The sequence below is a fragment of the Saccoglossus kowalevskii genome, chromosome 8, assembly GCF_978046115.1.
Source record: "Saccoglossus kowalevskii chromosome 8, keSacKowa6.1, whole genome shotgun sequence".
In the NCBI taxonomy this organism is placed as follows: Eukaryota; Metazoa; Hemichordata; class Enteropneusta; family Harrimaniidae; genus Saccoglossus; species Saccoglossus kowalevskii.
In genome coordinates this window covers 27040787-27184965 of record NC_140648.1, presented here as the reverse complement: position 1 = coordinate 27184965, position 144179 = coordinate 27040787, and the positions used below count along the sequence as shown (strand labels likewise).

Below are 144179 nucleotides of genomic sequence, written 5' to 3'. Positions count from 1 at the left end.
GAATGTGACCCCGAATATAAAAATTGCGCAAAAATGGGGAGGCGCTAACGTGGACGAGTACGGTACTGTATTGTCAGTATGAAATAATTTGTGGGTATGATTAATGAATACACCCAAACGTTTATTCAGATACTGATATATACTTTACAAGAGTATTTCACTGTAGTCATGGTCTTGAATAACGAACAACAAATTGTATTTCAGAAATATATCATGTCATCCTTATGTGCAGACTAAAGTTGGACCGTTTTACCTTTTTTTATTATTTTTTTATTTGTTTCGTCTATTGAGTTACCATATTTTTACATCTTTATGCAAAGCAAAATAAATGACTTACCCTATGATGATGCGACATCCTGGTTGTTGTGCATATTAATAACCAAATTTACATAATGGTATCTCGAGAACAAGTCATTAAATTTCAAAAAGAATTGATACTCATGTCATCTCGACTAATCGGACCTTTTAAATTCAGAGTTGACATAGATGCTATTTTGACCTAAATTGCATACATTAAGATTTTTCTAATATCTAAATTACTACTTAGACAGATCAGCAGTACTCAACCAAGTCAAGGTCACGGAAAAGGGGCTCATTGATCCTGGGGTGAAGAACAACGGAAATTTGAAACAATGGCTCACTGGGAATATCAGTTATGGTAATATCCAAGGGAAAATACAGTGTTATGACTGAAACCCAGCAACATTTTCCATAGGCGGTGTTAAAATGGTACAATAACTGCGATGAAATCAGGTTATTAATGACACGAGCGTGCCCTGTATACGGCGTGCCATGAACAAACTGATTCCATAAGTTGATTATCATGTTCACTTTTACACAAGTTCAGCCGATTCCTGATCAGTATAAATTTGGATTTTGCAAGATAAATAGATAAAACACCCAACATTTTCAATCCCACGCCCTCTTTACGAGTTATGAACAATTTGACGTCATCAGCATAAACAGTAAGTTTACAGTGCTGTTTATTGCTGTATGGTATGACCAATCCTTCAATATTTGTATCATTCTGATGTTATGGAGTAGAGATTCAATGGCTATAACGTAGAGGGCAGTGGATATTTCCCTTCCGAATACCCCGAGCTCTCGCGTTGGGGGAAGTGAGGGCGCAAGTAATGCGAATCAAAGACTAGGCGTGGGCATAAATGAGGCGATTGTAGGAAGTGAAACAGTCACAAAAACCAAATGCATAAAGCGTGTTAGAGATATTTATGATTTATTCTATCAAATGCCTTTTCTTGGTTTATGTAGGATTTTGAGTTTAATTTTCAGGAAATGTGTTATTCTGACGCCTGAGATAAAATATCACATTTTTATTGCCATTATTTTTCTCTAATTGAAAAAAACTAAAGTAACGCGTAGCAAGACCAGTGTGTTTAACAAGACGTGCAAGTAGTTCCTTCTTTTCAGTAGCTAAGTGGTGCATTGTAGGTAATAGTGCGTTCACTTCCAAAATAGTTATTGTTGTTTTAGTATTGAATTGTATAACATTTACCTTGTTCATCAAATGACTTGCACAGTCCTTCAGGAGACAACATACCAAGCTTCATAAACTGCACTGATGTATTGGGTTTAACATTTATATTAACACCAGCTACAATGGCGGCATCACAATGACCACTGCGGATAGCTCTCAATGCATGTTCCATTGCAAGTAAACTGGATGAGCATGCTGTATTTAGCAGATAACTTGGCCCTGTACAAGAAAACTACATAGATTAAACTATTGAATAACACACTTTATTCACAAATAGTCGCCGAGCAAGATGACTTGTTTTCTACCGCCATTGCTTGTAATGTACTTTGATGGTAACAGGGACAAGAAGGGATACACTTGCGTCACCTGCTCTCATATGACTAAAGACTGAATGAATGCAAGAAATCAACACACAATAATTTCCAGAAATTAGCCTAAAATATGTTAGATTATGTCAAAGAATGAATCTATTTTTAGAAATATATATTCCTGGCATCTATTCCTCTCATGCTCACAAAGTATATCAAATTAACTAGTAAACTACCAAAGTATTTACCGTCTGAAAGCAACGTCTGTGTGCTGCTTGGTAAAATCTGATCAAACATATTTTACATTTGAATTAAATTTTCATGCGAGTCACATGACAGTAACATTTGTTACACTAAAGAAAAACGTTTACATCCTGTGATACGAATGAGATATCTTTGCTATCAGAAATATGTATTGATTTAAATAATAAGATTTGATACTCACCCTTGAAGTCAAAGAAATAGGATATTCTATTAGCAAACATAGCGGGACAACAACCAGTCATGCTGTATCCAAGTAATGCCTCGGCGTCACTGGTGAGTGCTTCAAATGTTTCCGAGCCGTTAGCACCAACAAATACACCAGTATTGGTGCCTCTCAATATCTGGGGATCAATACCTGACACAAATAAAAACAAAGTTTGTCATTAGGAATCACGTGTATTATATCCAAAAGACAAATGAATTATTGTTGAGTGTCTGTGAGGGCAGTAAACATACCTGCATCTACTATTGCTTCGTAAGTTAACTCCATGAGTATTCTTAGCTGCGGGTCCATGGTGTTTGCTTGTTTTGGATGAACACCAAAAAAAGAAGCATCGAATCTACTTAGATCTTTAATTTTGCCACTTTTCCTTGGTAAGCCGTGGAGACCTGATATGTGACACATAAATCATCACTCATCACCTCATTTATACTTCATATTATTTACAGCAAAGCCCGAAATAAACTGATCATTGTTTCCAAAGAATTATAATATGCTGACGCTCCTACATAGTACAATACAACAATGGTGCTGGGTGGTAAAAACGACAAAAATAATCGTTTACTGTGGGATATTCGATATGTGTGTTTTACTTCCCAACGTGTTTACCCACGTTACCTAAATTAAAAATTCAATGATGACTATAATTATAACTGAATATCATGAGATGTTATTTGAATGGTCTAGCCCATCATAAAATTATAACTATGAATTAGACTTTGTCATGTTGCAGATGTGCTCTTGACATCATGGGCAGTGTTTCTCTGTGGAGAGCAACTTTCCATTCACCATTGTAATAAAGGTCTGGTCGGTAGACTGACCCATAAGTGATCTAAGCCAAGAGATTTTAGACAACGCTTAACTAGAATGTAATGAAAACCGTTTACATCGAGGAAATATGAAAATAATATTTTTTTTGAATTCAAGCCGTTGAAAGGAAAGTCATAACATTCACTGCTAACAATGTTCCTTGTAACATTGCAATGGACATTTTATGATCAGTTCACACGCACGTCCTCAGATAACATGACAGTCTGCCAAAATAATAAAACAGTTCACAAAGTACCGCATCATTTTTCTAGAAACTTTTAACCAGAAAAGGGTCTGATTCTTGGCTATATCAAAAGTAAATTTACAATAGAAAGAATATAAATAAAATATCTGGTTCCCATCTTCTGTTATCTTCTGTTACCATGTCATCTTTGTTGATGAGATGTTGCCAGAATTCCTCCAAATTATCGGATTCTGGAAGCCTGCATCCAATACCACTAATTACAACGTCATCCATAACTGTTTCCATTACTGGGAAATAGGGTAGTTAAAAATACTTTATCTCAAATGTGAGAAAATACATTTAGAGATTACTTGAAAATAACAGAGTTTCTTACACATACATTCTTGCAATAATTTGTTCGAGTTGATAAGCTGTACTGCTCGACGTGTAGCAATATTTAGAAAGCAATTGCTTTCCAGACATGACATATGTATCATACTTGGCAACCATTTTTAAACCCAATTAAACTACTTGCAGTGTACAATATGTACCTGGATTCCTATGAATCTGCTTGTGCCTTAAATTGTACATTGCATATATAATCCAAGTCACCCACATTTGCCGTGATATTGAATTACTCTAATCTATTTCACAGATGCATGTTGCGTCTAATACGTAAAACAAATAAAACATGGAAAAAACAGGTAATTGACAAATTTGGCAGGATTTTCACCGCCGTGTTGAAGAATCAACATGCCTGAAAGTGTACTTTAATTATACAAAGTGAACATTGAACCATATGTGATAATACAAAGCTCGTTGTGCATACTGCTGAAGTAAGCATGACATTCTGTTCATTATTCAACGGAGATCTGTGTCTCTGATGGCGGACTACACAGACTGTATATTGTTGCGTTAAAGGGGAGCAGAGGTGTGGCTTTTGACACTCTGTACATGAAATCTGAGATCTATGAATGGATTCTGTCGATAAAAATAACTTGTATGTGCTGCGAAATGCCCTAAATATCGGATATAAAACGGGCTGTGAAGCAGACGACAAACTTCCGCTTTTCCTGGTGTCATTTCGCCTCTAGAGGGCCAGTCACATGACGTCATCAGTGAACACTGATAATTGAACCCATTCATGCTAGTACGCCAATCCCATAGAAATGATACTATGAAAGACCTTGTTAACTGACTACTTAAAAGTTGAAACATGGCGAGGTGTTGTGTTATGAATGCCGTAACGATTCATGTTATGTTTCTCGAAATCCCAAATAAAAAATCAAGTTGTTGGTTGCGAGAAATCGGCGGAAGAACTAACCTGAAAGTGAAGACAGTACATCGTTCTGGCTATAGTAAACAGTGAGTGAATAAATATTGTACGAGTTAAAACTAAATGAAAAATATGCTAATATCACTTGAACCACAGTACTCATTTTGTCCAACTTCCCACTTTTTAAACGATCGCTTAATTTCCGACCGGAAAACTACCGCATTTTTATCGTAATTTTTCTCTCACCGACCCATTGAAAACACCGACCGGTCGCCCAAACACTGGTCATTGGCAGAGTAGTGATCGAAATAGTGGTTTTGAGTGATACAGTTTGGGGATGCAACGGGTACTAACTATTATTAAATTCCGAACTACTCTTCAAATCTATACCACATTGTATCATTCGCGGAGGAAACTTCACCTGTGTCCAATATTAAATAACTGACTTTGCGTAATTATTATGAAACCGATATATTACAAGTTTGAAATTTTTAGAGCCGGTAATTGTAAACAAATTTGCGTAATTAGAAAAGCAGCGCAAGTTTGCGTACAGCACCGTCAGAACTAATAACAATTTTAGAAGATCGACGCGCGCAGCATGAAAGAAAAAGATTGCTAAGGCAACGCGCCTGTTCAGTGCGTGACTTGGGATCAAACTTCGGTCAACACACACTTGATGTCAGCATCGCCGCGCAGTAAGTTACGCAATGAAAGTCAATTGCATCCTAAAATGATGTCGTTGATCACTCAGTCGTTTGCAAAATATTATAACTAGTTTCCAAGCTTTTGATGCAGCCAGATTTATTTAACTTTGTGGAAATATAATCTTTTTAATTTCTCAGTCCTTTCTGGGCGACCTGCGGCTGTTTGATTTCCCACTCGCTCCTAAGCTAGCGATTGGTGAGAATGGTTATTAATATATTACCCAATGCACTTGTAAAACGGACAGTCATACCGCAATTGTGTTGAAACATTTTGGGGCAGTAAGTAACGTCAGAATATTGTTTAAAATAAAATATTCCATCCCAATCAAATCTAGGTCAAAGGGTCAAAGTGTGTGCATATAATTATAGATAGTTAAAAACTAAATATATTTGAATTTTTGACGGCTATTCAACGTTTGTGCAAACAAGAATAAAAAAGGTAGTGTATACAATAGCGATATGACTGAGATATCATGGCATTTGTTTACAATATTGTACCGGCTCTAGTATTTGACACAGATGAAGTTGTTCGCGAATGATACAGAGTGGTATAGATTTGAAGAGCCGTTCAGAATTTATAATAATTAACACTTGTTGTATATCCCCAAAAAATTTGACTACTCCTGTACCGGTGACCAGTGTTTGGGCGAGCGGTCGGTGTTTTCAATATACGAGCGAGAGAAAAAAAAACGGTAAAAATGTGGTCGTTTTCCGGTCGGAAAATACAGTGCGGTCGGAAATTAAGCGATCATTTAAAAAGTGGGAAGTTGGGCAAAATGAGTACTGTGGTTCAAGTGATATTAGCATATTTTTCATTTAGTTTTAACTCGTACAATATTTATTCACTCACTGTTTACTATAGCCAGAACGCTGTACTGTCTTCACTTTCAGGTTAGTTCTTCCGCCGATTTCTCGCAACCAACAACGTGATTTTTTATTTGGGATTTCGAGAAACATAACATGAATCGTTACGGCATTCATAACACAACACCTCGCCATATTTCCTCAACTTTTAAGTAGTCAGTTATCAAGGTCTTTCATAGTAGCAATTCTGTGGGATTGGCGTACTAGCATGAATGGGTTCAATTATTGCATTGTGGGACAGTGAACAGTGAACAGGTACATTTTCTAAGCTCTTGGTCTAATTCAAAAAAACTCAGTATTCGTGAGTAATTTTACCTCTGCGACTTTACATAATGAAGTGCAATGACTGTAACGTGAAACGAGGCGTGGTTTTGTGCCAAGGGGATTTACCACTTTGTGGAAAATGCAAGGTAAAACGATTTTCTACCACGGATGAAGCCGATATGGCGGCGAATACAGTGAATACCAACACAACAGGTGGTTCTCCTAACAATGGTGATGACAATATGGCAACAATACTACGTGAAATTCGTAGTATTAATGAAAAGCTACAGAAAATCAACGTATTAGAGGGGAAATTGGAGCAGGTAGAAAAATCTATGAAATTTATTAATGATGTCTATGAAGAAAATAAAAAGAAACTAGAGGAAATACAAAACACTAACCATCTACTTATTGCTGAAAATGGTCTATTAAAAAGAAAGGTTTCAAGTTTGGAGCGAAATTATAATGATTTGGATCAATATACGAGACGGGAAAATATTGTTATTACTGGCATCCCTGAAACAGATAACGAGGATACTGACGAAATAGCTTTGAAAGTTGCTAAAATCGCCGATAATAATGTAACGATGTCGGACATTGATGCTTCGCATCGTTTTGGAAAACGTCAAGTATCCGGTGAACAACATCATAAATATCCATCTCCAATTATTGTTCGTTTTACTACAAGAAGAGTTCGTGATTCTGTGTTCAAAAATCGTAAAAAGCTAGCTGATGTCAATTCATCAAACATCGGGTATCGAGCTGCAAATGTTATCTATATTAATGAGAACTTAACACCAATGGCGAAATCATTATTGACAAAGGTAAACATCAAAAGAAAGCATTTTAAATGGAAATTTATGTGGACACATAATGGTAGAATTTTAATAAAGAAAGACGAATTGTCACCTGTGGTCCATATTGCCGATGAAGAAAGCCTTACTAAGATATGCTAATTCACCATTGTTATGTGTACTTAATGTATAACAACCAATCATATTGATGGATCCAGACTCAATATACAGTTTACTACAAAATCATAGCATCTGTCAATCCTATTCTTTAAATGAGTTCAATGGTAAGGAATCACTTCCTTTGTTATCAAATAATTTATCTGCTCTTCATTTAAATATTCGGTCACTAAGTGCACACTTTGATGACCTGTCAACTTTTTTAAGTTTATTGAAATGCAAATTTTCTCTAATTGGTGTTACTGAAACGTGGTTACATCCCGGTTCGGAAACTTCAATTTATAAAATACCACCATATAACTTTATTAATAATAGCCGCAACTACTCCAGTGGTGGTGGTGTGGGTCTTTATGTACACCAGTCATTATCATATACTATGATTGATTCAATTACTTTACGTCACTGTGAATCATTATTCGTGGAAATACAAATAGGCATTAAACAAATCACAGTAGGAGTTATCTATCGCAAACCAAATACACCTGTACATGAATTTCTGGAGAGTTTTGAAGTCTGTCTCGAACATTTTTCAAGTAACAAAAAACGTTGTGTTATCCTCGGTGATTTCAATATAGACGTTAGTTGTACAAATATTTCACAATTTGAATATGTTACCTTACTTAATGAAAATAATTTTCAACAAATCATAGATGTTCCGACCAGAGTAACTAGTACTACATGCACAAGAATAGACCATTGTCTCATAAATTTTTCTGATTATTTCATCGAAGGAGGTACTATTGAAACTGATATTAGTGACCATTTCCCAGTGTTTGCCCTATTCAGGGATCTACATCATGTTTTTAACAGAAAGTCGGTTAGATATAAATTTGACTTCTCGCAGTTTCATTCAGATGCATTTGAAGCGGAAATGGCCAATATTTCTTGGACAAATATTTATAATTTATTGGATCCGAATTTGGCATATGATTATTTTTATAATTTGTTTAGTGATATAATTACTAAACATCTACCTAAGAAAATGATTTATTCTGCATCAAAATCATCACAAAAACCATGGTTATCTAAGGGGCTTCTCATTTCAATTAAAACAAAACATAGACTTTTCTCAAAAACTAAGCGACATAGTCCCAGTTCACCAATTCACATTCAATACAAAATTTATCGTAATATTTTGTCAAAATTATTAAAAATTGCTAAGAAGTCTTACTTTTCTGGCAAGCTGGCAAATGTTATTGGAAATAGCAATAAAACATGGCAGGTTATAAACGAACTGCGGAATAATCAGTCATGTAATGATCGTTTTCCACATAAACTTAGAGTGAGTACTAACCCAGATGAATTTGTGACAGAGGGTAGGGATATTGCTGAGAAGTTTAATTCGTATTTTGTTAATGTTGGTCCAAATTATGCATCTAAAATCACTTGTAATGCCAACTTCAATGATTACCTTGATAGTAGACAATCACATTCATTATTTTTCAGCCCAGTTTGTGCTCATGATATTTTAAAAGAGATCGATAAATTAGATCCTAATAAAGCAGTTGGCTATGACAATATGTTCCCTAAACTTATCAAGCAGGCTGCTGAACAAATTGCTGAACCACTGGCTCATATTTTTAACTGTTCTGTGTACACGGGTATATTCCCTGATAAATTAAAAATAGCCCGGGTTTCTCCATTATTTAAAAAAAGGTTGTGCATTTGAAGTTGGTAATTATAGGCCGATATCAGTGTTACCCATTATTAGCAAATTGTTTGAATCTTTAGTAAATAAACAGATGTGTGCTTTTCTAGAAAAATTCCAAATTCTTGATGAAAACCAATATGGATTCCGTAAGCATCACAGCACCAAATTAGCTTTAGCTGACCTTACTGCTGAGATTTCAAAACAAATAGATGACGGTATTATCACATTTGGTATTTTTCTAGACCTCAGAAAGGCTTTTGACACCATTAACCATACCATATTATTGTCTAAATTACATTATTATGGTATAAGAGGGTCTACTTTGAGTTGGTTTGAATCTTATTTAGAAGACCGCCAGCAATATGTTAATTTAAATAATTGTAATTCTGATTATAAAGTAATTTCTTGTGGGGTCCCACAAGGGTCCATTCTTGGACCACTTTTGTTTTTAATTTATATAAATGATATTGTAAAATCATCCAACACTTTCCAGTTTAGGCTTTTTGCTGACGACACAAATCTGTTTCACTTCGTTAAAAATGATTCTATTGATATTGGCCTACTTAATTCAGAATTGAATAAGGTTTGCACATGGTGCAAGGCAAATAAATTAACCATAAATATTGATAAAACAAATTTTAATGGTTTTCAAAACAGCTCAAAAGAAGACAAATATGCAAAGTTTATTAAATATTGATAACTCTCCTATTGAACTTGCTTCCTCTGTGCTATATCTTGGTGTCACTCTCGACAGATCACTTACTTGGAGACCTCACATTAATAATATTGTTAAAAAAATTAGTAAAATGATTGGACTCATTTCATATCTGCGTCACTACCTACCCAAATCACTTATAATATTACTATATAATTCACTCATTCTTCCACACATAAGCTATTGTATTGAAATATGGGGCAACACTTTTAGTACCGTTATAGATCCAATTTTAAAATTACAGAAAAAATTTATTCGCTTAGCCACTTTTTCAAATCCCCGTGCAAGTAGCTCACAACTCTTTAAAAGATTGGGCATTCTTGATGTGCATAAATTATGCAAGTTCCAAACGTGCATGTTTATTTATGACCTGAAGGGCGATCGTTATGCTCGTTCTCTGGGTCATTATGCCTCTTCAATCTCTCACTCTTATTTGACACGTTCAGTTATTTCTGACAAACTTGAAATTCCAAAAGTAAAACTAAGCTCAACTAAAAACAGTTTAACATATTCATTAGTAAAACACTGGAATGATCTTCCAATTTCCATTAAAACATTAACATCAAGAAATCGCTTCAAGCTTACCCTAAAACAATTTCTTTTAAATAATTGAACATCAATTTTATTGTTATTTCTCTATCATTCAATTTACAGTATTGTCATTTCACTATTACCACCATATTTCATATAATTTTTCTCCTTATGTATTATGTACTCTTAAACAATATATTAATATAATTTATGATTTCACTGTCCTTATCAGTTTTTTTCTGCTATCAGTGAATATGCAAGGGCTAGAGACTAGATTAGTTCTACTAGAACTACCTCTCTTGTCCTCGCCAGATAGTTATGTATATCTCTATCTTCGTTTTGTACTTTGTAATGTAATTTATCTGGTGAAATAAAATTGTATTGTATCAGTGTTCACTGATGACGTCATTTGACTGGCCCTCTAGAGGCGAAATGACACCAGGAAAAGCGGAAATTTGTCGTCTGCTTCACAGCCCGTTTTATACCCGATATTTAGGGCATTTCGCAGCACATACAAGTTGTTTTTATCGACAGAATTCATTCATAGATCTCAAATTTCATGTACAGAGTGTCAAAAGCCACACCTCTGCTCCCCTTTAATATCATTTGTGACTGTCAACGTATTGATGATATTGATGTAAGCTGTATAATCATCTTAGTAATAAATTGTACCAATACAGTATCTTATAGTGGTAGCTCTGTTCGATTATTCAATTTTGTAAAGAGATAGGAACGTTTGAAAAGTGTTTCCAGTATAACCGAGCTGTGTGTTTCGCAACCAGATATTTGCACAACAGTGCAGTGATCGTCTCTGTGCAACAATACATGTGATAATCACAACCAAGCCACGGCTACCAAGTGTGTATTGCAGGAAATTTAGACTTTTTTCAGACCATGGTCAAAATGATGATACTAAAGAATTCGTATCAGCATTTGTTATAAAAGGGCACCTTCCAGTTAAGCCTAATCTCACAACAAATTTACTTTCTGGATTAAAATAACAATGGATAACAAAAGATAGATTAATATTGTAAACAACATAAACAATAGTGTCCCATGATTCTTTGGTGCAATCCATGGGATTGAGCAGCAATTAGGTGGTTTCATGAAAACGGCATGCAAGCAAATCCTATTAAATTTCAAGCCTTCGTATTGAAAGATTCAGATAATGGAATAAGTTTTGACATCAGTGGCAATACTATTGTTTCCAGAAATTGTTCCAGGTTACTAGGGGTTAATGTAGATAGTAAACTAAATTTTCTTTACCATATCAGCGTATTATGCAAAAAGCTTATATTGCAGGAAATTGGTAGATATCTCGATCAATCATCTAGAATGAGTGTTTTTCATTGTTCTATTTTTTCACATTTTAATTATAGTTCCCATGTTTGATATTGTTGTGGAAGTCGCAATATAACAAGGATGGAGAGTATTCAATATAGGGCTTTGAAATTTGTATACAACGACTTTTATTTCAGTTATAGTTTATTAATAAACAAACCAGGATTAACCACACTTGAATTGTCTAGAATACGTTCTATTGTAATCGATATTTTCAAATCTATACACAAACTATCACCATCTTTAATGTCGAATCGTTTAAATTTAAACTTAAAGCGAGTTATAATTTACGAAATAAGTCACAGTTATGTGTCATGGATAAGGAGATATGGATTAAAATCATTTTCAACTTACGGTGCGAAGTATTGTACAGATTTGTCAAATTTAAAAAAAATGACTTAGCCTTAATATAATATATATAGGAAATTATTAACTGTTAACATATGTGTATATACTGTGAATGTATTTATTTGTTACATTTCGAGTATGTTCGTGTACTTTGACTTAATAAAAGAATTGAGTTGGATTTATCACAATACAGGTAAAATATTGTTTCCGTTAAAGTTGGCACGCGTTTTGTGATAAAAAAAATCACTTGCATCCCTTATTGGCCATAATAAGTGTGTTACAAGAACATAGTTCTAAAGCAACGAAATAAAATTAGGGACATTTTAGGTATTTAGACAGTACTAAGCCAAAAATACATGGTATCATTTCAAAGTAACGCTCTAGTTAATCGGCTTTATGGATTATTTGTTGACCTGAGCGATAAGTCCACCATACCAGCCCGAAACCCAACCATACCCGAAGCAGACTGGCCGCGGAGATTCACATTTTATGTACTTTTTTTCATGTACACTACACATTTTGAGTTTCATACGAGTGGGTCACGTGCCTGACGTAAATAACAGATTGTAATTTATGCGGTAGTAGTTGGCCGAGAGATTTAATGCGAGAGATTTACTGGTCAAATTTTTTTTTAAGGGAACAATGTTCCCACTGTGGGCGACAGAATGTCCCTATAACCCAAGAAACAAGATGAAGTATATATAACAGAAACCAGTTTAACCTTTTCGCCACTAGTTTTTCTTGTTTCTTGCCCAAATTGTTCTTCACGTGTTTCTAATTTTCTTCAATATTTCTGGAGATGAATAATTTTGGAGCCAACGGGCAAAATTTGAGATAATTGACAGTTTTTACTCAAAAAAATTGGCTAGTTTCTGAAAGAAAGTGCAGACAATAAACGGGACTATTTTGTGAATTTGTGATGAGAAAAGGGAACTGGCGGTGAAAGGGTTAAGCGCTGTGAATATATCTATAAATAGTTTTAGTTCACGCTAACATATATTTGTTTCGTTGAAAAGGTCATGACATTCTGCATATAGTGATTTAAGAGGTTTAAAACGAATTTAAATATGTTAAAAAGTACTTAGATACCACACAGAATGTTTTCCCTAATAATATGAATATATGCAATTATGACAGACGTTTTTGTTAATTGAAATATTTCTACCCAATCAATCATCATACGTTGAGACATCACAATTAGAGATACATTTTAGTTATATAAGACAATTATCATGTTTTGCTTCAATATGAAAATTAGGTGTGATATATCCCAGGGTTTCCAATGATAATATTTACCCATTAGGGGACACCTTGTGGGACCTAAAATACCCAGGTTACTGAGACGTAGAAGCGTCTGGTCACTCTGTAGCCCGCGGTCAAATGCATACGATGTGTGGTTCGTTGTATACATAAGTTATTGTACATTGGGCGGGACAAATGCTTTTAACCGATGTATTTTTCAAACCTACCCGGTACTGAACAATTACCCAAATTTGTCTATTTGCACATATAAAAGTCACAAGAACATTGTCTCAGTAAGGTCCTCATCGTGTGGCATCAAGCTCACTCTGAAGCTGCTCTATATGTGATGTTCAACAAAATTTGTTTTCTGGGCTATTTACGAAAATCAGTTCGTTGACAAATACATTGCTCTAAATACCCAATATGAAATGTTTCAACTTACACCTGAGTATCTGGATCGAAATAGTAATGTGTTTGCTTGGTAGGCTATTGCATGAGAGGCTGGTTGTGACATCATTATATACTGTAAAATGACTAATATTCACCGTTTTATCATTTAGGTAATGTGTTCTATGCTAAATTATACATATTCACTGGGATTTAATTTAGCGCATTTTCCAATCAGCGAAATAAGCAAAATTAAAACCCAGCCAATTAAAACAATTATAACATTTTATATTTCAAAACAGTGAGCACAGAACTCAATAATTTGTATTGTTATCTGAGAGGCGAATCGGTGAATTCTGTACACTACACAATTTGAGTTTTCTACGAGTGGGTTACGTGCCTCACGTAAATAACTGGGAAAGCATTTTGCCAATAGATTTAATGCCAGAGATTTACTGTTCAAAAATAATATTATTCTAGGGGTGAAATGTTCCCACTGTAAGCAACAAGTTGATTTTGAATTCATTGTATTTTCCCTATTCCCCTGGTTACAGGACAAAAAACAAGATGAAGTATATATAACAGAAACCAGTTTAACCTTTTCACCACCAGTTTTTCTTGCCCAAATTGTTCTTCATATTTTTCTAATTTTCTCACTTATTTCCGGAAATGAACATAATTGTGGAGCCAACAGACAAAATTTGGGTTATCTGCATTTTTTATTTGGCTAGCTTTGTCCCAGTCTTCTGAAGGAAAGAGCAGACAATAAACGGGACTAATTTTGTGAATTTGTGGGGAGAAAAGGAAAATGGTGGTGAAAGGGTTAAGCACTGCGAATATATCAATAAATAGTTTCAGTTCACGATAACATATATTTGTTTCGTTGAAAAGGTCATTCTTCATATAGTGATTTTCGTTAAGCAGTTATGAGAGTTGTAGTGCACGTACAGCAACTCTGCCTGTTGCCTACTCTCAAAAAAATGACATTGTATGCTGAAAATATATTGTATCAGTATTCAGTAGGCACCAATCTCAATCTGAAGCTGGTCTATATGTAATGTTAAACTAAACTAGTTTTTTGGCTCGAGCTCACTAACGAAAATCAGTTGCTTTAAATACCCAATATAACATATGAGATGTTCAACTTACATCTGAGAATGTGAATCTAAAAAGTCCTGTATTTGCTTGGTAGGCTCTGGTATGAGAGGCTGATTGTGATATCATTAAATACTACAGACACAATTGCATTGTCATTACCAGTAGAAATCTAAATCACGCTCCCACAAATATTAAAATATTTACACAAAATAAAGTATTTCGACACACCACACGCAACGCCCGGATGTGCTTTGCGCAAGGGAAATATATACATTTCCGTTGACATTTCAGTTAAAAAGATTTTGTGGCCAAGTAACCTCCTCTTCCATAAAAATAACCATGGATAAACAAAACCATTGAGTGGGGAAAAAAGTGGAAATACATGGAAAAAAATTTCTACCGACGATTGGTCATGGTGAGGCACTTCACAAACCACGAGATGTGGCCTGATCACGAGATCCGGCTAGCGCTATCCGAATGTGTATCCCTTGATGAAGATGTTTAGCCGTTGTCACATGACTATACCACACCGTCGTGATCGGCGTTTATTTAATCGGGAATTTAATCGCTGCCAGTTCAGAATAGAACATGTCATCTACTACCTGGAAACGTACAGAGCTATGAAAGATATGTACAGTGAAATTTTCATTGTTGTGTTGCAATTACTTTCGTTTTTGCTGGACTCCATTGTCTCACATGAGCAATCGCATCCCAGATCTCGCGGTAGAATTTTATTTTCATGCAAAACAGCGTCAACATTTCCTACAGACATGTAGATTTCATTGTGTTATAGTATAAGTAATTTATTAAAAATTAAATGGTTTTGATATTATTCCCATTTATGTAAGTATTGTGTATCCATATGATTGTCCGATATGATTGTCCAGACGTACTCAAGCTCAATAATATTCGTGGCAATTTACTTAAATATTCCCATGTACCCCCACCAAAAAGAAAGTGAAAATAAAATTCGTGTAATTCATTTATCATTTAATAAATATACTTATTCACTGAGAAATGAGGACGTGCACCGAGTGTAATGATGCCTGGAGCTTGCACGGAAACAAACCCAGGTCTAGTCTACCCAAGATTTTACCCAAGCAGCTTTGCAAAATTACAGTTGTTACATTGTATCTCATGGTAGACAAATTTACCTACCTTTTCACCTATAAATATCTATGCATTTATTACTGATCACTTATCTCATAGTTATGTGCAATTTTGTTACTAATTAAAAACGTAAGCTGTTAAAAGGGTGCTCTGGTTGCTGTTTCTAATGGTGACATTGTTTTTTATCAGTAACGCGTCTTCTAACCTGATCATGTATAAACAAATATTGAATTCAGCTGTTTTATAGCACAAATTAATCCCCACCAATAGCTTGCCATCCACAAATCTTGGTCTGGGTGACTATAGTCGTGTTCAGGTTACACCAAGTCCGTATACGGGCTGAAATTTAATCTCCCATGTTTGCATATTGGCTAGACCCAATTGTATTCACGCACGGGAAAAAAACATCGGTTAGCACAGGATATGGAACGCCAAACTTGTTACAAGTCGTCAGTCCTGTTAACTATGGTTACTCAATACAGTAATCGTGAAAGTATACATATTAGTTCTATGGTTTGAAAACAACACCAAAGCAAATTCAGAAAGTACATAATTCATTTTTGTCTCGAGAAAATTTTTCTACATGTACATATCGGGTGTCTGAAATTACAAACTGGTTTCATTATAATCATGTCCCGTGATTATTTTTAGAATGCTACGAGTTCGTAGTTCAACACACAGACCACATCGCCATGGATCGATCACTCAATCGTACTATTTTCTGTTGTTGTCCTGCTGTTGTATTCAATCGTATCACAAATTCTCCTGTACGTGCTGCTGTAATAGCAGTGTTCAAATGATCACGCACCAACATGAGACCGCAAGCACCAACATTGTTACAATGTACCTGTCACAGTGCTTATTGATATTGAGAAGGACACCCACATAACTCACAATGGGGGTTCTTTCACTGCTAGAATAGGGTAGACAAAACAATAAATGAACTATGCACACACCAACATATCAAGTTAAACCTCCTGGCTTTAACACTTCTTAAATTAATGATAAGAAAAATAATACAGAATAATACAATAAGTTCACTACAATAGGAGAGGAACGCAGGTATTCTGGAGGGTACCTCTGATAGCAGAAGATCGCAAAAAAGTCTCACAGAATGATGTTTGAAGCCTGTATCACTTGTCCCACAACATTGTAGCAGAGTACTTTATTGAAATGTTGGACCACAATCTAGACTATCTATAGAGCAGTTTCAAGTACACCATGTGTGGTCTAGCTAGCAGATGTCTCACAATGCCTTGCAGGCACCCACGTAGGCAAGTCAGTAGATCGTAAACATCATTTGTTATGTAAATCAAAACACATCTGGTAGTTTCCAATTTTCTTAGCAGAGTTGTAAACAAGTATGACCTGTGAATAACATTTATGACAGTTATCACATGGCAAAGCACACCGCTTCTTCCCATGCACAATTATATGTTTACTTCTCGTGCCTTGTTTAAATAAATCAATTCTTTACCATATATATATATTAGTGAAATTTACGTAATGCCCAAATCACTGCCAAACACTTACAGAAGGAGACTTCTCCGCATATTGTTGCAATAAGAATGTATCAAGCCCAAATTCTGATGCATTTCGAAATAAAATTTGCTTGCTTACTCAATAAAACTTTCAAATGATTAAAGAGATGTTCCTGGGCATCTCTCCAGATTACTTTTCGCGGCCGACCATTTCTGCTCAAATAATTGAGAGGATAGTTTGCGATAGTATCCAGCCATGCCTAAAATTATCTTACTTGCTTTATTGTTTCAGGTCTAGCTGCATGCTGTATGGCTTATATTTTATCTGGTAATACGTGCACAATACCGTCACCTACCTGTTGACTGATAAATTACTCTAAACTCTAAATTAGTAAAACCAAAAAAACTTATCATTGGGCCCCTCAATGTTCCAATATAAGATCGAAGGGCGAAAACCTCAAACTAGTCTCGGGAGCTTCTCTACAGCCAAACAGTATAGTGATCCCAATCCTAGGGCCATTATTAGAATCAACCTCACCATGCAATTCCTTGAACTCAGGAATTATAAGTTTACATAATGATATTCTCTCCGCTAACGTCTGAGCCCTAGTCTCTACCACCTGTACAACATCAACACTATCATCCTGACTGAAATCAATGGAGGGTTCACAACCACTTCCACTAACTGGAGGCTCTCTCATCCTAACACCTGGAGAACAACCTTCATCAAAAGAGGGCACACTAGCCTGACTACTAGTAGATATACAACCTTCATTATCTAAGGGTACACTAATCTTAATACCTGAAGTACCACAACCTACACCACCTAAGGGCACACTAATCCCATCAATAGTAGTATACGACCCAAGGGTGAACTAACATTATCATGCTCTACTTGATGAGCTAAATCTAGGTTCCAACCAGAATCAGGATCCCTGTGCTTCTTAGCTCCACTCATATTACCAACAATACTATCATACACTGGGGACCTAAAAAGGTGTATCTATATATAATCTAGCTACTAGGGCTTTCCGACATGTACCATTCATCATTACAAAGGTACAACTCTCCTCCAGTCAATTGACTATCTTCTATGAACTCTTTAGATACTACAAACAAAGGACCTTTATCTCAGTACTGCAAATAAAGCCTTGAACAACAGGCATACCCCTCACTATACTATTACCTGGTGCAGCAATGGCAACACTAATAATTGGCAGCTCATAACCACATTTCATCTCAACTCTATCTCGTCCCTGTAAACATGGATGCCTACTTGTATCTGTGACTTAATGAACTACACAAAAAGCAGGACTTCCTGTTCTGTGAATAATTATTTCTATTCCGATAACATGCGAACATAGCAGCTGACTTAATCTTGGAACTTTTATAACTCTTAGGACAATTGACAGCAGAGTTATTTGGATCACCACAACTATAACAGCCTGACTTCGGCTTAGACTGGTCGAATATACTTTGTCCTTCACCTTTCTGACCTGTTCTGCATAACTGACCTTTCTGACTACCACCTTGAAACTGGCTAGATTTCAGATTTTTACCAGCCACCTGTCTAGGTGCATCTCTAAACTTGTCAGCTAAGTCATTTCTTTAACTGAATGAAAAAGGACAACTCGTTACCAAAAGTACTCCTAAACTTATCGCAAATCGCTCAAACCTTAATATAAATGCGTCCATCTCATCCCTAGTCTCATCAAACAATGTAGTTTGGACCCATAGAACAATGAACAATGGACTGAGTCAACTATTTTACGTCTCTATTTTGACCATTAGCTTCCACATAATGTTCATACTGTTTTGCTTTCTCCTTCTCTATTGCCTCACATTCATTTTTCAACCTTTCAGTCTCATATTTAGCTGCTCTCTCATCCCTCTTCTTTCGCTCTCGCTTCTCACGCTCTGCCCTCACAAATTGAGTCAGACCTTCCCCTCTACCCCAATTCTCTACCTAACTCTTTAAGTTCATTAACAATATCTATACTGAAAATGTGTAAATCAAGTTCCAGTAGTATTAAATAAATCAATTCAATATCTACGTAGCAGTACAAGTTTGACAACACTGTTTTCTTTATACTTTAAGCAGATACAAAACAGTCAATTTAGTCCAGGGATTATTGACAATAGAATCCAAAATAATATCAAAATCGATAGTGAATCAAAATCAGAATCAATACTGAATAAGAATCCTAAAACGAATCAGAATCACAATCCGAATCAGAATCAGAAGGTAGTCAACCATGCTCCTGGGTAAGTATTGTTGTCCATGTTTTATAACATAAAAAGCTAAATTGTCATTGTCTATCGCCTTGAGATGTTTGTGATATATATTTGCTAAGCCGTATATTCTGTTTATCAGTGGCGCTCTTGCCAGTTTTATTCTGCATCTTCCTCACTCTGTTGTCAATGTTTAGAATTTGACAAAAGCAAAGATGATATTTTCCTGTTGCTATTTTGTTTCAATAAGTCTGATTTTCGAAAATTCCCATATCTCACCTTTATATGTTAATATGGGTATTTGTGTCACATTCAGGAGTGTTTTTTCCTTTATCCTTATACTGTTCGTGTTTGTTGAATATATCTGTGACTGGATCTTTGCAGCTTTGTAGGTCTTGTTTGCCAGTCTGTCTGTAGTACAGGTTATTGATCATTGGTCTTGAATGTTACCTGATTTCTTCATTGTCACATGTTGAAACACATTTTGAGGTCCACAAAACAACAGTACATTTGTTTGTTTCTTTCTTTCTTGTTGTTTTTTGATAATTGTGTGGAGAGTCTGAATATGTGCAACTGTTCGATGTTTTTGTTAGAATCCTGCTTGGTTTGGGTGTGCATAAGTTTCAATGATTGTTTAATTTGTACGTTGCTGTATTTTAACATCTATCTTGGAATACCGTCGGGTCCACTTGCATTGTTATTTTTTAATTCTCTTGTCATCTGTTAATGATATTAGTTATTCAGCTCGTGGATGTCTTCTGTTTTATTCTATTACTGTCGTTGTAGTTGTGTTTCCATTTGTTTTATTCTATCTGAGTTATTGTTTTCAATTCGTTGGAAGTGTCAGTCCACACTGAATGTGGGATTTCTTTCAGTTCAGTTCATTTACTTTGGTATTTGTGAATGATTTTTTTTACATACTTCCTGAAGTTCTTTTTCTTAGTGTAGTAAAGCATTCTGAGAGCTCCGTCTAATGTTTTCTTGTAACATTTTTGCAAGAGTTAATATTTCTTTTTTCTTAACTATACATGATCTTTTTTGTTTTTTAATTTTATGGAGCATTTGTTTGCTATTTTGTGTAGCATCCCTTGGAATCGTATTGCCATGTCATGACTTGTGTTGCCAGCATTGTCTAGAATGAATCTGGACATACTATCTTCACATTCATCTGTCTTATATAGCCTATTCATTGATAGCATTTATGTACTGGTTTTAGGACTTCATTCATATTACTGAATTGCTTGTGTTTTGGTGCTTTCAAGACAGTTTTATGGGACAGTAGTCATTTGACCAGTGTAGTTGTTCAACTTTGAGGGATATTCTATAGTAGTGCTCACTTGTGATTGCATTGTCCAGTGTGCCGGCACCATGTTAACCATGTCGGTAGACCAGACTAATCTCCTGAAGTTTATCCATTTAATGTCTGTAGGTGATTTTCTTTACATAGTTGTGTTTCTCTACAAACTCATTCTTCCATGTATCCGTGTTTCTCCGTCTTCTGACTGTTTTATTATATGCATATGTGTCAGGTAATGCCGTGTTCATGTTCATCTTGGATTGTATCTTCAAGGTCTTTTATTCTAGCATTAAATTCTCCTTGTATGACGACATGTGCATTGAGGCTATATTGACGAATTTCTTTGTTGATTTTTTCATATGATTTGCAGTCATTGTCATTGTAAAAACTAAAACTGTTGGTGGAATGTATATGGTACCTATGTCGGTGTTCATTTTATAATTGAAGAAGTATTTACACATCTTACACTAAATAGGAAATTTGCTAAACTTTGATATTTTTTGAGCAATTTGTCTCTCCTTTGTATTTATTGATGTTTTTTGTTCAAAGATCCATGTTGATGTTTGTGTATTACAGGTTATACAGTGCACATGACTTGGAAGTGAGTCCTCAGTTTTTCCTCTAAGCAGTGGCCTCTACTGATTGTCATCTATTTTCCTCCAGGTAATTTATTAGTTTAGTAATTGTTTACTTTGTTTTTTCTTCCTCCCGTTGTCTTTGAAATGTACATGACAGCATGTGGTACAATCTAAAGTCGCCATAATTAGCTTCAGCAACAAGATCCAGACAAGAAAATGCACTTACTGTTGTCACTGTATAATCATAAGTCGTAATTTCCACTGTAAAAGCTTTTAAAAACGGATGCAATTTAGCTTTTTGGTAGAGCTAAAGCAGTCATTAAATGTTAGTGTACAAATGCAGAAAGCTGTTTTATCACGAAAGACAGGTTACCGCAAAATAAACATTTATACACTCACATAATATTTTATTTATTTAAAAGAAAAATAAACAAACAAGAAAATGTATACAATTCATAGAGAATCATATGTATGGATTTGTTTAAAGCCATGTGTTGAAGTTATGTTTTGTCGATGATTAATTTGTTTGTTTTTTGGGAAATATTATTTGTTTATTTTAACTGCCCATTTTCATTACCTTATATATATATTATACTGCATTTTTTTTGCCACATTTTCATTCATTACTCTTGACTCTCAAAGTACCTATTATATTTTCAGTCATCGTCCGAATCACACGGTTTCGCTAAAGCCATCCGTTTTGTTGAGGTTTCAGCCGAATTAATGGTCCATCGCTGGCGAAGATTATATTCTAATTTTTTATTTTGTGCGTTTCAGTTTTATATTGGTCTTGTTGTGAGTTCCGTTAAGGTTTTACTTTTAATGTTTTTATGCTTGAATCGTGTTACAAAAAATTCGCATTTGTCGTGAATCAGGGTTGTTTTGTTTACTAGAAGAAAATGTCTTTTGGCAGCATTTCGTGAATTAATTTTCATTGCACAAAAAAGCAGCAAATACTGTTACTGAAGCACTGAATTTGCATGATTTTTTCCCGGCCATTCACGCAAACTGCAAATCAAGTCTTTTACTGAATCCATAGTTGTTGACACTTTGCAGCCGCAATGATGGTTGCTACATTCTGGCTACATTTACCTCCTTTTCATACCAGTTCAATTTCTTTTATTTCATCCAGATTCCATGAAATTTAATATTTAAAACCAACCTTTATTCCACTTTTCTAAAATTATTATATTGATCAAAAGACCTTTCACTCCTATCATGCAATCTCCCACAGTACTTCCGCAGACACAGCGGCGATCGCCAACATAACTACAAATAACCTCGCTTTCTGGAGCTGAGGAATAAAGACGAGGTAGTTTATTTAATCAGTGCTGAACTAGAGGCTGAAATTATAATTAAGTTCGTTGTCATATAATTTGTTTATTTCAATTTCTTCTGAAGTCAAATAGAATGTACTGGTGAAACACGGTAGTAAGCGTGAGTGAAAGGATGTTTTTGGGGGTATAGTTTACATTGTGTATGGAGTGGTAGGGTCGGGTGTCATATAATTTGTTCATTTCCAACTCTTATGAAGTCACATAGAATTTCACTTAATTTATTTTCTCTGAAACGTTTTCAAGCATTACATGTGAATCCGATTTTCCCTGTGCTGTGTCTCAATAGAGTATGAGGTAAATGGCATTTTCACTGGAATTTATTTCAGGGGAAAAATGTTTTCAGTAAAAATGAAGTATACCACATTATTACATATGTACTGCAGTTTATTTTGATTCGTCTATGAAATCGGTATTTCCACAACCCATATGCAAACAAAGTAGTCCTTTCAAGAGTAGTGTTTTCGAAACATAGCAGGAATAAACAATATTTAGAAGTGCGATATTTTACCCTTGGGGTACATGAATATACTTGCCGAGTGAAATAAAATTTGAACAACAGTAATGGTACTTCGAGGCAGTCACTTATTTTGACTAAAACTAATTTGCATATCACCCATGCAATAATGTTTTCGATATTTTCATGGTCAATATGCTAATGAACATGGTATTGGCGATCCGCTCCACTAAGATTGCCCCTCAAATCATTTGTGTGTGTGATTTCCAGTGTTTTCACGCATTAGCTCTGTGATTTTTTGGCTTGGCCAATTTCACTCAAACATGGCAGGTAGGTCACACCTTCACCCTAGTCATTAGGAAAATTCTGCAAAAAAATGTTGGTCCACCGTTGCCATAGGAACAGTAAAAAATGATTTTTGGATAGCTTCGAGCTAAATGTATCTCCTACAAATTTAGGATACAACACCTCAGACATAGCTCATTGTACTCGGCTTGAGTGTGGGCACAAAGTTACTATTTGAATTTTCGATATCTTTTTTCATCAATGAGAAAGTTGTGCCCAAATTTAGAGTAACTTTTCACCAAGTATGGCTTTTTAACTAACTCTTCTGTGATTTTTTTTGGCTTGGTTGATTTTGTTCATACTTCACAGGTAGGTCGTACCATCACTAATTGAAAAAACAATCCTGACCTACCACTACCACGGCAACAGCCAAAATCTGTTTTTTGAATACTTTCGCCCCGAATTTATTACCTCCTACCAGTCTTGTAATAGCAGTGTTCAAATGATCATGCCTTTTATTTTGGCTACGTTGCGCACTGGTAAGATATCTTTCAGCAACATTTTTGGCATATTAGCTGTACACCACATGGAATACTACGATTGAGAGAACTTGATGTATTTTGATCGAGCTTTATCATAGACCATCAACATCAAAGTACCAGGAGGTTTATGCTGGCGACGTTGCGGCGTTACCCAGTTCCAAATAAAGGTTACCAACGCCAAATGAGCGACATTTTTACCGGAAATCAAGATTCATTTAATCCACAAGCAACATCACAAGCGAAGTTGTAGAGTGCAGCTCATCAACGACCGCTGTAGACGAAAGTCACTCCGTCAGTGGAGTACCGCAGTTGTGACGGCATGTTTGCCAATGCACAATTCTGTGGAGGAAACTTTTAACTTAATTTAAACTACATATGACTGATTCGAAACATTCCATCGAGATCAGACGGTGCCCTATCGCGCCAACCCTTCACCATTGTATTCAAACGAACCACGTGGTGTGCTGTTACATTCTCCTTCGAACCCGGAATTCAACTATTAGGGGCGTTTCAATAAAAAAAAACATCGCAAATCATGCAAATTTAGCATTTTTAAACCAGTATACTAAAAAGAAATGCTCAGCGATGGAAAAGAAGGATAGATATCACTTTTCAGTATACACATCTCTGTTTATACAATCCCTCACATATTCTACTCCCAATTATTCCTGCGTAAAATGGAATAGCCTCTTTCCATGTTGACATTCTGAGTAAAATCACGTGATAGGCTGTTACAATTGGCTGTTACATACTCTTTCGCCGGTCTGAAAAATGTGTTTAATTAGCTCTCATTCAAGCGACAATGCATATTTCCCAGTGGGAGTGAACCTAGTTCGAATCTGCCATTAAAAAGTAGGGGTGTTTTCAGCAAAAAACGAATAACCCTTGAGTGCACACAATACACTGAATTTCAGAACAAATCTTGCATTAGTTACAGCAGCAGAATACCACAGAAATATCAGACGAAACGTGAAAACACTATATATTGTATTTTGGCCTGAGCCCTCTCTTTTGCAATTCCAGGAATTAACCTCATATGTGCATCCATTTCCACCTTGGTATCACCCAACCCTGAAAACAAATTCTTAATACCACGCTGAAGCGTTTGGTAAAAACACGTCCATTCATTTGTTACGTCTGAAGTGTTCAACACATTCAGACCCCGACGTGATGTTTCTCTTCGAAGTTTGTCTGACGTACGTTACATAGCAAATTCGGAAGAAGACGTAGTTTACAACATCGGAATTGTGTATTTATCTTGGATTTGTTTGATAGTATAAAGTTTTAAATCAGAAAAAAAATCCTTCAAACTATAGAGGCATATCTTCACCAAGCTAAGAATAACATCCTACCTAGAAAAAAATAATATTATTTCCAAATAGCAATTTGGATTTAGGAGAGGTTGTTGCACAAAAGACAACCTCTACCAATCATTGATAATACCTACATTATAACAATAATCTAAATGATCTGACAGGAAATAAGAACAAACAAAACCCCAAAGGACTATATGCTTGTTTCGTTGACCTTAAGAAGGGATATGATAGTGTGTCGCATGAAGGAATGTTTTCAAAATTATTAAACTCTTGCATAACAAACAATACTTATTGTAAAAAAACATGCGCAGTAAAGTATACTATAAATTCAAGGTTGATGATGGATTAACAACTAAATTCACATCATATGCTGGGGCAAAATAAGGGTGTAACTTAAGCCCTACTCCTTTCAATTTGTTTATTAATGACTTACCAGAATGTGTTGATACTGTCACATGTAACCCACTCACACTGAGAAACAGTTAAGTTGGGTGCCTCCTTTTTGCAGACGACATTTTCATCCTTCAGAAACAAAACATGAATTATAAAATAGCTTAGATAATCTCTCCACTTACACAACACATTGGAAGCTGACTGTTATTACAGAGAAAACAAAAATAATGGTTTTCAATAAAAAAAATAATCGTCTATTAGACAACATCTTCTTCTATGAACGTGGAGAAATTAATGTGGTTAGACACTACAACTATTTAGGGGTTGTATTAAGTTCGAATGGAACATTTAAAGAGGCAATGAAAACATTAAGACTAAAGCATTAAAGCAAAACTTGGACATAAGCCCAATTTAAATCCACTTACAATGCTATCCCTTCTCGATAAACTAATTAGGCCCATACTAGTTTACAGAAGTGACATCTAGGGTCACGAAAGCATAATTGTTTGTCGTTTCGTTTTAGAAATCAGGAAGAACATATGAATATTTATGGGGAACTGGGGAAATATCCGCTTCATGTATTCATCAAAAAACAATTAATTAAATATTTCAACAGAGTAATGAATACATCAAATGAATTGGTCAAATCATATTACACTGTTAACTGAAATAAACCAAACACAAATTATCGAAATAACAATTATACTAAACGGCAGAATAATCAAGAAATTAAGTTTGGAATTTGAAAAAATATATAAACTTTACTGGAAAAGGGACATTAACATAGGTACTGATGATAGCCAAAAAATCAGCCAATTTGAATATATATATATATATATATATATATATATATATATATATATATATATATATATATATATATATATATATATATATGATATGGTCCAAATCCAAATTCGATATGGTGGTGTTGAATATCTGTGCGATATTGCAGTGTCGTCTAAAAACCACGCATCAAAATGATTTCTGTTTATTTATTTACTCTTGTAGATCCTGAGAACTAGCCATTGAATATGATGGCGGGAATAAATGGTTTTCTGAACAAGCTTTATTAATTATTGCTGGCACTATTCCAGTATGAATTGGGAGAAAACTGTGACACCAAATCTAGTCGTTGTATTGTTATGCTTCTAAAATATTTTTTTTAAATAAAATAAATTAAATAGAAATATTATATGTATTTTTGTATGTGGAAACATGGCTGGCCCAGTCAAAAATATAAAGAAGTGTAGTCTGCAGTTCTTTTTTTTTAATTTTTTTATTTGTGAAAAAACTGGTATTTTACAGAGTGTAAACAAGAAAACACTCACAGTGCAAGGCTAGTTCACCAACATGTCTATTCTCTTGCTTGAGTGTGAAAGTACATGGTTTAGTGACTGCCCCTTATATTTTTAAATTTTAGAATTTCTTTTATTTGGGAAGGTTCTTCTATAAAAATATAACAGATGTCATGAATTAATTTTAATATTTTATTTTATTTTAATTTCAGAACTAAATCTCAATCACTACTTAAGAAATCATATATCGCACAACTATTCACTGCGCCTAGGCTACAAAATCTATAGGAACAAGTTAAAAATCATCCCATAGTATGTTTACAGGTGAGTGAATTGTATACCTTCATTAATTAATGCATAACTAGATACTCACTGCTGGTAATATTAATGAGTTAATTTTAATAATTTAATTTAATTTCAGAACTAAAGCTGATTCACTACCTGAGAAGTCATATTTTAAAAGATTTCAACTGTGGCTAGACTGACCCCCCCCCCTCTATCGTCACAAGTTATAAGTCATGCCATAGTATGTTTACATGTGAGTGAATTGTATACCTGCTCTAATTAAAGCATAACTATATACTCACTGCTTGTAATGAATTAATTTTAATATTTTATTGTAATTTCAGAACTAAATCTCAATCAATACTTAAGAAATCATATATCGCACAACTATTCACTGCGCCTAGGCTACAAAATCTATAGGAACAAGTTATAAGTCATACCATAGTGTGTTTTCAGGTGAGTGAATTGTATACCTTCATTAATTAAAGCATAAATCGATACTCACTGCTGGTAAGTCATGCCATAGTATGTTTACAAGTAAGTGAATTGTATACCTTCTCTAATTAAAGCATAACTAGATACTCACTGCTTGTAATATTATGAATTAATTTTAATATTTTATTGTAATTTCAGAACTAAATCTCAATCACTACTTAAGAAATCATATATCGCACAACTATTCATTGCGCCTAGGCTACAAAATCTATAGGAACAAGTTATAAGTCATACCATAGTATGTTTTCAGGTGAGTGAATTGTATACCTTCATTAATTAAAGCATAAATCGATACTCACTGCTGGTAAGTCATGCCATAGTATGTTTACAGGTAAGTGAATTGTATACCTTCTCTAATTAAAGCATAACTAGATACTCACTGCTTGTAATATTATGAATTAATTTTAATATTTTATTGTAATTTCAGAACTAAATCTCAATCACTACTTAAGAAATCATATATCGCACAACTATTCATTGCGCCTAGGCTACAAAATCTATAGGAACAAGTTATAAGTCATGCCATAGTATGTTTTCAGGTGAGTGAATTGTATACCTTCTCTAATTAAAGCATAACTAGATACTCACTGCTTGTAATATTAGATCTGTTTAATTCGTTTAAAAGATTCCTCTCATTAGTAAATAGCGCCCTCACTCAGCAATATTTAGAATGAGTGGTTGGTCAAAAGTTTGATGAGTCAGGTGCATCTATTGGCTAAGCTTGTTGTACACAGATGCAAATGAGTATAGGAACCATTAATGCTGTAGGGTGTACTGGGAGGGGTGGAGGATTTAATGTTTGTAATGACTGGTTGTAATGTGGTATCTCATTGTTTTCAAGATGCAGTCTGATATTTGTTGCTTTCTTGGTTGTTCAATTGTGGCTAAAATTTGTGTGGTTGGTGTAAAATGTGTTTATTGTTTGTTGAGTCATTGTTTAGACACCCTGCAGCTTGAAATGATATGGTCCAAATTCAAATTCGATATGGCGGTGTTGAATATCTGTGCGATATTGCAGTGTCGTCTAAAAACCACGCATCAAAATGATTTCTGTTTATTTGTTTACTGTTGTAGATCCTGAGAACTAGCCATTGAATATGATGTCGGGAATAAATGGTTTTCTGAAGAAGCTTTATTAATTATTGCTGGCAATATTCCAGTATGAATTGGGAGCAAACTGTGACACCAAATCTAGTCGTTGTATTGTTATGCTTCTAAAAAAAAATTTAAATAAATTAAATAGAAATATTATGTGTATTTTTGTATGTGGAAACATGGCTGGCCCACTCAAAAATATAAAGAAGTGTGGTCTGCAGTTCTTTTTTTTTTTAAATTTTTTATTTGTGAAAAAACTGGTATTTTACAGAGTGTAAACATTAAAACACTCACAGTGCAAGGCTAGTTCACCAACATGTCTATTCTCTTGCTTGAGTGTGAAAGTACATGGTTTAGTGACTACCTCTTATATTTTTAAATTTGAGAATTTCTTTTATTTGGGAAGGTTCTTTTATAAAAAGAGAACAGATATATATATATATATATATATATATATATATATATATATATATATATATATATATTCCTGAATAAAGCCGGGGTGCTGCCGGAGAGGCGTGCCAACCCAAAAATGTATAGATGTGTTTTGGTGTATTAAATGTACAAGTATATGTTGGTATATTTAGGGCAATACATAATGCCCGCATATGTTCATCTGCTTTATTAGGTGTGTATAGCTATTATATCTCGAACACTATAGTAAATATAGGGACATGAAACTATTGTTGTATTGAATGCATTGAATAAGAGATATGATCAGCACATTGAATGGCATAACAAATAGGTTTAAACATGGTTTGCACATAAATGCCGACAGAAAAGATCGCCAGTTTTAGTTACCAAAAAAATCAACTTGGTTGCTTATAGATCCAATATCTAGAGGTCAAAACTTAATTGCGATTCGTAACGAGAAATGCATCTCCCAGTCGGGAGACTTTGCTATAAAAATTAATTCCTGGGTTTTCCCCATGAAGAGCGTCGGAACTAATAATTATGACGCAACACAGCAGTAATCATTCAATATAACTACATTTAATACTCGTGATCGAGCGCAAAGGCGTTACATCAATAATGCGTTAATATACTACAGAATAACGTTAACTACTTAACTGTACCCTAGGGTACTCTAACTGTAGTTGATATCATATTCGTATCACCGTCGTACTAGTAACCACGTAACGAAATGTATACATATTCTCACTCGTATTGATATCGTATTCGAACTAATACTCATAACAATCAGGTAAAAGTAATCGCATGTATGTAACTGTCAATAAAATCATGTAACTATGTAGTAGCTATAATCATTTATGTAACGATACTTGTAATCTAAACAGTGTAACTAAATTGCTGTATCTCATTCACTATGAATTAAAAACACCAGTAATTTAACACTAACTACAGTCATAAAATGTTATGAATTATGAACAGGGTGAAAAAAGTGATAAAATACAATAATCCAATCTATGCCTCTATTATTCAATGAAGTCAAAGTCTAAAATTGTTATGAGTGCTATTATTGGAATTTATTTCATGTCTACGCAATATAAAGTCATCTCACTAACATCAGTATTGCTCTGGCTTTCGAACGGCTCGCCAGAACTCCAATAACTGTCAACAGAAAATTCAATATGGCGGCGCCAACATGGGTGTGACGTCAAAAAAAGTATTGATGTCAACAATAAGGAGATCCAATCACGTCGCTATCTTAGCATTTTACCTTCTTAGAGAGGCTCCATCATGATTTGCGGCACTCGCAGTTCTACTCGGCACAAACCCACTGGGAACTATGATCGAAATAGTGTCTAGCATTTACATATACATTACATCTAACCATATAAAAGAACAAAATACATAATGTTTCACATATCTATTAGCTGGTCATCTGATTTATTAACATTAACAGTACACACGCTAAAAAAAACATGTTTTCGGCTGTTGGCATGGTAGGACGTGCACGTGAAGCTAAGGGTTTATAACTAAAACCTATTCTCATATACGTATTTCTAGCGGAGAGGATCGCCAAATTAAATATTCTACCAGCTGCGCCACTATGTGTGTTTATTGTATTTACAATCATGTTAACGCCCTCTTGTGTTCGCTTTACATTTTGCTACGCATGCTCTGTTCTCTCGTTGTGTTTCCCCCGCCATGTTGGTTCTGTTTTCCCGTTGAGAAATAAACCGAGTTACTCGCCCGTTAGCGCTCCAACTGAAGTGTCTGGTTGTAGTCCAAGCTCTGTATACAACAGGTCTGTGTCCATACTGGCGCTGGTCATGTTGCCCCATTAGTTATGGCCATATGTAATTCCCAGAGAAAAGAACTTTACATAGATGTTTGCGAATACCTGGATATTATGTACATGAATAATACTATATTAATATTTTATTAGCTGGGCACATGCCCTCATCAAATATGCGCATATCTAATTCTGGGAGATACATTACAGAATACCCATTTACTACTAATTTGGTATTGTCTGTAAGAATGAATAGATTTGAATAAATTAGCTGATTATAAACGTCACTATTTAGGTGCACATCTAATTTTCAGGAAAATGTCAATTTACTAAGACTAGAAATTAAAATACATAAATTAAAAAAATAACATACACTTTTAATGCTACTAATGTCTATGTTTTTCGTTAAACTACTACTGGTTGAACAGATTAAATTAGTATGTAAAATAAATTGCGTGCAAAAGTGAAACTACTTGAAATAGAAGCATTCTTATTTTTTTAAACAGCTCAACTTAACAACCATCTCCAAGATTTTAGAAATGAGGTGAAACACATACCCATCAAACTTTTTAGTTAGTCAGTTAATCATGTTATACACCCAACACTAATAACTGATAACATATTCATAGTTACACGATTAAACGGATTTATCTTTTATCTAAACAGTTATCTTTGCAGCTAGATTTTAATTTATTCATTGTGAGTTGTCGGATGTCATGCATTGTCATGACAATATTGTAATCTCGTTCCAAAGTCTGCCGAATTTCAACACCCATCAACGAGTCCAGTCCCAGATCACCAAGAGTGGTAGTAGGATTCAAAGTGGATGGATCCTCGACGCCTAAAATATGTGCAATGGAATCCACCAAGGTGCGACGTTTGGTAGGCGCCTCTTCTGACATGACATAATTTGATGCATCTGGCAGTACATAGCTAGACACCACTGGATGTTGTTGAGCAAGGAAAGTATCGAGAGTGGACAAATAAAAGGCAACTTTCTGAGGCACTGTACCCCCTACCACTGCATTATTGTAGCCCATAGTTTCTGGCACAATACCAACATCTTCGATAGCACCCCATTGTATGGCCAATGCTGATGAGAAAAACACAAATTAAGATAAAAAATGCTTATTTTAGTATTCAATATCTGATATATATATATATTGTCTGTTCAGCACTTTTCATTACTATGATCGATGACAATTAACACTTTCAATTCGTTTGCATTTTTTAAATTAACAATTCATTGGTAGTGTCTATGAAAAATAATACTTCAATATATTAGATCTTTAAAAAATAAAATTTTTGATTTATTTGTCACTAACCTCGATATCCATCATAATATCTCTTTTCACAGATTCTTTCCATGGCCGAGTTTGCAAATCCATAATTAGTCTGTCCAGCGTTGCCACGTCCACTCACAACAGATGAGTACACAACAAACCAGTCCATACTGTCAGCACAGAGCTTACGAGTGGCTTGGTCCAGATTGCATGTACCAATATACTTGGCAGCACATACTGATTGGAAAGACTCAGAAGTCTGATTTTCAAATAAGCCATCCTTCATAACCTTAAGAAGACAAATATGAATTGCCACTTCTATACGTACACATTATGTATCTACAAAATGAGGTGCGTCTAACAAAAGTGAATACAGAATAGAAATTTTGTAATGGCATTGAATATTTCATTAATTTTACAAAATATTTACCATTGCAAGATGAAATAGTCCTCCGATCGGTGCCATTTGGCTGGAGTCTTTTATTAATTTCTCAGCTCCATCACTTTCAGTTATATCTATAGTCGAGATGACGACATCAACTCCAACGTCACGCCATTGTGTCACACACCGACTCTGATAGCCATTGCGAATACCTGATCTAGATGTCAGCACAAGGTGAAGTGCTCCTACAAACAATTCAGAAATTATAAGTTGATATTTTTGAATGACTAGAAGTCTAATGAGTTTTATACTGTAAATACCGACTGGTGTTGACGGTGACACCTACCCACCAATTGTAAGAATTGAAAATTGAATTATTTTTATTTTCGTCTATTAATGACTCCAAAATTATATTATCACTAATTGTATTATCACTAACTCGGTTGTAGGATTTTGTCAAAACATGGAACATACATTGTACATTATATGATTTAATGTACGTCATTTTATTTTCATGGGGTGTCTAGAAAATTTGTTCAAAATGTCCAGACACAAAGAGCATGCATGCATGCAGGTGTGGCAGGGAATGACTTACTCCTTAATAAAGACTTACTTTAGGTTAGTTTGTTTCATTGAATGTTGTTCTAGAGCGATCATGTTTCGTATATCATGTGGCACATATGCACACATTTGATTAATGATCCAATTTTAGATGACAACGAACGGCAACCTTTTAAAATCAAAACTGACCGACTGGCGGCCATTTTGTTTGAAACAATAATTTTCCGGGCAATAAATCTGACATATCCTGACAATTCACATTTATCATACTTGATATCTTCCGTTTTTCATTTACTTTATTAATTTATTATTCAATTATATAATGTGAACAGATATTCTTATTTGTAACCAGGTGTACATTCTCAACAAATAAAATCACCTACCTCTTTCAACTAGCCAGTTAGCTAACTCTAAACCAAACCCTCCAAGACCACCAGTTATAATGTATGTTTTCTTGGGATGACACACACTACGTGATATTGCAGGGATTTGTACAGGGCTGGGCACAGTTACACAACCCGATTCTTCACTGCAAACCTGTGAAAAGTTATTTAATATTCAATGTCAGTGAAGAAGATAATATGAAAACTGAAAATAGTGAAGTATTTCATGTATCATTGGCCTCTTATCATACGTACGAGATTCGATTTGTGAATTACCATCTTGTTGTATTGCATTTTTATTTTAAAGTTACCATAAAACACGTTTTTCTATTTTTATATATTTTAGTATTCTGAAACTCCAACATAACCTGTAAACAAAAACATTAAACTGACACATGGATCAGAAACACGATTTTTTTTGTAGGTTTGCGGCTTGTACAGCCTGAACAAATAGAACATATTAAAACAACTGAATGCTGAATGTGAAAGATGCCACCATTTAGATTACTATTAATAACATTGTAGAAAACAATTATCAGACATTTTTGCAGTCTGTGGTCAACATTTACTGTTTTTGAAATAAGGCTCTATATAGCAAATCTCAGTTGTTCAGTAACAGGTAGTAAATTTTATATAATCTACATCGTGCATAAATCGAATACCAACCTGGATTAGCACTTTACCAATATGTTTGCCTTGTGCCATGAATCGAAAAGCACCCTCAACATTATCATGTGCAAATACTGTTGTTTTTAGTGGCTGTACAGCTCCGGATACTATTCCTTGAGAGACTAAGTGATAGACCAACTGCCAGTCTGGGTTGTCACCTTCAAACAGGGCATCCAGCAAGATACCATGGAATGTTACATTACGCAAAAACAGAGACATACCTAAAGTAAACAGAATATGCATTCAGTGTATATGTGACGAAGACACTTTCAATCGGACACACACATTTGAATCGGGGTCAATGTGAAGCTACTTACAATATTCTGCCTGGTTGGCTACACAACCATAACACCTAACAGTCAGACCAATCAGAGAGCAGATTGTTTGTTGGCATTTTTGTTTTGTTTTTATGACTTATCAAATTCTACCTTGTATATATGCGCCGTTTGATTACAAACATTCACCATTTCATTGTTTCCAGCACATATTTTCAACATTCAAAGTGCAACCGTACAAGATATCTAAATATGGCTATATTAGCTGATTATAATATACGGTCTACACCGACCAAGATTGCGTCGATTGGTGCGCCCGAGTTCAAGCAGCAGTTAAACATTTCGACCTGCATCCAGTGGGTGAGTAAACAATTGTTTGTTTATTTTTGTAATTGTTGAGAGTACGATTAAGATTGAATCTGGCGATCAAAGCAACTGTCGAGTCCTTGGCTCGATTCACTGTATAAGCAAAGGGCCTTATTGTCGTTTCAGCGAGATCTGTTTATGTACCTTCATCTTGTATCTGCACTTGTATCCACAACTTACACGACAGAAGCAACAATGTTATTATTCAGATATGGCGATAACTTGAGACAGACATACAATTTGTTAAATCGTATTGATATGAACAGAAAATTCCAAACTGGTTGTGTCATGTCACTCACTGTAGTTTTAAATTATTCGTGAAAATAATAATGAGCCATAAATGACACATTGTAGTGAGATTTCAATGAGTTCAGTTAATATGAATTTAATAGTAATGATATTTTATAAACTGCAGACAATTGTCGAACATACCCAATGGTGAATTATTGGAAAGATCATATTTGCCAATTTCCAAGAATCGACCGTGACGTGCCAGTAGTCTAGTGCTCGCCTGTAATTTCTCTTCAGCCAGAGAGTTCAAAACAACGTTAACACCTACAAGACAACGGATTACAGGATTCAAAACAAGATTCTGTTACAATCACTGTATTTGCTCTACTAGAAGCTCAACTGTCGTAGCACATATTCAACATATAATACCATCGGCATGACATTGTCCTTCGTTCACACGCGACATGAGAAGAATAAACACAATATATCATCCAAAATAAGTGGACATTTGTGTTGAGTCAGAATAAAACTATTACTTGCATTCAGCACATTATTCAATGAGTCAGATGTCTTTTTGAAAGTTACCTAAGTGGGCATAAACCTACCCTTTCCTTTAGTGGCTATCAGTATCTTCTGCTCAAATGAGGAATCTCTGGAATTACCAAAATGTTTTTCATTCATTTCTGGAAACCTTGTCATTAGGTAATCTTTCTTTTCCTGGGAACCTGAGGAAACAAATCATGAACATATAAACAAATATCTATATTACACCTTGTGAATCATGATACATCAGTGTGTAAGAGTCTTACCAACTGTTGTGAATACTAGACACCCCTGATGTAGGGCCACAGAAATGGCAGCTTGTCCAACACCACCTGATCCAGATTGTATCAGAACACTCTCTCCCTTTCTCAGCTGCCCTCGAACAATCAGTGCATAGTATACAGTCGCATAGACAACAGGAACTGAGGCAGCTTCCTCCATAGTCCATGAATGCGGTATAGCCCAGGTGAAGTTTTTATCAACACTCACTGTGGTTGCTAGACCTTTATCAGTTACCAGTCCCATCACACGCTGGCCTGCAGTGTTACGACCAGAGAATTCCATTCCCAATACACAATCATGGGAAGCAACATTACCTAAAATTTCAAAACAAGTTATGCATTCGTGAACATTCGTTTGGAGATATGCGACTGTTTCACTGCTAATGAAAAATTTTCAGATGTATGTGCTTTCAGATTGTATGAAGATCTGATTAGTGTTTGATTGAAATCGCTGCATAAGAACGACGTAGTATCTCTAAATTCAGAACTTTTCTGACAACTCAATGTACACTTCAGATAAATATATTTCGTATAAGATATTCTTAATTGTTCCTGTATTAGATGTTATTAAGCCAATTTGATTATAGTTGTTCACCATACCTGGTAAAGCATCAGGAGGTAGTTTACCAGTGGCTAACATTATGTCCCGGAAATTAAGAGATGCGTAATAAACATTACAAATCTCCTTGCTCTGACCAAGGGATTCTGACGTTGCATATCTCAAAGGTGATGCGATCCATTTCAGTGAACTGAGATCACCACGTGTCAATATGTTAACATATGCGTGTGGTGTCAGGATGGTGCTGGATTGAGTGGAAGTGCTGAATGGCACATGGTGAAATGATCCCCATTTGCCGTCACGGTAAATATTCATCACTAAGTCTTGTTGCATTATCTTTTTCAATGTTTTGTCCCCCAGGTCTAGTAGTTTTGCGTCATTCTCCAGACTAGCATTGAATATACATCTGTGAAGATGTGATAAATTATATTACATTACAACTCATAAACTCTGTTGTGACACATGACAAACATTAGTTAAGCAACGATGAAAGCATAAATAACACATTAATATTTCATTTGAGACAATTTATGAATGAGACATATACAGCTACACTGGTTCTAAAATAACTAAAAAAAGGCGCATGTTACCCATATAGGGAATGTGCTTTGTTTACATTTACATTTGTTTCTCTTTAGCAATTCCATTATAATACTACCAATAATAGCCACGACCATCGATGCGTTCCATTGTATAAAAAACTTGGCTGATGTTGTAAATATACAGCTTTAGCCATATATGTGTTAATTTGTATACCAATACATTACCTATACATAAATGCATAACATCTGTCATCTATGCGTTTATCTGCAAAACACTACCCGACTCACAAATGCACAAATCCGCTAATACACAATGCCCGAGAATGGAACCACACGACGTTTGGTTCAAACTCATAATCAACACCAATCAACATCAATAGTATACGCAAATGTATATTATTTAGCGCTACTTCATGAATATTCATTTGTTGACGATTTTTCCTTTGCAAACAAAATGTACGTCGTCTACAAGTACAATATACTGTTGTAGCCAATCGCTAGAACAGGTCAGGAACTGTTACATGACGGAATGCATAGATGGCTAAGGTTATACATTTACAACATAAGACAAGTGGTGCAATACAATGTGGAAAACAAATCAAATCAATAGAATTACCTAAGTCTATTTCCACCTGGTTCCTGCTTTAAACAGTTCAACATACCAACAATGCCAGAATCCACGGCACCATTCACCAGCAACCAGATTTTCTCTTTCATAGGCTTCCCTTGATAATTTGAGATTGCCTTGTTCAAAGTATCTACCCATTTAAAGTTAGCACCATTCACTGACAAAATGAAGGACTTCTCATTAAATGAAACACGTTTTCGACACAGAAACAGTGTTGACTGCAAACCATCAGACTTTTGAGAAACAATTTCAAAGTTGGCTGACTCTAAAACTGTCGCCCATTGGTCTTCACTGAGAAACATTTCATACTGTTGCTCCAAGTAACATTCATTAGACATATCTTGTGATATAAACTCCAAGACTGCAGGTGTTGTGAAATTTATGGTTCTTTCATGTAGCAGCAGAAACCCACCCTCTATCAAAGCCGATGATATGTTACTCAGAGCTGAGGGAATGTTTGACACCCTGGCAAGGCCCTCTGCAATAACAAGATCAGATGAATTGACATCACCAGGTGGTGATTCAGAAAGATCCCATTTTGTCATTGTGTAAGCAAACTCCTCCTCTTTCAACGACATGACTTTTTCAGATTGACCACTCAAGATATATTTTAGCTGTAGCATTGGTTGTGAAGAATTCAATATTGGAATCACTTTGCTGTACAAGCCACTTCCCCTAACTTCCACAATCTTCATCTGCATGCTTGGCATGTTCTCCATCACCACATCAAGACAATATTTTAGATATCTCCCAGTAGTTAGAACGCTCAGTAACTTATCATTCTGCATCAGATCAGAGTTGAGACTCAATACATCCTGTACGTCTTTAGTGAATGATGTACTCACCTCCAGATTGTAGATTGCATGGAGGATTTTGATCAGACCGTACTCTGGATCATTCATGTATTTCTTTACATCGTCATTGACTACCATACTTAACTTTCCACTGTTTAACATCTTCTGTTGATATTGACACGTTTCCTTGACCTGACATAACAGATCTAGGGCGTACTTTTCACAGACCTGTTGGTAATTCACCAGTTTCAGATCGTCGCTCATAATTTGTTTTTCATCATATGGTACGAATATATAACGCCCAAAGTTTGATGAAGTTTGCTGTAGTTGACGTCTTGGAGCCACAGTAGTATGTAGATCATATATCTCTATGCCACCAGCAATACATCTGTTAGTGTATGTACCAACAGTCACCTTCACTTCTGTAGATGAAATTATATATTCAATCAAATGAGACAAACTTTGAAAAGACATGCATGACAACTGACATATACAGTATCTTACTCCATTTGTATATGTTAGCTACTGAATACTGTCATGCTATGAAAGACTAGAACAACGATTCTAGTCCAGTATATAGTCCCACTGGTACATATATCACTGGTATAACATTGGATTAAAATTGTCAAGAGACACACTGATTGTATAATTAATTGTAGTACTACGGTACTGTTCCTGGGACTTGCATACACTTTCCATTAAATAGCACATTAGATTGACCTACCAGTCTTTCCACCCTGCTCGCAGATCACCCTCTTGAGATGTTCAACAGGATCTATTCGGATTGATCTAATTCTTGTTGGTAATCTAAGGCTCCTGCCGGGCTGTTGCAACATCTGTATTTGTAACATTGTGTCAGTAAACGATACCCAGTTATCATTCCATGTCAGCCATCCATGGTTACCTGTGACCATTACAAGTAATCAGCATATACAGGAATTTAAGGTAATTGGAAACATACATGTGACTAAGAAACATAATGTAAAGTTTGTCTTAACTCTTTACAAATGACTCTTCCTTGTAGGTTAAGCTGTATATTGATAATATGAATGGGAATTTGTTTGATAAATTGGGGCAAGTACTACTGCATAGTATTTTTTCTCAAATTGGCAGTTATGGTTAATGATAATGGTCAAAACAGCTTGGACATACATGCATGTTCAACCCACGTATTTATATCCTTTGCAGAACTTTTCTCTCAAAACAACACTTACACTTATTTACACTTATAGATGTAATGCTTAATTAGTTAGCTGGTTAATTGGATACTGGGGTCTTCTTTCAAACAAATAGCAAATATATGAAGCAGATGTGCTTACCAGAATTGCCAGCTCGGACTATTCCTTGGAAATTTGCTCCATAATCATATCCTCGGAGTCTTAGTTCTTTGTATACATCACTTCCAGGTAGCTCCAATAATTCAGTATCTACTGTATTTCCTTCTTCATCTTTCAAGACATCAAGGAGTTGCAATGATTCATCAGTGATTTCTACTTTGCCGGATGCACGTAACTGATGACTTTCAGAAACTTCAAATATTCCTGTAGTTGGTGCTAGACACACTTCTAGAGTCACATTCCCTATAAATTAAACATTGCGTAACTGTTGAGATCGTGACTTGTTACTAACCAGCATCTGGCTAAGGAGCGTTAATCTAGACATAATGGTTTTCTTATTTACTTTCAGATATCACCTTATATCAATTTGGCAAGCAACACATTACATTATGAGTTACAAAATAATCCATCTAGTAAATACACGAATATTTATAAAGATGAACAAATGTGGTTTAAATCAGTTATCATGGCATATATCTTAAAGATAGGCAACCAGGCTGTAACACTCTTCCATTCCTTAAACTGAAAAGCACCATACTGCTCCAAGTTTACATTTGCAGTTCAATTATGAGTAAACACGTGTCATATCACATGGCATATATATATCCAGGATTATGTATGCAAATATGCATCTTGTTTGAAATTATTATTTGCATATTGTAAACATCTTAGCATTTTACTTCATATATATGTATTTAGTACCACAATGTAAGTATTACATATACAGAAAAAATGACATAAAACACAGTCCAAGGCTTTTTAATAATACCATCATAAAAGGATGTCAACATAAAACTCACCTTTGAACTTTGAATTATAAACTTACCTTGACTTGGCAAAACTGTAGCTCTGTGTATGGTGACATCTTCAAAGACCACCGGAATCTGTTGATATGGTAACCCACGTATTTTAGCCAGAGTTTTCCATGCAAGAAGAAGGTATCCCGTGGCTGGGTATAACACTCTGCCATCAATGCAGTGATCACGCAGATAATAGTCTTCTGATGATGGTGATACATCTAATAGAAAGGAAAATACATCTCACTTTATCTCACTAAACGTGGAAATATGCACGCATCGTCTGCCTGTCAATGCTTGGAGAAAACCAATTGTTCAATAGTACTGTTTGTATAGCTGTGATACGAGTTACTCGCATGGTGCAATATCACATAATCATGATGACTGAAAGTTTAGTTTGAGCATATATCGCCAAAAAAGAAATATTTCTAAAAAAAACATTGCAAATGCGCATCCTCTCTCAGGAAGATGAAACTGGTGGTTAAGGGTTGGTGAGTGATGTGCCCTGGGCTGCTTTTGTATTTTGGGGTATTTCCATGCTTAGTAATGTACATATTTGATGACAGTCAATTTTCATGAACGAAGGGTATCAACGCAATATTCTTCTCTATAATCGGTATTTCGACATTGAGCTATAAAAAGCAGCCTCTCGGCTGAGATAGATCCGCTGTTAGCAATGCACAGAAGATATCATCAGAAAATGAACAATATGCGTAGTATCAATGCAATGGGACTTGCTGTTTCAAAAATATCATTTTTCACCATAAATGATTGTGGTTTTTAACAAGAATAAAATATCACTTTTTACCAAAAATGACAAAAATATTCACCAAAATTAGATAATTAAAGATATCATTACAAAATGAACAAATCTGAGAGAGGTAACCATGTAGTACCTATATATGTAATAACATCAAAGCAATTGGACTTGTCGTTTTTAACAAGAAGTCGAAAATATCACTTTTTACCAAAATTGAGAAAAATATTCACCAAAATTAGAGAACTAAAGATATCATTACAAAATGAACAAGTCTGAGAGAGATCCACATGTAGTACCTATATATGTAATATCAAAGCAATTGAACTTGCGGTTTTTAACAAGAAGTCGAAAATATCACTTTTTACCAAAAAATGCCAAAAATATTCACCAACATTAGACAATTGAAGATATGATCATGAAATGAAAAAATCTGAGAGAGGTCTACCCAAGGTACATATACACCAAGTATCAAAACATTTAGGCTTGTTGTTTTCAAGAAGAAGTCAAAAAAGTAAAACATTGACACGACCGACGGACGGCGGACGACGGACGACGGACGGTGACGGACAATCACTCATATGATGAGCTTCGTTCGACAAAGCCGACAGCGGAGCTAAAAATGGAATACGAATTTGATTTTAAATATAGTTTCAAAATCAAACAGTTCACGTAATACCGGGAGTCTCATAGTGCACGAAATTTAACAATGAAAAAGTCATATTAATAATAATTGACTTTTCAATCTCGTGACACTGAGCAAACTGTCAAGAAAAATAAAAAATGATTTTAGCATAGAAATGAATGTAAAAATACAAATATGTTCCATGACTTTCTTAGCTTTCAGATATTGAATATATATGACATGGCTTTGTTTCATAATGTTATTTATAGATACTTGCCAATAATATACGAGGCTACTGCATTACTCTGCCCACTTCCCGTGGTGAAATCCTTGGCTTCCGGGACATGCCATTGCTGTGAGTGATCCCAGTGGATCAACGGAGCGATGGATGGTGTACTTCTCAAAACCGGATACTGCACTTCTGGGAATAGTTTGTTGATGTTTAATGTCATTCCATTGAGGTAACATTTCCCAATGTTAGACAAGAAGAATTCAAGATTGTTTGGATAGTTGCGTTTCATTAGTCCAATAAAGGCACAGTTTGAACTGAGAGAGCGTTTCAGAATGGCTTGCAGCAGGCAATGAGGAGAGACTTCAATTGTGATAGCATTATATGGTACATGAGACGAGGCTTCTTGAAATAGCACAGGATTGACTAGATTATTTACATGGTAGTCAGCTGAGCTATACTTGGCTAGTTTGGTGTTCCAGTTCTCTTGCGAAATGGAGGAACTGATCCATCGTGGTGATCTCTGACGAGGGTATTTGATAACCTGCAATAAAATATACAAAATCACAATAAGAAAAACTTAATGTAACAATGCTGTGTGGCAATCATTCTGTCATGGCATTTACAGGATAGTTAGGACATAACATGCCATCCGTGTTGGATATGGGTTGTATCTTGATTGCGACAACAACTGCTCTTTGATTGAGATTCACATTCACGTCTGGAATTATTATTACCTTTGTTAGAGCATTTTTCAGATTTGGTGCAATCTGGGCCATGTAGTGGGAGTGGAAGGCAACATTTGAACTGTTCACTTCTTTAGCAAATATGCCTTGCTGTTTCAGATCACTAACAAAGTCAGCAACTTTAGATTTTGGTCCTGATATTGTGACAGTGTCTTCTGCATTATGACATGCAGCAACCACGTCATCAGGACACATCAATTTAGCTTCTTCCCATGACAATCCTAAAAAACAAATACAGGTACAAGTTTTATATGTTCCAAGACAAGTTAAAAGAGTCATAACTAAAACAGAAAAATAGAAACGCATGTAATGCTTATCAACGGTATTTGCAAAACAACAATGAAAAACAAACATGGGTCATGGGTTGTTTGTCCGACTCTGGAACAAAAGGCCCGCACATACAACTTACCAACAGCAGCCATGCCACCAGCTGGTAGCTCAGCATCAATCACACACTTGCCTCTCCAGTAAGCAGCAAGAACAGCCTCTTCAGCTGTAAGGCAGCCATCAGCATAACCACAACCTAACTCACCAACTGAATGTCCAATAATACCATCAGGTTCCACACCTATGAACTTTAAGATGTCTACTAAACCAACCTGAATAAAGTAACAAATGCTCATGTCACTTTGATTGAAAAATAAGTTTCCTTCAACACACTTACTCCATGGAGTACAAGCACGAATTACGGTTGTGAGTTTCAGTTTAATTTGTCAACTATGAAAACTTCAAACAAATCTTTTATAATGTAATTTGAGGATGTAATTTAAGCTTCATCACTAGGGAACTAAAAGTATACCAAACAGCGCATACAATTTAGTTACATAATCAAACACGATGTAAGTGGTACATGCCATTTGTTTGAAAGAGTAATTAAAATAACACTCTATTTCTAATTATTTTAATTAACCAAAATAATACAAAATGTACGAAACTTTTATTGTGAAAAAGATGAAATATTCATTTCTTACCTGAATTGATACAAGTCCTACAAAGGACTTGATCACGTTTTCATAGGTATTTTCATCACTGTTCATTATCATATCGTACACATTGATGTCTGTGTCTTTTAATGCCTCTGTACATTTCAAGATAGATTTCTTAAAAGTGTTTAGTTTCATCAAGTCTTTACCCATGCCTTGCCACTGCGTACCCATGCCAGAAAATATGTACCTAATAAATTAATATATAAAACGTACTAATAATATTTCAACTCCAATGGAAATGCCACACACAGAAGAATAACACTTCCAGTACTAGTAATATGACTGAATAAAAATAAAAAGTATATTTCCGTAATTCCCTCTGGCCATCTTTTCTCACATTCGTACAAAGGGAATAGAAATCGGAGATGTGTTAAATCCTGCTTTTTGATTAAGAAATCAACCTTACAGTAACACGGGAGCCATGTCCTACATCAGAATGCAGCTATCTGAAAACAAAGGAGATTTTGCATTGCTCACCTGACCACCGGAAGTGCGGGAAAATGGGAAGACTAGTTTTACAAAACAAATGTTCATCGTCATAAAAGGCTCACGTAATATAACTAGCACTAAACTAGTGTTTCATCAGTGTATTGTCTCATTATACAGAAAAGCTTACATGATTCACATTGCTGGAAAAAAACTCTTTAACCGCAACAGGGCTTCAGTTAATCACTTAAAACTCATCAAACTTGTGGCATAACGTCGTTATCACACCCTTACGTAATGGGAATCAGCGGCCATTTCTAGAAGTCTAAACCGAAAGTTTGATAACTCCTAACAGAATATTCATATATGGCTTAGTATATTTTGTATTTATATGTCCATATATAATATATATATTACTTCAAGTCACTATATATTCGTGTCCATTACACACAAGTTAAAATCGTCTTTTAGGGTCGATAGCTGAATCCCCTGTTGCGTGTTCATAATACACTAAATTTATCTTACCATATCGGTCTAGTCTCATAGTTTATTATCTGCTGGGTTTCTTGTATTTTATTCTCACTGTTTACAATCCTGTATCCCCTATATGGAAATCCAGTTGCTGGTTGGTTGCAAACATTATTCATCAATGATACAAAATCTGGCATTTTCGCATACTCCTCAACTTGGGATAGCAATTTATCCAAACCCTCCTGAGTTCGGGCACAACAGTGGAGGAGACTAACATCGCTTTTTGGAATGTGTACAAATCTTATGCTGTGTGGTTTGAGAATCATATGAACATTGGAACCACCAAAACCGAATGAATTAATCCCAACCAAACCATCTGGTAATTCCATAGATTTATCCACTACTTTTAGTCTACCATCATGCAGTCCTGGAATATCAAGGCTGGCATTATTGAAATGCAGATTTGCTGGAATGACTCCTTTTTCCATGGCTAGAATTATTTTGGCAACAGCAGCAAGTCCAGCAGTGGGTTCCGGATGACCCATATTAGATTTCACAGAACCAACAAGTAGAGGGTTGTCTTTGTTTCTATTCTTACCAATGGCCTCAAATATAGCATTGATTTCTTGTAGGTCACCGACCTTTGTACCAGTTCCATGAGCTTCAACGTAAATAACATCTTTTGGGTCAATGCCTGCTTCTTTGTAAACTCTGTGTATAAGTTTTTTCTGTTCATTTCCAGACGGAAACGTAACACCTGAAAAAAGTAATGCATTCTTCTAATAGTCATGTTCATGTTGATATGGCAGGCATATCATATCAGTTTGTGTTATGCACAACAGCTTTATTCAAGAGTGATTTGTCATACGATTAAATTGTCATTGCTCAGATGTCAGTGGCTACCTACAGTCTATATATCTGGGTTGTATTTGGTCACAATTTAAAACATAACAGGTGAACACATACATATTGAATGTATACAAACTCACCTTGTTCTTTATACCCGTCAGTGTTAGTTCCACCATGAATTACAGTGGAATATACTCTCTTAGCATTAGAGGACCTCATCATTATGATTGCAACACAGCCTTCAGATCTACAATAGCCATTACCTGAAGAACAATTGTAAACATATCAAAAAACGACAAAATTAACTTTACCCCAACCACGATTCTAGAAAAAATATTGATTCTCCCTTACGCAAGAGATCATAACAGTAAACACAGCCTCGTTTTAAAAATTAAATTTGTGGGAAATCATGTTTATTGGAATGCTCTGATTAGATGGAAGTTCGAGCCTAGCAAAGTATGATAGAATTGGCCTGTTATGTTATGTTCAGATTCAAATAAGTATGAACCACTAATTTGACAGGGAAGTGACACTTATAATGCAGCAAGCTGTTTTAATTGCTGTTTTTATATTTTCGTGTCAAATGCATTTATTGGTCCACTGAAAAATCAAAATAATATTCCCTGTAACTTAGACTCTTGTTGATCAAGGCATTTTTAAAATCATGGGTGTTAACTCCCCTCAACTTATGACCTGTTGTCCCCTATAAAATAATGGTTGTACCTAATATTAAAGTAAAGATGGTGGAGTATAGCGTTGATTCATCTCGTTCTACTCTGGATTACTTGGAGCCAATAAAGATCCTAGAAAGTTAGTATTTACATGCTTGTGTGTTTGTTTGTTTGTTTTTTCACTGTCCTTGACTTTCCCAGTATGTTTGTTGATATTGACAACAATTCAGTCTTTTGCAAGGCTTCAATCAATGTTTTTTCTTCACTACCTACACATATCCTCGTCGGGCACTATGTAGCTGGTGTGTTATATTTATCAAGGACAGTAGGGCATTTGTCACATTTAGTGCTCCAAAAAAATTATTCTCTGTCCAGGTGTATTTATATAAATAGATGCAGTTTCTTTGGCTTCAATGACATTCACTGGCTTCATGCATACAGGTATATTGGTTTACCTGTTTCAAGTTGAAATTTAGCCAATCTTATTAACCAAGACAGTTGGACATTTGCCACATGTCACAACACTCATTTCCAAGTGCCACAGTTTCAAACAAGTCGTCAAATCTGATATTGGCTGGAGCTTTTTTTTTATATGGAAATGGACATGGTGAACGGCAAACTAGATGGTCAGAAAGTAATCAAAATAATCACAGGTTTGCTCCACCCACCCCACTATGAAGTGAAAGGCTGTTTATAAGGCCATTTATGATGGTTTCATTTTTTTATTAAAAATAGTTTTTAATTATAAACTTATATGGCTCCCACACCCAACCGTGGGGATCCACCAAACTAAACAACAGGTGTCACTATTACTATGAAAAATGTACTTTTTTATATTAAAACTACTGAATGTTTATACTTATGTTCTAAGAAGTTAGTTACTGAACGTGTAATATCATGCAATGCATTAGTTCATCCCATTGACTACGTGTTAAAATGGGTCTTAAATCACTTTGGTTTCTTATGTAATTGTTCGACCAATCTTGGACTTTAATTGTGCATGCAAAACATAGTTTGGGCTGTGTGTAGTTTTGGGTGGGTACCATTTAATTTCATCACGTTGGCTACGTGTTAAAATGGGTCTGAATTCACTTTGATTTCTTAGGAAATCGTTCGACCAATCTTGGAATGTAATTGTACATGCAAAACATGGATTGGGCCCTGTGTATTTTTGGGTGGGTACCATTTAATTTCATCACGTTAGCTACGTGTTAAAATGGATCTGAATTCACTGTGGTTTCTTAGGTAATCGTTTGACCAATCTTGGACTTTAATTGTGCATGCAAAACATGGTTTGGGCCCTGTGTATTTTTGGTTGGGTACCATTTAATTTTATCACATTGGCTGCACAGTAAAATCGGTCTGAATTTACTATGGTTTCTTAGGTTATCGTTCGACCAATCTTGGACTTTAATTGTGCATGCAAAACATGGGTTGGGCCCTGTGTATGTTCGGGCTGATACTATTTAATGTCATCACCTTGGCTACGAGTTAAAATGGGTCTGAATTCACTTTGGTTTCTTATGTAATCGTTCAACCAATCTCGGACTTTAATTGTGCATGCAAAACATGGTTTGGGCCCTGTGTATGTTCGGGTTGATACTGTTTGATTTCATCACCTTTGCTACTTTGCTACGATTCTTAGGTAATCGTTCGACCAATCTCGGACATTAATTGTGCATGCAAAACTTGGTTTGGGTCCGGTGTATTTTGGGTGGGTGCCATTTGATTTCATCACCTTGGCTACGTGTTAAAATGGGTCTGAATTCACTTTGGTTTTTTAGCTAATCATTCGACCAATCTTGGACTTTAATTGTGCATGCAAAACATGGTTTAGGCCCTGTGTATTTTTGGGTGGGTACCATTTAATTACATTACCTTGGCTATGTGTTAAAATGGGTCTGAATTTACTTTGGTTTCATACGTAAATGTTCGACAAATCTTGGACTTTAATTGTGCATGCAAAACATGGTTGAGCTCTGTTCATTTTTGGATGGGTACCATTTAATTTCATCACATTGGCTACATGTTAAAATGGGTCTTAATTCACTTTGGTTTACTACGTAATCGTTCGACTGATCTTGGACTTTAATTGTACATGCAAAACATGGATTGGGCCCTGTGTATTTTTGGGTGGGTATTATTTAATTTCATCTACGTTTCATCTTGGCTATGTGTTAAAATGGGTCTGAATTCACTTTGGTTTCTTACGTAATAGTTCAACCAATCTTGGACTTTAAATATGCACGCAGCCAAGGTACACCTATAGACATTAATGTGGACATTCAGTTCTTTTTATTTAGATAATGGCAATTTGTTGGTCAGAGCGCCCTCTAGTATTTGTGGGGAATCATGTTTATATGGAATGCTCTTATTGGATGGAAATTCGAGCCTAGCAAGGTATGATAGAATTGGCCTGTTATGTTCAGTTTCAAATAAGTATGAACCACTAATTTGACAGGGAAGTGATACTTATAATGCAACAAGCTGTTTTAATTGCTGTTGTGGTAGAGTTTTTGAATTGTATAACATTTACCTTGTTCATCAAATGACTTGCACAGTCCTTCAGGAGACAACATACCAAGCTTCATAAACTGCACTGATGTATTGGGTTTGACATTTATATTAACACCAGCTACAATGGCGGCATCACACTGACCACTGCGGATAGCTCTCAATGCATGTTCCATAGCAAGTAAACTGGATGAGCAGGCTGTATTTAGCAGATAACTTGGCCCTGTACAAGAAAACTACATAGATTAAACTATTGACTAACACACTTTATTCACAAATAGTCGCCGAGCAAGATGACTTGTTTTCTACCGCCATTGCTTGTAATGTACTTTGATGGTAACAGGAACAAGAAGGGATACACTTGCGTCACCCGCTCTCATATGACTGAAGACTGAATGAATGCAAGAAATCAACACACAATAATTTCCAGAAATTAGCCTAAAATATGTTAGATTATGTCAAAGAATAAATCTATTTTTAGAAATATATATTCCTGGCATCTATTCCTCTCATGCTCACAAAGTATATAAAATTAACTAGTAAACTACCAAAGTATTTACCGTCTGAATGCAACGTCTGTGTGCTGCTTGGTAAAATCTGATCAAACATATTTTACATTTGAATTAAATTTTCATGCGAGTCACATGACAGTAACATTTGTTACACTAAAGAAAAACGTTTACATCCTGTGATACGAATGAGATATCTTTGCTATCATAAATATGTATAGATTTAAATAATAAGATTTGATACTCACCCTTGAAGTCAAAGAAATAGGATATTCTATTAGCAAACATAGCGGGACAACAACCAGTCATGCTGTATCCAAGTAATGCCTCGGCGTCACTGGTGAGTGCTTCAAATGTTTCCGAGCCGTTAGCACCAACAAATACACCAGTATTGGTGCCTCTCAATATCTGGGGATCAATACCTGACACAAATAAAAACAAACTTTGTCATTAGCAATCACATGTATTACGTCCAAAAAACAAATGAATTATGGTTGATTGTCTGTGAGGGTAGTAAACATACCTGCATCTACTATTGCTTCGTAAGTTAACTCCATGAGTATTCTTAGCTGTGGGTCCATGGTGTTTGCTTGTTTTGGATGAACACCAAAAAAGGAAGCATCAAATCTACTTAGATCTTTAATTTTGCCACTTTTCCTTGGTAAGCCATGGAGACCTGGAATGTGACACAGAAATCATCACTCATCACCTCATTTATACTTCATATTGTTTACAGCGAACCCCGAAATAAACTGATCATTGTTACCAAAGTATTATAATATGCTGACGCTCCTACATAGAAGAATACAACAATGGTGCTGGGTGGTAAAAACGACAAAAATAATCGTTTACTGTGGGATAATCGATATGTGTGTTTTACTTCCCAACGTGTTTACCCACGTTACCTAAATTAAAAATTCAGTAATGACTATAATTATGACTGAATATCATGAGATGTTATTTGAATGGTCTAGCCCATCATAAAATTATAACTATGAATTAGACTTTGTCATGTTGCAGATGTGCTCTTAACATCGTGGGCAGTGTTTCTCTGTGGAGAGCAACTTTCCATTCACCATTGCAATAAAGGTTTGGTCAGTAGACTGACCCATAAGTGATCTAAGCCACGAGATTTTAGACAACGCTTAACTAGAATGTAATGAAAACCGTTTACATCGAGGAAATATGAAAATAATGATTTTTTGGAATTCCAGCCGTTGAAAGGAAAGTCATAACATTCACTGCTAACAATGTTCCTTGTAACATTGCAATGGACATTTTATGATCAGTTCACACGCACGTCCTTAGATACCATGACAGTCTGCCAAAATAATAACTTTTAACCAGAAAAGAATCTGATTCTTGGCTAAATCAAAATTAAATTTACAATAGAAAGAATATAAATAAAATACCTGGTTCCCATCTTCTGTTATCTTCTGTTACCATGTCATCTTTGTTGATGAGATGTTGCCAGAATTCCTCCAAATTATCGGATTCTGGAAGCCTGCATCCAATACCACTAATTACAACGTCATCCATAACTGTTTCCATTACTGGGAAATAGGGTAGTTAAAATACTTTATCTCAAATGTGAGAAAATACATTTAGAGATTACTCGAAAATAACAGAGTTTCTTACACATACATTCTTGCAATAATTTGTTCGAATTGATAAGCTGTACTGCTCGACGTGTAGCAATATTTAGAAAGCAATTGCTTTCCAGACATGACATATGTATCATACTTAGCAACCATTTTTAAACCCAATTAAACTACTTGCAGTGTACAATATGTACTTGGATCCCTATGAATCTGCTTGTGCCTTGAATTGTACATTGCATATATAATCCAAGTCACCCACATTTGCCGTGATATTGAATTACTCTAATCTATTGCACAGATGCATGTTGCGTCTAATACGTAAAACAAAACAAAACATGGAAAAAACAGGTAATTATTTGACAAATTTGGCAGGATTTTCACCGCCGTGTTGAAGAATCAACATGCCTGAAAGTGTACTTTAATTATACAAAGTGAACATTGAACCATATGTGATAATACAAAGCTCGTTGTGAATACTGCTGAAGTGAGCATGACACTGTGTCTCTGATGGCGGACTACATAGACAGTCTGTAATGTGACTGTATGTTGTTGCGTTAATATTATTTGTGACTGTCAAAGCATTGATGATATTGATGTAAGCTGTATAATCATCTTAGTAATAAATTGTACCAATACAGTATCTTACAGTGGTAGCTCTGTTCGATTATTCAATTATGTAAAGAATTAGGAACGTTTGAAAAGTTTTCTAGTATAACCGAGCAGTGTGTTTCGCAATCAGGTTTTTGCATAGCAGTGTAGTGATCGGCTCTGTGCAACAATACACGTGATAACCACAACCAATCCACGGCTACCAAGTGTGTATCACAGAAAATTTAGACTTTTTTCAGACCATGGTCAAAATGATGATACTAAAGAATTCGCATCAGCATTTGTTTTAAAGGAGTACCTTCCAGTTAACCCTATCTCACAACAAATTTAATTTCTGGATTAAAATAACAATGGATAACAAAAGATAGATTAACATTGTAAACAACATAAACAATAGTGTCCCATGATTCGTTGGTGCAATCCATGGGATTGAGCGGTTCCCCGCTAAAGACCATCGTGGTGTGCAAAATAAAACTGGGAATTTGGAAAAATATTATTTGTCATTTAATAAAATTACCCATCATACAGTTGAGAAAATTATAAATGACGTGGACATTAGAAAAGCTACTGGGTTCGATATTGTACCACCTATGTTATTAAAACCTGTGACTTCTATATTACGTCATCATATAGCCACCATTTTTAATCGGCTTTGTTCAATATATTATTGAACGATCGTTATTTTGCAATTTATTATGTATTTATTATTTAACATCTGTAATATACCAAACTACAATGATTTGTGTTTCATATTCTGTTACATCGTGTTAAAAGATAGACAATACTGACAAAACATTGTTTCAGCATATAATGTCATTATTTGAAACAGGCAGAGTTGTGGTACGTGCACTTCAGCTCCCATAACTACTTAACTAAAATCACTATATTAAGAATTATATTACATTATTTTTATATAATTATGCCGATGATAATACTTTGTCGTCTTTATGCAATAGGAAACACGAGACAATTGGTAGCTTAACACAGGAGTCAATCACAGCAATTAGGTGGTTTCGTGAAAACGGCATGCAAGCAAATCCTATTAAATTTCAAGCTTTCGTATTGAAAGATTCAGATAATGGAATACGTTTTGACATCAGTGGTAATACTATTGTTTTCAGAAATTGTTCCAGGTTACTAGGGGTTAATGTAGATAGTAAACTAAATTTTCTTTACCATATCAGCGTATTATTCAAAAAGCTTATATTGCAGGAAATTGGTAGATATCTCGATCAATCATCTAGAATGAGTGTTTTTCATTGTTTTATTTTTTCACATTTTAATTATAGTTCCCATGTTTGATATTGTTGTGGAAGTCGCAAAATAACAAGGATGGAGGGTATCCAATATAGGGCTTTGAAATTTGTATACAACGACTTTTATTTCAGTTATAGTTTATTAATAAACAAACCAGGATTAACCACACTTGAATATACTAAAATACGTTCTATTGTAATCGATATTTTCAAATCTATACACAAACTATCACCATCTTTAATATCGAATCGTTTAAATTTAAACATGCGAGTTATAATTTACGAAATGAGTCACAGTTATGTGTCATGGATAAGGAGATATGGATTAAAATCATGTTCAACTTACGGTGCGAAGTATTGTACAGATTTGTCAAATTTAAAAAAAATGGACTTAGCCTTAATGTAATATATATATAGGAAATTGTTAACTTTTAACAGATGTGTATATACTGTGAATGTATTTATTTGTTACATTTCGAGTATGTTCGTGTACTTTGACTTAATAAAAGAATTAAGTTGGATTTATTACAATACAGGTAAAATATTGTTTCCGTTAAAGTTGGCACGCGTTTTGTGATAAAAAAAATCACTTGCATCCCTTATTGGCCATAATAAGTGTGTTACAAGAACATATTTCTAATGCAACGAAATAAAATTAGGGACATTTTAGGTATTTAGACAGTACTAAGCCAAAAATACATGGTATCATTTCAAAGTAACGCTCTAGTTAATCGGCTTTATGTATTATTTGTTCACCTGAGCGATAAGTCCACCATACCAGCCCCAAACCCGACCATACCCGAAGCAGACTGGCCGCGGAGATTCACATTTTATGTACTTTTTTTCCTGTACACTACACATTTTGAGTTTCCTACGAGTGGGTCACGTGCCTGACGTAAATAACAGGTTGTAATTTATGCGGAAAGTAGTTGGCCGAGAAATTTAATGCGATTATGCGAGAGATATACTGGTCAAAAATTATTATTATTTGTCTCATTTTCTTCAATATTTCTGGAAATGAACCATAATTTTGGAGCCGAAAGACACAAATTTGAGCTAATTTATATTTTTTACTCACACAATTTGGCTAGTTTTGTCCGAATCTTCTGAAGTAAAGTGACGAAAATAAACGGGACTATTTTGTGAATTTGTGATGAGAAAACGAAAATGGTGGTGAAATGGTTAAGCGCTGTGAATATATTCATAAATGGTTTTTGTTTAAATGCAAAGTTCACGACATTTTTGTTTCATCGAAAAGGTCATGAAATTCTCCATATAGTGATTTTCGTTAAGCAGTTATGGGAGTAGTGCACGTATAACAAGTCTGCCTGGTGTCTAGTCTCAAAAAATGACATTATAAGCTGAAAATAGGTTTTATCAGTATTGTCTATCTTTAAACACCGATTTAACAAAATAAGAAACACAATCATTGCAGTTTGGTATATTGCAGATATTAAATAGTAACCCTTGTTCAATCATTATAGAAAAGTTTGGCCATGTCCGCTACCATCAATACCACGTTAGATCACATAAACGGCTTCTATCATTGAATTGCGTTTGTCTTAGGCAAAGTTATTCTGAGTTAAAAAACGCTCGGTATGAATCTTCGTGTCTCGTTTTATGGACCTACAAATAATTATTGCCCATGTGATGTGGACCTTAAAATCAAGCATGCATGGCTTATGTGCTAGAAAGGAAATCTTGACTTCACTACCGAACGTTAGAAGACAACAAAAAATTGAACTGATTAAGGTAGATATGCAGTTTACCTGACAGGTATTTTAATTAGATAATTAGAAAACCAAGTTGACCTCCCTTGTCTACAAAACTATATATTTTCAGAAAGCTTATTGTATGAATTTAAAAATGTTGTTAGTATTTTTTTTATGGACACTGTAGTTTGAAATATGCACGAAAATGTGCATTTTTGGTCAAAAGTGATTTAAAAAAAATAGCTTCTAAACCATGCTTCTGTTTCCTGTCAAAATTTGTTTACGGGTACATCTGTTTACTATCAAGAAAGTGCCGTCTTGAAAACTGTCTACCAGTTGTTAATTTTGCAGGGCAGAAGCTCAAATTTCACTACTTCAAGTTTATGCATGAATTAACACTCAGGCTAGTTGTCTGTACGATTGTTGTAACACTGTTCAACCAAAAACAATGCCCCGACGGCGTTTTGAAGATAAACATATTGTCAATCATTTGTGAAAATTTCAAAACAAAAGGTCAAAGCGTCTAGGGGCTATTTTCTTTAAATTCTAGGATGTGCACTAAAAAGAAGCTGATATAATTGCTAATTTGCATAACCATTCACTCAGTAAGAAGTTTGCTAATGTGCATAATTAAAATGGCTCTAACAGTTCCAAATTTGAATGTATTATAGTGTTGTAAAAAGTTAAATATAGTGCATAATATGGAGATCCCGTCATTTCATTTTTTTCACCATGTTTCTTTTTTATTATTTGTGTGCAGCCTTGCTAAATCTGGCTAAGCATTCAAAAGTGAGAATGTTTGCACCTATTATCTATATTTTAAAATCGTCTTTTGAGTATGTTCCACTATTTACAATTCTACAAAATTTGTACAGTCTATAGTCAAGACTGTGTGGATAATAATATTACCCATCATACAGTTGAGAAAATTATAAATGACGTGGACATTAGAAAAGCTACTGGGTATGATATTGTACCACCTAAGTTATTGAAACCTGTGACTTCTATATTACGTCATCATATAGCCACTATTTTTAATCGGCTTTGTTCAATATATTATTGAACGATCGTTATTTTGCAATTTATTATGTATTTATTAATTAACATCTGTAATATACCAAACTACAATGATTTGTGTTTCATATTCTGTTACATCGTGTTAAAAGATAGACAATACTGACAAAACATTGTTTCAGCATATAATGTCATTATTTGAAATAGGCAGAGTCGTGGTACGTGCACTTCAGCTCCCATAACTGCTTAACTAAAATCACTATATTAAGAATTATATTACATTATTTTTATATAATTATGCCGATGATAATACTTTGTCGTCTTTATGCAATAGGAAACACGAGACAATTGGTAGCTTAACACAGGAGTCATTCACAGCAATTAGGTGGTTTCGTGAAAACGGCATGCAAGCAAATCCTATTAAATTTCAAGCCTTCGTATTGAAAGATTCAGATAATGGAATACGTTTTGACATCAGTGGCAATACTATTGTTTTCAGAAATTGTTCCAGGTTACTAGGGGTTAATGTAGATAGTAAACTAAATTTTCTTTACCATATCAGCGTATTATGCAAAAAGTTTATATTGCAGGAAATTGGTAGATATCTCGATCAATCATCTAGAATGAGTGTTTTTCATTGTTTTATTTTTTCACATTTTAATTATAGTTCCCATGTTTGATATTGTTGTGGAAGTCGCAATATAACAAGGAAGGAGGGTATCCAATATAGGGCTTTGAAATTTGTATACAACGACTTTTATTTCAGTTATAGTTTATTAATAAACAAACCAGGATTGACCACACTTGAATATACTAAAATACGTTCTATTGTAATCGATATTTTCAAATCTATACACAAACTATCACCATCTTTAATATCGAATCGTTTAAATTTAAACATGCGAGTTATAATTTACGAAATGAGTCACAGTTATGTGTCATGGATAAGGAGCTATGGATTAAAATCATTTTCAACTTACGGTGCGAAGTATTGTACAGATTTGTCAAATTTAAAAAAATGGACTTAGCCTTAATGTCATATATATATATAGGAAATTGTTAACTTTTAACATATGTGTATATACTGTGAATGTATTTATTTGTTACATTTCGAGTATGTTCGAGTACTTTGACTTAATAAAAGAATTAAGTTGGATTTATCACAATACAGGTAAAATATTGTTTCCGTTAAAGTTGGCACGCGTTTTGTGATAAAAAAAATCACTTGCATCCCTTATTGGCCATACTAAGTGTGTTACAAGAACATAGTTCTAAAGCAACGAAATAAAATTAGGGACATTTTAGGTATTTAGACAGTACTAAGCCAAAAATACATGGTATCATTTCAAAGTAACGCTCTAGTTAATCGGCTTTATGTATTATTTGTTCACCTGAGCGATAAGTCCACCATACCAGCCCCAAACCCGACCATACCCGAAGCAGACTGGCCGTGGGAATTCACATTTTATATTTCAAAACAGTGAGCACGGAACTCAATAATTGTATTGTTATCTGAGAGGCGAATCGGTGAATTCTGTACACTACACTATTTGAGTTTTCTACGAGTGAGTCACGTGCCTGATGTAAATAACTGGGTGTAATTTATGTGGAAAGCAGTTTGCCGATAGATTTAATTCCAGAGATTTACTGGTCAAAAATAATACTAATTCTAGGGGTAAAATGTTCCCACTGTAAGCAACATAATGATTTAGAATTCATTGTATTTTCCCTATTCCCCTGGTTACAGGACAAAAAACCAGAAACCAGTTTAACCTTTTTACCGCCAGTTTTTCTTGCCCAAATTGTTTTTCACAATTTTCTAAATTTCTTCATTATTTCTGGAAATGCACCATAATTTTGGAGCCAATAGACAAAATTTTGGATATTTTCATTTTCTATGTTACTAGCTTTGTCCTAATCTTCTGAAGGAAAGAGCAGACAATAAACGGGACTATTTTTGTGAATTTGTGGGGAGAAAAGGAAAATGGTGCTGAAAGGGTTAAGCGCTGTGAATATATCAATAAATAGTTTTTGTTCACGCTAATATATTTTTGCTTCGTTGAAAAGGTCATGACATTCTTCATATAGTGATTTTCGTTAAGCAGTTATGAGAGTTATAGTGCAACGCTTCCTATTGCCTACTCTCAAAAAATGAAATTATAAGCTGAAAATATATTTTATCAGTATTGTCTATCTTTTAACACCGATTTCTGAGATTTTGCAACGTCGAAGGTCAGGCTGTCGTACATGATGGGTTTTGATCTAGTCATTATTTTTGGGGGGAAATATTTAGGCGGGACAATGGCGTGATTTAATGCTTTTAACCGCTGTATATTTCAAGCCCGAACATGAACAATTACCCAAGTTTTTCTATTTGCAGACATGACAAGTCACAAAAACAATGCCTCAGTAAGGCCCTCATCGTGTGGCACCAATCTCAATCTGAAGCTGGTTTATATGTAATGTTGAACTAAACTCGTTTTCTGGACCACTAACGAAAATCAGTTTTTTGACAAATACATTGCTTTAAATACCCAATATAACGTATGAAATGTCCAACTTACATCTGGGAATCTGGATCTAAATAGTACTGTATTTGCTTGGTAGGCTCTGGTATGAGAGGCTGATTGTGATATCATTAAATACTCCAGCTACAATTGCATTGTCAGTACCAGTAGAAATCTAAATCACGCTCCCATAATGTCTATATTAAAATATTTACACAAAATAAAGTATTTCAACACACCACACGCAACGCCCGGATGTGCTTTGCGCAAGGAAAATATATACATTTTCGTTGACATTTCAGTTAAAAAGATTTTGTGGCCAAGTGACTTCCTCTTCCATAAAAATAACCATGAATAAACAAAACCATTGAGTGGGGAAAAATACATGGAAAAAAATTCTACCGACGATTGGTTATGGTGAGGCACTTCACAAACCACGAGATGTGGCCTGATCACGAGATCCGGCTAGCGCTATCCAAATGTGTATCCCTTGATGAAGATGTTTAGCCGTTGTCACATGACTATACCACATCGTCGTGATCGGCGTTTATTTAATCAGGAATTTAATCGCTGCCAGTTGAGAATAGAACATGTCATCTCCTACCTGGAAACGTACAGAGCTATGAAATATATGTACAGTGAAATTTGTATTGTTGTGTTGCAGTTACTTTCGTTTTTGCTGGACTATATTTTCTCACACGAGCAATCGAATCCCAGATCTCGCGGTAGAATTTTATTTTCATGCAAAACAGCGTCAACATTTCCTACAGACATGTAGATTTCATTGTGTTATAGTCTAAGTAATTTATTAAAAATTAAATGGTTTTGATATTATTCCCATTTTTTGTAAGTATTGTGTATCCATATGATTGTCCGATATGATTGTCCAGACGTACTCAAGGTCAATAATATTCGTGGCAATTTACTTAAAAATTCCCATGTACCCCCCAAAAAGAAAGTGAAAATAAAATTCGTGCATTAATTCATTTATCATTTAATAAATATACTTATTCACTGAGAAATGAGGACGTGCACCGAGTGTAATGATGTTACGCCTGGAGCTTGCACGGAAACAAACCCAGGTCTAGTCTACCCAAGATTTTACCCAAGCAGCTTTGCAAAATTACAGTTTTTACATTGTATCTCATGGTAGACAAATTTACCTACCTTTTCACCCATAAATATCTATGCATTTATCACTTATCTCATAGTTATGTGCAATTTTGTTACTAATTAAAAACGTAAGCTGTTATCAGGGAGCTCTGTTTGCTGTTTTGAATGGTGACATTTTTTTTATCAGTAACGCGTCTTCAAGATCAATACCAACATCTGTTCCAATTACATAACTTCTAACCTGATCATGTATAAACAGATATTGAATTCAGCTGTTCTGTTTTATAGCACAAATTAATCCCCACCAACAGCTTGTCATCCACAAATCTTGGTCTGGGTGACTATAGTCATGTTCAGGTTACACCGAGTACGTATACGGGCTCAAATTTAAGCTAATCTCCCATGTTTGCATATCGGCTCGACCCAATTGCATTCACGCACGGGAAAAAAAACATCGGTTAGCACAGGCTAAGGAACGCCAAACTTGTTACAAGTCGTCAATCCTGTTAACTATGGTTACTCAATACAGTAATCGGGAAAGTATACATATTAGTTCTATGGTTTGAAAACAACACCAAAAGCAAATTCAGAAAGTACATTCATTTTTGTCTCGAGAAAATTTTTCTACATGTACATTGAAAATGAGTTTTTGTTCACGCTAATATATTTTTGCTTCGTTGAAAAGGTCATGACATTCTTCATATAGTGATTTTCGTTAAGCAGTTATGAGAGTTATATGCAACGCTTCCTATTGCCTACTCTCAAAAAATGAAATTATAAGCTGAAAATATATGTTATCAGTATTGTCTATCTTTTAACACCGATTTCTGAGATTTTGCAACGTCGAAGGTCAGGCTGTCGTACATGATGGGTTTTGATCTAGTCAATATTTTTGGGGGGAAATATTTAGGCGGGACAATGGCGTGATTTAATGCTTTTAACCGCTGTATATTTCAAGCCCGAACATGAACAATTACCCAAGTTTTTCTATTTGCAGACATGACAAGTCACAAAAACAATGCCTCAGTAAGACCCTCATCGTGTGGCACCAATCTCAATCTGAAGCTGGTTTATATGTAATGTTGAACTAAACTCGTTTTCTGGACCACTAACGAAAATCAGTTTTTTGACAAATACATTGCTTTAAATACCCAATATAACGTATGAAATGTCCAACTTACATCTGGGAATCTGGATCTAAATAGTACTGTATTTGCTTGGTAGGCTCTGGTATGAGAGGCTGATTGTGATATCATTAAATACTCCAGCTACAATTGCATTGTCAGTACCAGTAGAAATCTAAATCACGCTCCCATAATGTCTATATTAAAATATTTACACAAAATAAAGTATTTCGACACACCACACGCAACGCCCGGATGTGCTTTGCGCAAGGAAAATATATACATTTTCGTTGACATTTCAGTTAAAAAGATTTTGTGGCCAAGTGACTTCCTCTTCCATAAAAATAACCATGAATAAACAAAACCATTGAGTGGGGAAAAATATATAGAAAAAAATTCTACCGACGATTGGTTATGGTGAGGCACTTCACAAACCACGAGATGTGGCCTGATCACGAGATCCGGCTAGCGCTATCCAAATGTGTATCCCTTGATGAAGATGTTTAGCCGTTGTCACATGACTATACCACATCGTCGTGATCGGCGTTTATTTAATCAGGAATTTAATCGCTGCCAGTTGAGAATAGAACATGTCATCTCCTACCTGGAAACGTACAGAGCTATGAAATATATGTACAGTGAAATTTGTATTGTTGTGTTGCAGTTACTTTCGTTTTTGCTGGACTATATTTTCTCACACGAGCAATCGAATCCCAGATCTCGCGGTAGAATTTTATTTTCATGCAAAACAGCGTCAACATTTCCTACAGACATGTAGATTTCATTGTGTTATAGTCTAAGTAATTTATTAAACATTAAATGGTTTTGATATTATTCCCATTTTTTGTAAGTATTGTGTATCCATATGATTGTCCGATATGATTGTCCAGACGTACTCAAGGTCAATAATATTCGTGGCAATTTACTTAAAAATTCCCATGTACCCCCCAAAAAGAAAGTGAAAATAAAATTCGTGCATTAATTCATTTATCATTTAATAAATATACTTATTCACTGAGAAATGAGGACGTGCACCGAGTGTAATGATGTTACGCCTGGAGCTTGCACGGAAACAAACCCAGGTCTAGTCTACCCAAGATTTTACCCAAGCAGCTTTGCAAAATTACAGTTTTTACATTGTATCTTATGGTAGACAAATTTACCTACCTTTTCACCCATAAATATCTATGCATTTATCACTTATCTCATAGTTATGTGCAATTTTGTTACTAATTAAAAACGTAAGCTGTTATCAGGGAGCTCTGTTTGCTGTTTTGAATGGTGACATTTTTTTTATCAGTAACGCGTCTTCAAGATCAATACCAACATCTGTTCCAATTACATAACTTCTAACCTGATCATGTATAAACAAATATTGAATTCAGCTGTTCTGTTTTATAGCACAAATGAATCCCCACCAACAGCTTGTCATCCACAAATCTTGGTCTGGGTGACTATAGTCATGTTCAGGTTACACCGAGTACGTATACGGGCTCAAATTTAAGCTAATCTCCCATGTTTGCATATCGGCTCGACCCAATTGCATTCACGCACGGGAAAAAAACATCGGTTAGCACAGGCTAAGGAACGCCAAACTTGTTACAAGTCGTCAATCCTGTTAACTATGGTTACTCAATACAGTAATCGGGAAAGTATACATATTAGTTCTATGGTTTGAAAACAACACCAAAAGCAAATTCAGAAAGTACATTCATTTTTGTCTCGAGAAAATTTTTCTACATGTACATTGAAAATGAATATCAAATACAACTGAATGTTGTCAATTCTGGCTCTCAGGTTCTCTTCCTATCTCAGAAATATTGATATCGGGTGTCTGAAATTACAAACTGGTTTCATTATAATCATGTCCCTTGATTATTTTTAGAATGCTACACGTTCGTAGTTGAACACACATACCACATCGCCATTGATCGATCACTCAGTCGTACTATTTTCTGTTGTTGTCCTGCTGGAAATGGTTGTATTCAATCGTATCACAAATTCTCCTGTACGTGTTGCTGTAATAGCAGTGTTCAAATGATCACGCACCAACAAGAGACCGCGAGCACCAAAATTGTTACAATGTACCTGTCACAGTGCTTATTGATATTGAGAAGGACACCCACATAATTCACAATGAACGGGGTGTTCTTTCACTGCTAGAATAGGGTAGACAAGACAATAACTGAACTATGCACACACCAACATATCAAGTTAAACCTCCTGGCTTTAACACTTCTCAAATTAATGATAAGAAAAATAATACAGAATAATACAATAAGTTCACTACAATAGGAGAGGAACGCAGGTATTCTGGAGGGTACTTCTGATAGCAGCAGATCGCAAAAAAGTCTCACAGAATGTTTGAAGTCTGTATCACTTGTCCCACAATATCGTAGCAGAGTACTCAATTGAAATGTTGGACCACAATCTAGACTATTTATAGAGCAGTTTCAGGTACACCATGTGTGGTCTCGCTAGCAGATGTCTCACAGTGACATGCAGGCAGCCACGTAGGCAAGTCAGTAGATCGTAAACATCATTTGTTATGTAAATCAAAAACACATCTGGTAGTTTCCAATTTTCCTACCAGAGTTGTAAACAAGTATGACCTGTGAATAACATTTATGACAGTTATCACATGGCAAAGCACACCGCTTCTTCCCATGCACAAATATATGTTTACTTCTCGTGCCTTGTTTAAATAAATCAATTCTTTACCATATATATATTAGTGAAATTTACGTAATGCCCAAATCACTGCCAAACACTTACAGAAGGAGACTTCTCCTTATATTGTTGCAATAAGGCTGTACCAAGCCCAAATTATGATGCATTTCAAAATCAAATTTGCTTGCTTACTCAATAAAACTTCTAAGTGATTAAAGAGATGTTCCTGGGCATCTCTCCAGATTACTTTTCGCGGCCGACCATTTCTGAACAAATAATTGAGCGGATAGTTTGCGATAGTATCCAGCCATGCCTAAAATTATCTTACTTGCTTTATTGTTTCAGGTCTAGCTGCATGCTGTATGGCTTATATTTTATCTGGTAATACGTGCACAATACCGTCACCTACCTGTTGACTGATAAATTACTCTAAACTCTAAATTAGTAAAACCAAAGAAACTCATCATTGGGCCCCTCAATGTTCCAATATAAGATCGAAGGGCGAAAACCTCAAACTAGTCTCGGGAGCTTATCTACAGCCAAACAGTATAGTGATCCCAATCCTAGGGCCATTATTAGAATCAACCTCACCATGCAATTCCTTGAACTCAGGAATTATAAGTTTACATAATGATATTCTCTCCGCTAACGTCTGAGCCCTAGTCTCTACCACCTGTACAACATCAACACTATCATCCTGACTGAAATCAATGGAGGGTTCACAAGCACTTCCACTAACTGGAGGCTCTCTCATCCTAACACCTGGAGAACAACCTTCATCAAAAGAGGGCACACTAGCCTGACTACTAGTAGATATACAACCTTCATTATCTAAGGGTACACTAATCTTAATACCTGAAGTACCACAACCTACACCACCTAAGGGCACACTAATCCCATCAATAGTAGTATACGACCCAAGGGTGAACTAACATTATCATGCTCTACTTGATGAGCTAAATCTAGGTTCCAACCAGAATCAGGATCCCTGTGCTTCTTAGCTCCACTCATATTACCAACAATACTATCATACACTGGGGACCTAAAAAGGTGTATCTATATATAATCTAGCTACTAGGGCTTTCCGACATGTACCATTCATCATTACAAAGGCACAACTCTCCCCCAGTCAAATGACTATCTTCTATGAACTCTTTAGATACTACAAACAAAGGACCTTTATCTCAGTACTGCAAATAAAGCCTTGAACAACAGGCATACCCCTCACTATACTATTACTTGGTGCAGCAATGGCAACACTAATAATTGGCAACTCATAGCCACATTTCATCTCAACTCTATCTCGTCCCTGTAAACATGGATGCCTACTTGTATCTGTGACTTAATGAACTACACAAAAAGCAGGACTTCCTGTTCTGTGAATAATTATTTCTATTCCGATAACATGCCAACATAGCAGCTGACTTAATCTTGGAACTTTTATAACTCTTAGGACAATTGACAGCAGAGTTATTTGGATCACCACAACTATAACAGCCTGACTTCGGCTTAGACTGGTCGAATATACCTTGTCCTTCACCTTTCTGACCTGTTCTGCATAACTGACCTTTCTGACTACCACCTTGAAACTGGCTAGATTTCAGATTTTTACCAGCCACCTGTCTAGGTGCATTTCTAAACTTGTCAGCTAAGTCATTTCTTTAACTGAATGAAAAAGGACAACTCGTAACCAAAAGTACTCCTAAACTTATCGCAAATCGCTCAAACCTTAATATAAATGCGTCCATCTCATCCCTAGTCTCATCAAACAATGTAGTTTGGACCCATAGAACAATGAACAATGGACTGAGTCAACTATTTTACGTCTCTATTTTGACCATTAGCTTCCACATAATGTTCATACTGTCTTGCTTTCTCCTTCTCTATTGCCTCACATTCATTTTTCAATCTTTCAGTCTCATATTTGGCTGCTCTCTCATCTCTCTTCTTTCGCTCTCTAGCTTTTCACGCTCTGCCCTTACAAATTGAGTCAGACCTTCCCCTCTACCCCAATTCTCTACCTAACTCTTTAAGTTTATTAACAATATCTATACTGAAAATGTGTAAATCAAGTTCCAGTAGTATTAAATAAATCAATTCAATATCTACGTAGCAGTACAAGTTTGACAACACTGTGTTCTTTATACCTTAAGCAGATACAAAACAGTCAATTTAGTCCAGGGATTATTGACAATAGAATCCAAAATAATATCAAAATCGATAGTGAATCAAAATCAGAATCAATACTGAATAAGAATCCTAAAACGAATCAGAATCACAATCCGAATCAGAATCAGAAGGTAGTGAACCATGCTCCTGGGTAAGTATTGTTTTCCATGTTTTTATAACATAAAAAGCTAAATTGTCATTGTCTATCGCCTTGAGATGTTTGTGATATATATTTGCTAAGCCGTATATTCTGTTTATCAGTGGCGCTCTTGCCAGTTTTATTCTGCATCTTCCTCACTCTGTTGTCAATGTTTAGAATTTGACAAAAGCAAAGATGATATTTTCCTGTTGCTATTTTGTTTCAATAAGTCTGATTTTCGAAAATGCCCATATCTCACCTTTATATGTTAATATGGGTATTTGTGTCACATTCAGGAGTGTTTTTTCCTTTATCCTTATACTGTTCGTGTTTGTTGAATATATCTGTGACTGTATCTTTGCAGCTTTGTAGGTCTTGTTTGCCAGTCTGTCTGTAGTAGAGGTTATTGATCATTGGTCTTGAATGTTACCTGTAGAATCTTATAGTTTTGATTTCTTCATTGTCACATGTTGAAACACATTTTGAGGTCCACAAAACAACAGTACATTTGTTTGTTTCTTTCTTTCTTGTTGTTTTTTAATAATTGTGTGGTGAGTCAGAATATGTGCAACTGTTCGATGTTTTTGTTAGAATCCTGCTTGGTTTGGGTGTGCATAAGTTTCAATGACTGTTTAATTTGTACGTTGCTGTATTTTAACATCTATCTTGGAATACCGTCGGGTCCACTTGCATTGTTATTTTGTAATTCTCTTGTCACCTGTTAATGATATTAGTTATTCAGCTCGTGGATGTCTTCTGTTTTATTCTATAACTGTCGTTGTAGTTGTGTTTCCATTTGTTTTATTCTATCTGAGTTATTGTTTTCAATTCGTTGGAAGTGTCAGTCCACACTGAATGTGGGATTTCTTTCAGTTCAGTTCATTTACTTTGGTATTTGTGAATGATTTTTTTTACATACTTCCTGAAGTTCCTTTTCTTAGTGTAGTAAAGCATTCTCAGAGCTCCATCTAATGGGGTTTTTTTTGTAACATTTTTGCAAGAGTTCATAGTTCTTTTTTCTTATTTATACATGATCTTTTTTGTTTGTTTTTTTAATTTTATGGAGCATTTGTTTGCTATTTTGTGTAGCATCCCTTGGAATCGTATTGCCATGTCATGACTTGTGTTGTCAGCATTGTCTAGAATGAATCTGGACATAATATCTTCACATTCATCTGTCTTATATAGCCTATACATGCCTAACCTTGCATTTCATTGATAGCATTTATGTACTGGTTTTAGGACTTCATTCATATTACTGAATTACTTGTGTTTTGGTGCTTTCAAGACAGTTTTATGGGACAGTAGTCTTTTGACCAGTGTAGTTGTTCAACTTTGAGGGATATTCTATAGTAGTGCTCACTTGTGATTGCATTGTCCAGTGTGCCGGCACCATGTTAACCATGTCGGTAGACCTGACCAATCTCCTGAAGTTTATCCATTTAATATCTGTAGGTGATTTTCTTTACATAGTTGTGTTTCTCTACAAACACATTCTTCCATGTATCCGTGTTTCTCCGTCTTCTGACTGTTTTATTATATGCATATGTGTCAGGTAATGCCGTGATCATGTGAAGGTCGTCATGTTTATCTTGGATTGTATCTTCAAGGTATTTTATTCTAGCATTAAATTCTCCTTGTATGACGACATGTGCATTGAGGCTATATTGTTGAATTTCTTTGTTGATTTCTTCATATGATTTGCAGTCATTGTCATTGTAAAAACTGTTGGTGGAATGTATATGGTACCTATGTAGGTGATTGTCCATTTCATAATTGAAGAAGTCTTTACACATCTTACAGTAAATAGGAAATTTGCTAGACTTTGATATTTTTTGAGCAATTTGTCTCTCCTTTGTTTTTATTGATGTTTTTTGTTCAAAGATCCACGTTGATGTTTGTGTATTACAGATTATACAGTGCACAAGACTTGGAAGTGAGTCCTCAGTTTTTCCTCTAAGCAGTGGCCTCTACTGATTGTCATCTAGTTTCCTCCAGGTAATTTATTAGTTTAGTAATTGTTTACTTTGTTTTTTCTTCCTCCCGTTGTCTTTGAAATGTACATGAAAGCACGTGGTACAATCTAATGTCGCCATAATTAGCTTCAGCAACAAGATCCAGACAAGAAAATGTACTTACTGTTGTCACTGTATAATCATATAGTCGTAATTTCCACTGTAAAAGCTTTAAAAACGGGTGCAATTTTAGCTTTTTGGTAGAGCTAAAGCAGTCATTAAATGTTAGTGTACAAATGCAGAAAGCTGTTTTATCACGAAAGTCAGGTTACCGCAAAATAAACATTTATACACTCACATAATATTTTATTTATTTAAAAGAAAAACAAACAAACAAGAAAATGTATACAATTCATAGAGAATCGTATGTATGGATTTATTTCAAGCCATGTGTTGAAGTTATGTTTTGTCGATGATTAATTTGTTTCTTTGTTGGGAAATATTATTTGTTTATTTTAACTGCCATTTTCATTACCTTATATATATATTATACTGCATTTTTTTTTTGCCACATTTTTATTCATTACTCTTAACTCTCAAAGTACCTATTATATTTTCAGTCATCGTCCGAATCACACGGTTTCGCTAAAGCCATCCGTTTTGTTGAGGTTTCAGCCGAATTAATGGTCCATCGCTGGCGAAGATGATTTTCAGTTATCTCATTATATTCTAATTTTTTATTTTGTGCGTTTCAGTTTTATATTGGTCTTGTTGTGAGTTCCGTTAAGGTTTTACTTTTAATGTTTTTATGCTTGAATCGTGTTACAAAAAATTCGCATTTGTTGTAATTTATGCCAAAACATTAGACAACATGTTTTCAAACTCATTCGTTATTATTAATCGTTTTTATGTACAACTCCCGACAAATTTGAATCCTTGGTTACACATCGTGAATGACCCATTATTACGGAAATGGTCTTATTATATATCATGTTTTGGATAACTCGCCATACATGGGTGTAACGTGTCACAGGGAAAAACTAAACTATGTATTCAACAAGTAACCTGTAGAATGCTGTGTGGGTAATATTTTTATATTGATTTTTGTTGCATTTGCAGCAAATAGTTACCAAACAATAAGAAATCTATAGGATTGAATATACCTCCCGACTGGCTTCACATGCATAGTTCAAGCCTGTCTAACCGGTGCTTATACAAGGGTTTAATTACAGCACCTAGACGGTCTGTGGTTATAGCTTCATGTTCAGAGTAATTACCCTTCACTGTGAAGTACAATAAGGAAGTTGACTTAAATGACTGGTGGAAGCAAGGCTGGTAAAATTTTGCGAAATAGACATTGAGGGATATCGAAATATTGATGATAACGGCAAGTGATATTTCCAGAGATATAGTTGGAATTGAAGCAAAGGAGTGGCCTATTAACCCATGAAACTAGCCCTGAGTACAGTCCTGTCGGTTGGCCTCCTTCCGTTGATCATTCGGTCCCTACAGTCCTGAGAAGTCGCATTGACCGAGGATTCGACACCCGCCTTCAAATTTATGGCGGAGAACCATTCTGCAGTTTTCATGATTGTAACCAGCTAAAACATCTATCGACTAATCTAGCGATCACAAATACCTTTTTTGTGACTGGAAAATAAACCTACAGCACTGGAACGTTGGCGAAAGCTAGTTTTACGCAACGAAAGAAGTATTGGAATAGCCTATTTGCAAACTCGCTAGCGAATTGGCTAACTGCTTGAGATGCTGAATTGTTCGAGTTACGGACATCGAGTTACAGAAATGACCATGCCCATATTGTTGAACCCATGCCCAAATTATAACTCGATGTTCAATCATGATTAACAATTAACAGAACTTCGAGTTACGGGCAACATACATTTTAGTTTTTGTTGCACTTCCACATTCAGCAAGCAAGGTATCTGGATGAGCAATAACTACAATCTACGTTGCTTACTGTTAATTAAAGTTCGAGTTATACAATTTGAAAGTTAAACAAAACAAATAGTATATGTTGCCCGTAACTCGAAGTTTGATTAACTGTTATTTAAAGTTCGAGTTACTGAATGTGGACGTTTAACAAAAATAAAAATATATGTTGCCTGTATATAAGTTATGTTAACTGTTGATTGAACATCGAGTTACAATTTGGAAGTGGTTTCACAAAAGTCGGCGTGGTTTTAAAAATATGAGTGTGGTCATTTCTGTAACTCAATATTTTTGTAACTCGATGTCCGTAACTCGAACACTTCAGCATCTCTAACTGCTTGGGTTAACTGAGATTCGAAAGCCAACTGTTTAGACAAAACCCAAGCAGTTAGCTAATTCGCTAATGTAGTTTGGTGACAGTTGGGAATGATACCAAGATTTAACAATTCTATGAGAAAATCGCTATGTTCTTTTATCACATGAAACGGGTGTGCATAGAGCGAGTTTCGTATAGTTTCAAAACGTATACACGCACCCGTATATATTTTGACAATAAACTCCTCTTTCACATTATGCAAATACAAACAAGACATTAAATTTTCCTGACAGTAACATGTAAGTGTTGTAGTATAAACCCGAATAAAAATTACGAACTCACGGTGAATACTTCTAGCGAGTCACCCCTTTATAAACGTCTTCAACTAGACTAGGCCAATCACTAATATGCGGGGTTAATTAACTTTGCTCTTCCATAAAGCATCAGTTTCCCACTTCAAATAATCATAAATACCCTTGATACCCTGGAGAAGTAAGTCCATTGTTTCACAAGAACGACTGTCTTCTCAATGTTCTCAAGATAAACATCCCAGGGTTGTTTTGTTTACTAGAAGAAAATGTCTTTTGGCAGCATTTCGTGAATTAATTTTCATTGCACAAAAAAGCAGCAAATACTGTTACTGAAGCACTGAATTTGCATGATTTTTTTCCCGGCCATTCACGCAAACTGCAAATCAAGTCTTTTACTGAATCCATAGTTGTTGACACTTTGCAGCCGCAATGATGGTTGCATTGTGACGTATTTTGGCCCCCGGAATCTGACCTTGCATTCTGGCTACATTTACCTTCTTTTCATACCAGTTCAATTTCTTTTATTTCATCCAGATTCCATGAAATTTAATATTTAAAACCAACCTTTATTTCACTTTTCTAAAATTATTATATTGATCAAAAGACCTTTCACTCCTATCATGCAATCTCCCACAGTACTTCCGCAGACACAGCGGCGATCGCCAACATAACTACAAATAACCTCGCTTTCAGGAGCTGAGGAATAAAGACGAGGTAGTTTATTTAATCAGTGCTGAACTAGAGGCTGAAATTATAATTAAGTTCGTTGTCATATAATTTGTTTATTTCAATTTCTTCTGAAGTCAAATAGAATGTACTGGTGAAACACGGTAGTAAGCGTGAGTGAAAGGATGTTTTTGGGGGTATAGTTTACATTGTGTATGGAGAGGTAGGGTCGGGTGTCATATAATTTGTTCATTTCCAACTCTTATGAAGTCACATAGAATTTCACTTAATTTATTTTCGCTGAAACGTTTTCAAGCATTACATGTGAATCCGATTTTCCCTGTGCTGTGTCTCAATAGAGTATGAGGTAAATGTCATTTTCACTGGAATTTATTTCAGGGGAAAAATGTTTTCAGTAAAAATGAAGTATACCACATTATTACATATGTACTGCAGTTTATTTTGATTCGTCTATGAAATCGGTATTTCCACAACCCATATGCAAACAAAGTAGTCCTTTCAAGAGTAGCGTTTTCGAAACATAGCAGGAATAAACAATATTTAGAAGTGCGATATTTTACCCTTGGGGTACATGAATATACTTGCCGAGTGAAATAAAATTTGAACAACAGTAATGGTACTTCTAGGCAGTCACTTATTTTGACTAAAACTAATTTGCATATTTTCACGGTCAATATGCTAATGAACATGGTATTGGCGATCCGCTCCACTAAGATTGCCCCTCAAATCATTTGTGTGTGTGATTTCCAGTGTTTTCACGCATTAGCTCTGTGATTGTTTGGCTTGGCCAATTTCACTCAAACATGGCAGGTGGGTCACACCTTCACCCTAGTCATTAGGAAAAATCTGCAAAAAAATGTTGGTCCACCGTTGCCATAGGAACAGTAAAAAATGATTTTTGGATAGCTTCGAGCTAAATGTATCTCCTACAAATTTAGGATACAACACCTCAGACATAGCTCATTGTACTCGGCTTGAGTGTGGGCACAAAGTTACTATTTGAATTTTCTATATTTTTTTTTCATTAATGAGAAAGTTGAGCCCAAATTTAGAGTAACTTTTCACCAGGTATGGCTTTTTAACTAACTCTTCTGTGATTTTTTTTGGCTTGGTTGATTTTGTTCATACTTCACAGGTAGGTCGTACCATCACTAATTGAAAAAAAACAATCCTGACCTACCACTACCATGGCAACAGCCAAAATCTGTTTTTTGAATACTTTCGCCCCGAATTTATTACCTCCTACCAGTCTTGTAATAGCAGTGTTCAAATGATCATGCCTTTTATTTTGGCTACGTTGCGCACTGGTAAGATATCTTTCAGCAACATTTTTGGCATATTAGCTGTACACCACATGGAATACTACGATTGAGAGAACTTGATGTATTTTGATCGAGCTTTATCATAGACCATCAACATCAAAGTACCAGGAGTTTTATGCTGGCGACGTTGCGGCGTTACCCAGTTCCAAATAAAGATTACCAACGCCAAATGAGCGACATTTTTACCGGAAATCAAGATTCATTTAATCCACAAGCAACATCACAAGCGAAGTTGTAGAGTGCAGCTCATCAACGACCGCTGTAGACAAAAGTCACTCCGTCAGTGGAGTACCGCAGTTGTGACGGCATGTTTGCCAATGCACAATTCTGTGGAGGAAACTTTTAACTTAATTTAAACTACATATGACTGATTCGAAACATTCCATCGAGATCGGACGGTGCCCTATCGCGCCAACCCTTCACCATTGTATTCAAACGAACCACGTGGTTACATTCTCCTTCGAACCCGGAATTCAACTATTAGGGGTGTTTCAATAAAAAAAAACATCGCAAATCATGCAAATTTAGCATTTTTAAACCAGTATACTAAAAAGAAATGCTCAGCGATGGAAAAGAAGGATAGATATCACTTTTCAGTATACACATCTCTGTTTATACAATCCCTCACATATTCTACCCCAATTATTCCTGCGTAAAATGGAATAGCCTCTTTCCATGTTGACATGTTGACGTGAGTTACAATTGGCTGTTACATACTCTTTCGCCGGTCTGAAAAATGTGTTTAATTAGCTCTCATTCAAGCGACAATGCATATTTCCCAGTGGAAGTGAACCTAGTTCGAATCTGCCATTAAAAAGTAGGGGTGTTTTCAGCAAAAAACGAATAACCCTTGAGTGCACACAATACACTGAATTTCAGAACAAATCTTGCATTAGTTACAGCAGCAGAATACCACAGAAATATCAGACGAAACATGAAAACACTATATATTGTCTTTTGGCCTGAGCCCTCTCTATTGCAATTCCAGGAATTAACCCCATATGTGCATCCATTTCCACCTTGGTATCACCCAACCCTGAAAACAAATTCTTAATACCACGCTGAAGCGTTTGGTAAAAACACGTCCATTCATTTGTTACGTCAGAAGTGTTCAACACATTCAGACCCCGACGTGATGTTTCTCTTCGAAGTTTGTCTGACGTACGTTACATAGCAAATTCGGAAGAAGACGTAGTTTACAACATCGGAATTGTGTATTTATCTTGGATTTGTTTGATAGTATAAATTTTTAAATCAGAAAAAAAAATCCTTCAAACTATAGAGGCATATCTTCACCAAGCTAAGAATAACATCCTACCTAGAAAAAAATAATATTATTTCCAAATAGCAATTTGGATTTAGGAGAGGTTGTTGCACAAAAGACAACCTCTACCAATCATTGATAATACCTACATTATAACAATAATCTAAATGATCTGATAGGAAATAAGAACAAACAAAACCCCAAAGGACTATATGCTTGTTTCGTTGACCTTAAGAAGGCATATGATAGTGTGTTGCATGAAGGAATGTTTTCAAAATTATTAAACTCTTGCATAACAAACAATACTTATTGTAAAAACATGCACAGTAAAGTAAACTATAAATTCAAGGTTGATGATGGATTAACAACTAAATTCACATCATATACTGGGGTAAAATAAGGGTGTAACTTAAGCCCTACTCCTTTCAATTTGTTTATTAATGACTTACCAGAATGTGTTGATACTCTCACATGTAACCCACCCACACTGAGAAACAGTTAAGTTGGGTGCCTCCTTTTTGCAGACGACATTTTTATCCTTCAGAAACAAAACATGAATTATAAAATAGCTTAGATAATCTTTCCACTTACACAAAATATTGGACTGATTATAGAGAAAACAAAAATAATGGTTTTCAATAAAAAAATAATCTTGTTCTATGAACGTGGAGAAATTAATGAGGTTAGACACTACAACTATTTAGGGGTTGTATTAAGTTCGAATGGAACATTTAAAGAGGCAATGAAAACATTAAGACTAAAGCATTAAAGCAAATCTTGGACATAAGCCCAATTTAAATCCACTTACAATGCTATCCCTTCTCGATAAACTAATTAGGCCCATACTAGTTTACAGAAGTGACATCTAGGGTCACGAAAGCATAATTGTTTGTCGTTTCGTTTTAGAAATCAGGAAGAACTTATGAATATTTATGGGGAACTGGGGAAATATCCGCTTCATGTATTCATCAAAAAACAATTAATTAATACATCATATGAATTGGTCAAATCAAACTACACTGTTAACTGAAATAAACCAAACACAAATTATCGAAATAACAATTATACTAAACGGCAGAATAATCAAGAAATTAAGTTTGGAAATTGAAAAAATATATAAACTATACTGGAAAAGGGACATTAACATAGGTACTGATGATAGCCAAAAAATCAGCCATTTTGGATACATATATATATATATATATATATATATATATATATATATATATATATATATATATATATATATATATATATATATATATATATATATATATATATATATATCAGCCATTTTGAATCCAATCTGAAAAATAAAATGACGTGCATCAGGAACCTGTAATGTCTAATGTATGTTATAAGTATGAACAAAATCCATCCATAAATGCAAGAAATGCTTGATAATTGAGGATTTCTTTAGCACAAAAATAGCCACCATTTGGCCACTTTGAAATGGATCGTCAAACCAATATATCCGTATATCTATGACATGATGTATAATGAATATTAAAAAATAATCAGTGAAAACAAGTCGGAGATATGGGTCTAGAAGCCCATTTATTAAAACAAAATGACCGTAATCTGAAAAACAAAATTATTTGCATCACGTTCCTATAATGTATAATGTATATACCAAGTTTGAACAAAATCCATCTGTAAACAGCCAGGAAATGCTTGATTTTGGTGATATTTTAGCACAAAAATGGCCACCATTCGGCCATCTTTAATAGAATCGTCAAACCAATATATTTGTATATCTATGACATTATCTATAATGAATATTTAAAATGTGAACATAATCAGTCAAAGCAAGTCAGAGATTTGGCACTAGAACCACATTCATTAAAACAAAATGGCCGCCAGTTTTGAACAAAATCCATCTGTAAACAGCAGAAAAATGCTTGATTTTGATGATTTTTAGCACAAAAATGGCCGCCATTCGGCCATCTTGAATCAGATCGTGAAACAAATTGACGTGCATATGTATAATATCATGTATGATGTATGTGTGAAGTTTGATTGTGATTGGTCCAGGCAATTATAAGATACAGGTCCGGACGCACGCACGCACGCACACACGCACGCACGCACGCACGGACACAGGTGGTCAAAACTAACTAATAAACTCAGATGGTACAAAAAATTCAAAAGTGATTTCAATTTTGGAAAATTACGTGATCAAAATAAAGAATGCTGAACAACGTAAGTGTATCAGTAGGTTCAGTCTGAGCAACCATAAAATTGAAACAGAGAGGTATACCAAACCAAAACCTGAAATATGAAAACATGTGTTTAAATAATGAAGTAGAAGATGAGTGACATTTTATTATTAATTGCGAGAAATCACGTAAAGTACTATTTAAAGAAACTACTAAAAACATTATAAACTTCACGAATATGAGTGACTACAACAATTTTTTAAAATGGGTGATATAAACCTGAATGTACAAATACCAATTGCCCAATTTATCAAAAATAACACGAACAGCTACACTTTCTGGCAAGTTGACATAAATATTTTTCTCCTTTAATACTATTTCATTTCATTCCTTTTCCATGTTTCATTGATTTATATTGCTTCTTTACTGTTAGTATTATTATTATTATTATTAATGTTATTATTGTTATTGTTATTATTATTATCATCACTAGTTATCATCATTGTCGTGCTTTAGATAATATTTTTGTGACATGTTTTAAATATGTGTTCTTATAGCTTAGTAGTTATTGTAACCATTTTAATTTCTTCTGAGGAATTTTAAGTGTTTCAATAAACAAGGTAAACAATTGTTTATGCTCCTCACCAAATAATGAGTCGTGGATGGCGGTAGAGTGGGCAAAAACGAACTGTTCAATTTGATCTGGGATATGATTTGTTCTGAACTGTTGAGCGGAAACTCTGCAATAGTGAAGAGACATGACACATGACATGACATGACATGCGATCTGCCTTTCTTTTTTAATTTGGTTTCCATCCATATAACGATTTTATTTCCCTGGGAGTCAAACTCATTCCTCTCACACTCACATCCATCGTTGTTGCGATTATGAAAAGGTTTAAGACTGTGCACCAAAGCTCACGATTTGCATATTCAGTCAACGCAGTTGAGAGACTGTGGTCAACGATAGTGATAATTATGTAATCTGGCACTTGCGTATACTGTAATTTGGCCGGCTAACTCGGGGATTAAAATTAGAGCCTGCCCGGACACCACTTCCATGACCTATATATATTTAGTTCGTGTTAACACACGAAATCTAGGAAAGCCTAAAATTCGGGTGAGCCTGAGACACGCCTATTATCTGAACGACGCAACGAGCATGGTCTTAAATTTACTGCTTATTCTCGCACACACTATAAATAAAGTAAACATGCAATCGACCAAAGGCTGCACCGTTGGCATGATCACGTGATTTCCAGGTTTGAGTCCGAAAGAAAGTATTACGAAATTGCCACTACTGAACAGAGTTAGTAAACAATGTATTTATAAAATTCCTGTACTACATGTGTTTAATATTACAACGTACGTGATGTCTCTATGATAACAATTGTACCGTTTATTTCAAATTTGTATAGCCCAAAGATGAGATCTTTAATGCTAATCACCTGTTTTTCGTTCTTTTCTCCATCACTTAATTACACCACTGTTATGGTTATGACTTTTCATTGGCGAAACTAACATCCCAATAGTTTAGGTGTCATAACTGTTACATCACACTTTTCCCTTCTTCCTTATGCACCATCTCGTTATCTAGTCGGAGCTTCTTTGATTCAAGTTGGTTTCCCTAGCAATTGCCAATGTTCTACAAGTTGTAATTTCTTAGCTTATCCCTAGAATTCCGACCTTATTTGACCATAGACCTTTGGATCCTAGTTTTAATCGTTGCCTGGCGCTGCAAACCTTTTGTAGACAGCGGGTATCCAGATGTTTTGTATAAGATACACTTCTAGGAATTTATTGGGCTATGTTTTGTTTGAGTTTTTTTTAGCAGTTTAGACATAAACCAAGTAGTTGTTTTAGTTTTTGTTCGCATGTTTAAGTAAAATCAAAAGTGTTGCCATAAAGGTGATTTCATCACAATATTACACCCTCGTTTGGTTGTTGGAATCGAGCTGTGTATTTTTCGTTATTGTCTTGTTGGCCTTGAAGCTACATGTTTTCAATTCGTGAGATATGAATAAGTTTGAAACATTCGGCACAGGTTGTAGTTACTACCATTAACAAAATAAAATGCTGTAATACTTTTTGCCAGCCATACGGTTTGGTTGACCAGAAAGCCAAGTGCAGTGAATGTATGCATTGCTGTTGAGATCCTCTAATTTAACACATGTGAATAACCAATGTCCAGACTGGAGCTGGCGAGTATAACTGACCATAATATTTTGAGAACATTATTGGAATACACAGGAAACACTGATGGATACTGTTTGACAAACAAACTGACACACAGATGCGCAAACACACGCATGGAAACCAATCCACAAGTTTCTTAACGCCTACTAATTAGGCAATTAATATGCAAAGATTTCAACCCTAAAGTTATTAGGTCTGTGTATTATATAAAGCACTTATGTATCAATTTTCATTTTAAAAAAATGAGTGGTACAGAAAAAAATCAGTGGAACACATAAATTGTTTAATTTAAATAAAGTGATTAGTATTCACGGATTTCATTCTTAAATTGAACACGTATATGACTCACCCAGCGCACCTACTAGTATGTGCCAAGTTACATTGAAATTTGATACGTGGTAATGGAGAAATTAAATCCTTAATTATGCAAATTTAGTAATTAATAGGAATGGATTTCATTCTTGATGTAATGAGATTATTAGCACATATGTCCCAAGTTTTATTTAAATTTGATTAATGTGCTAATCACACAGAATTCAGTGAGGTATATAAAGGTCCCATAATTTCCAATGTATTTATGAAGTCCATCCATACACGAACAATATCTGGAATGACACAAATACTTGATTTTGATGAATTCGTAACATTATAATGGCTCCATTTGGGCCATCTTGAATCAGATCATAAAACAAATAGATGTGCATAAGTAAGATATATAATACAGTAAGTGTTTAATATTTGAATGTAATAGGCCAAGGAATGTCATAGATACATGCATGCTTTATCTATACCTTAAAATGATATATTTGACAAAGGTGAATATTGACTTCACTTGAGGTAAAAACTTTATTTATCATTTTCATTTAAGATAGTTAGATTAATATGTAAATATTATGCAAATTATTCTATCATGAAAACCCTACCAACAGCATACCATACATGTTGAGATTATGATATGAACATCAGTACAATGATCATACAATCAATTTCTTGGGTATATCTGTTTTGTATTTGTGCAGAAAATTATAACTATTATCATTATAGATAATTGCATCTTTCATAAATTACACAAAAAATGAACAGCTTGTAAATAAACAAATAATTAACAAATAATTAAACAAAATGTTAAGTAGTCAATTAAGTTTTATATATCAGAATAAATTATTTAAATGACCCCCCCCCCCCATTCTGATACATATGTTATGTAGGGGAACAAACAATTGCACCAAAGCAGTAAATACTACAAATCCAGCAGGCATCTGTCTCCATGTGGTTATTACCTCATTTTTTCATAGAGATGATTTATACAAGTGACGTCATGAGTGTGTGTTATCTACTAATCCAAGGCAAATATAGCTCATGACGCCCACAAGTTATCAACCAGCTCTACCTTTTTATCACATGACCAAATCCAAGTGTCAAACAACAGAAAAATCGTGTTTTCACGCTTATGAATAATTATGCTAATTTATGCTAATTAGACATGGCTATCAAATTTGGCATATAAATGGGTGTCCTCTAAACTCCAAAGTTCAAACTCTCGATATATATACTACATATTCAGAATGTCACACCACCATTATAGTATAATGCCATACCAACAAAGACATGCAATCTGGGTATAAAAGAATGGAATAAATAGTGCGAAACTTGTTCATTCTAGAAATTAACATGAAGATAAAATCAAAATCAATATCTGGTCAGCATAAAACTATTTCTATATAATGAAGCAATAGCTCAATAGAACAGAGAAAATGAGTATTTGATGTTGAGATAAATAAACATCTTTTGGTAAAAAAATCTAATAACTTGTCTTGTAATAAGACTGATTTTGTTAACGTCTACTAGCATCTTTATATTGGTATTTGATGACTTCTTCCCATGTACTCATGATATGTTTGACAAGGATGTCTTCCGGGAAATGTTCAACAAAGCCAGTGATTTGGTCACCATCCTTATTCTCAATGTAAACTGGTAGAATTTCAGACAACCTGCAAACAAATACGAGGGGGCAATGTTAAAACAGAATTAAGTTTATTGAGGATTGTAGTTAAAATTATGTAGTCCTGAACATTTCTGAATTATCATCATTTGGTGACAGTACAGCATAACTCGTCATGATGGCAGGTCAGCGTTCTTGTGGAAATTACTCGATTATGGTCCAAACTGTGGGTTTACATTGTAAACCCTACACCTGTTTGTTGTGTTTCTAATACGTAATTCCAAATTCTGAAGAATCCTCAAAAAGGGTTATATAACTGAGTTTACTTGACATGTATTAAACTACATAGTGACATATCTGGTGACATGGATGATACTGTGTCTATAAATATTTAGATACTTATATATCCTTTTCGGGAAAAAAAAATATTAAAAAAAAATAATAATTATCCAACACATTTGTATAATAATGTTACTTACTTCCAGTTGTCAACATCTTGTTGTTCATCTTGCATCAAGTGTTTCTGTTTCTCCAAACCAATAACGATATAATCATGTAATTCATTAACCAGTGCATCAACATGGATATGTCGTAGGCCTTGTTGTAATTTCTGTATTTGTAGTAAATTCAGTTGGTCCCTAAAATCTTGTATGTCGAATGGGTCCTACAGTAAATAAGGTGCATTCAATGAGTGAAGTGGTAAAAGGCTGATATTGTGGACACGTAGGAAGAAGAGAGAAGTGGTGAAGTCAGTTTCACGGTATTTTACATTCTCTTTAGTTAGACCGATTATAACTGATTTGGTAGACACTTGGTGGACCTACAACTTCCATCGTCAGATTGTTTTCCATCAATATAGATTTTCTAGCTGTTGTCGAAAATCACAGATAAAGCTTTCATTTATTTATTTAGATTTAGATTATTTGGATTGAAGATGCGTATTACCCACTCATACTTTTATTCCCTGTAAGCAGGAAGCAAAATAATTTAAATAGACAATTGTTTTTGATTGTTTAGTCATTAAGAGTATAATAGTAATTATATCTAGTAGAAAAATGAATATTTTTATGGAGAAGCATAGATCAAAACAATACCCACACTTTTAATGATGTTCGTACACCCATCTACATCACAGAAAATTAATAAGGGAGTGCAACGTATAAAATTGATATTTGTATTAATTTCTTTTTTCCAATCTTATAAATGCATGCAGAATCCTACAACAAAAGAGCCTCACATGAATTCAACGAATGAATTGACTTACCTGGGAATTGAGCGTCAATCTCCTTGCTTTTTCTACAGCCAATAATTGCCATAGTGACAATATATGCTTCAGCTGACAGGGGTGCCTCACCTGTGAGATGAAAAAATTGATATTTTTAATATTTATTTGTAAGTCACATTATACACTGATGCTAGTTTTACCACCCTGACAGCCATACTCATTTCACTCCACATATTATCAACAGCTTTCAGAGAATTCATTGATGGTAAGAAAAAGTTGTTTATTTTATTGATATGGCTGACAGTAATTCTAGTTATTTGGACATATATGTATGCTAGGTTGGCGGAAAAACAAATCCTTGCTGATGAAAAAAAAGGTTTTAACAAAAATGTGTTTTTATATAATTTTATCAACAGGTAAACCTGGTTACATATCTGGATGATAGTATTCCGTGGTAATGCACTACTCATTTTGACAAGGACGCTAACAGGAACAGCACACAGGACCAACAGCTTTACATCCCCCTCCAACTGGAGGACACATTTCTAGCCCTAAATGCCATGATCCCGGCAAGTATTTACTCTTTATTCCCACTGCTGAGTGTACAGCTGATCATGGGAGTTGAACCTATAAGTTCCCTGATGCTGGGCAGAACGCATTAACCCATACATCAGGTTACACATTATTTAGAGGAAAGAATAAACAACTTGTGTAATATGTTCAGATTACGACCAAATCTCAGGCATGTCTGCAGATAAACATAAAGTACTATCATTACACAGATTTCCATGCCTACCTTCATATTCTCTTTGTCCATCTTCAACGTATCTACCAAGTATTTGATGATGTACATATCAGCTTTTCCACCTGATGATGCTAAGAATCCAATAGCAATGTCCAGGCATGCCAAAGAGTCACATACATCAGTCAAGGATTTCATTTCTGAAACTATCTGGTGCTGAATGGCTTTAGACAAGGATTCCTGTAATTACAATGAATGGTACATTGTTTATAGTAATCTAGTTTGAACATATAACATGTCAGAGATATGGATTCAGAAACTGATGCTTGATTACAATGATTTTTTAACATTAAAATGATTGACATTCAATCATCTTATATTTGATCGTCAAATGAGTACTTCTCCATATTGAGAGATATTTTTCTGGAACAGCATTTAATTAAAATAAAATGGGTACCAGTCAGCCATTTTGAATCCTCTCTGTAAAACAAAACGATGTGCATCAGGAACCCATAAAACCCATAAACGAATGAGATCTGGTTCCAGAATGCCAGCAATACTTGATGAGTTTTTAGCACAAAAATGGCCACCATTCGGTCATTTTGATTCAGATCATCAAATAATATATATCTATGACATGATGTATAATGAACATTATCAGTCAAAACATCTTGCTTGATTTTGGTGGTTTTCAGCACAAAATTGCCACCATTCAACCATCTTGATCAGATTGCGAAACATATTGAATTGCATAAGTATAATATTATGCATGATGTATGTATGCATGCATGCATTTCTAAGATATAGGTCCGGGCGCACACATGCACAGACGCATGCACACACGGATGGACACACAGTGGTCAATCCATAAGTAACTGTTTTTGGACCATGTTCAGACAGGAAGTAAACAACATACACAGTACTGGTAATGTATCATAATGCAGTAAGTTACAATTTAATTATTTCTAATCATAAACAATTTTTCCAGGTCAAAATTTAGTGAAACAATTTTCACATTTTTTAAATTTTACTTTTAATTTATTTGTTAATTTGGCCAAATTGTACATAATTTCCCATTGACTGTTTGCAAAACATTATTTGAAATAATAAAAAAGATATTCTGTGAAAGGTGACAACACTTAACGTTGGCATTCACCTTCATATCAGGTTTGAAGGGTCTATGCACACTTTGAATGTATTAGGTAAACACTTTGAGGTATTAGAAATATTTAATTGAATTTTGATTACTGTAAAATGACTAATTTTCACTGGTTTACCATTTCAGGCATATTCAGTGGGTTTTAAATTCACGGTTTTGTCATTTAGATAATGTGTTCTATGCTCAATTTGACATATTCACTGGGTTTTAATTTAGCGCATTTTCCAGTCAGCAAAATAATCAAAATTAAAACCTAGTGAATAATTAATCCTTTTACAGTACATACTTGTTGTATCCTATTACGCAGTGATTCAAATACTGCAGCATCTCTAGAATCCTGACGGAACACAAGCTGTTCTATCTTTCTCTTTATCTTGGCTTTCCCATGAATGAATCTCTCTTCCAGCTGCCTTTCCAGACCACTTAGATTATATTCCACCAGCGTGCCATGTCCAACTTGAAGTGAATAACTACAATGGGACAGCACTATAGGAAGGAGATCTTTCTCTGGATCATAAGCAATGAGATGTGCTGGCGTCAAGTCACATGGCAGAATCTCATCATCACTAGATTTATAAAATGAAACATTTACAGGACTGGTTATTTTCATTTGTTCATGATGAAACAGACAAGACAAAAGATGTTAGACATATGAAATAATCCATGAATTTCTTTTTCTAACAGGAACTAAGAAAAAATGCACCAATTGACTCTCTATAAAGTGATATACATGAATGATTACACTACTTGCCTACTATCCACTTTGCGTATTCTGACATACTGGTCAATAAATTCATTCTGCGTAATAATCAGGAAATCTACCAATGCAGTAGAACAGACTCCATCAGCTTTCCTGGTTGGTAACATCATAGCTATACTACTATTCTCATGAAATGGTTGACTGCATAGTTCTTTACTAACATGCAGACCACCTTGAAAACAATAATTATAATGTGAGTAAAACTGCTAAATAAATCATCTTCATCTAGCATGATGGCAATGCACTGGTGCTTTAATCCTTTGGGTGCCAGATATATTTCCCACTCAAAACTTTAAATTTCATCTGGTTCAGATATTGCTTTGAGTTTTTTGTTAGAAGGTTTGCCAATTTTTATCAACATTTCATTTGGACAGAAACAGGTAGACTGAACAAAATCATTTTGTAGATGGTGACAAAGGTTGTCAATGGCATTCAAAGGATCAACATGATCACACTTCATCAAAGTAGCAACCAAGTAAAAAACAAATTATAAATTCATCTGTGATTCAGACATTCTCTAAAAGCTACATAACAACCTATTCATTTTCTGAAAGCTGAAATATAGAAAAAATACAGTTACTGCATATGGGTATCAATTTTTCCAATGGCCAATTTTGTTTGTCAAAAAAGTTTAAAGGTGGTTTAACGCTTTGTGAAATTTCTGGCTCCACACTCATTCTGAAGTATTGTTTTTTGTGACAATTTACAGAAAACCTGCATCTTTTTTTTTTCTATGCTTCAGTGTTTTAATTACACCTTGTCACACCTGTCTAAAGGAATGCATTTTAGCAAAATGCCGTCTTTCAGCCTGCAGTATTAGGAATGTCCTTTGCAATTCACAGGTCAGTTGTGTGATGTGAAGTGTCAATTAAAGATTTTTTTCAATAGTTTTCAAAATTGACTATCAGGTAATTCCTTGGACAAACATTGCTAGGGCATATGCACTATCATATTCACCTACACCATCCATATTCACCTACACCATATATACCTACACCATATATACCTACACCATATTCACCTACACCATATACGCCTACACCATATTCACCTACACCATATATACCTACACCATATACGCCTACACCATATTCACCTACACCATATTCACCTACACCATATTCACCTACACCATATTCACCTACACCATATTCACCTACACCATATACACCTACACCATATTCACCTACACCATATACGCCTACACCATATTCACCTACACCATATTCACCTACACCATATTCACCTACACCATATTCACCTACACCATCTACACCTACACCATATATACCTACACCATATTCACCTACACCATATTCACCTACACCATATTCACCTACACCATATACGCCTACACCATATACGCCTACACCACATTCACCTACACCACATTCACCTACACCATATACGCCTACACCATATACGCCTACACCATATTCACCTACACCATATTCACCTACACCACATACACCTACACCATATTCACCTACACCATATTCACCTACACCATCTACACCTACACCATATTCACCAACACCACATACACCTACACCTACACCATATTCGCCTACACAATATTCGCCTACACCATATTCACCTACACCATATTCACCTACACCACATTCACCTACACCATATTCACCTACACCATATACACCTACACCATATACATATATGATGTGTGTTGCTATAGGTACTTAATAACCTTACAGAATATTGGAATCACAAATGAATTTGTAATTCATTTTTACTACCATAAGTGAAATTCCATTGGCTACAGCAAAGTAGATGTTATACAATTAAAAAATCTTAGTTTGAAACTTAAATTTCGGTACAGATAATTCTTGGTTCACATAGTATTTTAATGAGAACAAACGACTGAAACTCACCATAGTTAGCTATTTCATTCCTGACAAGATTCCAAGCTAGACTGAAACTCTTGATAAGTCTTGTGTATTTGTCACGAACATGACCTAAAACAACATGTGGAAGTATGAGTTTGTGGTTCATCAGACCTCTTGATTACTGTAACACAGATCTCACTTTCTGAATTAACACAATTTTCTCTCTTTCTGATTACTATTTTTTCACTATATACCATGTTCTCACTTCCAGATTAATAATGTGTTCACACTTTCTGATTACTGTAATAGTGTGTTCACACTTTCTGATTACTGTAATTGTGTGTTCACACTTCCTGATTACTGTAATACTGAGTTCACACTTCCTGATTACTGTAATACTGTGTTCACACTTCCTAATTACTTTAATACTGTGTTCACACTTCCTGATTACTGTAATACTGAGTTCACACTTCCTGGTTACTGTAATACTGTGTTCACACTTCCTGATTACTGTAATACTGTATTCTCACTTCCTGATTTTGTACTTTTCAGCAAAGCACATGTATTTTTCAACGCTTATTTCCTTTATATTCTTTGTGTAATACTACCATCTGTCATCCGTTTATATTTGTATAATGAGAATTTATTTGAGTTGAAATATAACTATACAAAATAAATAATAAAAAAATAAATTTCTCAGTTACACAATTAAAAATATAATACTTTACAAGGATTTCCCATGTATTACCTACCTCTTGGCAACTTATTCAGGAATCTACCAATCTTTAAGTTAGTTGCTTCATGAATATCAATATTTCTATGATATTCATCTATTAATAGTTGTTGTAAATGCACAATATCAGGTAAGTACTTTAATGCACGTAATTTATATTCCTGAAATAAGATGACATTTATAAAAGTTGATAAAAATCTTAGGATTTGAGAGAAAGCATAATTGTGTTGATGTACCTGACTGATAACATTATTATTATTTCATCACATAATATCTATGAAAATGCAGCTCACTTTAGGAGGTTTAAGCACATTCATGCCATGTATGGTAATTGAAACACAAGAGAGAAAAAAACAATTTATAATTCTACAACTTGCCTTATCGAGGAATTCTTGAAGAATTGGGAACTGTTTCTTGCGTCCAGCGGTGTTCTCTTGTAAAGCATGTGTAAGATGTTCAATTGTAACTCTAGATCTGTATCTCCACACAGTAGGTACATTGTATAAGGACTCAATTGTCAACTTTTCAGAAGGTGGATCTACCTCGTATAAAAGTCTCAATAATGGATTGTTACCGAGCCGTTTGTCATTCTGCACTTTATGATTGGCTGCCTGTAATTTTCGAGCTAGATTCTAAGAAAAAGAAATATTGTTTTTTAGAAGACTATTTGAGGGGCACTTTTAACAGAGCAAATATGGTAAATAATCGTGATAAATATCTCACAGTTCTCTTTTTTTTATTCTTATTTATATTTTGAATTGATATCCAGTTTGTGAAATAATGAGAGTTGCCCACAGAACAAAAAAACAAAACTCACTTCAACAACTGGACTGATATAGGAACGTGTGAATATGTCTTCCCAGTTAGCTCTGCTCTTCTTTGACTTCAGATTTCTGTCAAAATGTTGACCACCTGACACAACAGGATTGGAATACGATATATTAAGTACATGACTAGAATTTAAATTCACAATACAAATTAAGAAAAACAAACACAATTTGTAATCTAAAACATTCCATAATGTTACCTAGTGGTTTTTCTTTCAGTATTCTATGGAGCACCATATGTACTGTCAAAGCTGCATCATCAACACTTTTACCACTAGATCTAGACAGCAGATGAAGATCACACTGAAGATGTTGCCATAGAAACAGGTTGACTCCATTAGGATTGATAGCAGGGTGAATTGCAGCTGAAACATCCTGTAAAATAAGATGAACTACAATTAACAGCAGATTAGATTTGTGATTAGATCAGTGCAATACCCAGCAAATAATGCACCAGTTCCAGAAACATATGAGATTGGTGACTCGGTAGCTTCTCTCAACATAGATGTACCCTTAATCCTGATGTCTTGGTAGCTCATGCCAACATAGATGTACCCTTACCCTTGGTGACTTGGTAGCTCCTGTCAACATAGATGTACACTTACCCTTGGTGACTTGGTAGCTCCTGCCAACATAGATGTACACTTACCCTTGGTGACTTGGTATCTCCTGCCAACATAGATGTACACTTACCCTTAATGACTTGGTAGCTCCTGCCAACTTAGATGTACACTTACCCTTGATGATTTGGTAGCCCCTGCCAACTTAGATGTACACTTACCCTTTATGACTTAGTAGCTCCAAACAACATAGATGTACACTTACACTTGATGACTAGGTGGCTCCTGCCAACATAGATGTACACTTATCCTTAATGACTTGGTAGCAACTGCCAACATAGATGTACACTTACCCTTGGTGACTTGGTACTTCCTGCCAACATAGATGTACACTTACCCTTGGTGACTTGGTAGCTCCTGCCAACATAGATGTACACATACCCTTGGTGACTTGGTATCTCCTGCCAACATAGATGTACACTTACCCTTGGTGACTTGGTATCTCCTGCCAACATAGATGTACACTTACCCTTGGTGACTTGGTATCTCCTGCCAACATAGATGTACACTTACCCTTGGTGACTTGGGAGCTCCTGCCAACATAGATGTACACTTACCCTTGGTGACTTGGTAGCTCCTGCCAACATAGATGTACACTTACCCTTGGTGACTTGGTATCTCCTGCCAACATAGATGTACACTTACCCTTGGTGACTTGGTAGCTCCTGCCAACATAGATGTACACTTACCCTTGGTATCTCCTGCCAACATAAATGTACACTTACCCTTGGTGACTTGGTAGCTCCTGCCAACATAGATGTACACTTACCCTTGGTGACTTGGTATCTCCTGCCAACATAGATGTACACTTACCCTTGGTGACTTGGTATCTCCTGCCAACATAGATGTACACTTACCCTTGGTGACTTGGTATCTCCTGCCAACATAGATGTACACTTACCCTTGGTGACTTGGTATCTCCTGCCAACATAGATGTACACTTACCCTTGGTGACTTGGTATCTCCTGCCAACATAGATGTACACTTACCCTTGGTGACTTGGTATCTCCTGCCAACATAGATGTACACTTACCCTTGGTGACTTGGTATCTCCTGCCAACATAGATGTACACTTACCCTTGGTGACTTGGTATCTCCTGCCAACATAGATGTACACTTACCCTTGGTGACTTGGTATCTCCTGCCAACATAGATGTACACTTACCCTTGATGACTAGGTATCTCCTGCCAACATAGATGTACACTTACCCTTGGTGACTTGGTAGCTCCTGCCAACATAGATGTACACTTACCCTTGGTGACTTGGTATCTCCTGCCAACATAGATGTACACTTACCCTTGGTGACTTGGTAGCTCCTGCCAACATAGATGTACACTTACCCTTGGTGACTTGGTAGCTCCTGCCAACATAGATGTACACTTACCCTTGGTGACTTGGTATCTCCTGCCAACATAGATGTCCACTTACCCTTGATGACTTGGTAGCTCCTGACAACATAGATGTACACTTACCCTTGGTGACTTGGTAGCTCCTGACAACATAGATGTACACTTACCCTTTGTGACTTGGTAGCTCCTGCCAACATAGATGTATACTTACCCTTTGTGACTTGGTAGCTCCTGCCAACATAGATGTACACTTACCCTTTGTGACTTGGTAGCTCCTGCCAACATAGATGTACCCTTACTCTTGGTGACTTGGTATCTCCTGCCAACATAGATGTCCACTTACCCTTGGTGACTTGGTATCTCCTGCCAACATAGATGTACACTTACCCTTGGTGACTTGGTAGCTCCTGCCAACATAGATGTACACTTACCCTTGGTGACTTGGTAGCTCCTGCCAACATAGATGTACACTTACCCTTGGTGACTTGGTATCTCCTGCCAACATAGATGTCCACTTACCCTTGATGACTTGGTAGCTCCTGACAACATAGATGTACACTTACCCTTGGTGACTTGGTAGCTCCTGCCAACATAGATGTACACTTACCCTTTGTGACTTGGTAGCTCCTGCCAACATAGATGTATACTTACCCTTGATGACTTGGTAGCTCCTGCCAACATAGATGTACACTTACCCTTGGTGACTTGGTGGCTCCTGCCAACATAGATGTACATTTATCCGTGGTGACTTGGTGGCTCCTGCCAACATAGATGTCCACTTACCCTTTGTGACTTGGTAGCTCCTGCCAACATAGATGTACACTTACCCTTGGTGACTTGGTATCTCCTGCCAACATAGATGTACCCTTACTCTTGGTGACTTGGTATCTCCTGCCAACATAGATGTACACTTACTCTTGATGACTAGGTATCTCCTGCCAACATAGATTTACACTTACCTTTGGTGACTTGGTGGCTCCTGCCAACATAGATGCGTGCATAAGAAGTCTGACAATAGCAGTAGCTACAGGTGGCATTTGCCTTTCAGGTATGGGCATTTCATTGTGTCTTCCTTCTGGTGCACCAAGAATATGACCAGTTTGTGTAGCATCTTGCCTGAAAATATTAGGATGAAGTGTTACTTTGTTTCTGCAGTACCACACGACAGGGAGCAACTAATATTACACCATAATGAAATGATCTTGAATGCACGATTCTGATTGGTTAAAATGATAGACACATGACGCATATACATTTTGTAGTCGCGATATACAACAATTATGAAAATAAAATATTGTCAACAATGTTTGCAGAATAAGTATACACTAAATCATAGACACTAGGATCTATGGCTAAATCAAATGTGTGAAGCACGTTTTTGGCACAATATTTAAAATGATATTGTTTTAAAAGCTGCATGTGTTTTGGAGAGACTCATGTATGAATGAATGTTTACATATGGGTAGCAGCAAGTTTTGGAACATATCATGTTAAAAACCAGTTGCACATACATGAGAAAGCTAGTAAATTAGATAAATTGTCAAAATTTTGTGTCATGCTTTGTCATAGTTAAAGGCTTTTTGGTACAATAATGTACTGTTATCACCATGAGCCTGGTTTGAGCACTGTTTATGTTTTGAACTGAGTATGCATGTAGTGTGGTCAATGTAGTAAGACCAATCAGAGGACAGAAAAGCAGCAATAGGCCTGTTGTTGCACTCAGTTCCGATGTCAGTGCCAAGTAATAAAATCATCATTAGCCCAGGTATATACCATGTACTCACATCTATTTATATATGTTGTAATGTGCAAAACAACATTTATCTTGCGGTGTATTTGATTGGACGATGCTTAGATATTATCTGGGGCTCTTTGAAGCTATTGCAAACTAGAATACTTGTCATGAAATATATTTAGTGACCATAACAAAATAAAATCTTACTGTCTGGCTAGTCTGTTTCCTCGTTCAAGTTTGGAACTTTGTCCACCAATAGGAACGTTGCAGTCTTTGCATCGGCTTACACTTGCTGGGTTACCACACTGTAACAGGATTATAATGAGAGCAAAGTGATGTCATGCACTGATGGCCCAATGATTTAAAATACAAATGCAAACACATTCAGGTACATGTGAATGTAGAGTTCCACATTTTCTAATTTTTTGAATAAAAAAAAATAAAAAAATATATATTCCTGAATGATTTAAGACTTTAAAAATGTAAATTTACAAAAAGATAAAATACAAGTTAATCATGGCAAAGCTCTTGTAGGAAAAATATGCAATCATTGTTGTTTTTTAAAAACAAAATATCTAGGAAATGAAAATTCAGTTGGTGTTGAAGAGCAAGGCCATTAGAGGTTAGGCTCATCAGTCAGCAGATGCTCAGTACCAATATATAGCAAATTTGATCAAAATCCATTCTGAAATTTTGCTTACACTGACAGACAGAAACGTAGGAGCTAATAAGATATTTTAAAACTTTTAAAGAATGCATGGGAACCTTGAAATGATCTGCCAAGGTATATTGAACAGACTTATTTTGGGAAAATGAAGAGTATCTTATTTTCCAAACTACTGCAGTATAGTCATAGTTTATAACAATATTATAATTACATTGCAGAAATAAAATTTCAACAAGACATGAAATGTCACAGTCCCCGTTATTTGATTATAAAGTAGTACAAGGAACATCTGCAAACAGGTGAATGAATATGTACTCTATGTGGGTACAACTCATCATAAAGTGATTTCCCATAATCTAGTTTTGTACTGACAACTAAAAACTTCCACTGACCCATGTTCAGAATCTCAGAGTACACAAGTGCAACAAAACTATTTGTCATACATGTATACTTGCTCAAGAAACTGCATTCATAAATCTGAGTGAACCTTGATGTACATGACTTCTTTGTTAATCAGGTCTTAGTATATTACCAGGACCTGGGTTTGTTTCAACATCACCACTGGGCATCAGAATCATTCTCATGTTGTCAAATACAATTTTTTATTAATACAGTAAGGTTTATTATTTAAAATGTATTCATTGTACATAGAACAACATCTGTTAATTTAAACAATTGTAAAAGCTATGTTTTCAGAGCAAGTACATGTAATAATTAAGGAAGCCAGTAAAGGTTGGTCTGCTCATAACCTTCAATGGAGAAGTAACAATAATTGTTTGAAGTCTTTTTAGTGCAGTGATATTATTGCATTTCATCATTATTAATGGGTATAAAATACTGTAAACCATTTAATTTTCACTTCTAGATATATTCAGGATTCTATGAAATTTCAATAAAGTCCCTGACACTCCATGTTGTAGGAACCCAGAAAAAATTGCCTTGCAAAATTGAAGCAGTTCACAGCACCACTGTAAAAAAAAAAAGTTTAAAATGAGTATTGTTAAAGATATACACATGTGGGTTCATAAGACATACCGGTATGTACCAATCTGAGCGGTTCTAGAGATTAGTATCACAAGATTTTACTCTCCGTGATTCAATATCAGCCCTATGTATAACGCTGTGTTGATCAGGCGAACTAATTGACAATGGCCCTACAGGTATCGCTATGCAATCACAGTAGTTTTGTATTCTTCTTGCATTTCGACCATGGAAAAATATTTGTTTTTGAGAGTGGCCGAATTATTAGAAGAAAAACAGAAACTATTTTTTTTTAGTATAAATTCTAGTAACTGAAATGCAGGATTGGTAAAGAACAAGACAATAAGCAAGATTGATAAACCTTCAGCGAGCACTCCTGAAATTTCAGATCATTGGTACCATGTTTTTGGATACATTCAATAAAATTGGGTTATTTATTTGATGTAACGAAACATGCATTCACAGCAGACGGAAATTCGTTTGAGATGTTACTGGATTTTTGTATTCAGTTTTCCATTTCAACCACCATCATCACTTAGTAAGCTGAGATCATGCATAAATGCACAGTGTAGTGCCACCAGAAAACCAATTGCTTGAGAATATTTTGCACCATTACACCATTTCAAATATTATATTAATTCACAGACAACAAAATAAAGATTTTCAATAACATATAAGTTTTCCCACAGTTTATGATTGTATGGCAATTACATGGCTTCACCAGTTTTACTCTGGAAGAAGTTGGAAACAGATAACAGGAAGGGGCTACATGGCTACATCTTTTTTTTTTTAATTTGAATCAAGCATGATTTTTAAATTTTTTTTTTTTTACAAATGTCTATTTCAGGGCAACAGAAACAAAAACAATAAATGTGTAGGTAGGCATTTTAACAATTGCACTATTAATATTGGATGAAAACGTCATTACCGATATAAATCATAATTCTGTTCAAATTAAAAATAAGATCACATTTAATTTAGTCAGTTTTCATAATTAAATACATAATAACATGTACTTATAAATTTGAATAAGGTTCAACGGCTTTTTCATTTAGTGCCAGTTTATACACCATAAAACTTCTGGTTTAGGTGTCACACTCAAAGAGTGAAAGGCCTTTGGTTTGGCATCGCGAAATGTTGGAATTGAATCCCCCCAAAAATTCAGTAAAGTTTACGAAAAGTAAAGTATTTTCTAAAAGAAGTTTCGAATAAATACAAACACGAATACATTGCTTAGTTGTTAGTACCGGTAGCAAATGATCACGGTAGCACAATCTGGTCATTCTGTGTTTCGCAAGTGAATAACTTACTTGTTTTCGAAGTATTGCAATTGTTTATTATTATTCAGTAATGATTATAATACGCACAAAAAAATAATTCGTTGAATTTTTATGATTTGGAAGTAATATTCAACTTAGTTTCATCGTAAACGAATGATTTCGGTCGAATGTAAATGCGATGCGATGCGATATCCGCCATGTTATTTCAGTTCACGTGGTCATTTAAATATGTTAATGACGGCTCAGTGACCTCGTGGTGAACGCAACAGGGGATTCACCGATGTTTAGCAAGATCTTTATGCTTTGATTTTGACGGGGAAAACGGCATGATTTTTTTTAAATCGAAAAATTAGTTGTTTTCAAAAAAATAAACTGAGCGTTCAAAGAATAATTTAACATTGTTCACAGAAATAACAGCCCATTGTCGAAACGAAGCTTACCCATTCATGCTATTCACAATAAACATGATACTCTTGAATAGGTGTCAATGACTACGGTAAAATATAAATTAGACTCTTTTAGGCATCAGGAGTGAATGAAATATCCAAAACATTAAAAAAAAAAACTGCCGAAAAAACGGGCGATTTCACGGTCCGTTCACAGACTGTGGTCCGTTGCAGACTGCTCGACCGACCGTCCATACACGTGTTGTCACTGTACATCCGCCATGTTGAATAGCACAAGATCGCCAAAATCTTCATTGCAACTAACAGTTCAATGCTCACAACATAAAAAATACGAATATAATCATAGGCAACCTGCTATTATATAATGAATAAATTGATCGACACAGGGAAATTCCCCCCCCCCCCCGAGTTGTGAATATTTCGGAAATCGCTACACAAGCAAAAGACCGGAAAACGATTTACCGGTACTTGAAAACTATGTCCTCGTGAATTAATCGTTTGTGTACAATAATTTGACAGGGTATACAATTCACAAACTAGTTTCGTAGATTAGAGACAATTGTTTGCTTTTTTTGGTTTTTCACAAGAATATAAAGCTGGCAATCATCATAATATTCACGTCCGTACGTCACAAAATGTACACCAATCGTACCCCAATAAACTGGAAAACTTACCTTTGCAAACACGTCTCTTATGCCGCCTTCTTGAAGTTCTTGAAATCAAATAAAGTTACTAGTTCTTCTAGTAACGAGTGAATGAGACCACTGAGCCAAACAGAATACATGTATAAACAGTACTATAATAAATTGCACGCAATGGAGAAATCACGTGCCGTAATAACAGCAGCCTTACTCACAGATCTAATCTACTGTAAAATATTTTATTTCAGCTGGAATTATCATTCGCTGAAAAGACTTTTTCTGGGTGTTTTGTATTGAATTTATTTTCATTGATTTTTGACAAGTTGACTGTAAAATATAAGAAAAGGGTATATTCGCTGGATTTTATTTTAACTGAAACATTCCTTCAGCGAAAATAGCAAAAAAATGTTGCAAGCAAAAATAAAGTATTTTACAGTAATTAATTTATTCTGAGCATGCGCAGACGTTTTGTCAATGTTGCCGGGAGAGGCAATTTTTGATAAAATCGTGAAAAAGACCCACTTGGGATTTTCAGATCTGGAAAAAAAATTACGTCCATACTCGGAGGGGACATGTTCATCAACCTGCCAAGTTTCACTGATATCTGCTGTAGAATTTCTGAGAAAATGTTGGAGACGGAATTATGGACATAACCTGAATTAGTAGTCCCCTTTTCAGGCTGCGCCTGAACGGGGACTAATTAAATCCAAATATGGTTGTATAACCGAGTTAAGTTATTCAGTAACTTACATCTCCAATAGTATATGGATGTCCATTCTGGCATTCTGTGAAACAGAAACACAGGGAAATAAGACCAGTTGAACAAAATAGGTTGGCTGGTGTGGTTTACAAGAAAGAAACCAACAAAAACATCAAAATGTAAATATTATCCTGAATTGACCAATCTGAATAGGGTCAAAGCGCACATACACACACACACCAATATAAAATCAATCTAAACAGCATTTTTCTGGAAAATTAGTCATACTGTAATTAATGTAATTTAAGTTTTAGGTCAGTGGAATTAAAAAAATATTCACGAATGGCATCCTTCCCTTATGATCATCTTTACCTGAAATTTGTGCTTACAATAAAATGATAGAAAACTCTATATGTAATCTATCGATTTACATGGTACAATAAAGTTCATTATTATTATAATAATACCTGTAATTTGTGCTTACAATAAAATGATAGAAAACACAATATGTAATCTATCGATTTACACGGTACAATAAAGTTTATTATTATTATAATAATACCTGTAATTTGTGCTTACAATAAAATGATAGAAAACACTATATGTAATCTATCGATTTACATGGTACAATAAAGTTTATTATTATAATAAACAAATCCAATTTTTGTCACTCACCATACCACTTTGTACCATCTTTAACCGCTTGCTTAGCTTCTAATAACAGATCTTCATGCATTGTTGGAAAGTATGCATTCTACAAAAATAATCAAGATCATAATTTACACATCAGAACTTTGCTAGATGACATTTTTAATTCTTGTGACATAATTTACCCAGTTCTTGAGGGCAGAGCTATGTCACAGAACATTCTACTTTGCTACTTGTAGCACTGTACCATGTATTTCTATGGACTCTGTGCAAGCTGCTGTGGAACGCCGGTCAACGAGCCGTTGAAAATAGCTAAAGTCAAGAAAACTACACAAACTCAACTTTGAAGTAATCTTGAGCAACCAAATATATTATATATATTTTACATATATGGGTAATCTAGTACACTGTTCAGGACAGTCTCAACAACTATCCCAAAGAACAGTTTTCCCATGATGTATCCTTGGAAGGAAAAGATGTAAAATAACAAGGTTATTACGAAGATACCTCAAAGTATGCACTCAGACAGTACGCTGTCGCATCAACCTCCACTGCGCGTCGGTCGATACTGGCGCTGTACTGTCTTCGGACATACTTTGAGGTATCTTTGTACTTTGTAATAACCTTATATTATTTAGTTCCATGTACAGGCATCTTTGAGTACCAAAAAGGTATTGTACACAGTGTGTACTCTACACAATCGATTTTGTAAGATTCCTTAATCAAAATGAACCCCCCCCCCCCCCCGGAAGAATAGTTGAGTCAGCCTGTTGACTGCTGGGGAGGTAGGTCTTCAAGAAAAAAATAAAACTGTATATAAATGACTTGAGACACAATGAAAAATGTTGTGATGCCCGAGTTTCTTTGTATTTACACTTATTATGTTTACCAAATTACAAACTCCATAACTATAGTAAGATGTTTTTCATGACCACTATACGAATATTTGATTTTCTGTGGCATAAATAGTTTTGTCACAGCAAATGTTTGTCCATCAGTGGAGCGTCAAAATTGCTTAGAGGGCACACTGGTTATACACAAGTTTACTGAGTCTTTCATTATAGACAAAGAAGGTGTTTAGAAATGTATAGGTTGGATCACGCTCCGAGGGGCATGATCTAACCGACATAGCACTGCCCGAGAAAAGATTTGTATTAGCCAATCAAATGATGACATTTTGACGACAATTTGTGGTGAAATAGAACCACACTTTAGCGCGACTCTGATTGGTTGAGGGCTGTTGGCCATGTGCTAATACCAGTTAGAACATACGCAATATTTGCACAGGGGAAATGAAGCATCAATAAAGTATCAATTTTACTAAGATTACTGAAATTCCAACTTACGTTCATTGACTGTGGATTGTTCATCAACGCAACAAGGGGGTCTGTCACATTATTCTGGCCACTACACTGCAAGACTGACATAGCATGTACAACGATGGCAGCAAGGGTACGATGCAGTGGGTGCTGATTAGCCACTACCTTCAGTTGGGTACACTTTCCTCCTTGTCTATTGAACACCAGATCTTTAGCCAGTCTCTTGAATATAAAATTGTGAATCAGTTGACATATTAAATGGCAATAGGTTTTAAATTTCCTTAAATAGGTGCAGGATTATCTCTAATAATTACACGTATCTACTGGTTGTTATACTCATAAAATATTTAGAAGATTTTCACAGCAAATACTGAAGATAAGGAGTGGTATTTCGAGTATCTATATTTTTTTGAGTTTGTAGCATGAGAAAAAATACTCATACTGCTTTGAGATATACCACCATCATCTCTAGTATTCGCCAAGAATTACCTCATTATCTTATGTAAAACTATGCTAGCAAAAAAACAGACCATGTGGCACAAATAAAACCTCAAGTTAAAATATTCACATTTGAAAATGATCGTTGCTGTGGAACATTCTATTATAAACAATGGCATCATATAGTGGGTCACAGTTTCAGCAATGGTTTTTTTGTATCGTAAATCATCAAACAACACGATTATATCGGTTGGACCGACCATAATTGCTACATCTACCAGTAGTACATAGTATAGCACCGATTACTTGCAATGAATTTCACTCAGTATTCCAGGACTTGTTCACATTGTATACTGATGTTTAGTGCTTCTATTTATTTCATCAAGATAATTTTATTACTCATTGGGTATCATACATACATGCGGGTTTCATTAAATTGTTCTTAACTGGAAATACGTTGTTCTATTGAGTTTGATCTCCGATTGACCCCCAGTTTAGCATGCTGTTTTTGTCTGTTAGCTTCACCTCGGTCAACAAGCTCCCTTCGAGTCAACAAATCTGTATATTGACCTTGGCCAGAGTCATTATATTATTGACTAAAGATTTCTTACTATCCTATTTTTAATGCAAATCTCTCACATCAAAATTACCTCACAAAACAAAATATTTACTAAGTATTTCACTTACTTCTTTCTGTACGGCATTACTTTTCTCAATAAAAGTTATCAGATTCTGAGAGACCTGGAAGATAAGAAAATATATCTTAAGAAGAGCCATCGAATGTCATCCTCTGTTTGCAACTACTTATCATCTTCGCCCAATAATCTTGATACTATAACCTCCCTTGTGGCAGAAAACAATTCTCTATCATCTCTACAAACAACAGATACCTTCATATGTCAAGTATTATACTGCACCACAAGCCCAACACAGATAAAAATGCAGTACAATCACTGCACAAAATGGCTAAAATACAGATATGTTGGTGTATTTATGGTGAATACTGATACGTAGCGATAAATAAATTGGAAATACATTTTCTGTATTTGTGGCTACATACATGTACATAATATATTTGCACTTTATTAATACATTGTCACTGCATGATAAATACAGGTATATCTGTGATACAAATTTAGAATCAAGTCAACTACAGTATTCAGAACTCTGCGTATTCACATGCACTGTAGTATGGAAGTATAAAATGAATACCTGGTCATCCACTGGCATCCGTGTATTGGCGTAACTCATGGTGAATTCTCTGTAGATAGCCAACATGAGTAAGGCTTCCTTGTATTCTCTTTTCTCTGTGCATCTCTATAGGAAATAAAATAAAATAATAAAATAAAATAAATAATAAAAAATAAATAAAATAAATTAAAATAAAATAAAATAAAATAATTTTAAAATATTTTTAAAATAAAATAATTTAAATGAAATGAAATGAAATAAAAAATAAATAAAATTAAACTTGATGAGTGCATAATGTTCAATACATATATTTCAATTACTTCAAAACGAGTTATGTACCTGCACGTGATCAATTCCTTTTGTTTTACTACACACAAAACAATGCTTCTGATATCACACAATTTTTTTTGTTTTGAAGGCATATTGTTATAAATTATCTGTAAATCTAAATATTTACAAACTTTAACATCAGTTACATATTACATGATTCTGTGCAGTAATGTCAGCTGTATTAGGGCATTTTAATTTGTGTGTGAACATATAATAATGGTGTGTACTGAAAGCACCAGTTCAACAGTCTTGGATTTAAATGAGACTGATTTCAAATCAAAACAGTTGGGTTCATAAATTGTTATAACTATAAACACGCCTTTGTTGACGTTTATGTACTTCCAGCTACCCGGTAATTTTTTTTCAAGGGCACAGCCTGTGATGGCGCACTATTTTTTAAACAGATTTTTCAGTTTGCTCGCTTGAGGGCGCACTCCGCCTCTGCAGCCATCTTCCAGCAATTTCATGAGTGAAGATCGTTTTTCAAACAAGCCATTTTAATACACCACAGTGATCCGCCATCCAAGGCTCTTTTTGAGAAATCCATGTTCGGTAAACTTGTTACTTATTTTGTATATAGTTTTCTTGAGAAATTGGGATTTTATTTTTAATTTGTCGTCTACTGTAGTTATAAATATAGATCGGCTGCTCGTAGTATTTTCAATGTTTCAAACTTTGCTGATGTTTTTACTATTTTATGTAATTTTATTTTTGGTATGACATCCAGTCGTACATGATTTTTTTTGAAGAAGATTTTTTTATGATTTTTGCGTTATTTTTGGAGATAAAATTTATGAAATTATCCCACAAGTATTTGGCATTGGTATTTATGAACTGTGATAGTTTGAGAAGATTTAAAGACTTCTCGACTCTTGTGTGTCCTGACAGGGTAAGTATAGCATTTGTTACAATTTCTAGATCTTTAATCCTTATCTGGTCAAGTCATTGGGAAAATAGTACATGGGGCTGACAGAATAAGGGTTAAATTTGACATTAGTCTGACCCAGTAAAGATTTATTTTGTTGCCAATACAAGGGCATTGCTAAATGATTGCCATGCTACAGTAGTTTTAATATGTGTGCCACTGTTGTAATTTTGTTTGCAGATAAATTCCCCTCATTAGGTAATTATAGTGAAGTCATTTAAAACAAAACTGTGATCAACATGTACATTTGTTAATTATACTGCATTTTGAAGAAACTCAGTTTATAGAATATTTTTATTTATTTTCATTAGTGTGTGTTTACTGTGAGTAAACAGAAAATTTGTTTTTTATATTGTAGTGTAATCCCCTATGTATGTGTTTTCAAATTTGCAATTGCTTTGATGCCCAAAGAGTTGCCTTTGTGTCCAGTGACAAATGCAAATACATGTATTCTCTATATAAAATCGGATCCATATTATATTTTAGTCAATTTCATCAAATTTGGTCTTGAAACTGGGTGGCCTTTCAATGTTATTTTCACCTTGCATTTATTTTGATATGTAAGTGATTGCATATATATATGTACAAAAAGTATACAAACTAATAGATATACTGGTACATGTATTTTGTTTTTTAAAATAGTTTCTTTTTATTTTTTTCTGTTCATACTAGAATCCTAGAATAAAGAATGCAATTATACTATATACATAATTATAGCATTTTTTATTTTTCTGCATACATAAACAAATTTTTACCTGGAGAATGTCTTTTACTTTCTTAAATTGTCCATCAAGCAAAGCAGTCGCCATAGCTTCTCGTAAATCTTGATAAACCTTGCCACAAGTGACAAAACGATCTGGTATGACTTCAACCTGAATAAAGAAAAACATCATTTGTTTCAACTGAACATAAATTATACATACCATGAAATTATTTAAAGGTAAAACAATCCTCATTTCACAGGTTATCAGATTTGTTAACTTGCCATAAACACTTTACAACAATATTTGAATGAACTAATTGAGGGGGGGGCATCCATTTTTAAAACAACAAAAAAAGGAAAAACAAAACAAAAGTAAAAGAATAAAACAAAAGTTTTAAATTCATCAATTCAAATTCAAAATGGCTACCTGAATTGGAAACAAATAATATTTTATGCAAATTTTAGTTTATTGTCACGATTTTTATGGTATTTCACATTATCATTCATAGTCCATGAATTATTATAAGCACCTGCAACAATTAAGATGCAATTTATTCACAATTTAAAATTCACCTGTTGTTGAGCTTCTGGCGGGGCAATCCACCTCAGACTTGGATTCTTGAGCAGGCCTTGCAAACAGTCAATACCATATCTACGACATATCTGTTTTACAAGGAACACTCTCGGCCACTTGGATCCACAACTTGTGAAGAATTTAGCTGTAATATCGAGTAATTTCTTAGCAAGCATGAATTGTGTTTGGTTTGCATCAATCTCCTGTTGATTTCTTTGACGACTTCCACCAAAGAATTTGTATATGACTTCAGCAGCAGTGACTAGTCCAAATCTGACACCAGCAACTGACTGTAACTGTGTTACACCAATACTGCTTTTATCATGTCGGCTTTGTTGAATAGAATCTCCAATTTTTGTAGTAGCTCCTCTCAGTATAGCAAGTGTGGCATTTGGGCAGAACTGAACAGATTGATTATGGTATGAATCCTGTGAAGGAAATGAAAAAGTCTTTTATTAATGCCGTGATTTGTTTTATTTATATATGTCATGGATATTGCTTAATTCACATTATTTTTTCATTACCAAAAATTATACAATTTGTTTTGGGTTTTCATGATACAGGTACATGTATACTAATATTCTGTAATAACATTCTGGGAGTATGAGGTTTACTTGAATTCACCTACCTCAATGCACTGGATGCACAGTAAACAGAGTTCAATGGTCTCTGCTTTAGACTTCACCAAGTGTTGTGCAGTATCAAAGTATTCTTGCAAGTGTACATAAACTTGACGATTGCTAGTTGGAACAAAACAGGTACAAATTAAGGATGTGAAATTTAAAATCCTCAACACAAACTCCACCAATGCCATCATAACCAGAACCACCATAACTACTATTTGGAAGTAAACTTTATACCTTGATTTAAGTAGTAGTTTGTTCTGACAAAAGAATTTGTAGTAGCAGTAGTTGTAATAAGAATGATCTGACAATAGGATTTGGATCAATACAATCTTCTATGGACGGAGTAAATCCTTTATATCTTACCTTGATCTAAGCAGTAGTTGTAATAAGAATGATCTGACAATAGGATTTGGATCAATACAATCTACTATGGATGGAGTAAATCCTTTATATCTTACCTTGATCTAAGCAGTAGTTGTAATAAGAATTATCTGACAATAGGATTTGGATCAATACAATCTTCTATGGATGGAGTAAATCCTTTATATCTTACCTTGATCTAAGCAGTAGTTGTAATAAGAATGATCTGACAATAGGATTTGGATCAATACAATCCTCTATGGATGGAGTAAATCCTTTATATCTTACCTTGATCTAAGCAGTAGTTGTAATAAGAATGATCTGACAATAGGATTTGCATCAATACAATCTTCTATGGATGGAGTAAATCCTTTATATCTTACCTTGATCTAAGCAGTAGTTGTAATAAGAATGATCTGACAATAGGATTTGGATCAATACAATCCTCTATGAATGGAGTAAATCCCTTATATCTTACCTTGATCTAAGCAGTAGTTGTAATAAGAATGATCTGACAATAGGATTTGGATCAATACAATCCTCTATGAATGGAGTAAATCCTTTATATCTTACCTTGATCTAAGCAGTAGTTGTAATAAGAATGATCTGACAATAGGATTTGGATCAATACAATCCTCTATGAATGGAGTAAATCCTTTATATCTTACCTTGATCTAAGTAGTAATTGTAATAAGAATGATCTGACAATGGGATTTGGATCAATACAATCCTCGGTAAATGGTGTAAATCCTTTACTTTGTCTGCCTTTCTTCTCAGATTCTCTCGTTACATAACTCATTAGTTTAGTAATGACTTCAGGTTCTGGTGCTTCATTGTCAGCAAAACAATATCTAGAGACTATCTCCATGAAGAAGGCATTGCAACGTTGACGGAATGCATTGTGAGCATCTACCACTTCCCTGTGAACAAAATGTATTTTTGTTTTAAGTGAATAACAAAATCATAATGAGCAGGCTTTTTTTCTATACATGCTGTTCTAAACTCACAGATGCAACCATTACCCACCACAATTGATGAGTTGGGATGATACTCCACTCCCATCATCTGTCAGAGTAAACATGTGTAACTGTTGATTATTAAAACATCATGATAAGTTGCTTATTGCTCTCTGGAAACAACATTTTAAATTATACAATGTACATATATGAACTCAAAAGGCAAAGAAGCGTTCATATCACTTACTTGCATTTTGCAGAACTCTCTAATCTAAAATGCTTTGATACTTCCTTTCTGCAAGTTGGACAAGCTCTAGTGTCAGTGACCCTAAAAAGTTCCTTCAGACACTTCAAACAAAAGACATGATCACAAGGCAATGCCACAGGTTCATTTATTGCTTCAAGGCAGATACCACAATCTTGTACACCATATCTGTTGAACAATTTTACACACAACATAAAAACTGGAAGGATGATGCATTGGATCCATAAAACTACAACAGTAGATACATGAAACTGATAAACAGACAGGGTAACCACAATGTTCACCTTCCGTTGTGCACATCACACAGAAGGCTTCAACATACTCAATTGATATTAATTTACATAAAACTTCCATTTTCAAAGTAAAATTTGATGAAATTGCCTTGGCATAGAGTACAATGTAATATTTTTCAAAATGCATCAACACAAACTCCTTGGACATCAAGCCCTGAACTACTGAAGGTCAAGTGAATAGTGAAAGATGATATAAAGCGTATGTGATATATGCAGTGTCCTATTGTTTTAGCTGTGTTAATATTCTGCAGTATTATATCTTTTGATCCGGTGTTATTTTTTGATCCTGGTGTTAATTTTTTGCCTGAGTTAAAAAGAAACACAGTCCAACTTTGAATTCAGAAATAACATCACTTTTCCGCAACCGAGCCAGTAGTCAGTGTTGATCACTTTGCGGTACTACACAGGATTTTTGACAACAAAACTGATGTTCCAACTCTACAATTAGAAAATTTAAATTAACACTAAAAAGGAATGCTTCAACACTGCTTCTCACAATACCAATAAATAATGGATAACCTCTAATTAATTATACCATATATCATTCAAGAATTTCAAAATACTTTTATTTCTTACTTACTTGAAATGAACTTTACTTGCTGTCTCATTGCATTTCCTGAGAAAGTTCTCTATCGTTGTGACACTCTGAACAGATTTCAAGTTAACACCTTCTCCCAATGCCTAGATAGAACCACAAAAATTATTCTGTCATTGTAAATCTCATCAACTACAACAATTATTGTGGATATCAAAGTTGTTATCAAGTTGGATGGGTAGATTAGTACTTCAGTGAGAGGAACAAACTGTCACATCACAGGAGTGTCGTTCCTTCATCACGCACATATCATGGGAATGGGCTATATAAGTGGTAGATGTAGAATTTCTGTTAGAGCTTCTGTAACTGTAAATAAGTGAAATCTTTACTGATACAACATCAGTCAGGAAAAGTTTGTAGCAGTAAAAATAAAGTAGTCAAGATTGATCTTCACACTTTACCACAAAACATACCTTCATCAGACGATTACAATGCTTAATGTTCTCATCTCCAACCTTCGTCTTAGGTGGACAAACATGTTCTACAAATAACTTCAAGACACAAAGACGAACCCACAGTGGTCTGCAAATTAGGAATAGAAAAGATTATACGTCATATTTGTATACTGGTACAAAAAATAAAAACAAGAAATCAGAATGAATGATTAACATAAAAAACTTGAACTACACTTAATAGTATGGTGATGCCATCAAATCAAGTGACAACATATTCCTAGCTGCACTGCTGAATAACAAAGTACAGTGGAACAACTATTATAATTCAATTCTTTTTATATTTGTTTTTCTCTCTTACTTTGTTTGTTTTGTATATGTTTTTTTTCTTCTTAATATGGGATATGCTAACTTTTCTACTTTATATCCTGCAATAACAATTTAATAATAATAATAATGACAACAATCAGATTGACAGCATATTCCTACCTGCACTGCTGAATACGTGTTCTGCTAATCTCACCATAGAAAATGGTACATTGAATCTCAGCATCTAAGACTCTTTCAACCACTGGACCAGCATCTTTTACTCTTCTTAACCATCGCTCTCTATTAGCATTGTCATTTAACTCATCTTTCTTTGGCTCAAGACTTTCCATCAACGCTATTAATGCCAGAGCATCCAGTACCTGAAAATGACATAAAATATCAGTGTCGTAGAATGGTATGCTGGTATCTCCTTTCTTAGAAAATATGAAATAAAATGTATGAGAAACTATTTTGATATAATGTTTGTTTTTTAACATTTGAACACTCGGTAGTGCTATGTTTTTGTTAGTTGGAGCTTGATATGGTGAAAATAGTGTTTGAGTGCAAATTTAACACCGAGAAGATTGATTTGATTGTCCATTTGTGTGCATTTTTCAGCATTAAAAACATTTAAAGCAGAACATTTCATCAAGTGTTTGCATTAATTATCACCTACATGTATATTTGAGACAGTCTTGCATTATCACAGAAGCTTAGAAATGTTTTGAGGTGGGAGAGTTTTAAGTTGATTTTTATATTGATAATAGGAATATTTAGAAAATTAAAATACACAGCAACATCAATTTACATAAAAAAAACACACACAAACATTTTTAAGTTAGTGAAATATATATTCACAGGAGTTAAAATCAACAAAAGCTTCCACACAAATTAAAATTTTGTTTGGGGGAGAGTGTCCAGACAGGATTATTACCCCATCACATGCTATAATGTTCTTGCATCCAATGTAAACAAAAAATGTCACAATCAAATGTGACAAAACGTGATGCAAATTTTCTAAAATTCTACTTTTGAACACATCTATCAGGCTTCTTATCATTGGCAAATGTTTAATAATGATTTTAATATAATGATAGTCAGACAGCAAAACATACTGACCACTTGCATTTCTTGTTCCGCTGGAATTCTTTCTAGGATATCAACAGGCAGTAAACGTGCAATCTGAAAGAAGCTGTCCAGTCGTCCACGGATACGATGGTATGACATGTGTACTTCAGGAACTGCAAAAAAGAATTCTTCCAGACTTTCTGCTTGGTGATATTCAAAAGAACCGATATGTATTGCTCTGCATACAACCTAATGAGAATGAAACACATAGAGTCAATGTAAACAGCCCCCTCACATGTAAATTATAGTAAATGTGTGGATAATGAGAAAATGAAAAATAGTAACCATGGTGACATGTGCTGAAAATCCTGCTGATCCCAAAACAAAAAATCATGGGTAAATAATTATTTTAAAGTTGGACAAGCAAGTGGAAATTCCATCTATCATAAATTATTTGAGTTCTCGAATGGGAGATACATTTTTGTATCTTCATCTCATACACATAGTGATGATTTTTATTGTTTTCACAGATCATACCTCAAAGAAATACTATGTTGTGTGTTCAATATTACTACTACATGTATAAAGAACTTCAATTTAATTTAATTTCACTGTTTTGTATGAATTCTATTTTTACTGATTTTTGGCGAGTTGTATATAAACCAAAAAATGTATTTTCACTGATTCATTCCTTCAGAAAAAATAAATTCCAAGAGAAAATAAAGTACAGTATTTTAATAAAATGCCAGTACAGACATATATAACTATTAATGAATCACAGCACACATACCTCATATTCATGATCACTGCTTGCTTTATATATCATCCTGACAAAATCATGAAGATAGGAATGCATGAATTCACTGAAGTCAGAATTGGATAGATTGCTCAACACTGTTTGGCCAAGTTCTGCTTCCAAAAGCAACTCAGCAAAAGTAGTGTCAATATTCTGCTGTCCAGTGGAAGCTGAATAGGCAAAACATAGATGTGTTGTGTTAAAACAGTGTTGCTGAAAAAACTGAGCTTCTCTGGCAACAATGTGTCAATATATATAAAGAATCATCTAACCTTTCATGTTTTGTGCTTCCTCCCATTTCTCTTCAACAAACTGCTTGATGACCCAGGAAAATGGGCAATGAGCAGTAAAAAAGCTGCCATTCACACCGGATGCAAGTACAGGCACGATTTCCCTTGGTGTATTCTTCACAGGTGATAAGAATGATTCGTATGTCATTTCTAATAACTTCTGATTTCTGAGTATTTGCAACCATAACTGATGAATCCAGCTTCCAGATGGTGACTTCAGGATCAGATCTAAGTTGTCATTGCGGTCAGCAAAGCCTATAACTTGTGCTAACAGTGGTGTTACTGTGCTTACCAGACTTTGCCATATAGCACGCCTGTGAAATGTGATGACAATTAGTATTTTTACAGTACTTGGTTATCACCCACCCACTTCCCTGATAGTTCTGGTAGCTAGAAAACACTTAGTCTATCTTCTTGATTGGAAAAAACACATTACCTGAAAGTTCCACTGGTCTGAACACTTTCACCAGTCAAAGCTTGTTTACACAACCACTGAGTTGGATCGTGTGATCTTTGATCTTTCTCTTTCAGTAGTTGACAAATACGTTCCTTTAAGATTTCAACAAAGTTCAGCTGATCTGTGACAATAGTAGATATTATAAGGTTATTACGAGAATACCTCAAAGTATGCATGAAGACAGTACAGCTGGAGTATGTGTACTGTCTGAGTAATAACCTTATTATTATACATCTTTTCCTTCCAAGGATACACCATGGGAGTTCAAAATGTTTAGAACAGAATCAACGACCTTCTTTGTCTGGAGTCCGATCAAACTCTGGTGGTAGCCATGTTTGTTTTTATTATAAGAGGACCCATTTCCTAATATCCTAATATGGTAGGATGGAAATACCCCGTAAAATATCGCAAAATTACGGCACGCTGTAACTTATTGTGTTATGGTGATGTATAATAATACTTTTTATTAGGAATCAGATCTCAGCCTCTGTTTTCTTTAAAGTACAAAAATGTAGGTAAAAGGATTAACAAATATGGGTAGTTGATTTGCAAATTTGACTTAAAATGCCTGGTGGCTACTTGGTTTTAGACAAATCCTATTGTAGAGATCTATTTTGTACATGGCCTGCTTTGCTTTGACCAATTTGTTTCAAACTTGGTACACTGGTACAGCTTTTGCGGTGTAAGCTGTATGACCGAGGGCAGTTTTATCATATATGTTGTAGGTGGAATTACAATTTTACCACGGCGTGACCTCAAATACAACATAATTTAGAATGACGCGTTCTGTTTTGATTGATGAAATTAGGATGCACTAGTCCAGGCATGATATAGAAAATTATTGTCCTGATGTGAGGGCGCACTTCATAGCTTTATGAGGCTGGGCAATACACGATATATGGTAATAGTTAACAAGCCATGCATGGAACAGTCCAATTAGTTATCAAATTTTCACCACTAATTCCATTTTTTCATCACAAATTTACAAAATAGTCCCATTTTATATTCGGCACTTTTGGGACAAAAATACCCAATTTTTTTGAGTAAAAATGAAAATTGACTCAAATTTTGACTATTGGCTCCAAAATTAGGGTTATTGAAGAATATAAGAAAAAAGTGCAGACAAATTTTGGGGAGAAAGTCTGGTGGTGAAAAGGTTAGAGTGTTGTCAAATCATTTTTCATTTGCTTCTATGCCCACAATGATTGATTGTAGGACTCCTTACACCCAGAAATTATGATGGTAGAGCCTTGTATGCCAACACAGTTTATGGAAGGGAGGCCCTATTACACTCTGAAAGTGTAATACCAAATCAGTCAAAGTTTGACTTCTCTCTAAAATGTGCAATGTACTTACTGGGTTTGCTGCCTTCCCTTTTAAACAATTCTAGTAGAATATCAATTCGACCTGTTGATCGGTGTTTTCTACACTCTTCATCTTCTAACATTACAGCAGCAGACTGAATGCAACATTTCAACAATGCTCTTGTATCCAGGAGAACAGGTTTATCGGAAACATCTACATCCATTATCTCACCATTAACTCCTGGCACTTTAACAGCACAACTTGGCACCTCTTGTACTTTACCAATAAAACCAGCCTCATACAATAGTCCAGCTGTTTCAAGTGAATCTTCTTCACAAGGGGCAACTTCTATGATTTCATCTCCCCCAGATTCAACTTCCATTTGTTGTCCTGTTAAAAAAATCACACTTGACTGCACATGACATAATAATGACCAATGAATGTAGTTGTGTGATGATGCTTACATCATTACAACTCATTCAAAATTCAATTTTTTACTATACTACAGAAATCACTTCCAATTTTTGAGTTGTCCCACTGCACTAATCAGAAGCTGTCATCAACTTTGCAAATAAAATTTACACATGCCAAAAAAATGAGAGCAAAACACTCTCTCCTATGTCACAAAAACACATTCACTGACAGAACATGACCTGAAAGCCCAGCCAATCAGATAATATTACTAAAGTGCATTTTCAAATAATCAGCTTGAGTTGTGGTTGAGTAGCATTGATGTTGAACTCAGCAATGAGGGTTGCCAGGTATACAAGTGTTTGGATGAAGATGATAGTATAGCCTGGCTGTTGCACAGTTGGGGCAATTCAACTTCTGAAAACTCAGTTTGAGCGCCGGCATGTGTATTTATAATAGTGATGTGAATTCAATAACATATTACAAATATGTGAAATAATGTTTTGATGAGAATCAATACACATCAAAAATATGACTTGCCTTCCTCCAGGTTTAGATTCATAAGTTTCACATCAACTGGCATGTGTTTCATCTCACTTTCCATTATATCATTTGATTCCTCAGATATCTGAATCCCAGAATCACTGGGAGAAATCTTATTCAGTTGTTGCCTTTTTGGAATGTCACTTTCAAAGACAGCACTCATTGATTGGTTCTGCAGAGCAGTAATTTCTGGATGGCTTGACAGCGGTGGTCTCAAATCATCTATATGTGCAGCTAGCCATTTACCACCTGAATGAGAATTGCATTGATTTAATTAGATTCAGAATTTACATTGTACTCATTGTAGACAATGGTCAACTTGGTCCAATCATTCACTTACTTGTCTTTTCTAAACATAACACTCCTAGATCAAGTTAACTAGGGCAAATATTATTCATCTAACACAGTGACCACATGTCTTCTGTACCATATTAGAGCAAATGAAGAAACAAAACCATTAAGGTCACACACCTTGCAGTCCATCAAAACATCCACCAGCAATTCTTGGTAGTTGAATAATAAAAACGACATGAGCAAGTTGCCAGTTATCATTGTGTTTCATTGCTTGTGCTCTTTCATCTTGTACTATGTATCGTGAGCATGCAATCAGGTTGGTGTTTTCATCACCAGCATCACACTGAACAAGAAGAAGTCTTTCCATCTTTGAAGCATCAGTGTCAGTGAAGAATGCCCTGAAGGAAAGAAACCACACAAATTTATACTTCATGGTAAAGGATAATGGTAAAATGATTACAAGTGAATGTACAAGTACATCACTCTGGGCTTGTGAGTTCAAAGCATATGACTGACGATTAGCAAGGAAAGGAGCAGCATACAGGACTAGCAGTTTTTATTGTACCATTTATGCTACATGATCTGCTCAGAGTGTACATTACAACCTGGGTACTTGCTATACTTGGAACGATACTATTATGGAAGGTACACACTAAAGATATCTGATAAAAGGAGCTGGATGATGCCACAATGCTACTGATGACAGCATAGATATAAGCACACCTTAGAGTTCCACTCTCCCAATCCATATCATTTTTAAGAGAATTTAGTAGCATATTTCCCCTAATCACTTTGGTTATCTTGTTCAGGAGAACCATTTTAAGCTCCCAGTCCATTTTCAGGTAAACTGAATGCAAGAAATCTTACCTAACATGTTTAGTGAATTGTTGCTCAGTGTGCAATGCTTGTAAGAAGACACTGTGTTGAAGTAACAGCTTTGGATGAAGACCAATGTTTCTAGCCAGATCCTGTATATCATATCGGGATAATAATCTGGAATGGGTGGTAACCTAGCAACATAGAAAAATAAATAAATTATTATATATAGTGATAGAAACTGAACAGTGGACATTTTCCATTATAGACATCTGTTACGATATATTTCAATTGCATGTTTTTTTTTTCACAAAATAGTTGATATTTGTGAAGCAGTATTTTCTACAGGTTGTACACTTGTTAATGTTATACACATGTACATGAGTATGCGCATCGCTTGGTATACATATATGTGTCCCTGTAATTAAAACAACTAATAATGGGCAATATTGTTCAAGACCTTGAGCTAGTGTTGATCAGTTAGTGACATTTGTTATCTGACATTCGAATGCAAACAAATGATGCCACACATGCTTTGGCCTATACTGAGTTTCATTATATGTACTCTGCAAAGATATGCTATTTTTAAAATACCTGAAGTTGATATTTGTGAGTGCGGCTGCACTCCTACGCATTGGAGTACTGGGTTAACTCTACAAGGATGGCAGTATATTATTTTTGGATGACTACATTATCACAAATGATATACTGCTATTTCTTTGGGCAGTAGACTTTATCAACAAGCCACTTGATTTTATTACCTGTGCAAGTATTCCAACTGTATTTCCACTTCTTTTCGCCATACTGACTTGGTATTCTAAATACTCAGCTACTGAATTGTGTTTCTGTTCTTTGAAGTACTTCTGCCACAGTCTCTCTGATGAGCTGCACAGTCCTGATTTGGTTAACCGTGCTACAGAATCTGGAGTTGCGCAGTACAGCAGCAGTTCCTGGGATTGCTCATACACCTACAGAAAACAGCAAACCCTTATTGCGTTCTTCTACTTTTGCATGGTAGAAAACTGAGATAATATTTATTTATTAATAACAAAAGTGGTTTAAGCTAGTCATATGAGGGTAGTATACTATCATAAAGGGGTACTGCTGTCCTTTCATAAAATCATTGCCATGTCCCATATATATATATATTATCAATGACAGTAAACTGGCATTACAAATGACAATGCTATCAAGACTTACATGTTTCTGCCACTCCTGATTCCCTTCATGTTGATTCATATCCGTGGTAACTTGTAATACAATTGATGCTATAGTGTCATTATTGAATCCAATGAATGCATCATGTATTTTGAATCGACCTTTGGACCTGAAAAAAATAAAATTAATACACATCCAAATATACTAAAAATTAGCTATTGAATAAAAAGTAATTTTGATACTTTGGTTATTTGACTTTTTAAAATTCGGGCAAACAGTTTTTTTCGCAATCAGCAAAGCCAGGAGCAGCACAGAAGACAGGAGCTTCATATCCCCTCCATCCGAATACCGTTCTCATAACCAGTAATGTAATGTCTTAATGTATTCTTTTCCCATTGGAGAGTGGCCACCCAATCATGGACACAAACTCGTATTCTACCTTGAAGTTGAGCAAACATGCTCTTATGTCACAGATTAGAAAACAAACCTGTCTCTCTGGTGTGGACTCTGGGTAATGGTAGCAAAACTCTTGACCCATTTCTCCAGTCTATCTACCACTTCAAGCTCTCCAGGTGTGAGCATTGTTGCCATTGCCAAGAAGTGTTTCTCAAGACGATTGATAAGTGGAATTGGAAACCTTTCATAAACAACATTTTTATCCGCAACAACTATCAATCTAGAAATCAGAACAAAAGAAAATAATCATATGGTAATGATTGCAGGTTTATGATAAATGATTGAAACCAAATTACACACAGACAAATGAGACAACATAAACTAAAATTACATTGTATGTTCTCTATATTCATACTAGAAACTCGCACTACATTACCTGAACTCATTATGTACCCTACATTTCACTCTGTGAGTTCCAAGACCTAAATCTACATATCTCTGTCCACCAAAATACACATAGTACTGGTTCAAGGCATCATATAAACTCTCATATAAACTTTCCAAGTTTAATAATACAACAGTACGACCAGTTTCCATACAGACTTTGATTCGGTTGATGTTACGGCAAACCTAGAGAAATGAGAAATGGATTGTTAATGTACGAGTGTAAATGAGTCATGGATAGAGCATACAATTCAATGAACCATGCTGGCATCAATGTGGATGATCAAACACAAGCAGAGCTCAACAGAAGATTCTGAAAGTTACATTTGGTGCTCAGAGCCAGCCAGTGGTTTTGACCTCATCAATCAAGTCTGGCACACTCACTCAGGTAAGGCTCAATCTTACTGTACTCTTGAAACTCAACTGGAGAAAAACAAGTACCTGTGTATATTCTTGATCTTTGGGAAAGCTACTACCAAAAATGATGACGGTGTCTTCCATGCTGAGTAACTGCTGTTGTAGAATACCAAGTGCTGCAAAATTCTCTGTTAATACCAGTAGATAACGACTCTCACTAAAAGAATATAGGAGAAATGACAATTAACAAATTGTGTAATTCATAATTTTTTGTATTATTCACCCACTGTGGGTGGAGCTACTATAATTGTGGTGCACTGCCAGTACCTTCAGATCCCTTATTTCTGAAATGATCAAATTTTCTGTTTATTTTTTAGTCACATATTTTCTCACCAAAATATCAAATCTATTTCGAGATTGAAAATTGGTTTATGTTGATTTCCCTACCAGAGATAGATAGTACTTTTTATTGATTACAGAAAGTTATCTTCAGATGCAACAGCTAAGTGCAAAAAGATATTGATTCAAAACTGATTTGGCAACATACTCGTATCTTTCTAATGATAAGCGTAAAGTTTGTGTAATACTGTGAAGTCAAAGAAACATAATTTATATATTTAAAGAACATTTCTCACCTTTCCATATCCAATATGTCCCTGTCCAAGCCAACCAAACTGGCACGGATAAGCCCAGCTGGATCACAATCAGGATCAGTTGGTCCCTGCAATGAGAATACATCAATCCACATTCTGTTATTTCTTCTTATATATCAGTAAATTGTTATTCCGGAAATATTTCCAGAATGATCTGTATATACGCTGACTTTTGCAAAGTTTTGTCCATGCCCATCGAATCAAGAAAATAAAGCACTATACAGTATATTCTCAGTACCTTGAATATGAAAGTGTGAAAATTTAGAAAGTTTTCATAATCAGTAAAAGTCAATGATTTTTTTCTAAGCTGCAAACCTGTCTAAACGTGAACCATGTGAAAACTGGAATCCAGCCAAAAACTAAATCCTGTGTAACTGGAAACCTGTCCAAATGAAACCCTGTGTAAACCCTGCTTTTTCAGTGTTCACCTTAGGCAAGTTACACTTTATATTCACACCTTTATTTGCCTCTTATCAACATTGTGTAGCTGTTTATTAAACACTTCAACAGGATCTATATTATCCAGACCACCAAAGTTACGTCTTATGGCATGGACCAGTTGGTGCCAGGTTGGTGGTTTACCAGATGCTTTAGAAAATCCATACACCATCTTGACAAGACTTGAAACCAGATAAAAATAATGAGTTACCATGGAAATTCTACAGTCATTAATTTTATAGTGATACATTGTATAACATTTAATGTTGCTCCTAGACAAGCATGGACGACAGAAATCACTAACGACTTTTCACTGAATGTAATCAGAAAACTATAAAATATGACACAATAATTAGCACATCGAATAATTTCACTTAATGGTAACTATACATCAATTTTTCGCTAACCTCTTTTTTCCAATCTTGCTAACTTTCAAAATAGTTGAAATTTTAAAGTATTACCTGTAAAAGTCTCGTAAACCAAAGAATTCTTTATTCTGGTCCTTGTATAATGTCAAATATCCTTTTGCCAAAGCAGGAATCATTGGTTGGATACGAGACAGCACAACGTCCTCTGTTGAACATATACCTCTGTTTTAAGAAGAAAAAATAATACCAATTGTATCATTTCACAAACCAGGATTTCCATGCTAATAATGATCATTCACAATTTTCATTAACCACCAGTTCTCTCTTTACATCACAAATTCACAAAATAGTCCAGTTTATAGTCTACACTTTCCTTCAGAAGATAAGGACAAATAAAGCCATTTTTTTTTATAGTGAAAACTGAAAATTGATTCAAATTTTCTCCGTCAGCTTCCTAAATTAGAATTCATTTCTAGAAATATTGAAGAATATAAAAAAAAAAATGCAGAAAATGAAGGCAAGAAAGTCTGGTGGTGAAATGGTTAAGTATTGAATATGACACTTTATTACTGTAAATTGTAGTTATGTTAAATGTTATCATACTGTCTTTAATAGTTATAAAATCTTACACAGCACTGTCCTTGAGTTCATCTTCATCGGGTACTCCCCTTGATACCAGTATCCCACGGTTCATCTTAGCAGGATCCAACGCCCAGTTTGAAATGCCAATAAATGCAACTTTCTTGTGAGGTGGTGGATTATCTTCATCATCACACCCATATTCCAACAATGGATGCAACGTCTGAAGCAATGAACGCAATACATTTCAACAATGTCATAGAGCTAGTCGATAATGTAACTTGAGGGGTACAATTTATGTGGCTGTCAATCATTTGACCAACAATATCTTTAGATAGTCTAAATTCTAGGCGTGTCGGATTTATACGCTGCATATAAGAAGTCAGTGTTCAGCTGATTCTAGGAAATTCACACTTGATGCAAATCCAATTTTATGTTTATTCAATATATTGTTCGACAAATTTATATCTAACAATATATTGTAAAAATATTTTATTTTAGCTAGAATTAATTTTCGATGAAAAGACATTTTGGATGTTTTGTATGGAATTTATTTTCACTGATTTTTGACATACCTTGAGGGGCATCTTTGGTGAATCTTCAGCCAAACCTACTTCATCTAATACGACTACTGAGACAAACCGATCCAGATCTTTACCTTCCTGGAAACGACTACACTGTCTGAACGTACCCACAATGCCCTCTGGTGTAGACAACGGACTGCACTGATAAGATGACATATGAACCTAAAAACACAATATATATGGATATTACTGGTAAGCATGGCAACTAAATGTTTGTTGTATTTCATAAATTTGTTGATCAAACTTGGATAACTTTGACCTAAGTATGTTTCAAGAAAATTCAAAATAGTTTATTTTAAATATGAGAAAAATATACATTTTATAATTTAATTCACAGCAAGCAAAGCCTGCCATTGGTGGAATATTTACCTGCTTAAATGTTTTAAACAATGGAGAAGCAGCAGCCTCTCCCTGCATGGCATCAGCTACAATAGTCTTGGCTAGAGACTTTGAACTCCCTGGTTTACCAACTAAGAATAAAGGTATCCTTAACTCAATACAAACGACCATCATGAAGACATTCTCTTTCAGCGCAGCATTTCTTGCAATATTAGGTCCAAGTAGAAGTTCATTTAGAAACACATCTTGACATCTGAAATAAAGGAATAAAAACAATTTGTGGTGAAATGAGAAACATAAGGTTGCCCTAAACTAAAGTCTAGCAAGCAGAATTGAATACTCACCGATTAATTTCATCCAACATTTGATCAACATCTTTACTGAGTTCACAAGGATGAGTGAAATATTCAGATATGTTATCTCTGTATGCTTCTCTTTCTTCTTGTAGACAAGCATGGTAACATACTCCTAAAGACAGCACCAAGGCTTGAGTCAGGTAGTCCAATGGCTTATTATTAAAAATATAAAATATTAGGGCATATAACACATATATGGCAATAAAAGCAGTGATTCAAATCTATAAATTAAGAAAAGATATGTTCCTCTTCAACCGAGAAATTTAGGTTCTCTGCCCTTATCTGGAAATACTGTGATGACTAGCTGGGATATGTCAATTATTATTTACAGGTTTGTGTATAAAATTAATCTTTATTAAATGCTATTGGTAATTTTATTTTAATATCGAGAAAAACTATTTTTACTACTTGTCAAATATTGCCTGTCTGAGTGAATTTTGTAGCATGTTAGCTCCAGACTTACCGCAGACACATATGGTACCTCATCCTCTTCTTCATCCTCATCTTCATACTCTTCAAGGTCTTTATAAAATTGGTCTCTGAGTAGTTCTGCAATCTTCTTGTGCTTATAGAACCAAACCAATACATTCATAGCTCTTTCAACATCACGTAAGCTCACGAAACTGCATTCACTCTGACAAACAAAAACTCAAAAGTTTCAGACCTTTTCAATAATGATTATTATTATTATTATTATTATTATTATTATTATTATTACCCGGTATATGTAACAAGTGACCTTGCGGTCGAAAGAGCTCCACTGTAATTGTTAACTGTGTGTTGGAAACGTGGAGTGATGTTGATGAAGTTTGGCACCATAAAAGAAACTGGTCATTGTATTATTACCAGTTTGAAGAAATGGTGATCGTGGAGTGTGATAAGGCCAGTCAGGACAAGAATCGAATAGCGATTAACCTTGACCTCAACTTCAACATAGTTGTCTAATAGCAGCAAAACATATAAACATTGAAATGACCTTGACCTGAAATTTAACATTTTTTGAAAAACATTGGCCATCTTGAATCAGATAGTAAAACAAAATGATGTGCATCAAGGTCCTATAATGTCTAATGTATATACCAAGTTTGAACAAAATCCATCTGTAAACAGCCAAGAAATGCTTGATTTTGATGATTTTTAGCACAAAAATGGCCGCCATTCGGCCATCTTGAATCAGATCGTGAAACAAATTGACATGCATATGTATAATATCATGTATGATATATGTGTGCAGTTTGATTGTGATTGGTCCAGGCATTTCTATGATACAGGTCACACGGAGGTCAAAACATAAGTTCCTGTTTTCGGACTGCATCCGAACAGGGACTAAATATTCACAAAAAAATTCATAATTTTCACAAAAATAGAGATTTCTTCACCAAATAAACAAATTTGAAAGGAGACCCATCCATGTGTCTACATTATTAATCTCAAAGCAATCTGGCAGGCAGTTTTGAAGAAGAAGTCCAAAATATGCAAAAATGAGCAAAAAAAACAAAAAAATATTACTTAAAATAAACACTTGTGTCAAGAACATTCATGCCAAATTTCAATGCAATCTGACAAGCAGTTTTTGACCAAAAATGTACAAACTATTCCCTAAAAATAAAGATTTTAGAGAGAGGATCACCAGAGGACCAAGGTGATCTAGCTTACGGTTTGAGAGAAAAAGTCGCTTGAAAAAAAGTTGACATATGACGTTTGACGGACAGACAACAACAGGTCAAGTCAACCCATGAGCTCTGCTTGGTCATCTTTGATGACAGCGGAGCTAAGAAGTTTGGTAGTGTTGAAGTCTGCAGTCTATTCACACTTTGTTTTTGAGGATAATTTTATGAATATGTTTATATATTATATGTACACAAACCTCAGTTTCTCTCATGAATCTCTGTGATGCTGCGAGAACTGAACTGATTACATGCTCACTGCCAACAGGAATTTGTCCTGAATGTACCTACATGGAAATTGTAGAAAACATTATATGGGTAAGAGCAACAGAACAAAATCAAAGGTACATTGTACCAGTTATGCCTCAGTTCCAAGTGGGTTTATAATAAGACCAAATGAAGATAGTCTGACTACACTGCATTGATTTTTTTTTATTAACACTTACACATTCCCCGGAGGGATTGGCAATGGTTACAAAAGTTTAAAAAGGAATAAAAGGTTACAAAACAGAAAATAGATAAGAAAAAAAAAAAAAAAAATCTAAGCTAATACATTACAGATAATAGCTAGTATAAAATAATGATACTACGATAGATAGAAAACAAAATGCAAAACTCAAATAGTGAGAGAAGGTTGTCACTGGGGTTGCTGTCTTATTTCAAAACACTTTTTTAGGTACCTTGCTACGGGGAGTGTTAGGCCACTGTTGTTTAGCAAGGCTATGAATTGAGTCTTTAGCGGCAAATTTTTAAAGTTTTGGATTATAGTTTTTGCTATTTCGAATAGGACATTTCTTTCGGGGGTATATCTTTTACATGACATCATGAGGTGATACTCATCTTCTACTTCATTTTTATCACAAAGGTTGCATAATCTATTAGCAAGGGGTATTCCTTTGTGTCTGCCAGTCTCAATTTTCAAGTTATGGTCACTGAGGCGGAATTTAGTTAAATTTTCGCGCATATCAATGTTTTTCAGGGTAACAAGGTATGTTTCGAAAGCAAAATTGTTTTTTAATTCTCTGTATGTTCTTAATTTATTTTTTTCATTTTGTTTTGATCGATTGTCATTATGTAATTCACTTTTCCAAGTTGATATGAATGATGTTTGTATATTTTTGTTGATTTGTCCTAATTCCCTTGCAGTTAGAGTTTCATCGCTGTCGATCAGGTAAGAATGGTTGATGTTATTTAAAAGGGAATCAATATTGGTGTACCATTTACTGTTAATTTCTTTATTTTCTTGGAAAGCTAGTTTTAGTAATGGATTTGACGAGTTCTTTATACGATTAAAATATTTTATCATTTGTTTTTCGATAAAAGTCTCCAATGGGTAACGTCCAAGTTCGCCGTATAAACCCATTGTTGTAGTGTTTTTGGATGTACCCAAAAGAAAACGAAGATAATTTATATGTACATCTTCAATTGGTGATTTTAGTGAAATTTCATCTCCCCATACATCACTACCATATGTGAGAATTGGTCTGATTAGTTTATCAAACAGAGAGAGTGACAGTGGTATACTTAGATTTTTGCCTGTTTTTCCCTTTAAGGAAAATAAGGCCTTTAAAGCTTTTCTTTTTATGCTTTTTAGGCCTTCCTTGAATTTTCAATTAGCGCTTACTATTAATCCTAGGTAATTGGTTGATTTTACAGTAATTAACTCACAACCTTCAAAGAAGAAAATATCATTCTCTAGAAGTCTGTTTGATCTGTTAAAGATCATAGTTTTTGTCTTTTCCGTGTTAACAGTTAGATGCCATTTTTTAGTGTATATCGATAAATTATCAAGGCAAGTTTGTAATCCTGTTTTTGATTCAGAAAGTATTACAAGATCGTCAGCATACATTATACAGTTAATAGGTGTGTTTTGTAGTTTGGGTGGGTCACATCTAGGTTTATTAAGGACATCTGGTAAATCGTTTATGAAAATGTTGAATAGGGTTGGGCTTAAGTTACAGCCCTGTTTTACTCCCACCCTTGAAGTGAAGTGTTCAGTTAATCCTTCTTTGCTCTTAACTGCATTGATATACACATGAGTTTCAGTGTTACAGCAATCACTGTCATACTGTGACAGTTTGAATTACACAGGACTTAGTTAGATTATGCAAATATTACACTCATAAACTTACATATCTTGCAACAATCTGTTTAATGTACAATTCTTCCACTTCACTGTTCAACTGACCAAAATCCCAAACTAGTGGCAGCATACTGGGAGGCAGGGCCTGCACTCTGTATACAAGTTGTCTGAGGGGTATACGTCCTATTGTTGGAAAAAATAAACACACTCAGATTAGTGCAACTGGCAAACAACGGAATTTCACATTATTTAATCAAAGAAACTCAACAAGTTATATCTTTTTGTGAATCAAAGCAAATTAGAGAAAGGAAAGAGTTTAACAAGAAATTTGAAGTGGATAACATATTCCAATGCAAGTAGATGATGATTCCTACTTTGTAACTCACCTAGTCTATCATCAGTTTTTTCAGCTCTGATATGGTAGCCTAATCCTGCCATTTCAAGCCTCTCAATCATATCTCTTGTGTGCCTAGGAAGTGATTATGTAGATTTTACATACATGTACTTTATTAATAATTACGCGAATAGACAAATTTGTGAGTTATGAATAAATGAATAATGTAAGCTGCTAAATATGATAAACAAATATGAGAGAAACAGAAATTACTATTATTAGTCACCTTCTGTATGGGTTACAAGCTGCAATGATCTTCAAAGCATTACTTCCATGTGTAAGTGGTTTACCATTCATTCTCTGATCACACATGACTTCCTTGATCAGACCAATTGCTTCTGTAGTGTTGGCTTCATCAAAGAACAGTACAGTATCAACATTATGTCGTGTTTTATTAAGCCAAGCCAATCTCTCACTTTCTTTGACTTTTTTTAAAATGTCATTGGCTGTTGTTCCACCATGAACCTGAAAATATATTAATTTTATATTTAATAGTATCAAATAAAATTTACTCAAAGGAATGCTCTTAGAAACTTATTAAAAATATTGTTAATTACATCAGAATAAGAATGTATGAACTGCAGCACAATGCTTTTGCGATCCAAAATGCAGACACAAATATTGTATGATTATAACAAAACTATCAAATATAAGTTGACAGATTAAGCAAGTTGAGACCAAACCCAATTAAAATAATTATTTTGAACGCTGTAGATAGTATCAGTTCAAGTTTACACAAACCCTAAATATTAATTGGTTGATCACAAGAAATATAAAGACATACTTTCATCAAAACCATATTCTTTGGTCCATCAACTGCAACAGCTCCTGCTTGTAATTGACACATGAATCTGATGAGTCTTGTCTTACCACATCCAGTCTCTCCCATAATAATAACAGGAATACCACACCTGAGAGCCAAGGATACTTAGTCAAAAACAATACATTCACTTGGGTTTTATAAAGCAAAACTGACATTAAAATGACATTATTAAATGAAAGAAACAAGTAATGCACTGAGTAGGGTGTATATATTCTGAAGTCATAAATACTAATTTAAAACTAATGTCATTACGTAAAATAAACTTACCTGAATCTCATATGTATGGCCAATATTTTCTTGACATTATCAGTTGTTAGTTCATATGTTTCATCAGGATCAAAAGCCCACTCAATTCCCATCACTTGACATAATTGATTGATCTTATCATCTCTGTAATTAAAGAGCACTATCAGTTGTTATTTTGTACAAGTCATCAGAATCAAAAAGCTGTAAATAGTTGCACACTTAGTTGTAACAAACACATTTAAATTATTATCTGAGCATTATTAAATTTCCATTAATGTTACAGTGAAAACTTTACTGGTTCTTCAATTGTGACATTTAGTTTTAACAAACACTTATTATTAAACAAATTTATTGAACTCACCTTGTAAGGTCATCAAACCTGACTTTCAAATTAACTCCCTGCATCTCCAAACCTCTCTTAACCTCTCTGGTCATAATGCTTGGCTCTATGATTTGATTGTTACTTGGGTCGACCAGTGAACCATTTTGATCAATAACAAATCCAAGAAACGTCATTGAGACATGGTCATTGTTGAAGAAGATATATGGATGAGGACTGAAAAAATAAGAAGGGTCAATAGAAATGTATATAAGAATCATTATTAAACCTATCTGCCTATAAACTGATGCTATAAGCTGTTCATGTTAACTTCAGTTTTTAGCTCCGCTGTTGACAAAATCAAACAGAGCTAATCATATTACTGATTGTACGTCCAAGTTAACTTTTTACATTTTTGATTATTTCTTAAAAACCGCATGCCCGATTACCTCAGGTGGACCTCTCTCAGGTTTGTTCATTTTCTAATGATATCTTCAATTATCTAATTGAAATGTGCATTGCTAATAGCAGAGCTGTCTCAGCTGACAGGCTGCTTGTTCATTTATATACTTTTGTATACAATTTGTACCTGCTCTCCCATCGTCTTCTTAGTTGGTAGGCAGCAATATCATCATCAGTATCATCATCATCATTATCCATGTCAATTTGTAAACATGCTGTACTCTCATCTGACATTTGTAATGATGGAGTAGCAAAATCCTGACACAAAGATGAGAATTATTAATTCATTTAACCTTTTTCATTATTCATTGCAATGTTATAATTACATTCCACATAATATTTCACAATATAGCATTGCAGAAAACTTAACGTGTAATCTTGAACTCATGTTGAGTAACTATATTCATGAAATTAGAGAAATATTAATTTTATAGATATACTGAATAAACAAAAGAACAAGAAACATGTATTAATTTTTTACATCATAAACATGAAGACAATCTGGATCCTGAATGTTAATGCTCACCTTTGACATTCGAACCATGAACTTGACAACAAAACTCTTGAAGCCATTCAAACTAGCATCACCAACAAGCATTGGATTACAGAATACAGAACTTTCACAATCGTTGAGTTGTTCATTAAGAAACCATACAAAGTGTCGTAGCTCAGCCCAAGATGGATCAAGAACACCACAATGTCTACAATGAAAATAAGTTTAACTGAGTGCTTATAATCGGACACATATCAATAAGTAAACTATTCAGTTATCGATGAGACATATGTTTGTTTTGCTTTTTATGATTATTTAGCTTTGACTTCATGTTACATCAAGCAAGAGTAAAAGTAGGGTGATGTCACATCCATTTTATTTTATTGGATATTATATCTCAAAAAATCAAAATTGTGTAAATGTTAGGATATACAATACACTATAAAATTAACAGTGACACAGTGCGTATCATAGGCATATAATACATCAATGTGTTGGAGATTTTATGAAACTAACTTTACACGTCTATGAATATAGGTTTATTACGAGGATACCTCAAAGTATGCACGAAGACAGTACAGCGGGAGCATCGGCCGACGTGCAGCGGAGTTCATATTTCAAGGTATCTTTGTAGTAACCTTATTATTATTATAATACATCTTTGCCTTCCAAGGATACATCATGTAAATGTCGAAATCCAAAAAGTTTAGAACAAAATTTTAAAACAAAATCCTTAGAACAAACTTCTTTATGTGGAGTCAGGTTAAACCCTGGTGGCAGCCATGTTTGTTTTTATTATTAGAGGATGCTTACGCATGTAATCATTCCATATTTGGAATTCGCATTTCCTTCTATGGTAGGATGAAAATACCCTGTAAAATACCGCAAAATTACGGCGCGTTGTAACTTGGCGATATGGTGACAGATGAATAATAATAAATGATAATATACACCTACCTAAGTAATACAGGTAGACATGTGGCATGGTTGTCTTCAATGGTACCTTCTTCATAGTCATAGTAATCCAGGTTTGCACCTTTAGAATGTCGTTTCAAGTACTGATATGCTCTCTGATATGCATTACTAGTAAATTCCAGATTATCCATCAATGGATCATTGATAGTCATTGCTGCAATGAACATGAACAATATGAGCCTCCTAATACTGGGCTTGATGATATGACAGTATGCATAAAGGCAGTAAGGCGGCAGTATCAACTGACGCGTTTGGGAAGTTGATGTGCGGCCATACTGCTTGAGTGCATATGGTATGCTTGTAATAACCTTATTATTAACATCTTTTTCATGCTTGTAGTATTAATATTATGAGAGAATATAAGCCGAAATGGCAACGAAAAATGTTTGCTTTCAATTTCTGTTATGCAATATATAACTTCTGTGTACAATGTAAAGAAGCTGATTCAGAAGTGTTTGAAAGTAATCAGGGATGAGAATTTTCCTCGGATGCATGGATTTCTAAGCCGCAAGGGTTGATTTTCTGAAACGTTTAAATCCGAAGAAAAATTTTTAGGGGGGGGGACAGATCTTGTTTATTCACCAAACGTAAACACGCTGTCTGGTATTGTTTCAATTGTTAGCTGCGCTAGACCGTTGTTTACAAGTTTCATGCTACGATAATGGTGAAATTGATTACAAAAGACAACGAGTCAGCCGTGCAAGAGATCGATAAAGACGTGAGGCACAATTCGTTGGGCATTGCTTGACAAGGAAGTGACTTTGACCGTGTGAATTGGGAAGAAAGATGAAGTGGTAACTGGTGACCCCGGCTACTTTACTTTCAGCTGAAAATTAAAATTCTCATTCTCATCCCTGAGTAATGTCAACAAAATTGATGATGTAGTTTACCCCAATATGAAAAACAATTGCCAAACATTTTGGAATGAGTGCTGGTACAGCTTTTTACAAGACAGCACATTTTATTGTTTTTGTTGCTAGATGTATACACAAAATCGATCTAGTACATCTTACTTGTACACAAAAAGTTAGAAATTCAACAAAGTATATCATAGAACCACTCATTATCCAACTCAAACCCGTTTCAAAAATGATTTATCAATCAAAATCTACCACTCATTTTAGTCATTGAATTAGAAAGACGTATTAAAAACCTAGTTCTTCACTGTGTTCCATGCTTGATTCCAATTCTAGAGTATCCCTTGGTGATCTACATGTTCTAGTAGGCAGCAACGTATAAAACTGGTGGTCATAAAAAACCTGGAGCAGCGAAAAAACAGTCAGTCATTTATACTTTGTGAATTAGAAAATTACCAGGGGATGAAACACTGATGATATGGCGCCTATTAAACAAGTTATTTCTTAACCTGTGCCAGGATGTTACATAGTCCAGGGAAAAAAAAACAAAAACATATTAGTTTTTGATTGACAGGCACATCATCCATTGCCGCTGGGGTTTTTTTCAATTCATTTTTGCTGTCAGTGGAGGTTTACAATAAGGGATGTGTTAATTCAAAATGGCTGACAGAGAAGGGCATTACCACTTAAGAGAATTTTTTATTAATAATATACAAGAAATTGTAATCGTAATTATTTCTTTTTTGTAAGACATCATACATAACTGCGAAATTAAAAAAAAAAAGTTTCATAATTGAATATTCATACCTTTGTTTCTGGTCGTCCTGTGGGGACAGCAGCCTCAGCAGTATTTGCTGTCTGAGAGGGCGCTGTAACTTCAATCATGTATAAATCCCATGGGTAACGCCTCCATACACGGCCATGAGTGTCAGTTATACCACCAAGTACCAGTAGATTGAATAACAGATTGTCAACACCTTGTTGAACCTATAACATGTTAATGGTACATCACCTAGATTATTTTAAAAAGATGTGGATATCTGCATTCTGAAGAAACCCACATTCAATGCAATGTAACTTGTATTATAGTAAAAGGCACAAAACTTTAATAAAATTTAATATAATGCTCATGAATCTTAGCCCAAATTGAAACTGCACATAAAGTGGAAATAACATACCCAACCAAAGATTATTCAACACAAGTTTTATAGAGTCCAAAAACACAAAACTAATGTTTGACAATAATTTAACATACTTAAAAATTTTAGGTTTATAAGGAATTAGAACAATAGATACTCACAGCGGGAGTTATGTCCAGGTGGAATATCTTTGGGTCTGGACGTACAGGTTTAGTGATGTAATCACCTAACACAGACACAATAGCATTCACATCAACTTTCTTCTCAGCCAAAGGAACAGTAACACAAGCATCTTTCATTGGTTTATGAACTTCAATCAACCTTTCTGTTAATCTTCTCACTGCCAAAGATTTACCAACACCGGCTCTCTCTGATATTAAAACTTGCACACAGCATCTGACAAACAGAAACAATTCAATTCAGTTTCCTCGTAATACCCTAATGTGTCAGATTAAGAACAGCTGTCATCTGAGAGGATGCCTGTCTAATGAATTCATCCTTACCTATTATGTGTCAGATTAGCTACAGATACAGCTGCCATCTGAGAGGACACCTGTCTAATGAATTCATCCTTACCTATTATGTGTCAGATTAGCAACAGGTACAACTGTCATCTGAGAGGACACCTGTCTAATGAATTCATCCTTACCTATTATGTGTCAGATTAGCAACAGGTACAACTGTCATCTGAGAGGACACCTGTCTAATGAATTCATCCTTACCTATTATATGTCAGATTAGCAACAGGTACAACTGTCATCTGAGAGGACACCTGTCTAATGAATTCATCTTTACCTATTATGTGTCAGATTAGCAACAGGTACAGCTGTCATCTGAGAGGACACCTGTCTAATGAATTCATCCTTACCTATCATATGTCAGATTAGTAACAGGCACAACTGTCATCTGAGAGGACACCTGTCTAATGAATTCATCCTTACCTATTATGTGTCAGATTAGCAACAGGTACAGCTGTCATCTGAGAGGACACCTGTCTAATGAATTCATCCTTACCTATTATGTGTCAGATTAGCAACAGGTACAGCTGTCATCTGAGAGGACACCTGTCTAATGAATTCATCCTTACCTATTATGTGTCAGATTAGCAACAGGTACAACTGTCATCTGAGAGGACACCTGTCTAATGAATTCATCCTTACCTATTATATGTCAGATTAGCAACAGGCACAACTGTCATCTGAGAGGACACCTGTCTAATGAATTCATCCTTACCTATTATGTGTCAGATTAGCAACAGGTACAGCTGTCATCTGAGAGGACACCTGTCTAATGAATTCATCCTTACCTATTATGTGTCAGATTAGCAACAGGTACAGCTGTCATCTGAGAGGACACCTGTCTAATGAATTCATCCTTACATATTATGTGTCAGATTAGCAACAGGTACAGCTGTCATCTGAGAGGACACCTGTCTAATGAATTCATCTTTACCTATTATGTGTCAGATTAGCAACAGGTACAGCTGTCATCTGAGAGGACACCTGTCTAATGAATTCATCCTTACATATTATGTGTCCGATTAGCAACAGGTACAGCTGTCATCTGAGAGGACACCTGTCTAATGAATTCATCCTTACCTATTATATGTCAGATTAGCAACAGGCACAGCTGTCATCTGAGAGGACACCTGTCTAATGAATTCATCCTTACCTATTATATGTCAGATTAGCAACAGGTACAGCTGTCGTCTGAGAGGACGCCTGTCTAATGAATTCATCCTTACCTATTATGTGTCAGATTAGGAACAGGTACAGCTGTCATCTGAGAGGACGCCTGTCTAATGAATTCATCCTTACCTATTATATGTCAGATTAGCAACAGGCACAACTGTCATCTGAGAGGACACCTGTCTAATGAATTCATCCTTACCTATTATGTGTCAGATTAGCAACAGGTACAGCTGTCATCTGAGAGGACACCTGTCTAATGAATTCATCCTTACCTATTATGTGTCAGATTAGCAACAGGTACAGCTGTCATCTGAGAGGACACCTGTCTAATGAATTCATCCTTACATATTATGTGTCAGATTAGCAACAGGTACAGCTGTCATCTGAGAGGACACCTGTCTAATGAATTCATCTTTACCTATTATGTGTCAGATTAGCAACAGGTACAGCTGTCATCTGAGAGGACACCTGTCTAATGAATTCATCCTTACATATTATGTGTCCGATTAGCAACAGGTACAGCTGTCATCTGAGAGGACACCTGTCTAATGAATTCATCCTTACATATTATGTATCAGATTAGCAACAGGTACAGCTGTCATCTGAGAGGACACCTGTCTAATGAATTCATCCTTACCTATTATGTGTCAGATTAGCAACAGGTACAACTGTCATCTGAGAGGACACCTGTCTAATGAATTCATCCTTACCTATTATGTGTCAGATTAGCAACAGGTACAGCTGTCATCTGAGAGGACACCTGTCTAATGAATTCATCCTTACCTATTATATGTCAGATTAGCAACAGCCACAGCTGTCATCTGAGAGGACACCTGTCTAATGAATTCATCTTTACCTATTATGTGTCAGATTAGCAACAGGTACAGCTGTCATCTGAGAGGACACCTGTCTAATGAATTCATCCTTACCTATCATATGTCAGATTAGCAACAGGTACAGCTGTCATCTGAGAGGACACCTGTCTAATGAATTCATCCTTACCTATTATATGTCAGATTAGCAACAGGCACAGCTGTCATCTGAGAGGACACCTGTCTAATGAATTCATCCTTACCTATTATATGTCAGATTAGCAACAGGTACAGCTGTCATCTGAGAGGACGCCTGTCTAATGAATTCATCCTTACCTATTATGTGTCAGATTAGGAACAGGTACAGCTGTCATCTGAGAGGACACCTGTCTAATGAATTCATCCTTACCTATTATATGTCAGATTAGCAACAGGCACAGCTGTCATCTGAGAGGACACCTGTCTAATGAATTCATCCTTACCTATTATATGTCAGATTAGCAACAGGTACAGCTGTCATCTGAGAGGACGCCTGTCTAATGAATTCATCCTTACCTATTATGTGTCAGATTAGGAACAGGTACAGCTGTCATCTGAGAGGACGCCTGTCTAATGAATTCATCCTTACCTATTATATGTCAGATTAGCAACAGGCACAACTGTCATCTGAGAGGACACCTGTCTAATGAATTCATCCTTACCTATTATGTGTCAGATTAGCAACAGGTACAACTGTCATCTGAGAGGACACCTGTCTAATGAATTCATCCTTACCTATTATGTGTCAGATTAGCAACAGGTACAGCTGTCATCTGAGAGGACACCTGTCTAATGAATTCATCCTTACCTATTATATGTCAGATTAGCAACAGCCACAGCTGTCATCTGAGAGGACACCTGTCTAATGAATTCATCTTTACCTATTATGTGTCAGATTAGCAACAGGTACAGCTGTCATCTGAGAGGACACCTGTCTAATGAATTCATCCTTACCTATCATATGTCAGATTAGCAACAGGTACAGCTGTCATCTGAGAGGACACCTGTCTAATGAATTCATCCTTACCTATTATATGTCAGATTAGCAACAGGCACAGCTGTCATCTGAGAGGACACCTGTCTAATGAATTCATCCTTACCTATTATATGTCAGATTAGCAACAGGTACAGCTGTCATCTGAGAGGACGCCTGTCTAATGAATTCATCCTTACCTATTATGTGTCAGATTAGGAACAGGTACAGCTGTCATCTGAGAGGACGCCTGTCTAATGAATTCATCCTTACCTATTATATGTCAGATTAGCAACAGGCACAACTGTCATCTGAGAGGACACCTGTCTAATGAATTCATCCTTACCTATTATGTGTCAGATTAGCAACAGGTACAGCTGTCATCTGAGAGGACACCTGTCTAATGAATTCATCCTTACCTATTATGTGTCAGATTAGCAACAGGTACAGCTGTCATCTGAGAGGACACCTGTCTAATGAATTCATCCTTACCTATTATGTGTCAGATTAGCAACAGGTACAGCTGTCATCTGAGAGGACACCTGTCTAATGAATTCATCCTTACATATTATGTGTCAGATTAGCAACAGGTACAGCTGTCATCTGAGAGGACACCTGTCTAATGAATTCATCTTTACCTATTATGTGTCAGATTAGCAACAGGTACAGCTGTCATCTGAGAGGACACCTGTCTAATGAATTCATCCTTACATATTATGTGTCCGATTAGCAACAGGTACAGCTGTCATCTGAGAGGACACCTGTCTAATGAATTCATCCTTACATATTATGTATCAGATTAGCAACAGGTACAGCTGTCATCTGAGAGGACACCTGTCTAATGAATTCATCCTTACCTATTATGTGTCAGATTAGCAACAGGTACAACTGTCATCTGAGAGGACACCTGTCTAATGAATTCATCCTTACCTATTATGTGTCAGATTAGCAACAGGTACAGCTGTCATCTGAGAGGACACCTGTCTAATGAATTCATCCTTACCTATTATATGTCAGATTAGCAACAGCCACAGCTGTCATCTGAGAGGACACCTGTCTAATGAATTCATCTTTACCTATTATGTGTCAGATTAGCAACAGGTACAGCTGTCATCTGAGAGGACACCTGTCTAATGAATTCATCCTTACCTATCATATGTCAGATTAGCAACAGGTACAGCTGTCATCTGAGAGGACACCTGTCTAATGAATTCATCCTTACCTATTATATGTCAGATTAGCAACAGGCACAGCTGTCATCTGAGAGGACACCTGTCTAATGAATTCATCCTTACCTATTATATGTCAGATTAGCAACAGGTACAGCTGTCATCTGAGAGGACGCCTGTCTAATGAATTCATCCTTACCTATTATGTGTCAGATTAGGAACAGGTACAGCTGTCATCTGAGAGGACGCCTGTCTAATGAATTCATCCTTACCTATTATATGTCAGATTAGCAACAGGCACAACTGTCATCTGAGAGGACACCTGTCTAATGAATTCATCCTTACCTATTATGTGTCAGATTAGCAACAGGTACAGCTGTCATCTGAGAGGACACCTGTCTAATGAATTCATCCTTACCTATTATGTGTCAGATTAGCAACAGGTACAGCTGTCATCTGAGAGGACACCTGTCTAATGAATTCATCCTTACCTATTATGTGTCAGATTAGCAACAGGTACAGCTGTCATCTGAGAGGACACCTGTCTAATGAATTCATCCTTACATATTATGTGTCAGATTAGCAACAGGTACAGCTGTCATCTGAGAGGACACCTGTCTAATGAATTCATCCTTACCTATTATGTGTCAGATTAGCAACAGGTACAGCTGTCATCTGAGAGGACACCTGTCTAATGAATTCATCCTTACATATTATGTGTCCGATTAGCAACAGGTACAGCTGTCATCTGAGAGGACACCTGTCTAATGAATTCATCCTTACATATTATGTATCAGATTAGCAACAGGTACAACTGTCATCTGAGAGGACACCTGTCTAATGAATTCATCCTTACCTATTATGTGTCAGATTAGCAACAGGTACAGCTGTCAGCTGAGAGGACACCTGTCTAATGAATTCATCCTTACATATTATGTGTCCGATTAGCAACAGGTACAGCTGTCATCTGAGAGGACACCTGTCTAATGAATTCATCCTTACCTATTATGTATCAGATTAGCAACAGGTACAGCTGTCATCTGAGAGGACACCTGTCTAATGAATTCATCCTTACCTATTATGTGTCAGATTAGCAACAGGTACAGCTGTCAGCTGAGAGGACACCTGTCTAATGAATTCATCCTTACATATTATGTATCAGATTAGCAACAGGCACAGCTGTCATCTTAGAGGACACCTGTCTAATGAATTCATCCTTACCTATTATGTGTCAGATTAGCAACAGGTACAGCTGTCATCTGAGAGGACGCCTGTCTAATGAATTCATCCTTACATATTATGTGTCAGATTAGCAACAGGTACAGCTGTCATCTGAGAGGACACCTGTCTAATGAACTCATCCTTACCTATTATATGTCAGATTAGCAACAGGTACAGCTGTCATCTGAGAGGACGCCTGTCTAATGAATTCATCCTTACCTATTATGTGTCAGATTAGCAACAGTTACAGCTGTCATCTGGGAGGACACCTGTCTAATGAATTCATCCTTACCTATTATATGTCAGATTAGCAACAGGTACAACTGTCATCTGAGAGGACACCTGTCTAATGAATTCATCCTTACCTATTATATGTCAGATTAGGAACAGGTACAGCTGTCATCTGAGAGGACGCCTGTCTAATGAATTCATCCTTACCTATTATGTGTCAGATTAGCAACAGGTACAACTGTCATCTAAGAGGACGCCTGTCTAATGAACTCATCCTTACCTATTATATGTCAGATTAGCAACAGGTACAGCTGTCATCTGAGAGGACACCTGTCTAATGAATTCATCCTTACCTATTATATGTCAGATTAGGAACAGGTACAGCTGTCATCTGAGAGGACGCCTGTCTAATGAACTCATCCTTACCTATTATGTATCAGATTAGCAACAGGTACAACTGTCATCTGAGAGGACACCTGTCTAATGAATTCATCCTTACCTATTATATGTCAGATTAGCAACAGATACAACTGTCATCTGAGAGGACACCTGTCTAATGAATTCATCCTTACCTATTATGTGTCAGATTAGCAACAGGTACAGCTGTCATCTGAGAGGACACCTGTCTAATGAATTCATCCTTACATATTATGTGTCAGATTAGCAACAGGTACAGCTGTCATCTGAGAGGACACCTGTCTAATGAATTCATCCTTACCTATTATGTGTCAGATTAGCAACAGGTACAACTGTCATCTGAGAGGACACCTGTCTAATGAATTCATCCTTACCTATTATGTGTCAGATTAGCAACAGGTACAACTGTCATCTGAGAGGACACCTGTCTAATGAACTCATCCTTACATATTATATGTCAGATTAGCAACAGGTACAACTGTCATCTGAGAGGACACCTGTCTCATGAACTCATCCTTACCTATTATGTGTCAGATTAGCAACAGGTACAACTGTCATCTGAGAGGACACCTGTCTAATGAACTCATCCTTACCTATTATATGTCAGATTAGCAACAGGTACAGCTGTCATCTGAGAGGACGCCTGTCTAATGAATTCATCCTTACCTATTATGTGTCAGATTAGGAACAGGTACAGCTGTCATCTGAGAGGACACCTGTCTAATGAATTCATCCTTACCTATTATGTATCAGATTAGCAACAGTTACAGCTGTCATCTGAGAGGACACCTGTCTAATGAATTCATCCTTACCTATTATGTGTCAGATTAGCAACAGGTACAGCTGTCATCTGAGAGGACGCCTGTCTAATGAATTCATCCTTACCTATTATGTGTCAGATTAGCAACAGGTACAGCTGTCATCTGAGAGGACGCCTGTCTAATGAATTCATCCTTACCTATTATGTGTCAGACTAGCAACAGTTACAACTGTCATCTGAGAGGACACCTGTCTAATGAATTCATCCTTACCTATTATGTGTCAGATTAGCAACAGGTACAGCTGTCATCTGAGAGGACACCTGTCTAATGAATTCATCCTTACCTATTATATATCAGATTAGCAACAGTTACAGCTGTCATCTGGGAGGACACCTGTCTAATGAATTCATACTTACCTATTATGTGTCAGATTAGCAACAGGTACAACTGTCATCTGAGAGGACACCTGTCTAATGAATTCATACTTACCTATTATGTGTCAGATTAGCAACAGGTACAACTGTCATCTGAGAGGACACCTGTCTAATGAATTCATCCTTACCTATTATATGTCAGATTAGCAACAGATACAACTGTCATTTGAGAGGACACCTGTCTAATGAATTCATCCTTACCTATTATGTGTCAGATTAGCAACAGGTACAGCTGTCATCTGAGAGGACACCTGTCTAATGAATTCATACTTACCTATTATGTGTCAGATTAGCAACAGGCACAGCTGCCATCTTAGAGGACGCCTGTTTAATAAACTGTTCTTTTAAGTATGTTTGTATATCTTTCACAAAAGGCAATCTTGAAGCATCAATCCTGTAGGAATCTAATGCTGTCACCATGTGAGAGTGATCTTCTTGTTCCCTACTGCAAAGTACCATTAGTCGATAATCTAAATGATGAAAAAACAGACAACTCCAGTTAAATCTAGCTTAGCTGGATTTCAATAGAAAACAAAGAAAGATTAATATGAAAACAACATACAAAATTGTGTCCTGTGATACTCTGGTACAATCCTAGAAATTGAAAGCTTCCACTTTGACGCCATGACAAAAACAGCTTTGCAATTTGTTCAAAGTAGAGTAATGGTTGTCAATTCTGCACATTATATTTTATTCATTACCGTCATTTCTACGAGTGTCCTGTGAGAGTTGACTGCGCTTGACCTCAGCAGTTGTACTGATATCATAGTCCAACTGATCAGCATTCACCAAACAGTAAATTTTACCAGATTTGTCAAACATAGCACGTCGCCATAGTAACACAACCTAAAAATGAAAATTGATGTTTATTAAAATTTATTTGTGCCAATTTATCATTTTGTGAACATTTTACTTATTTGTGATGTCAGAAATTTGGCTTATGCATCTTCATGTATTTCTGCATTCATTCTCTCTATTTTGAGCAGTTTTCATTGAGGCGATCAGTATACACCTTGTATTGCCCGGCCTCGTAACACGTCCGAAGTGCGCCCTCACATCAGGGCAATAATTTCCTGTATCACGCCCGGCACAGCGTGCCCAGCTTTCATCAATTACAACAAACGCGTCGTTCTAAATTATGTTGTGTGTTTGAGGTCACGCCATGGCAAAATTGTAATTAAACCTATAAGGTGTATGATAAAACATTTATGGACTGGATACAGCTTTTGCTGCCCTCGATTGTACGGCTTATGCACCATCTCAAGCTAGAGCACTCTCAACACATGACCTCAAGGCACGAAAGCCGTATCCAGTCCATAAAGAATAGTAACATGCATGTCTACTTACATTGGTGAGACCCTTGCTGTGTTTGTGATTTTGAAGTGCTCATAATTTGTCTGTATTTAAAATTTTAAAATTGATTGCAAAGTCAATGACTTAACGACAATGTTATCTCTATTTTGTTAGAAAAACACTAGGTTTTCTGTCAGTCTGTCAGTTTTTTTTTTTGCAAGACTTTTTCAATTGTCTTAAAACAGACACAATCCATGTGCAAGTACTCACTTGTTCCAGAGTGGTTTGTGGTGTACATATCAAGACTTCATCATAAGAAGGCAATGGTTTATCTTTATCAGCCATATATATAGAAAGCACATCTCTTAAAATTTCATCTGGCAGAAAAAAAAGTCTTACATTTAACATTTTCATGAAGTGTTATTTAAATTTAAGTAACATTTATAGAAACGTAATCTGATTATTATACATACATATAATATATTACACATTATTAACAAAATATTGACATATAATTCACACTAAAAATTGTAGCAGAAAAGGGAGTGTGTTAAATGTAAATTATATACATCTCTCACCCTGAAAATAAATCACTGGAAAATTTCATGTGATTGACATTTCGGCAACTCTGGCAACATACTTACCTTTTGGTCTTACCACAAGATTTGGTTTTCCTGTATTCAAATATTTTGGAAAAAGTCTACTCAGTTGAACAAGATCTGTAAGATAAATACAATATTTTTCAACAAAAATCAATAAAATATTGGGTTTATATCTGCAGGGTGAAAACTTGTATATTAACCTGGCTTCCACTCTGAGTGGTCAATATCAGTCACATGACATGTCAAATAGTGACCAAAAATGTCAGTAGTGAGCCTCCATTAGAGACATGCATTAGTGTGCATCAACTTTTGTGTGAAAGTGAAAGTATTTAATAAATATAAACCTCACCTTTAGTAGCAAGATATTGTAATGTATGACCAAGATGCTCCAAACTCAGATAATCATCAAAGCTTATGGCTGTCAGTGAAATCTGGTAATCTTTCCAAAGTTGTTGCAGTTTTTCAATTAGATCACTGTATTGTATTTTGTATATAAGAAGTGAAAAGAAAATAATACATTTTATCTCATGTTGCACTGAGTAGAAATAAATGCTGTTCCATGTACTGTAAATGTATTTGACAATAGTGACACTAACCATAGACAGTATAGTAGGAAGGATGTGCAACTGCGGCAAACATCTAAGTCAAAGGCTGGATGCCCAACGCAAGCTGGGCTGGAATATTCTAATGAGCATGTAAACAATGAATGTCATATTTACTTCAAATCTTTTCTATGATTTCCACCGTCATCAAAATCCCCCAAAACGTCGAGCAAATCATCTACATAATGTGGACTTGTGATCAGCCGCCATTTTGAAATATATTCGCAAAGACTTCTAGAATACCGCAGGTGACTCTCATCAACAAAATCACATATTTCGCAAGAGTTCATGAATCAGTTTATATCAGCTAAACTTTTTTTCCCACCAATCCTATTACAATAAAATAACTGGAGTTGCTAGTCCTTCCTACTATACTGTTCAAGCACTAATAAAACAATTAAAACAAAACAAAAATCAATGAATTATAGATGTAGTCACATACCCTTTAGATTGTCCTATTCCAGTTAACAGCGAGCTTGTAATTTTACTGAGAGAACTGACTTTTTCCCCTTGAGTTATAGTTACGCTTAGTGTTTGTACATTAGTCATGCTAGAAACTGTTCTCTCTGCTGCTGGTGTGGAGTCGTCCAGCCCATCCCCAAACAACTTCATTTCCATATCATCTTCCCATTCTTTGCATAACCTTGCCATCAGTTCTTCATCTTGCATGTTTTGATAATACCAGGCCATTACATCATCAATATCAACTGCTGGATCACATGCTTGCATTGCTGCTTTGGCTTGAACTTCTGATAAGCCTTCATCTACCAATTCTTGCAAAAACTTCTTAACCTTCTCCAGATCTACCCCAGATTCCTCCGGCATGTCCATCATCTTTTCCAGCTCAGGTGTCTCCATAGAAGCATTAACTTCTATGGGTTCCATTTCCATTTCTTCCTGATTATTTTGAGAACCAACTTCCATGAATGCAGCATTCAGAGCTTCTTTCACATCTGATTCAGTACAACTGTCCTTTAAACTAGCCAACAAAGTATACACACCTGCAGCCATTTCTTTTTCATTTGACATCAGCTTAGCCAACTCACGCCTTAGAATCACAAGCTGTTCAGTTGTGAAGTAATTCAGATGATATATCTCAGATCGTTTCTCCTCCACATATTCCAGCCACTCTTTAAGACAGTTTTCCATAAAACTACACAATTTGTCTAGTTCAGTTGTCACTTCTCTTGTTCCCTTCAAGTCATGTGAGCCATCAATACCAAAATCGACCATGACAGATACTTTTTTCTTGTACTTACAATACACAATGGCTTTCCATTCAGAAAAAAGAACATTTCCTGCTGCACAAAGCTTTAAGTAGGCAGTGGCCAATCGAATAACACCAGAAAGAATCTGAAATTTTAAAAATACGTACATCCACATTCATCAGAACAATTTCTGACAATGCAATGAATCTTGCTGAAGTGACAACATCAAATTACAATGCAATTATGATAGGAATTATGATCGTCACACAGCCCTCAAGTAGTCCCAAATGTGGTGAGGTGGCTAAAAGCACTATATATATTCTGCAGTCAGACAGCTGGACAGGAGCGTTATTTTAAAAACAAATTGGCCACAAATATAGTTGTAGGTCATTTTTCTCACTATATACTGTAAATAATTAAACTATACCTCAGTAAATCTTTCCACTTCATCCCTTCCTTGTTCAGCTTTCCCAGCAACCAACATCAGTTTACTCTGCAAATCTTTCAGCATATCGAGATTGTAATTCTTATCTTTACTGGCAGCTTCATCCTCATCATCTTCCATTAATGAATCATCACCCTGGACTAACAATCTAATCACAGACTCAGGAGTATCCTAAGATTTAATAATATTTAATAAAAGTAGTGAATATATAATATAATAATGCATCTTTAAAAATTTCTATCTGTGACTAGCAATAAAAATTATACTCTAAAAACTAGACTAACATACAGTACAAAATAATATGTCTCATCATGAGCCATACTGCACCCAGCTTTGTGTAGATATACCCAGTACAGACATATGAAGACAGGATCATGCTGGTTATGACATAATTGATGCTGACTATGACATCATTAATGCAGATTATGACATAATTGATGCTATGAAATCATGAATACAGATTATGACATAATTGATGCTATGACATCATGAATGCAGACTATGACATAATTGATGCTGACTATGACATCATTAATGCAGATTATGACATAATTGATGCTATGAAATCATGAATGCAGATTATGACATAATTGATGCTATGACATGAATGCAGATTATGACATAATTGATGCTGACTATGACATCATGAATGCAGATTATGACATAATTGATGTTATGACATCATGAATGCACATTATGACATAATCGATGCTGAATATGACATGAATGCAGATTATGACATAATTGATCCTAACTATGACATCATGAATCCAGATGGACATAATTAATGCTGACTATGACATAAATGCAGATTATGACATAATTGATGCTGACTATGACATCGTTAATGCAGATTATGACATAATTGATGCTATGACATGAATGCAGATTATGACATAATCTATGCTGACTATGACATGGATGCAGATTATGACATCATGAATGATCACTGATGTCACCATTCTATCACTAAAGATAAATTTAGGTGTAGAGATATAAATTTTCCATTTATTTATTTGTTCTCCAAGTCAATATAGCCATGCAATGCAATGCTTACTAGTTTCTCGTTATTTCAATTAACAAGCACATTCTTCTTGATAAACAGTGACAAAACTGATTGAAATCCCTACCTTGGCATTGTAATCTATGTTTCCCACTGTATATATTCCTTTTGTGTTGATGGCCTCTGCCTGGCTAAGAGATGATGTTTCAACCGATCCATGAGACTCCTTCACTCCTTTCAACCATTCCAGATGATGACTGATGTCTTTCTATTTAATGAATAAATTAAAAATATACAGAAATTATAATCAGTGTTCATTATATCTATAACCGGTCCCCTACAATGGGTTGATCACTAACCTACAATGGGTTGATCACTAACCTACAATGGGTTGATCACTTACCTACAATGAGTTCATCATTCACCTACAATGGGTTCATCACTCACCTACAATGGGTCCATTACCAACAATGGGTTCATCACTCACCTACAATGGGTCCGTCACTCACCAACAATGGGTAAATACCACTCACCTACAATGGGTTCATCACTAGCCTACAATGGGTCCATCACTCACCAACAATGGGTCCATACCACTCACCAACAATGTCTCTGTCACTCACGTAAAGTGGGTCCATCACTCACCTACAATGTATCATCACTCACCTACAATAGGTTGATCACTCACCTACAATGGGTTCATCACTAGCCTACAATGGGTTCATCACTGACCTACAATGGGTTCATCACTAGCCTACAATGGGTTCATCACTCACCTACAATGTATCCATCACTTACCTACAATAGGTTTATCACTCACCTACAATGGGTTCATCACTAGACTACAATGGGTTAATCACTCACTTACAATGGGTTGATCACTAACCTACAATTGGTTCATCACTCACCTACAATAGGTTCATCACTCACCTACAATGGGTTCATCACTCACCTACAATGGGTTCATCACTCACCTACAATGTGTCCATCACTCACCTAAAGTGGGTCCATCACTCACCTACAATGTATCCATCACTCATCTACAATAGGTTGATCACTAGCCTACAATGGGTTCATCACTCACCTACAATGGGTTGATCACTCACCTACAATGGGTTCATCACTGGCCTACAATGGGTTCATCACTCACCTACAATGGGTTCATCACTAGCCTACAATGGGTTCATCACTCACCAACAATGTATCCATCACTCACCTACAATAGGTTGATCACTCACCTACAATGGGTTCATCACTAGCCTACAATGGGTTCATCACTCACCTACAATGGGTTCATCACTCACCTACAATGGGTTCATCACTCACCTACAATGGGTTGATCACTCACCTACAATGGGTTCATCACTGGCCTACAATGGGTGCATCACTCACCTACAATGGGTTCATCACTAGCCTACAATGGGTTCATCACTCACCTACAATGGGTTCATCACTAGCCTACAATGGGTTCATCACTCACCAACAATGTATCCATCACTCACCTACAATAGGTTGATCACTCACCTACAATGGGTTCATCACTAGCCTACAATGGGTTCATCACTCACCTACAATGGGTTCATCACTCACCTACAATGGGTTCATCACTCACCTACAATGGGTTGATCACTCACCTACAATGGGTTCATCACTGGCCTACAATGGGTGCATCACTCACCTACAATGGGTTCATCACTAGCCTACAATGGGTTCATCACTCACCAACAATGTATCCATCCACTCACCTACAATAGCTTGATCACTCACCTACAATGGGTTCATCACTAGCCTACAATGGGTTCATCACTCACCTACAATGGGTTCATCACTCACCTACAATGGGTTCATCACTAGCCTACAATTGGTTCATCACTCACCTACAATGTATCCATCACTTACCTACAATAGGTTTATCACTCACCTACAATGGGTTCATCACTAGACTACAATGGGTTAATCACTCACCTACAATGGGTTGATCACTAGCCTACAATTGGTTCATCACTCACCTACAATAGGTTCATCACTCACCTACAATGGGTTCATCACTCACCTACAATGGGTTCATCGCTCACCTACAATGGGTTTATCACTCACCAACAATAGGTCCATCACTCACCAACAATGGGTCCATACCACTCACCTACAATGGGTTCATCACTCACCTAAAGTGGGTCCGTCACTCACCTACAATGTATCTATCACTCATCTACAATAGGTTGATCACTAGCCTACAATGGGTTCATCACTCACCTACAATGGGTTGATCACACACCTACAATGGGTTCATCACTGGCCTACAATGGGTTCATCACTCACCTACAATGGGTTCATCACTAGCCTACAATGGGTTCATCACTCACCAACAATGTATCCATCACTCACCTACAATGGGTTCATCACTCACCCACAATGGGTTCATCACTAGCCTACAATGGGTTCATCACTCACCAACAATGTGTCCATCACTCACCTACAATAGGTTGATCACTCACCTACAATGGGTTGATCACTCACCAACAATGTATCCATCACTCACCTACAATAGGTTGATCACTCACCTACAATGGGTTCATCACAAGTCTACAATGGGTTGATCACTCACCTACAATAGGTTGATCACTCACCTACAATGGGTTCATCACAAACCTACAATAGGTTGATCACTCACCTACAATGGGTTCATCACTAGCCTACAATGAGTTCATCACTCGCTTACAATGTGCCCATCACTCACCTACAATGAGTTCATCACTTGTCTACAGTGCATTCATCACTCGCCTACAATGGGTTCATCACTCACCTACAATGGGCTCATCACTCGCCTACAATGTGTCCATCACTCACCTAGAATGGGTTCATCACTCACCTAAAATGGGTTCATCAGTCACCTAGAATGGGTTCATCACTTACCTACAATGGGTTCATCACTCGCCTACAATGGGTTCATCACTCGCCTACAATGGGTTCATCACTCCCCTACAAAGGGTTCCCCACTCACCTATAATGCACTCATCTGTCACCTAAAGGGGCTAATGTCTCACCTAGATAGGCTCACTGCATGATTACTTACAATATACTTATTGATACCTACAATGAACTCAGCTATCATCTACTGTCAGCGAACTAGCGGTACTATATGTACTAATTGGTCATTTACAATGAGTTATTAATAAATTCATTACAGATTAAGCTACTTACAAGCTTCTTAGGTAGATCTTTATCATTTCTCAGTGCATTCCACAATGACTCACATGCTTTCATTAATTGATGAAATCCTGCATCTGGTTTCAAGTCAAATATGAAGGATGAAAATCCTGTTGTGGCTTGGTGAAGACATTTCACTCTGTCTACCTCCATGTCAGTTTCACCAGCTGATATCATAGCTAAATCCACAAAGACTTTCAACTGCTGTATGCCTGAAGAAAAACAACAGGACATCAACCGTCAGGGGTATTTTGGGGGTTCAAAGAAGCCTGTGAATTGAGCACCGATACTTGTATGTACTTGTGAAATGTTGTTAGTGGTATGTTGTCATTTCAGGTCATTATCTTTCATTTATTCATGATTACAAGCTGCAAAAAGACAATGACGCTAGGTCATGGTCATCTAACACATCACTCAAAACAGGTATTGGGGTAGCAGTAAATAACTTGTCAGAACTTACTTGTGATTTCTTTTCGTAACCACTCAATGAAATCTTTGCGTAATACCAGTTGTTGCAAGCAAAGTATTCTTTCACGACTCATGGCAGCTAACGATTTCCCAGCATTCACTACATCATCATCAATAGATTCCAATTTTCTGTCTTTGAAGTCAGCATTTCTCTATAAAATAGAAACAGCAATTGTCTGTAAAGTAAATCTAGGAGACAGTAATATTGAGCTTACATATTGAAGCAATGCTTATGTACGACTTGCAAGAAATATTTTAGGATTCATTAACTTATATGCGTTATGCATGAACAGTGTAGACCAAACATTTGCTGCAGAATTCAAATGATTTGATTATGAACTTGAATTTTTTTTCATAGCTCAATTTTGAAAATACCTTTCAAAATATGGAAACATATGAGATATAATATGAAATATACATGTACCTTTACTTCATCAAAATTGACAATCAGTAAATGTTTATAGCACATTATTGAACATGAAAATATTCCAAAAATACTTTCACTATTGTTGACACCACTATGACACAATCACTTTTGTTTGTCCTGTTGTTAGAAGTCTGAATAATGGCTTATTGCAAAGCCAGAGTAATAGTCAATATTTAGACAATCATTGAAATTTGAATGTCAAAGATGTATTTTTCAGATATTCATACAATTAAATATGAAATACAGTCCCAAACTAAATCTACAATCAACATGATCTCAAATTGTAAATCACCTGGTTAAGGCTTATTTATATGAAGGAGCACTCTATCACCCAACAATATATTTCATGCACTTAATTTGTATCTAAATATATATCAAACATAAAGCACCATAGTAACTGGAGAACCTCAAATGAAAATACAGACAATAATTTCACTGTGAGTAAACACTGTCTATGCAATACTTACCACAGAGGACAATACACTGATGGCAGTAAAGTTTCCAGTTAAGTTGAATGTTTTCTTCACATCCTGCACTATCTCTACTGCTTCAAGACGTTGTTCTAGTCGATGGTAGTGGATTATCTGTTGTATGCGTCGCTTTAACCAATCACATGTTCTCCGTCCGAGAAGCAACTTCAACTCTTTTTCCAGCTGATCATATTCATTTTCGAACCGGCCAAAAAATTCATCAACTTCTTTAAGAATGAGGCTGCCATCTTGCAGTTTGGTAATAATCTGATTGATATGTATGAAAACCTTTTTCCAAACCTTATCAGCGACTTCGTCAACAGTCAACACATCATCTCCAGTATCTTTGGACTTCTCTTTATGAACAATTCTAGCCTTTGCTTTCCAGAGATCTTGGAAGAGTACGCTGCTATGTATGTTTTCTAATGGGGGCAGCATCTGCTTGATAACAGGAGAGATGCTGAAGTACGTGATTGTCGGCTTGTTGCTATCACGGGCGA

General features: G+C 35.4%; 3 protein-coding genes and 1 long non-coding RNA gene across 4 annotated transcripts in view; 1 reads left to right on the top strand and 3 right to left on the bottom strand.

The window, feature by feature from the left end:
• The window catches only part of LOC102807132 (fatty acid synthase-like), a 19592-nt gene extending 16017 nt beyond the window's left edge, over positions 1-3575 (bottom strand). Inside the window, exons 1-4 of the mRNA XM_085502823.1 lie at positions 3452-3575; positions 2524-2679; positions 2249-2422; positions 1514-1714 (exon numbers count right to left, since the gene is read on the bottom strand). Of these exons, the coding sequence (XP_085358949.1) occupies positions 1514-1714; positions 2249-2422; positions 2524-2679; positions 3452-3575 (655 nt within the window). The remainder of the gene's footprint in view (positions 1-1513; positions 1715-2248; positions 2423-2523; positions 2680-3451) is intronic.
• Positions 3576-29842: 26267 nt separating this feature from the next.
• Positions 29843-58291, bottom strand: LOC100369299 (fatty acid synthase-like). The gene is made up of 24 exons (XM_085502432.1): positions 58242-58291; positions 50898-51038; positions 50009-50161; positions 49734-49907; positions 48999-49199; positions 45932-46054; positions 44997-45699; positions 44031-44232; positions 43469-43658; positions 43051-43280; positions 42362-42857; positions 40732-40923; positions 39888-40148; positions 39293-39472; positions 37763-38990; positions 36646-37010; positions 36031-36360; positions 35827-35946; positions 35423-35545; positions 34347-34570; positions 33681-33834; positions 32785-32981; positions 32397-32643; positions 29843-32164 (listed from the first exon to the last, which is right to left on the bottom strand). Exons 2-24 carry the CDS (start codon positions 51034-51036, stop codon positions 31719-31721), a joined length of 6678 nt encoding a protein of 2225 aa, XP_085358558.1. The 5' UTR covers positions 51037-51038; positions 58242-58291; the 3' UTR covers positions 29843-31718.
• LOC146739495 (uncharacterized) lies at positions 34928-35769 on the top strand. The gene is made up of 2 exons (XR_014930109.1): positions 34928-34984; positions 35406-35769. It is a non-coding gene; the product is annotated as an uncharacterized LOC146739495 (long non-coding RNA).
• Positions 58292-78386: 20095 nt separating the features above from the next.
• Positions 78387-143882, bottom strand: LOC144357015 (E3 ubiquitin-protein ligase rnf213-alpha-like). The gene is made up of 71 exons (XM_085502822.1): positions 143677-143882; positions 142775-142934; positions 142309-142526; positions 139235-139375; positions 138087-138275; positions 136894-137804; positions 136199-136323; positions 135892-135966; positions 135518-135624; positions 134656-134800; positions 134229-134424; positions 126368-126602; positions 125875-126054; positions 125364-125469; positions 124193-124364; positions 123269-123443; positions 122870-123000; positions 122323-122517; positions 121983-122105; positions 121677-121803; positions 121119-121357; positions 120885-120967; positions 120548-120681; positions 118616-118702; positions 117212-117382; positions 116737-116900; positions 116423-116645; positions 116045-116215; positions 115520-115692; positions 114984-115112; positions 114542-114704; positions 114067-114152; positions 113516-113648; positions 113067-113260; positions 112722-112910; positions 112277-112403; positions 111838-112044; positions 111128-111270; positions 110438-110658; positions 109964-110215; positions 109064-109402; positions 107687-107828; positions 107233-107564; positions 106955-107130; positions 106216-106413; positions 105277-105476; positions 104809-104917; positions 104381-104481; positions 103490-103675; positions 102955-103206; positions 101929-102040; positions 101300-101728; positions 100779-100895; positions 98790-98894; positions 98265-98318; positions 97167-97361; positions 95848-95926; positions 95223-95257; positions 90704-90801; positions 89721-89877; positions 86992-87166; positions 86782-86876; positions 86342-86596; positions 85984-86125; positions 85277-85360; positions 83379-83559; positions 82914-83193; positions 81523-81708; positions 80766-80855; positions 79981-80165; positions 78387-79550 (listed from the first exon to the last, which is right to left on the bottom strand). Exons 2-71 carry the CDS (start codon positions 142854-142856, stop codon positions 79394-79396), a joined length of 12168 nt encoding a protein of 4055 aa, XP_085358948.1. The 5' UTR covers positions 142857-142934; positions 143677-143882; the 3' UTR covers positions 78387-79393.
• Positions 143883-144179: the final 297 nt, after the last annotated feature.

Coding starts and splice junctions, on each gene's coding strand:
- LOC100369299 (XM_085502432.1), bottom strand. CDS start 51,036: ATGGAAACAGTTATGGATGACGTTGTAATTAGTGGTATTGGATGCAGG. Junction 43,281..43,468: donor TGGTGGCATGGCTGCTGTTG/GTAAGTTGTATG, acceptor TTTGTTTTTTAG/GATTGTCATGGGAAGAAGCT. Junction 32,165..32,396: donor ATATTATGATGGATATCGAG/GTTAGTGACAAA, acceptor TTTTCTCATCAG/CATTGGCCATACAATGGGGT.
- LOC144357015 (XM_085502822.1), bottom strand. CDS start 142,856: ATGAGTCGTGAAAGAATACTTTGCTTGCAACAACTGGTATTACGCAAA. Junction 123,001..123,268: donor TCATGGTTCGAATGTCAAAG/GTGAGCATTAAC, acceptor TCTTTGTGTCAG/GATTTTGCTACTCCATCATT. Junction 105,477..106,215: donor CGGAACAAGAAATGCAAGTG/GTCAGTATGTTT, acceptor TGTCATTTTCAG/GTACTGGATGCTCTGGCATT.